This window comes from Gadus morhua, chromosome 6 (assembly GCF_902167405.1).
Source record: "Gadus morhua chromosome 6, gadMor3.0, whole genome shotgun sequence".
In the NCBI taxonomy this organism is placed as follows: domain Eukaryota; kingdom Metazoa; phylum Chordata; class Actinopteri; order Gadiformes; family Gadidae; genus Gadus; species Gadus morhua.
The window spans coordinates 23,808,366-23,930,565 of NC_044053.1; the positions used below are offsets into that span (position 1 = coordinate 23,808,366).

General features: G+C 45.7%; 3 protein-coding genes across 7 annotated transcripts; all 3 read right to left on the reverse strand.

Annotated features, from left to right (window-relative positions):
• Nucleotides 1-8,915: 8,915 nt before the first annotated feature.
• aacs (acetoacetyl-CoA synthetase) lies at nucleotides 8,916-54,613 on the reverse strand. The gene is made up of 18 exons (XM_030359077.1): nucleotides 54,300-54,613; nucleotides 52,967-53,070; nucleotides 52,435-52,555; nucleotides 50,778-50,891; nucleotides 42,116-42,213; nucleotides 41,461-41,575; nucleotides 41,224-41,305; nucleotides 40,206-40,359; nucleotides 33,708-33,788; nucleotides 32,559-32,683; nucleotides 26,173-26,237; nucleotides 24,642-24,764; nucleotides 20,792-20,905; nucleotides 20,259-20,384; nucleotides 20,070-20,139; nucleotides 19,007-19,065; nucleotides 17,137-17,339; nucleotides 8,916-9,131 (listed from the first exon to the last, which is right to left on the reverse strand). The coding sequence occupies exons 1-18, from the start codon at nucleotides 54,439-54,441 to the stop codon at nucleotides 8,994-8,996; spliced, it is 2,034 nt and encodes a 677-aa protein (XP_030214937.1). The 5' UTR covers nucleotides 54,442-54,613; the 3' UTR covers nucleotides 8,916-8,993.
• A 7,692-nt stretch (nucleotides 54,614-62,305) lies between these two features.
• On the reverse strand, nucleotides 62,306-103,613 carry gak (cyclin G associated kinase). Of its 3 annotated transcripts, XM_030358145.1 has the most exons (30): nucleotides 103,251-103,613; nucleotides 96,306-96,367; nucleotides 95,977-96,036; nucleotides 95,764-95,878; nucleotides 95,213-95,355; nucleotides 93,830-93,955; nucleotides 92,100-92,189; nucleotides 91,317-91,452; nucleotides 88,938-89,050; nucleotides 87,068-87,146; nucleotides 85,507-85,624; nucleotides 85,027-85,035; nucleotides 83,729-83,778; nucleotides 80,961-81,109; nucleotides 80,303-80,425; nucleotides 78,389-78,522; nucleotides 74,992-75,186; nucleotides 74,507-74,624; nucleotides 73,841-73,920; nucleotides 73,534-73,727; nucleotides 72,887-73,048; nucleotides 72,140-72,306; nucleotides 71,533-71,806; nucleotides 69,981-70,160; nucleotides 67,845-67,982; nucleotides 67,603-67,689; nucleotides 66,548-66,865; nucleotides 65,918-66,069; nucleotides 64,424-64,600; nucleotides 62,306-64,160 (listed from the first exon to the last, which is right to left on the reverse strand). In XM_030358145.1, exons 1-30 carry the CDS (start codon nucleotides 103,390-103,392, stop codon nucleotides 64,059-64,061), a joined length of 3,993 nt encoding a protein of 1,330 aa, XP_030214005.1. In that variant the 5' UTR covers nucleotides 103,393-103,613; the 3' UTR covers nucleotides 62,306-64,058. The 3 variants fall into 3 exon arrangements, with proteins under 3 accessions (XP_030214005.1, XP_030214006.1, XP_030214007.1); XM_030358146.1 differs by lacking the exon at nucleotides 85,027-85,035; XM_030358147.1 differs by lacking the exons at nucleotides 93,830-93,955; nucleotides 95,213-95,355; nucleotides 95,764-95,878; ... (1 more) ...; nucleotides 96,306-96,367; nucleotides 103,251-103,613 and adding an exon at nucleotides 93,546-93,805.
• A 5,026-nt stretch (nucleotides 103,614-108,639) lies between these two features.
• Nucleotides 108,640-118,514, reverse strand: LOC115545717 (calphotin). Of its 3 annotated transcripts, XM_030359128.1 has the most exons (7): nucleotides 114,814-115,144; nucleotides 111,592-111,627; nucleotides 110,972-111,463; nucleotides 109,985-110,938; nucleotides 109,676-109,777; nucleotides 109,324-109,421; nucleotides 108,640-109,204 (listed from the first exon to the last, which is right to left on the reverse strand). In XM_030359128.1, the coding sequence occupies exons 1-6, from the start codon at nucleotides 114,886-114,888 to the stop codon at nucleotides 109,365-109,367; spliced, it is 1,716 nt and encodes a 571-aa protein (XP_030214988.1). In that variant the 5' UTR covers nucleotides 114,889-115,144; the 3' UTR covers nucleotides 108,640-109,204; nucleotides 109,324-109,364. The 3 variants fall into 3 exon arrangements, with proteins under 3 accessions (XP_030214988.1, XP_030214987.1, XP_030214986.1); XM_030359127.1 differs by lacking the exon at nucleotides 114,814-115,144 and adding an exon at nucleotides 118,240-118,514 and having other exon boundaries at nucleotides 109,985-111,463; XM_030359126.1 differs by having other exon boundaries at nucleotides 109,985-111,463.
• Between the last annotated feature and the right edge of the window lie 3,686 nt (nucleotides 118,515-122,200).

Below are 122,200 nucleotides of genomic sequence, written 5' to 3' on the forward strand. Positions count from 1 at the left end.
CGGTGAGATGCAGAGCCTGAATTTCGCCACAGGGAAAATTAAAGTAGATTTTCGTATATGGCTGATTATGCGTACACAGCACTCAACAAATGTCCCCTCCTTCCCCAGGCTTACCGTCTGCTCCTGCAGCCGGGAATCATTCATACACATAGCAACCCCAAAATTAAAGTTAAAAACACCATTCATCCACAACAAAGGCTTTTTGAACCGTCCTTTCAACAAAAGGCCCTTTCAACATAAGTATATTTCAAACCCACTTACAAGCATGGATTACACAAGGCGATCGGCAAGGCCAGTTTACCACCCTGATTTGATGACGCCTGCTAAGGCGATATCAAATCACAGATAATTATAAGAGCTGTCAGTTAAACGCGTTATTAACGGCGTTAACGCAAACCAATTTTAACGGTGTTAAAAAAATATCGCGCGATTAACGCAATTATTATATTTAAAAAAAAAAAAAAAAAAAATCTTTGGCTCAAAACAAAGAAGCAGTAGCCTGACTGCTATGTTGAAATGACATTTGTTCAAAGCAGTCGTTTAATTGCACTATAGGCTCTTTTTTTGTATCGTCCTGTTTTGATCAGTATATGCCAATGTTGTTATCAATAAAAAATCATTTGCACAAGGCAAGCCGATGCACTTCACCATGTTGATAAGAGAATTAAAATGAGAAGAATTATGGGACAAAAAAATCAAGGGATATTTAGCATAGAAAAATAATTTGTGATTAATTGCGATTAATCGTGAGTTAACGATGACATTAATGCGATTACTCACGATTAAATATTTTAATCGCTTGACAGCTCTAATAATTATGTTTCTCAAGATGGTGCACATAGGAAGCAGACACTCCACCTCTATTCACAATCAGGACCCTTTAAAGCTCTGCAGTGCAGAGGATCATCCAACCAATTCAATCCAAATCCCGCACTCATGTCAGGACACGGGATCTGTCCGCCCACCTCATACCCCCCCTCCTACAGCTGACCCTACCACCCACCAGTGCGGGTGAGGTTACCACAGACAAGACTGGGTACGAAGGACCAAACATGTGTGTGGAGCTTTTGTGGTTGATGGCTGGCCGCTATCAACCAAAGATACTCAACAAAGGCTTTAACTCAAACACGACTGCTTAGGCCATGCAACCTGCTCTGGAGACAAGGGGAATCAGCGTCACTCTTCCTCTTCCAGCCTATATTCCTTAGCCGCACCCTGCTCCAATCTGGGCAGGGTGCATCTACAAACCCATGCAGACAGATATCCAAATAGACAGCTGACCCCAGGCTTTTAACCTTTTTTTTTAAAGGTTAGTTCATGATTTGGGCTTTTTCACCTCCTACCTAGTGTCAACAACAAAAGTGAGAGAGACCACTTTTTTGTTGCTCAGTTCCGTGTTTGTCCTGTATGCAGCTGGTACCGGTGAGCATTAAATGTAAATTGCATTTGTTTATTTCAAAACAGACATTTACGCAACACAAAACCATCAACATGGAAACATCAACAAGGATGTACACAAAAGGGCTCTCCCACCGTCCCTAACCATACCTACTACACCTGTTATAAGTGTCATCTATACAAAGAATAACAAAGAAACTAAATAAACAAGCAGATCAAGTAACATATCAAAGTACAGGGTTATAAACTAGAAGTGAAGATATATACAACGAAAAAAAGCACCTTTAAGGTGAACAAGCAAAGAAGTCTTGAAGTCCAGAAATGCAGTCATTGAACTGTATGAATCAGTCTAATTATTCATTATTATCCTCTTCTTCAATGCTACATTGTCCATAAAAGAGACCTTTTGCACCGATCAGACTTTTCCCATGCACACATGAGGAGTTCCTGTGGGAATTTTACAAACGGTGGTAAATTGAAATCTGTAAGCTGTGGATTCTCGCTGTAAAGGCTGGTTTTCCAGGAAACCCAACCAGTTTGGTTTGAGCCAGTAGCAACGTGGCTGGTTGCCCTCAAAAGCACTTCCTTGTCCATGAAATGATCCAGGACACTCCCGCAGTAACAGTAGCACATCCGCTGTGCAATTCCAGATACAAAGAACACAGAAATCGTTGTACAACCTCCTGAAAGACCAATCAACGAGGAGAGAGTGGTTTGAAAGACCACTCAGCAGAGAGTGGTTGAAACGATGATCGCCCATGCCTGTTTTCAGTTTTTCATTTCAGGGTTGAATATAACACTACACATGATGGGACTGACCAATATTTTTTACACTTCAGAATCGTCAGAATGGTTTAAGTTTTCTGAGAAGTTGGAATAATTAACTTAAAAAAAGACTTCCGAGGCTCGGAGGGGGATACGCAGTATTCATTGGATTAAAACAGCCGAACATTTTGAACATTTCTTGAAAGTCGGTAAATTAGGCCTAGATCAAGGCAACTGAAAAAAAGACGAGCCAGGTCTGTGTGAAGGTTGAGTAATACAGCATGTTCAAATCAAAAAAACTCAACAACCAAGTGAACAAATTAATACTACTTGAATATGAATCACACATCATAAATCATATATTTGGCGTAAAACATGCGTTTAGCATAACAACTACATTTTAAATCTGTCAAGAAAACATTTTATTTCGAAAAAGAGTAGGTTTGCAACATATTAATTGTACACAGTACATTTAGTCTCTTTCAGAAATCAAAATGTAAAAGTTATCACTACGACGTTTAGCTAGGAGTGCTAACATGGTTGTTTTGGAAACAGTCAACAAAGCCCAGGTTTTTCTCATGCACTAATGCTTCATCCCAGTGCTTCCCAGCACGATGCCAGAGCATTCCTGCCAGAACAACACACAGCCTGTGGACACGGGCCTGGATCTGCAAGAGCATCTTGAAGTTCATGCAGACTGTGCTTGTAGTGTCTGAGAGTTGTTGAGAGACTTTGCTGATGTGTGCCATCAGCTGTCATGACTATTTGAGGGTGGAGCTATAAAGGACAGAGTGTGTGATTGGTTAATAGTAGCAAGTTCAATTCAACACCCACCTAGATTACTTTTACTGGGCTCCTCCAGACAAAGGATGCAGAGTGGGGGTGTTGAAAGCCAGTTTATTGTAATAATTTGCAGAATATGAGACACGGTGCTGGTGCTCCATGTTTCAATGCAGTAGACCTCCCTAGGTGTGTGTGCTGATGGCTGGTTTAGACCCTGTTTACACATACATGGTTGTTTTGAAAAACTGAGACATTTCCCTTTGTTTGCGCCCTTCTTTTACAATCAAACGAGAATTCTTCTCTGAAAATGATTCTTTCTAAAAACTCCGGCCCGAGTGTTGATTTTGGAAAACTTTGGTTGCACGTTTGCATGTTGAGAGTTGTAGGCAGCCAACGTCACAGTATATGCCAGAACTTGCACCTGCGCCAAAAGTGCGACCAATGTTTACATTTTCAATTGGGATTCTTATTGTCTAACGTGGGCTTGAGCTTCTCGTTACACTGCCACCTACAGTTTTGGAATGTCCTGGCAACGTACAGCATATACACGGGTTAGTGTAAACTAAATCTTTCTGAAAACTGACAGGTGCGTGAAAAGTCAGTTTATTAATATATCTGGCCACGTGGCCATGTTGCCTCAACCTGTACACATTGATTACTTAATGCAAAACCAGTGTGCAGCCTCACCCAGCTCCAGAGTCAAATCAGACTCTGGCACTGGGTGAGACTGCTTAAACCAGCCATCATCCACACACTCTCCCAAACTAATGATAGGTAACATACAAATACCAAAGGTCATAAAAGAGTCCCTATTTGACCACCAGGTATTAGTGGGATGAGTGATTACATGCTGTTATCAGCTCTGCCCCTTAGTGACGTACCAATCTACCAGACTTCCCAGTGGACTGTAGCTGCCACTGGTAGGCTTCACTTCTCTACCCATCATACATCTAAGTAGACACTCCCATGTGATGTCACTAAGAGATGGGGCAGGGCCGATTGGAAAAAGCAGTAATCACAGTCACACCTAGAGGTATAATAGCCCACAAAGTCAATTAACCAAAGAGCCCACTGGGTTATAAACGGTCATATTAAAGATATGTTGCCCTGTAGAAGATGTGTTCCAAATGCGGTGAGGATATGAATGATTGCAATACAATGGATTGCTATGGGTTATGACGTTATGATCCTTTACGACGAAGGACCTCCGGACCGCAAACGTACAAGGGTGTAACTCAAACAAATTACTAAGATGGCTGCCAAGCGTTTTTATATCATCTGCCGCACACACAATTGAGAATCATTTGGTCATCATCGTTAGCGGGTATTCCCTTGTACACAGTGTTTAATAGCAGTAGTAACACAAATGTAACTGTATTGGGTCGCTTCCAGGTGTAGAATCGCACCGGTTTGAAAGGAGTAAAACGGGGTTCCCACCGTCTCAGGACTTACACAATGGAGTCACCCTCGATAAATTAATATAGATACAATAAACGAAATGGATGAAACTCCCTACCCCACCACCCCCCCCTCTCCTCTCTTATGGTCTTTACGGCACGCTGACTCTTGCAGCCGTCGTACCTAATAGGGCAGAGCATCAGCGGCATTTCAAACGTCCCTGAGGATAATATAATTCCTGGGAGGTTTAGCGGCGTGTACTAGAATATACATCAGGGCAATTTGCCCATCTGCTCAACTCCACTTGAGCCACTGGAAACGACGCTGAGCCTACACTGAGAAATCCCCTTCCCTTGGTTTGTATTTAAAAAAAATTGTCATGTGTCTGTCGCCATAATAACACAAGCGAATGAGCACAGGAGATAAATGGGATTTATTAATTTGCCCAAAGAAGGATTTCGTAGCTTTGCTTCCAACACTGCAGTGACGAAGAGGGAGGTTTACATGGGGCTGGTCGATGCCAAGAAGTGGCCCTTGAATGCGTCTTGAATGCAGATGACGAAGAGCGAATGCGGGGCCCCTCGCCTAGTGAGGAATGTCACTACGATTACAGAGCGGAAACACAAAACGGATGGCTTGTTACACTCACTTGTATTTCATGATTGAACAAAATATTGGACAGAATAATGGTGTCTCTCTCTGAGGCGGTATGCTTCTAGTGCAGGATAAACACACAGTTTTAGGTACAGCCACAAACATTCTGAACACAACCTCCCCATATGACAGAGTCAAGACAAAGGAACATGCTGTTATCAGTTGAGCTTTTATACAAATACAAAATTCACGAATAAAAAGTTTCTGAGTGAAACTAACTGTTTCAAACGTAAATTGTTCCCATTTGTTCCATCAACCGTTACCCTGGCGAAAAAATAAAGACACACAATTCCAGAATAGGTGATGATTGCAGTACAGGCCTGGGTATTAGATTGAGTTCCTTGTCGTTTGGTAACAACAGTACTGTGCAAAGCCTGTCCCATTCATTTACCTCCATTGACTCCAGAAGTTCTGCGGGATAAAAAACACACTCGCTCTCACCCGCGGTTGCGTGAGTCACCTCCTTTCATCACGCTTAATGGAGAATCTATTTTGAATTTTCAAGGGGATTACATCGCTTCCGGTCCCCTTTCATGTCACGATTGAATACTTTGTGAGACACAGCCGGACATCCATGTTGACACCATCAGCTTAACAAAGGGTTTAAGTCTCCTTGGGGCCCAATATATACATACACACAATCAATCTCTTTAATGTGTTGGTGGGGTTGGCAGAGGGGTCAGCAGTAGCTCACCTGGTCTGTGCGTTATAGGGGCACCAACAAGTGAACCAGACCCAACCAAAAATGATAAGCAGTGACAGAGGGAGAAACATTGTGTGGTACGCTGGACACGTCCAGTGGTTCCTCAAGCGAGCGGAGAACACCATGCTTCTACACAGCTTGATTTAAGCCTATAGGCTTTACAGTGTCGTAAGGGGATCTATACAAGAATAATAAATCAAGATGGAAGCCTTTAAAAATAACCGTTTCCTCTTTGTATCTATATCTCTCCTGCTCAATCTCCACCTTCCTCCTCTCTCTCCATATCGCTCTCTCCATCTGTCGATGTACCATCTGACAGTCAAAAAGTGTTTCTTTTTCTCCTTTTAGAAAAGTTAATTTTTTCAAAACTGGCATCAGAAGCGTTGGCTGGACTGAAGGTTAGGACAAATAAATAGATTTCAAATAAAAACATTGGGAAGATGTTGGGATGTTTTTTTGGACTATTTACGTCGCCCTGAACGGCGAGCGGTGGAGATTGGCTGAGCGTCAACAGCGAGCGTTCACACTTCAGAAAGGTTAGGCAGTTATCCGATTGACTCATTTATAAAGCGGTGACGTCCATCAAAGTGAGTGGCTTCCCGTTCCCCTCCTCCACCACCGTCGTGTCCTCGCTGCCAGCGGCCCCTCACGCAGACGCGCACACGCGCGCGAGCCCTGGTATTCATGGTACACCCCTTGTCCTGCCATCCGTCTTCTATTGTACAGGCCGGGCTCATGCGACCATTAGAACGTGCACGACTTACAACCCTGACGATTGACAGCCTGTAACGTCTGATTTCTGATGATTTCTGATGAAGAATGGCTGCGGACAAAACATAACTTCAGATTCTTCACAATTCTGCTTGTGATTATTATAGTTTTTCTATGAAACTCAATAAGCTACAAAGGGATGTCAGAATTCTTCCCGATTGCAGAAATGCTCGCCGTGGTGAATGAAAGCTACATTAGAGAACAGCAAAGGGAGCCAGCACCCTTTGATATCCATAAAATAACCAAATGTAAAGCATATTAATCATATGCTGCAACTGCAAGAACACTCAGCCTTGTATCACCAGCATCCAACAAATTACAGATAAGCTACTGTTACTGGCCACACAGTCGATGCATTCTTAACAATGATTAGATCAGAACAGTTAAAGTTTTTCTCAGTCGCTTATCAGAATTGAAATTCTCAAAACTACCTACTCAATCTTCACGTCATTGTGTCACTTGTGCAGAACAAAAAAGCAGTTTCTCATTCATTTGAACAAGCTGCAAATGCTTTGGTACATTCATGCAAATGATTATGTACAATTCTCTGCTCTTTCTTACATTATCAATTGCTTATGTCATGTAGATCAAAATGTAGTGTAATGGGACTCACCCCCAAAACATTTAGGCATTATTTCATTGCATAAGTCTTCACATGCAAAATGGTAGAACAAGTTGTCATAATATGTCAAGAATATTTCTATACATTTCCATGAGACTTTTTTTCTAAATCGGTCCTGAATTGGTAAATTGCTACCAGGTGAATCTTGACTTTCTCTAAAAAAAAGAAATGTGTGAAGTGTTAGATCAACCAACGATCAACCAGTGCATAACACAATGTTACATCGTCTGACAATGGAAGGACAAGGAATTGGACGGGCTCAACAGCCAGAGAGAAGAAGAAGAGAAAGAGGAGTGAGGCTGCGTGAGAATGAGAATTTGTGGCCCAACAGACAGGAACGTCAGGAGGTGTAGGAAGACTGCACTGTAATTCCTAATTGCATGTACAATTTACAGTCTGTCAACAGATTACAGTACAGACAGCCAAAGCGTAAATGTGAATCTTGTCCAGTCTCTTGCAATCAATCTCCCACATACACTAAGGTGTAACTTTCAATTTACAATAATTGTCTTCGAAACTTTAGCCAAAGTTTACATCAAAACATCCCTCCAGAGTACACTGTTATATTGACAACATGACTAAGCAATTTGACTGTCTTATTCGTACACAATGACACAAGGACATGTCATTCTGATGGCACTGACATGTTCATCGACAGATATTTACTTTTGAGGGATGAACTAACGATTTTGAGCAAGAGACTGGCTTTTGCAATAAATCCATGGTGTTTTGCTATTTGCATGAATTGTTTTGAGAAATACATTAGCGGTTTTGCAAATGTTGAGGATGATTCGAGAAATGTACCAAAGCGACTGAGAAAAACTTTAAAGTCAATACCGGACCGAAACACAGGCTAGGCAAATAAAACAAGATGTTTACATGCACACAGTTGAATTGAAACCACGTCTTCGGTTCTTCCCTTTCAATCAGTGGCCCCACTTATTTTTTGTTACCATGCAAAATTGTTCTCTCCTAAGCGTTGGCATAATATTCACACAGAAACAGTTTCAGGATTTAGTTATTATATTTATATTCAGGGCATTCATTAGACGCTTTTGTCCAAGGCGACCATTCATACACACATTCACACACCGACGGCGGAGTCAACCACACACGGCGACAGCCAGCTCGTCGGGAGCAGTCAGGGTGAGGTGTCTTGCTCAGGGACACCTCGACACTCTGAGGAGTGTAACCTTCAGGTTACAGGTATTGTTGAGGTTCACATAAATACACCTGTACGGATCTACATCTAAATTGAGTACCAAGACCATGATGCACTTAAAACTAACAGAACAATGTTCTGCTATGGACAAACCAGAAGTAGTTAGTGAGATAGAATAACTAGTAGCACTATCTACAATGACTAAATTAAAAACTAACTCACCACAACGTGGCATTACCAGCGGAAGCTAAGGCTTGCCGACGGCTTTCAGAAATGTGTATGTACCTTACACACTAAGTTTTTGTTGGTCCCATTAGGAAGGGGGGGGGGGGGGCACTGGGAATCGAGAGCCCACTGGTTTGTATGAATTAAAAATAAAAGATGCTCACTAGATATCAATTATCTTCTCTTCTTCTGTGTGCAGATTGCATTATGAACTCATTCGAAGCACAACGTTTTGATCACAAGCACGGAGAGCCAGCAAGCTGTAGACCAAGTAACATAAAACTCTCCACCTGATCCATACATTGAATGCATTATTATTTCAAACATATCGCATAAAAATATGTATCATTTTGTTGTTGGGTATGCCTCAGCAGATCCAGTCAACAAATAAAAGTCTCTCCCAGTGTAGGAATAAAAAAATATTCCTTTTGGAATTGTACCCCCAGACCCCGTCCCCGTCTGTGGTCTGGGGGTGCGGGCTCTGGACCAGGGGACCCCTGCGTCCTCCTCCTTCAGTAGTTCTGCAGCTCTGGAATGTTCTTGTAGAGGTCCAGGGAGTCGGGGTTGGAGAAGGCCCCCCTCTGGGTGACCTCGCGGCCGGCCAGGACCTGCTTCACCGCCACCTCCACCTTCTTCCCACTCAGGGTGTACTGCGGAGACGGAGGGACACAGTCAGCCCGCGGCTCAGATCGGGACTATCCCGATGGGTTTGTAAAGGCCTGAGTCACAGTCAGGGCCATACAGGGGTCAGGGGCCATCTTATTCGACAGCCACATAGACTTTAAAAAGACTAGGAGAAGCTCAACCCTTATCATCAAGGAAGACCCCCTGAGAAGGAGCACAGGAAGAGGGTTTCTGTCCTTCAAGGGGAGACCAGGAGGGCACTGGGAGCCAGACCACAACTCTTTGTCATCGTCACAGACTACAATGATTTTATTATGAGGAAACTCAAAAAATGTGCTATTTGCTACAAATGAATGGAAGGGCGTTGTTTACTTTAAGATGGATACAGGTTAAAAAGTGAAATTAAGCAATTAAGATATCACAAAGAGATATCACAGCTAACCCAAGTCGTGAAGCAGAAAAACAGAAGTAATCGTCGGCCAAATCCAGTCAGACAGCTTATTAAAGCAACTGATCTCCGATGTATTAAAGAAAACCTAAAACAACCTGTTCCTCATGAAGAGTGATGTAATCATAGTAAAATCGTTTTGCTTTGGATTGATCCTGGTTACAATTTTGAAATAAAGTCACAAAATAGTCACTTGCTGATCCTTCAAACGCAGAGTTACGTATGTAACTCCGGTTCTATGAATCCTGGATGACCGCCAGAGGCGGTGCATTCAGCACTGGATTTATCCGTCTCGCGCATGCGCAGTTCGAGTACCTATACCAACAAGGTCACATGTGACCCTCGTGACACCGGATTGGCTATATAGCCCGGTGTCGACAGAGGATCTGTTCCCAGAATCTTCTCGCAAACACGAGACTTCTGAGTGACCTGTAACTCTGGCGGTCATCCAGGATTCATAGAACCGGAGTTACATACGTAACTCTGCGTTCTATTTCATCCTTACTGACCGCCAGAGGCGGTGCATTAAGCACTGGATGGCCAATACCAACAACGTCACGAAGAATCGAAGCGCTCACCCTACTGACCAGAGACAGCAGAGCTTGGCCTCAGGACCACGCCCATTGGATGGGGAGTGGCAACGTTGACCCGGTAGAACCTGGATAATGTGCTAGGCGACGCCCATGACACCGCGGCACAGATGGTCCCCAGGGGCACCCCTCTCAGGGCAGCCCATGATGTTGAGATGCTCCTGGTTGAGTGACACCTCACCCTGGATGGCGGGGGGCGGCCACTGGCCCCGTAGGCGTGCGTTATGGTCTCCACAATCCAGTGGGACAGCCTCTGCTTTGTTAAAGCACGACCCCTATTAGGGCCACCATGGCAAACAAAAAGCTGCTCCGACTGGCGAATACCGGCGGTAGCAGAAATATAAGCCCTAAGGGCCCGCACCGGGCACAGCAGCTCAGACCCACCCTCCCCAGAAGGGGGGTCAAAGCGTGCTAACTGGATGGGCTGGTTAAGGTGATTGTGTGGCAGCACCTTTGGCAGGAACGCAACAGTGACAGAGTCCAGGACCAACCCCAGATAGGTAACCCGTTGGGAAGGGTCCAGGCAACTCTTTGATTGGTTCACCGTCAAGCCCAGCCGGGCGACGTGCGACAGCAGGCAGGCCGTGTCCTGGGCCACCTGGGACCTGGAGGGCGCACAGACCAGCCAGTCGTCCAGATACGGCAGGACCTTCATGCCCTGCGTCTGCAGGGGTGCGAGGGCTGCCGCCACAACCCTGGTGAAAACCCTCAGGGAGAGGGAAAGCCCGAAGGGAAGTACCCTGAATTGGTAATGCCTGCCCCGATAGGCAAACCTCAGGAACCGCCTGTGGTGTGGCGCAACCGGCACATGAAAATAGGCGTCCTTCAGGTCTATGGTCGTAAACCACTCCCCCCTGGCAAATACCCTCAGGGTGTTTGCGGAGGTGAGCATGTGGAATGGTAAAACTTTTAAAAACGTGTTCAGGCCCCTTAGGTCTAGAATGGGCCTGAATCCGCCGTCTTTCTTGGTTACCAGAAAGTACGCCGAGTAGAACCCCCCGGGTTGTAACTGAGGGTCCACTGGCTCGATCGCATCCTTGGCCAGGTGGGCGGATAGCTCCTGGGCCAGAGCTGCGGCCTTCGTTGGATCGCGGACGACTGTCATCCTGACCCGGCCGAAGGCCTGGGGCCGGCGTCGGAACTGTAATTCGTACCCCCGGGTTAAGGTGGAAACCACCCAGGGGTCTATAGTACAGGCAGCCCAGTAACTGATCTGCTGCTGGGAAAAACAGCCGACGACCGGCCCCGTGGTCCTAGCGCCTGGCCCCCCGGCCTCTATCGGCTCTGGAGGGGTACCGGTGAGGCTCCGCGGCCCGAGGCTGCCCGGGCGATGGGCGGGCGGGGGCGCGAAAGCTGTCAGCGGGCTGCTCTTCTCGCGCTGGGTAAGAGCGTGGTGGCTGGTAGCGGCCCCGGGGGGCAGCCCCGGGGCCGCTCCCTGGGGCCTGCCAGGAGCGGACACACTCCTGTGAAGACCCGACAGCTGCAGGTTGGTTTGCCTAGCTTGGGCAGCTCGCTCCAGCGTCTCCAGGGCAGCTGACCCAAACAGCTCCCCCGGTACCACTGGCACGGCTCTGAGGGCCTTCCTGCATGCCTCCGTCAGGGGCGACTGAGCCAACCAAACCTGGCGGCGAGTCTGGACCAGGGTGGACATAATACGCCCCAATTCCCTGGACATGAGGGCAAAGGCCTGTAGGGACGCATCGCTCAGGTTCTGCGTAGACGGCTCAACTGCAGCTTGTTGCAGCGAGGTCGAGAGCGCCAGCATTAGGTGGGAGAGGGAATTGCCAATCCGCCCCTATACGCGCTGCTGCGTCATAGGCCTTCGAGAGCAGGTCGTCTGTGACCCTGCACTGGGGCCGAGGACACCTGGCATCCGGCCGCAAGGCCTGATCGGGGGTTAAAATGAGGGAGGCAATGGCGGGCTCAACGGGTGGCATGCGACCCAACCCATAATGCGCTGGATCCCGCATGGCAGCCAAGTCCCGAGCACTGGAAGAAGGACGGGGGAGAGCCTTGGCATCCTTCCAGCAGACGTGCAGCTCCTTTAAATACTCCTCCGAAGGAGGGACAGAGAAAGGGGCTGTGGCAGGGCTGCGCCTGAAAAAGGCGCTAGGCTGCCAAGTCTGCCTGAGGAGCATCAAGCCCCAGGCGAGCCAGGGCCGTACGGATGACGGCCCCGATGGGGTTACCCTCTGTGCTGTGCCCAGAGCTCTGAGCAGAGGAGCGGGAGGCCTCCCCAAAAGCGTTTGAGGCTTCCTCCACCGTGACACCCTCACTGAAGAGGTTAGCCGATGCCGCCAGCGACAGGACATCGTCCGTGCCCGGCACATCCCCCAAGGCAGGGTCAGGCCGGATGTCAGCCACCGCGCCACCTGCCCCAGGTTGCAGGGTCAGGAGGAGTTCCTGTATCCTCACCATGTCGGACGACAAGCGATCCACCTTGGATGCTAGCTCGTCCCTAGCCCTTTTCCTGGGGGGAGGCCCTGCTCTACCCCGACGCCAAGAACGGCCGAACTGAGCTGGAGGAAGTGGCGCCATTGATGGAAGGTCGACGGCTGCCGGATGTTCCACCGCTGCGAGCCTAGCCAGCCTGAGTGCCAAGGGCATGGAGCCGCAGTTCATACAGGCCCTCTCGGTAAGGCCCAAGCTTGGGCAGCTCGCTCCAGCGTCTCCAGGGCAGCTGACCCAAACAGCTCCCCCGGTACCACTGGCACGGCTCTGAGGGCCTTCCTGCATGTCTCCGTCAGGGGCGACTGAGCCAACCAAACCTGGCGGCGAGTCTGGACCAGGGTGGACATAACACGCCCCAATTCCATGGACATGAGGGCAAAGGCCTGTAGGGACGCATCACTCAGGTTCTGCGTAGACGGCTCAACTGCAGCTTGTTGCAGCGAGGTCGAGAGCGCCAGCATTAGGTGGGAGAGGGAATTGCCAATCCGCCCCTATACGCGCTGCTGCGTCATAGGCCTTCGAGAGCAGGTCGTCTGTGACCCTGCACTGGGGCCGAGGACACCTGGCATCCGGCCGCAAGGCCTGATCGGGGGGTAAAATGAGGGAGGCAATGGCGGGCTCAACGGGTGGCATGCGACCCAACCCATACTGCGCTGGATCCCGCATGGCAGCCAAGGCCCGAGCACTGGAAGAAGGACGGGGGAGAGCCTTGGCATCCTTCCAGCAGACGTGCAGCTCCTTTAAATACTCCTCCGAAGGAGGGACAGAGAAAGGGGCTGTGGCAGGGCTGCGCCTGAAAAAGGCGCTAGGCTGCCAAGTCTGCCTGAGGAGCATCAAGCCCCAGGCGAGCCAGGGCCGTACGGATGATGGCCCCGATGGGGTTACCCTCTGTGCTGTGCCCAGAGCTCTGAGCAGAGGAGCGGGAGGCCTCCCCAAAAGCGTTTGAGGCTCCCTCCACCGTGACACCCTCACTGAAGAGGTTAGCCGATGCCGCCAGCGACAGGACATCGTCCGTGCCCGGCACATCCCCCAAGGAAGGGTCAGGCCGGATGTCAGCCACCGCGCCACCTGCCCCAGGTTGCAGGGTCAGGAGGAGTTCCTGTATCCTCACCATGTCTGACGACAAGCGATCCACCTTGGATGCTAGCTCGTCCCTAGCCCTTTTCCTGGGGGGAGGCCCTGCTCTACCCCGACGCCCTGAACGGCCGGGCTGAGCTGGAGGAAGTGGCGCCATTAATGGAAGGTCGACGGCTGCCGGATGTTCCACCGCTGCGAGCCTAGCCAGCCTGAGTGCCAAGGGCATGGAGCCGCAGTTCATACAGGCCCTCTCGGTAAGGCCCTCCCTCAAATGCTCGAAGCCGAGGCAAGAGGGGCAGCGATCATGGCCATCGTCAGGCTCAAGGAGGGCCACACAGGCGCCACACATATGAGCCATCAGCAGAACACTGGGAGAGGGAGCACTGCCTTCACCAGGGAGCTACTAACTCAAGAAAAGCCAAGAAAGTGTTACCGGGAGAGGACGCGAGAGCGCTGCCTTCACCGGTAAGTGACTGAAAAGAAACAAGTGTTACAGGGAGAGGGCGCGAGAGCGCTGCCTTCACCGATAAGTGACTGAAAAGTAAACCCCAACAGTGTTACAGGGAGAGGGCGCGAGAGCGCTGCCTTCACCGGTAAGTGACCGAAAGAAATACGCAACAGTGTTACAGGGAGAGGACGCGAGAACGCTGACTTCACCGGTAAGTAGGGCTTTGACTTCGAACTTCGTGATTCGAATATAATTCGAATATCAAAAAATAAATCAAAATTAGAACAAATATTAGGCAGCCCTTAATATTCGAACCTGTTATGGGCAGGCCAAGAGGGAGAGACGTCGGAGAACCCCACGCAGTCTATTCATAATATTGTAATGACCACGGAAGAGGCAGTGAATGAAGTATTGATTAGACAGCGATTTATTAGAAACATAATAAACCGTTGGAACACGCAAGACCGGTAACCATAGCAACGCCGGTAAACAAACCTCGCAAAACCCAATCCAGGGCTGAATCCGAATACTCATACTTATAGTATGCATTTTGTAGTACGCCACAAATATAGCGCGTCCGAATGCTCAGTGTGCATTGTGTAGTACGGAAAACGTTTCCGAATACGTTCTACCGCCACAGTATACAACGGTAGGGCACTACGTTACCAGACTACGAGTCTGGTAACGAACGAAGAAGAGATGGCTGACCCGACACTACCAACAGCGGCTTAGAAAGACTTCATAGAAAGTGGCGAAAAACGAGACATTAAAAAGAGTAAAAAAGTAAAGTAAGTAATTAAGTAAAAAGAGACATTTTTAATTTAATAGCAACGATGACAAGACGGAAAACAGGTAACTTATCAAGGTAATTTTGCCGGCATCTGAGGGGAGACACGTCATCTCCAAACATCCGGTGGAGTTTCGGCGGTGTTCGGAAGCGTTCAGAGGCGTTCTACGCATAGCTGTAGACCGTTCTGGGCGTTTTACACATAGCTGTAGACCGTCAAGTAGTAGACACTGAACATAAATAGTATGTTCTAATGGTGCGGCCACACCAACCGCGTTACTCGCGTTGGACAACGCGAGTAACGCGCCTAACCTGACGCTTGACCAGTGTGTGGTGGTTCAACGCTTCCAACGCGTCAACGCGCCAACGCAGCTAGATGAGTCCATGTCCATGCAAGTGAACGGAGCGTTCCCTCTTCGTCATAACTATCAAACCAAACATCCTTCACATTCACTGAGCGAACATTATGAAAGTAAAATGCACATTTCTCGCTAAAAATGTTTCCATAAACGCATTTAATGGCGTAACTATGTAACTATTTCCACCCAGAATAAAGAAAAATGTCGCCGTGGCTGCGCTGGAGTCCGAGGTAGGAAACCCAAACGCCGCCAAGGTTTGGGTGATAGAGTTTAGATCGGGTTAGATTAAATAATCTCGGATATAAATAACAATAATCGGGTTAAATAACTTCACATGGTGTGTCTGGTGTGTTTCCAGCATTCGCAGTGTTGATCAGCAGAGAAGCAGTCCGCCAAGACGTTGAGGTTGCTTAGCAACCAGACACTCTGTCCATGCAAGTGAACGGAGCGTTCCCTCTTCGTCATAACTATCAAACCAAACATCCTTCACATTCACCGAGCGAACATTATGAAAGTAAAATGCACATTTCTCGCTAGAAATGTTTCCATAAACGCATTTAATGGCGTAACTATGTTACTATTTCCACCCAGAATAAAGAAAGATGTCGGCCGTATGCTTCTGTGCAAGCTCACTACTCTCTGCCAGTGACGTCGGGTCAAGCTCCACGCTGATTGGCTACCGCGGCTAAGCGTCACACGTTGGAGCGTTGAAAGTTCAATTTTCTGAACTCCGGGCGTTGGTGCGTTGGGCGCGTTACTGCGTTTACGTGCGTAATTACGTGCAACTGCCGCGCCTAACGCCCCCAACGCAACGCTTCAACGCTTCAACGCGTGTACCGCGCCTAGACCAATGGTTCCCTATGCAAAAATGCCGATTTTCAACGCCCCTAACGCGAGCAATGCGGTTGGTGTGGCCGTACCTTAAGTATTCGGATTCAGCCCAGGTATTACTGAAGGCATTTAATGGTCAAAATAATATTAATAAATATTCGAATATATTCTAATATTAATATTAATAAACAAACGAACTTCGAATATGATTTTTGGGCAAAAGTCAAAGCCCTACCGGTAAGTGACCAAAAGAAATACGCAACAGTGTTACAGGGAGAGGGCGCGAGAGCGCTGCCTTCACCGGTAAGTGACCGAAAGAAATACGCAACAGTGTTACAGGGAGAGGACGCGAGAACGCTGACTTCACCGGTAAGTGATTGACCGGAATTATTTATTCTTTTTTTTAAACAAAAGTGTTACCAAACAAATTTGGTAACCCAGAACACAGCCGAGCTGTTTCTATCAGGGAGCTATCAATTAGCAGCTACAAGCGTTGGAAGGGAGCGAACTGTACAATGTAGCCACCAGTAGTGAAAATAATCCCAGCAGTGTTGCCGGGAGAGGACGCGAGAGCGCTGCCTTCACCGGTAAGTGACTGAACGAATTATATATATATATATATATTCTTCTAACAAAAGTGTTACTAACAAAACTTGGAAGCTTCTACTCAAAGGAAGCCTTTCAGCGCTGTACAGACAAACAGCCCCTGGAGGACGAGTTCACCCGTTGCTCCGACCCTTGGTCGCGATGCTGCACACAGTCTGGAGCGCGATCCTTTCCAAAAAGCGAATACGCTATCCGCAAGCGGTACTACTACATGCGTCTTTGCGAGAAGATGAAAGGAACAGATCCTCTGTCAACACCGGGCTAAATAGCCAATCCAGTGTCACAAGGGTCACATGTGACCTTGTTGGTATAGGTACTCGAACTGCGCATGCGCGAGACGGATAAATCCAGTGCTTAATGCACCGCCTCTGGCGGTCAGTAAGGATGAAATAGAACCCTTCAGAGAGCCCCTAATAACACCAGAGGCGTCCTACCGGTATGTCCCTGGTCTCCAGGAGCAGGGCGGGGACGTGGCGGGCCGACAGGGCCCTCCGGATGTGGCCCCTGATGCGCTGCTGGAGGGCCGGGCAGAAGGCCTCGCCGGGGGCCATCTTCAGGAACAGGATGACCCGCTCCTCCCCGTCCGCGTTGTACTGGGGGACACACAGGCTGTCACACACCTCCTCGAAGGCCTCCACTGAGGGGGGGGGGGGGGGAGAGAGAGAGAGAGGACGGGGTTAATTACAATTGTCAAAGCGGTTACCCAACACGGCCACACCGTTTTGCACACCGTGCCCCAGTTTGGGGAAGTGCTAGTGTAGGGGTAGAAGAAACATCCCAGATTACATTTCGATTTGCAGTTGAACAATGGCCGATCAATGTGAAGATCACAAATATAACGAGATATTGGCAGTTAATCCTACAATTCACAAAACAATTTGTCATCTCTAAAGTTTATAAGTTTGAGTTTGTCCCTTTATGTATTGTTTCCTGTGCCCCCTGACCCCAGTGGCATCTCTGACCAACCTGTGCTGCTCATGGGGGAGACACTGGCATGAACCTCCTCTTAAGGTCTTTGGTGCTCGGTGGTGCTTATTGAGTACTGAACATTGATGCCTTTTGGCAATAGACAAATGCAAACATACCAACAATGACCACCATCTCTGTAGGAGGCAAATCGACACCCTCTGAGTCTACATCCGTGTCATACGGAGTACAGTTGATCCACAAGCCCTGTGCTGAGGAGCCGTACCCCTCCAACGAAGCAGGGGGCCGTCGGAGCGCATCGGGATCCGGTGGTCACCATGGTAGCAGGAGTAGCCACGCCCCTCTCACAGCAGGTTTCAACACATCCGGGAATGTGTGTATGTGTGTGTGTGTGGGGGGTAGGAAGGAGGGGGGACGGGGGGACGTATGGTGGTACATCTGCCAAATGACAGATGTACCCCCATCCCCCAAAGACCCCCTCATTGAGCACACACACACACACACACACACACACACGCACAGGATATAGAGGCCCTGACCTGGGCTTGCTTCCAAGTGGGCATCAGCCAATGGCAGTGGGGGTAGACGACTCATGGAGGAATTAACCAGCCATAATGGCACGCTAATGTGAAGACTTATTTCCTCTTCCTTCCCTATGATGTTAAGGATAAAGGTGTGGTTTTGACAGTATGAGACCTCTTTCACTTATGGTTACCACTTAATAGCCTGGATAACCTTTCCAGCAAAATGACGGATTTGAACTATTTCCCCATTCAGCTACGTTGGGTAAAATTTGTGTCTCCTGCCCTTTACACGTGGCTCAGCAATGCTGGAATAGACGGGCCAAAGAACAGTCTAGCAGTTGGCGGTGATGCAACACAATCCATTTGCGTATAAAGTCTCTAGCACCTTTATTTCAGAATCAGTCAGTGAGTGTCCAGACGATCCTCATAAAATAATCTGTATTGTTATAGTTATCGCATCACCTGAAAAACATTGGCGTGCTAAAATAGACAGACGCAGATTATAATAGGTAATCAGCAGAGTCTTGTCCTTGGCTTCCTCGCTCCATGTGACAGTGTATCCCATCAGACGACCGTAACCCTTCTTGTGCCTCTCCCAGCGATGTTCCTGCTTTCATTCACAACACACACGCTGATGAGACTCGTTCTTGAGCAGGCAGATTTGCAGTGCCGCTGTATCTATCCCTGGATTATCTATCCCTGTTCCCATTCACACATGACTCCATGCCGGAAATATTCCGGAATATTGCAAGGAAAGACTGTGTCCGGAAAGGGTCTCAAATCTGATAATTTGTCATTAGTGTGTAAAAAGTAATAAAATCAAGGATAATGAGTTTGGAGCGTGCATGCTCACCAATGTTGTAGATCTCCGAACTTCCAAAACGCACTCCGTTGGGGTTCAGGGTCCCGTCGCTAGGAGACAAACATGGGAAGGAACACGTTCAGAGTTGAGGATTTAATTGAAAAGGGATTATAAAATAACCTGCAATCGGATGCATGGTCCCAATGCAAAGCAGTGAGACAAACATGTGGTGAAACAGTACTGTGAGGCAAATTGTATCGAAGATAAAGAAGTTAAGAGTAGAAAAAAATGTGATATCAAGACAGTCAATCAAACTCAGGCCAGTGTGAAGAGCGGGTTATTGCCATCACTTTGGTTGTTTTGATCATATTGGTTCCAGGTGATGACATTCGTTTGTCACATTCTGAAACAGCCCAATGCAATACCTCTATTATTAGGTAATCACAGAGTATACCTTTTCAAGGTTTTAGGTATTATTTTAATTTTGGTGCGCCCAGATGTCAAAGGTTTTCAAACTGCTTTCAAACTTTTATTTTAAGTCTCCGTTTAAATATCAACAGGTCCAAATGACAGCACATTTGAAACACATTGTCTTTATTAGTGTATGATCAAACAATTCCAAAATAATTTGGATTGCATGAAAGAATTGCAGAGTTATGCGGAAAACTAAATATTGTAATTGGCAAACATTATTCTACCAATCATAACCTGCAGGGAGCGTCAAATCACACATAAGCCAAGCAGATTGACTGCGATTTGTCGGCGGCGTGCGTAGGGTGTGCCTTCAATTTCTAGAAATTATGGTTATTTTAACAAATAAATCAAAGTATCTATTCCTTAAAAAACAGAATTAAACAGAAAATAAACAGAATTTCGAACAATAAAACACCCATACATCAGGCCGTTAGGTGTATGCTGTATTGATCAGTCAACTGGTCTGTCTAGTGGACTATAGCAAATGTTGCCCATCTATCCATCATACATCTAGGTGGACACTCCCACTTGTGATGTCACTAAAACACAGGAAAAGGCAGATTTTCAAACGGCTGGTAATGCTAATCACACTCACACATGGTGGCATAACATCACCCCTTTAAACAATGAATGAGCTTACCTTCTGCCCAGCATGACAAGGCCACCGGTCTTAGGGTTGATCTGGCAGTAGTCCCCATGGGCCCACACACCTGGACACACAGACACACACCGTACATGTCAAGGGTGGGATCATCAAACCGTATTTGTGCGTGTGATGTGAGTGCTGTTATTTAGAACTAACATATTCTGTGTGTGTGTGCGTGTGTACCTGGGTATGTAGAGAAGTAGGCTTTGTGGTACTTTGCGCCGCTGTCGTCATTCCAGAAGTGTGTGGGCTGGCAGGGGAGGGGCTTCAGACACACCAGCTCCCCACTCTCCCCCCACACTGGCTTACCTGCACACACACACACACACACACACACACACACACACACACACACACACACACACACACACACACACACACACACACACACACACACACACACCACACACACACACACACACACACACACACACAGAATAGGGTCGTTTTAAAGTCTTTGTACTGAACAACAGATTGTTGGTACACCTGCAGTCTCCAGTGCCCTTCCTCTGCAGAATGCCTTCTTAATGTTTATTTGGGCCAAGTGCGTATTTCGTGCTTCATCTTGCAACATTCGCTCAGAGGAATCACACTCTCACTCTCACTCTCACTCTCACTCTCATTCTCACTCTCACTCTCACACACACACACACACACACACACACACACACACACACACACACACACACACACACACACACACACACACACAGTACCTTCAGAGCTCCAGGCCTCCACTGCCATGCCAAGGTTCCTGGACTGGATCTCACCGCGGTACACCGGGACGCTGGGGTTCTGACCCATGAAACACGACACAATGTCTGTACCGCCTGAGGGGAGAGACATTGGGTTAGCACTGTGTGTGTGTGTGTGTGTGTGTGTGTGTGTGTGTGTGTGTGTGTGTGTGTGTGTGTGTGTGTGTGTGTGTGTGTGTGTGTGTGTGTGTGTCCACACCATTTTTTTTTTTTTAGGCTTTAATTGGCTCCCAAGAGTAATAGGAAATATCTTGTCTCACGGTTTGAACACACTCACAAAATTCTCAACTGAGATTACATGTTATACCCACCTATGCAACACACACAAACACACACACACACACACACACACACACACACACACACACACACACACACACACACAGTGAGAACATAGAAACGGCTACAAACACATTAAAGTCTGATGGGTGGGGTACAGACTTGTCAGTACTGGTGTCTACAGAATAACTCCCAGGTGGACTACATTACCCATGGCACCAGGGAAACACTTCCAATCTATAAACACAATCGAATGCAACTCCTACATCACTTCAAAAAGGCAATTATTTAATAGCCCAATTTTAGAAACCTGTACTACATCACTATATGCTAGTAAAGCATATAATCTAATGAAGATATGTTAGTACCATCACAGAGTTTATAAATTAAACCTTCTGCAGTATAACTCACTGAATCCACCACTTTGGTTGTAATTGTTTTAAACAATGTAAAATGTGAAGAGATACCTCGCCTCACACACCTCACACCACACTAAGCGCAGTCCCCCCCACCACCGTTCTCCAGTGACCAAACCGCTCCAAAGACAATAACAAACCCAGTCTTTGATTTAGCTGTCGGCAAACAATTTCAAGTAATGATACAAACATAATGAAGGCAAAATTCCTGCCTTCATCACGTATTCATGATATACATTTTACACTTTGTGTATCTTGAGTATAGTCTCCTGGGGGAGAAGCTATACTTCAGGGAGAAACCACCGTTGTTTTGGCCGGGAAACTCGGCAGCATAATCGGCAGTTTATCAGGCATCGGAGAAGTGGACATTAAAAGACCCGCTCCTCCTAAAATCGAATTCTTCCAGTGTTAAATTTGTCGTTAGAAGCTTACGGGTGGACCAAAAATCAGAGCATTGATTCAGTGTTCTGGTAACAAATATGCTCCTTGGCAGGAGCGCAGTGGTGGTGCCAGCGTCTGTCCTTGGACCATACTCGGACATATGCAAATACTTGGTAGCATGACGCTAACAGTAGCCCACCATCAGGAAGTTCCTTCTTCTGCTGCTGGGCCTCAGAACGATGGCAGAAACAATACACGTCTGCTCAGTTTCAGAAAACACCTAGCCTCATTTTACGACCCGGCATTCAGTTTTATTCTAGAGCTTTCTGGGTCACAGTTACGGCAGGGAAACCAGATTAGAACTACGTCCTGGGGCGCAGTGGGTCTTTGAAGACATGCTGAACATCTGCATATATGTCCTTACATTGGGCGCCGGGCTAGTTCGCACTATCCACACTATATCTGCGGCTGTCAAAGTGTTTTCGCTGTAGACTAGGCACTGTGCTGGCATCACAGCTGTTGCCACTTAACAGTAATGACTTTGTTTTCAACGATTGAGTTGATGTGCGTCACCGATTTACACCGTGTTTTTTCGTGAAAACATTAGTTCTGAAGGTTTTGAGATCTGATGCAGAAGTCTACGGGTTTGGCAGACAGATTTTATAGCTTCTAGCTGGCGTCAATCTATCTGTATTCATAGATCCTGGCCAACGAGATGAGGGTAAAGTTGTGGAGTTGCATTTTTGACCTTTTACGTCCTGTAGTGAATTTGGGGTTGAATCAAATATTTCACAAGGTAGTTTGTTGAACAGGATTTCAACGGATTTTCAAGGATTTCAACCACAGCAGTAAAGGGTTTTAACCTGCCTGTTAAGGGGTTGTAGGTAAGATTAAAGACCTGTAATTATCGTAATTTGTTATGAAATCCAAAAGCCCCTCAGCGATCAGTGAGTGAAATTTTTTGACCGCTCAGGGAAACTCTTCCCTGATTGGTTGGGTAAATACAGCTTGCCTGTCAATCACATTCAAGCGCACACCCTGAGGTCCAACACAATACTATTTAGTGTGCCAGAAAAAATGTAGTACGTCCAAATACATTATGCCAAAAACACCAGGATGTCGCCAAACATCACATCGCGTTTCGCAGTATGGAAGCCAGCGTGCTTTGGGCTATTCTGCCCCACACTCCTCCTCCGCAGAAGATACGTCATCGACTGAGCCCGCAAGAGTCAACGGGTGGCACTACAGGTGTGCTGATCAGTGAAATAACCTGGAATATGTCCCAATTGTATGCATACTGTCTGCAACAATAAGTACTTTGTAGGGGTAGCTGCAGTACCTACTGAAAGTAAAAAGTAAGAGTATGCGATTTGGAACGCAGCCAGTGTTATCATCTCAATGGTGTTGAAACCGAGGGAAGGAGGGACAATACACTGAGGGGGCTTTGGATGTTTTTTTCTTTATTCTTGCTCTCTTCCTCTTCACAACTCACTCTTTAATATGAGAGGTTAGGATGAACTGTGTGGTTTGTCATTGGCTGCATAGTTTGGGAATGGTTGCTAGGAAAATAAAAGAAACAACTAAAAGAAGGGTTGACCAATGTTTGAAAAGGAATAGAGAAAGGATGAAGACAGAGGAGGAGAATCTGAGGATATTAGGATGGACAGAATCCAGCATCCAAAGTGTTAAAACCCCCCAACACCCCACAACAGGAGACAAAGACACACACGCACGCGCACACACACACACACACACACACACACACACACACACACACACACACAAACACACACACACACACACACACACACACACACACACACACACACACACACACACACACACACACATACACACACACACACACACACACGTCAATTCACATGTGTCACCAGTCAGTCACATATGTTGGGATTATCTGAACACACACACACACACATGCACAGACACGCGCCCACACCCTGGGGTTCAAGGTTAGGGCAGTTGGCAGCCTATGGGTTTGGCTACTGCAGTTGCCCTTGGCAACGAGGAAGAAACTGACTGGGGCAGGACCTGCTGTTCTTAAGAACGCACACACAAACAATTACACACACAAACAAGGACACATGCACGCACAAACACACAAACACACAACCCCAAAGACCCTGGGGGTCAAGGTTAGGTCGGCTGGCAGCCAATTGGGTAAGCTCCTGCCGTTGCCCTTGGCAATAATAAGGAAGCTGGCTGGGACAAGACCTGCTGTTGTCAAGAACACACGCATATACCCAAACACTCCTCACCCCAAGCACGCACGCACACGCACACACACACACACACACACACGCACACACACACACGCACACCCCTCCTCAGACATGGAGACGACAACGTGTGTCCGATATGTCAGCCGGTCAGTCAGGCCCGGCTTAATGTTAAGAGCTTCAGTTTTGGAGACAGGGAGCATTCCTCAGCCCTGACACCCATACACAAACCACCCAGTTTGCCGCGGGTTAATTCTTTATTTCAATTTATGTGTTGCACCTGAAAAACTCGCTCCACTCGTGTGTTTTGAGCACATGCGAAGGTGTGTGTGTGTGTGCGTGGGCATGTGCGTGTTTGTGCGTGCTTGTGCATGTGTGTCTGTGTGTATGTGTGTGTGTGTGTGTGTGTGTGTGTGTGTGTGTGTGTGTGTGTGTGTGTGTGTGTGTGTGTGTGTGTGTGTGTGCGTGTGTTTGTGTGTGTGTGTGTGTGTGTACCTGAGATGGAGCCCAGCAGCACAGTGCTCTTGATGCAGCCATAGACGTAGTCGTAGCTCGTGGGCTTCAGAGGAGAACCGGTGGACAGGATGGTGTGGAGCGACTGCAGACTGTGGGTCTCCACTATAGACAGAGACACAGAGAGAGAGAGAGAGAGAGAGAGAGAGAGAGAGAGAGAGAGAGAGAGAGAGAGAGAGAGAGAGAGAGAGAGAGAGAGAGAGACATAGAGAGAGAGAGAGAGAGAGAGAGAGAGAGAGAGAGAGAGAGAGAGAGAGAGAGAGAGAGAGAGAGAGAGAGAGAGACATAGAGAGACCAAGACACATAGAAAGACATAGATAGATAAAGAGAGACAGGGACATAGAGAATAACAATGTGAGATAAAGAGGGACAAAGAGTGATATAGAGACATAGGGCGACATAGAAAGAAAGGGAACATACATGGAAAGAGAAAAATTAATAAATGAAGATAAAGAGAAACAGGGACAGAGACAAACAGATACAAAGAAATGAAGGGAGAAATAGAGACATAGTGAGAAAGGGGGATAGAGATAGAGGGACAAAGAGAGATAGAGAGGCAGAGAGGAACCAAAAAGAGACAGAAAGAGAGAGAAAGAAGGAGAGAGAAAGAGAGAGACATGATAAGAAAATGACATTCACCCCACATTAGACTGAGATTACAATATAAAATAACCAGTATTCAATGCATCAACAACACATATTTTTCCAAATCGACAAATCATGAGTCAAAATCCTAAGCAGATAAATGCATATTGAGCATGACAAAGAAATAGTGAAAGAACACACACACACACGCACACACACACACACACACACACACACACACACACACACACACACACACACACACACACACACACACACACACACACACACACACACACACACACACACAGACACACACACACACAGAGTGGGGGCTCTTGGTACCCCCCACCAGACCTCCAGCTGTCCAACCCAAATGTCATCCGACGGAAAGGGCCTCTCCGCTGGGACAGCCAGGGAAGGAGCCCCCCTACCCAACCCTTAACCCTCCGGAGCTGCACACACACACATACACATACTCTCACACACACACACACACACACACACAGACACACACAGACACACACACACACACACACACACACACACACACACACACACACACACACACACACACACACACACACACACTTGTGCAAGCACACACACACAAAGAGAACAAAACACATACAGACAGATATCCAAACCCAAAGACATTTTAATATTTAAACTTCCAATACAATGTGTTAAATACACTCTGCTGTGATGCCAACAGAACTGAAAGGTGGGTTGGCAACAACCAGCCGTGTGTGTGTGAGTGAGTGAGTGAGTGAGTGAGTGAGTGAGTGAGTGAGTGAGTGAGTGAGTGAGTGAGTGAGTGAGTGAGTGAGTGAGTGAGTGAGTGAGTGAGTGAGTGAGTGAGTGAGTGAGTGAGTGAGTGAGTGAGTGAGTGAGTGAGTGTGTGTGTGTGTGTGTGTGTGTTGCCCACCAGGTTTCAGGTTCCTCTCCTCCAACACAGATAACCACTTGGCTCCAGTACCAAAGATAGTGATGCTGAGAGAGAGAGAAAGAGCGAGAGAGAGGGCGTGAGACAGAATGTTGATTATAATGTATGTTGATTACGTTACATTGAGATAGTGAATGCAATCCTTAACAAACAAGCACATTAGAAACCATTAGCAGACGTTTCAACACACACTTTTTTCCGGGGAAGGAGCCAAGAGTAGAATGCAGTAAAACACTTTGATGTGTGTGAATGCGTGTGTGTGTGTGTGTGTGTGTGTGTGTGTGTGTGTGTGTGTGTGTGTGTGTGTGTGTGTGTGTGTGTGTGTGTGTGTGTGTGTGTGTGTGTGTGTGTGTGTGTGTGTGTGTGTGTGTGCGCGAGTGTGTGCGTGCGTGCATGCGATTGTGTGAGAATGTGAGTTTGTCATTGAGCGAGTGTGTGTCAGTGAGCGAGTGGGTGCATGCACGTTTCAGATCCATCTCACTGTATAGGACTTGGAAAACATCTAACCCCGGATAAGACCACAATAATACGGCGGTAACACAATTGAACCCTGGCGTTGGGATCAGAGCCCGTGTGTGTGTCCTCTATAGCGCTGGGGCGGCTGCGGTCACACACTGCCAGCCTCGGTCCTCTCACGCCCATCTGAAGGATGTGCGTCCGGAATGCCTACACAACAACCCGGAGGAGCACTATAGGATGTGTTATTTGTCGCCCTTTAGTTGATGGTTTGTATCAATCCTATTTTCTGTGCAAAGTGTAAGGTGGGGGGATGTGCAGGTTAGTGGGTGTGTCTATGGGGATGTTTCCCATCTGATGGATGAACATATGAAGGTCTTATCCATTCATCTCCTATGGTTGACAAAGTTGACTAAATCACTCAAAATTCAATGGAAGTGTTAATCAGCAATTTGATTTGTTTAAATGCCCATTATGGAGGACAACATTGGGTCTTGAGACAATATCAGAGGAGAAACTCAATATTGATGGTTTTGTAATGCTTTTTGCACGTCAGGCAGAGGTAAAAAACAATGGTTGCGCCATCTGCTGTACAAACAGTGTATTGCAGCGAATAATGAAATTCAACAGCAGAATTGCGGTTTTCCCATCACAGTGCTTTCTGCGGACGTTGTGTAGAACAATGTTCAGTCCCATCCTGTGTGTGTGTGCGTGTGTGTGTGTGCATGCGTTTGTGTGTGTGTGTGTGTGTGTGTGTGTGTGTGTGTGTGTGTGTGTGTGTGTGTGTGTGTGTGTGTGTGTGTGTGTGTGTGTGTGTGTCTGTGTGTGTGTGTGTGTGTGTGTGTGTGTGTGTGTGTGTGTGTGTCTGTGTGTGTGTGTGTGTGTGTGTGTGTGTCTGTCCTGACTGAAAACTGACTGAAATAGTGTGCATGCATCTTTTCCTCGCACCCAATCAACTCATATCTAGCTTTCCTCTCGCCTCAACTTTCTCCAGAATCTGATTGGTCAGCAGCATGAATTGATTGGTGCCTGGGGCTGTGATTAGCCCTCTTCCCCCGAGGGAAGGATCCGATCGATGACTTTAAATAGAAGACTGATGGAGCAACTTGAACAGGGTTAGTTGGGGATAAGGGCAAAGGTCAGGAAAAAGTAATATCTGGGAAAGAATGAGGTGAGTGACACGACACACTGGTGTAGCGCGTGGTGCCCGCCACTGCCTTGCCCAGCGGCACCACTCCCACGTCTATCCAAACCCTCCTATCCAGATGGAGGTCTAGTGTCTGCCACTCTGAGATGAGGGCTCCTCGGAGTGGGGAAGATTTAAGGTTCCATTTCCTCAGAGGTCCTTCTCAACTACTCGTCTGCCCGTCTCAAAACCACAGTTGTCCATCTTGGCTCCATTTCTGTTTGCTTCGATATGTGTGTGTGTGTGCGTGTGCGTGTGCGTGTGCGTCTGTGTGTGTGTGTGTGTGTGTGTGTGTGTGTGTGTGTGTGTGTGTGTGTGTGTGTGTGTGTGTGTGTGTGTGTGTGTGTGTGTGTGTGTGTGTGTGTGATCTCTTCATGAATCACTAGGAACGCAAATCGTTTTGTGGAAGTTGTCAAGTATATATATATATACTGTATATATATATATATATATATATATATATATAAGACAAAAGGATGCAGCCCAATACAGAGGACGTCAGAGAAGCCAAGCTAATCAAGTGGGCAGACGGAGCCTCGTGGGAAATGGAGTAATCATGTGTCACTGTCGGGAGTACTCTTACTCTGAAAGCCAGAGCTGGGGGAGGACCAATCAGGAAAAATAACAGCAAATGAACAACTAATCTGAAGAAGGAAGATAGTCGTGGGAGCACGGATATGAGAGTCTACAATTTTTCATGAAATGTGGCCAATGCCTTACGATTCTAAGACACACACACACACACACACACACACACAAACACACACACACACACACACACACACACACACACACACACACACACACACACACACACGACACACACACACACACACACTCTGACACCTCTGCCCCCTGCCTGTGTCTACAGTTTATTTATTGTTAGCTGCCATGACAACTATGGATCACTTTCGATTTGAAACAGAAAGCCAGGTGTGGCTAATGAGCTGCTTAGGATGGAGAATGAGTCCAACGCTGTGTGTGTATGGATGGGGTAGCAGGCCCGTATCTGAATCTACTTTTGTGAATGATTCACAGAATTTGTGCGTGCACAGATGCCTGGTGCGTGCTGGTCTTATGTAAGAGTGTGTGTGTACATTAAGTATTTGTGTATTTGTCACTGAACGTGAAATGCCCTCGACAGCATTCCTGCTCATGTTATAAGATTTTGCACCAGGTCAATTAAAGACCGCTGTTATGTTTTCTGTATTGCTCTGTATATTAAACACACTTTACTCTAGGTCTCTCCTTTGATTCCAAGGGTTTTTAGGTGTTTTAATTAGTTTTAGGGGAGAGAGTGCATCCGGGAGCTTTTTTGTTGTGCATTAAAGCCGGTCCGACAAATCCCACCTCAGTTTCACTTTCACTTCCTCCGCCCACCCCATCCTCCGCCCTTAACCATTGTCTCCTCTTCCAACCTCTCTCCCCACGTCTGTTTCCTCTCTCCCATCCATCCTTTTTCTCCCTACCTCCCGTCCACTCACCACCGTGTTATGCCAGAGTTTAGCAGCTGAAGATGAGGCTGAGAGCCCTACTGGAGCATTAGCTCTAGCTCTACAAAGTGACTTTAGAACAGATTTTTCCGTCCGCAGCAAATGCAAATCTGCGGGAGGAGTGCAACACACGGTTCAATGGGCAACTAGACCCGAGCCCCTTTTACCAGGAAAAATGTGTCCAATAAAGTTTGATAAGAATCTAAACAAGGAGGTTTACGTCTCCCTGTGCTGCTGCAAGCGCCGACGATCTGACACATTTATCCCCAATTAGGAAAACCCACATCCACACAAAGCGAAAAAAATAAAAAGAGAAAGAAGCGTTTTCCCGGAAGATTCCCAACACAACGGCATCATCTGGAAAATGTGTCCAGGCCAGGGCAACCTTGACACCTAATTGCTTCAAGACTCTCCTCCGAGCCGAGGCGTTCCATCCATCTTTCCCGGTTAATGGCAGGGGCCCCTTCATTGATTTCCTCTACGTAGATGAATCTTGCTCGGGCTAGGCTTTAGCGTCCCCGCCTCCCCCGCTAGCTAGCTAGCCGCCTCCGCTTCAGCCAGCCGTTCATTTCCAAAACGCACATGGAGGACATTTATCTCCCGGCACGGCGCCCTGACAGCAACTGGAAAGGTAGCCGTTTCCACGGTGTCCTAGCAGCCACAAAGAGGATGGATCAGTGTAGAGAACAGGAGGGGGACAGCGTTTGCTGTCTATATATCCATCCTTCTACCCAATACCATCTTTATATCAATCCATCCATCTTTATATCCATCCATCCCCCTGTATATCCATCCACCCAGTTCCAGCCATCCATCTACCAACCCATCCAGCTATTCACTCATTCATCCACCCATCTAATCACCCATCTATCCATCTACCCATCATTCATCCATCTACAGAACAATTCATCCATTCATCCATCCATTCATCTACCCATCATTCATCCATCTACCCATCCATCATTCACCTATCTATTAATCTATCCATCCAGCCAGCCAGGGTTTTCAGAACGATACATTTCATACACATTTTAAAGCATCCTAGTCAGGTTTTGTAATTACTTGAGTTCACTGCTTCTTATTTGGTAGATTGGGTCAATCCTTATGGTTCCAAATCACTGTACATAGATTCTTTGTTTGACTTTTTGTCTGTTAGCCACTGAGTGTCTCAGGGAGAACTCTCTAACTTGCCAATTTATGATAATATTTGATCCTCGCTGAAGGGGGGGGTGTCCGTCTCCTGAGCCTGGAGATCCACTCGTTTGTAAAGGATGGGTTTCGCTGAGCCAGCAACACTATAGCCTTTGGTGCTAAACCTTCATACATCAAGGCAAGACTCACCGAGCATGCTCAGTACGAGCCTGCTGGGACAGTGAAGGAACATCTGAGACACTGAAGAAGAAGCTGAATAAGAGGAGGAGGAGGAGGAGGAACAGAGCTTCTGTTCTGCTCCTGTGGACACCACTGTTGGGCACGATGGGAGAGGAAACCACTGCTGCTGCTGCCTACAAAATGCTCTTCTTGGGCTGCTCTCAAAAGACACGCTTCGCAGCCAAGTGTTTGGTTGAATAAAAAAGGAGGATGCTGTGAAAGTTTATATCTTGAGGACGCGGCACCCAGTGTTGTTCGAGAACAGTGCTTTTTGTGATAATTAGTTCTGTGTCTGTGGTCCTTAACACATCGGTTGCTCGGGTAACAATGTTCTTCCCCATAACGGGAAAGAGAAAAACAAGATGACATCGTTTTGCAGTGTTATTAAAGCTAAACGCCCAATATCTAGATGACCCGACTGAACTCATGTTATTATTATTTTTATGGTTTTATTTCTTAAATTGAACCTTCCAGAGAGTGTGTATGCCTGTGTTTTTTGTTTGTGTGTGTATATATGTGCAAGTGTGAGCGCGTTTTGTGTGTGTGTGTGTGTGTGTGTGTTTTGTGTGCGTGTGTGTGTCTGTATATGCGTATACGTTCTGTGTGTGTGTGTGTGTGTGTGTGTGGGTGTGGGTGTGGGTGTGGGTGTGGGCGTGGGTGTGGGTGTGTGTGCGTTATTTTAGCTTGTGTGTGTGCGTATGTGTATATCCCAGTGGAGGCTTCTCCATTGAGGAGAGGGAGGAAGATCCTCCCTAACATTGTTGAGAATAAAAAATTTAGATTGCCCCGACTATTGTAATGAATTAATGCCCTTAAATATGACTACTATATTGCCTTTGAATATATAATGTTCGTTTCCCTGGGTAAAGGGACATTAGCACCCCCTATCGCCTATTGACAATTACTTCAGGGAGGAACGTCCTGCCTCCGCCGCCATTGACTCCCATTCATTTTCCCGAAAGTACTGGCAGCCGGTGGATAACATGGGTTTCAATGGGAGAGAGGAGGAAAATCCTCCTCTGAGTGGGTGGGACCTCAAGGGGTCTGATTTGCGCAAAAATCTATCCGTCTGCGCTATGAACCAATAAGCAGGATCCCTGGATGTTGAGCAGTGTTGCCAGATTGGTCAGATTTCCCACCCAATTGGGCTACTTTTAACCATGTTAGGCTGGAAAAATTATCATTGGGCGGGAAATCTGCCCAATCTGGCAACGCTGTCGATAACAAACCCGGTCTGCATTGCCGCGGTGCTCAGTCTGAGAGACGCAGAGTAAGTGAAATCTGCGATAGCGAGATCCTAAATGCACAATGGAAACATTGGAAACGGAGGACATTGTTAACGTCTTATTACAAAAACCATTCCATTCATTCAGAAAGAGGTAGACCACTTCCCAAAATCAAGGTCATCAGAAGTAATGGCAACGTCAGTGTTGTGAGTGCTACATGGTTTGCTAGGTACGCATGACTTACTGGTAGCATTACAAGCAATTGTAACTGAAAATAAACATAATAACAAATAACTTCAGTCAGTGAGGGCAATAATAGGCCCAGATTTTTTTATTTACTTTTACAAATCAATAGTAGGCCTGATTTGACTAATATGCTTTGCATCCTTTCCTTCTCAAATTACAGTGATGCCACTGGTGGCTTTGTATACATTTTGTTAACATAACTCCCTCCCTGCTATTTTGTAGTTCACCAAAACACCCTGAAACAACTTGAGTCTCACATTCTTATGCCACCATACACCAACAGTGCAAGCAGGCCAATGGCAACCAAGCGCGCAGTCCTTCCTCCCTCACTTTAAAAACCACCAGCCGCCACTGGTGTGTGTGTGTGTGTTTCTATCTCCACCAACGTACCCCAGCTGGTCTGTGAGGTCCCACAGTACGTTGGGCGTGGGGACGAGCGGTGAGCCGTCATATAAAACCACCGAAGCCCCGACGGCCAGAGAGGACACCAGCCAGTTCCACATCATCCAGCCCGTCTGTACAGTGACACACACACACACACACACACACACACACACACACACACACACACACACACACACACACACACACACACACACACACACACACACACACACACACACACACACACACAGAGTTAGATATGCATAAACACATGTATGCATATACAGCTTCATCGTCAACAAAGTGTTTCAAATTATGTGTGAGTGTGTGTAGTTCAATGATTGTAATCCAGCAGAACAACGGTGTGTGTGTGTGTGCGTACCTTCGGTGTGAACATCAAATGAACAGGATAAAGAATACAGAAAGGATTTCTACTTTCTTTTTTTTTTTACTCCTTCAGAAAAAGCACTTTTCCGGAGTTCCGGAGTCTTTCAGAAAAAACAAAAAACGATTTTCCACTTGACAACAGTGCCTTTGTGCCAGGCATGCTGTGTGGCTTTTTGATTTGGTTTTGTGAGGCACATAGCATAAGCTTTGAGCCCCGGCTTCCAACCACCATCAGTTTACACAAACACAAGCCCCTTTCAAGGGGAACATTTTAAATCAAGCTAGCATTGAAGACAACACCTTTCATCTGCGCTCAGCCAGAGCGGAGGCCCAGATGAGAGCGCTGGAGCGTGCGGGAATGCGTGTTTCGGGGGTGTAATTGAGGAAGCACCTATTGGGGAGGCCTGGCGTGAGCCGCTTCTCCACGCCTGTTGCTATTTCATCGTTTATGTAATCTCCACTCGGAAACTCTTTGTATGAGCTGCCGCCGTTTCCTTCAACAAGTTATAATGGATTCATCAAGGGACCGGGATGGGTTCCTTGAGGAACGCCTTCAAGCAGTGCGCTCAGGCGTTGACGGGTGTCTCTGAGATCAGAGCATTTGTGTACATTTCGGGGGGGTTAAGGAACAAGTTTGGATAGGTTTCGCATTTCAGATGCGAAAACACCCTTGTCAGAGCAGGAAGCAGCAGCTGGGCTTGTTGGGTTTGCTTTTGGACGGCTGGCAGAAGTTTCTTTCCGTGTATCAGTTTCTGTTTTTGTGCCTACCGTGGTGTAATAGATGATGACATCGCTGCTGGTCATGTTGCCATGGAGAATGTGTTCTTTGAGATGTTGAATAAGTGTCCCCTGGGGAGAAAGAGAGAGAGAGAGGGAGAGAGAGAGAGAGAGACGGATCATGTTAATTTAATAAATTTATAATAATAATTTCACAGGTCATGTAATCCCTTTATTGACCATGCAGCTTTGATTAGCCAGGCTGCTGACATTTGAGGTAACAATAATTTTTGTTTTATTGTTATCAATGCGTAATCACGCTCGATGTGGGTGACCAGGCTTTCACCCTGTCCTGCAATCATGAACTCAACTGTAGGTGTGCGCAGACTTATGTGTGTGTGTGTGTGTGTGTGTGTGTGTGTGTGTGTGTGTGTGTGTGTGTGTGTGTGTGTGTGTGTGTGTGTGTGTGTGTGTTAGCGTGTGTGTGTGTGTGTGTGTGTGTGTGTGTGTGCACAGATGCATTTGTTTGTATGTCTCGTGGTCTCTTTGCACCCGGGTTTCAGGTTAATATGAATCTGTATGCCACGGCGAGGGCGTAAGGGGAACAGACGCTCGCCCTCTCCACGCACGCCACCGCCAGCAGGCCAGCAGCGTCCCGCCGCAGCAGGGAACAGCGGCCAAACGAGCCCGGGGCTAATTGGTGGCGCCAGAGTGGACAGACAGGGTCACTGCAAAGGTTTACTTCAGCCATACTATAGTGTCACCTCATTATGGTGTGAATGTAACAGGGGGGGAGGGAGAGAGAGAGACAGAGAGAGAGAGAGAGAGATTGAGAGAGACAGAGAGACACAGAGAGAGAGAGAGAGAGAGACAGAGAGACAGAGAGACTGGTCTTATCTAATAAAAAGAAAGCTTCATCACACATACACACACACACACATATACTGTACAGTATATATATACACACATATACATGATTGAGTTCGCTAAACAGAGATTTTTAGTTTCTTAAGTAATTATAGTTTATGTTATCTATTGTGTAACAAACTGCGTTATAATTCTACTTCAACCAAGATGCGCTAAAGCAGCCCCCTACACCATCACTCATCTAAAACGGTAGTTCCTCATCTATTATGGAGCAGATTGCTTTAGAAATGCACCGTTGGGTTACACAGTCGTCCATGTTTGTCATTGCTTTATAGAAATTGAACCGAAGCCAAACACTGGTCCTCACCATTGAAGAGAGGCACCAATCCGACTCACATCCTTTGCTCTAACCTGCTCTCAAAGACGGACAGGTCAACTTCCCCCAGTAAGAGGCTGATCAGATGCCAAAGGAAGCTGTTGACCACTTTTACTCATCCATTCCAATAATGTTTCCCCAACACATTCAAATAAGGAGAGAAAAAGACAGACAGACAGAAACAGATACAGACAAGATTGGGAGGTTTGTAAAGGATACACAAACAAGGTGGCGAAGATAAACAGTGACCCCATCCCCTGCTGTGTGTGTGTGTGTGTGTGTGTGTGTGTGTGTGTGTGTGTGTGTGTGTGTGTGTGTGTGTGTGTGTGTGTGTGTGTGCGCGCGTGCTGTTTGTGTGCGTGCGTGCGTGCGTGCGTGCGTGTGTGAAGAGAGAAGTGGGCCTCATAGTTAAACAAATATATCCACAAAGCAACAATCACACAGACCCACAACACAAGTCGCACACAACAAACCGACAAAGACAAAACACACATACATAAAAACAGATGCAACACATGCAAATCAGAACCCTCAACACAACTTTTAGACCTGAGGCCTGTTTCAGGTAGCTGGTTTAACATACTCTGAGTTTAATCCTGCGCTCTGAGTTGGTTGACTCAGAGTTCAGGGTTGAAAAGCAACTCTGGGTTTTCGGTTTCAGAACAGGTGATCAGCGTTGGGTTAATCAACTCTGAGTATGTTCACTCTGGGTTGAGGGCGTGCCTGTTGACTATGAAGAGCCATCATCAATGGATCTCTGATAACATGATCAAACATGGACCAAAAGCGTAGATCCACTTACTTTTCCCCCACGGAATTGGAAATTCTAATGAACGTGTATGCCGAGCAGTTACCCATTTTAACAAAAAAAAGCAATACCGCCGCGGCAGCGAGAGCGCGAGAGAGAGCTTGGCAGGAAATAGCTGAACAAGTCAATGCGTGAGTCAAATAAATTAGTAAAATAAAATAAAATAAGAGGAAAGTTTAATATCTTCCACTTATTCAATATGTAAATTGTGTGTGTGTGTGTGTGTGTGTGTGTGTGTGTGTGTGTGTGTGTGTGTGTGTGTGTGTGTGTGTGTGTGTGTGTGTGTGTGTGTGTGTGTGTGTGTGTGTGTGTGTTTGTGTGTGTGTGTGTCAATTTACGCGACCCCGAGTTGCCCCACGAGGACTTGGCAGCAAATGAAGTACAAAAATATAGTTTAAACAGGTAAACTAATGTTTAATTTAAATCAAATCAATTGTGCTGTTTTGCCTGCTCTACCTAATTTAACAGCTATGTTCAACATGTATTAGGCTATATATTTGTATACTATATTTAAGCAGTAAATGTAAGTAGTAGGCCTACATTTCCCAGCCACCCCAACACTGCCAATATTTAATAGGATTTAGATATATTAGAAGGCTACACCTAGGCAAAATGCATTATAACTATATACAGGTGCTGGTCAAATTATTAGAATATCATGAAAAAGTTGATTTATTTCAGTAATTATATTCAGAACGTGAAACTTACATATTATATCAATTCATTACACACAGAGTGATATATTTGAAATGTTTATTTCTTTTAATTTGGATGACTAGTACTGACAATTACTGAAAATCCCAAATTCAGTATCTCAGAAAATTAGAATATTAGTTACGACTAGTACAAAAAATGATTTTTTAGAAATGTGGGCCAACTGAAAAGTATGAACATGGAAAGTTTCAGCATGTATGGCAATCAATACTTAGTTGCAGCTCCTTTTGCCTGAATTGCTGCAGCAATACGGCGTGGCATGGAGTCGACCAGTCTGTTGCACTCCTCAGGTGTTATGAGAGCCCAGGTTGCTTTAATAGTGGCCTTCAGCTCTTCAGCATTGTTGGGTCTGGCATCTCGCATCTTCCGCTTCACAATACCCCATAGGTTTTCTATGGGGTTAAGGTCAGGTGAGTTTGCAGGCCAATCAAGAAGAGGGATACCATGGTCCTTAAACCAGGTACTGGTAGATTTGGCACTGTGTGCAGGTGCCAAGTCATGTTGGAAAATGAAATCGTCACCTCCATAAAGTTGGTCCGCGGCAGGCAGCATAAAGTGTTCTAAAACTTCCTGGTAGACTGCTGCATTGACCCTGGACCTCAGGAAACACAGTGGACCAACAGCAGCAGATGACATGGCACCCCAGACCATTACTGACTGTGGAAATTTTACACTGGACTTCAGGCAACGTGGATTCTGTGCCTCTCCTGTCTTCCTCCAGACTCTGGGACCTTGATTTCCAAAGGAGATACAAAATTTACTTTCATCTGAAAACATAACTTTGGACCACTCAGCAGCAGTCCAGTCCTTTTTGTCTTGAGCCCAGGCGAGACGCTTTTGACGTTGTCTCTTATTCAAGAGTGGCTTTACACGAGGAATGCGACAGCTGAAGCCCATATCTTGCATACGTCGGTGTGTGGTGCTTCTTGAAGCACTGACTCCAGCTACAGTCCACTCTTTGTGGATCTCCCCCACATTTTTGAATCGGTTTTGTTTGACAATCCTCTCCAGGGCGCGTTTATCCCTCTTGCTTGTACACTCTTTTCTACCACATCTTTTTCTTCCCTTCGCCTCTCTATTAATGTGCTTGGACACAGAGCTCTGGGAACATCCAACCTCTTTGGCAATGACCTTTTGTGTCTTGCCCTCCTTCTTTAAAGTATCAATGGTCATCTTTTGGACAGTTGTCAAGTCAGCAGTCTTCCCCATGATTGTGTGTCATACAGAATCAAAACGAGAGACCATTTAAAGGCTTTTCCAGGTGTTTTGAGTTAGTTAGCTAATTAGAGTGTGGCACCAGGTGTCTTCAATATCTGACCTTTTCACCATATTCTAATTTTCTGAGATGTTGAATTTAGGGTTTTCATTGGTTGTCAGCTATAATCATCTTCTTTTTGGCAAAAAACACTTATAATGTATCAGTCTGTTTGGAATGAATGTATACATTCTACAGGTTTGACTTTCTAAATGGAATTAATGAAATAAATCAACTTTTTCATGATATTCTAATAATATGACCAGCACCTGTATGTGTCTTCAAAATAGCGCTTACTGAATATTAGGGTAACATTTTCCTCCATGTTAGCAAATCGAAAAAATGCAGAGGCCCGGCAGACTGGAGGGGGTCCACCACCTGCAGCCCTCACAGAGGCTGAGGAGATGGCCCTCAGCCAACAGAGTATGCGTCCTGTGGCTGAGGGCATCCCTGGGGGGAGCTCCTCTGATCCCCCCCACCCCCCAGGATAGAAGTGTCTTTACAGTATAAGAGGTTGGTTATTCAAAATAATTAAATATGTACACGCAACCCAGCGCGTTGCAAATTAGATGGGGCAATATTCTGGCTCAAGTAATAATTGCACTGTCTAATCATCTCTCTTCCAGTTACTGATGGCGTCATCGCCCTACTTGAACCAGATGCCCTCACCAACCTCCATGCAATTGTAACAATTCAAAAGATGCAAAAGGATGCTTTGGAGATCCAAATTTTGGAACATAAGTTATAGGTGGGTGAGGTGCAAACTGGGATAGGCTAGTGTTCCCTGCTCTAAAAACATACCCAATATAAATGACTTTTTTTTTTTTGTGCTTTCAGGAAATAAAAAAATCCTCATAATAAGTAGATTGTCTTTATTAGAACACGGGCTGTGGTGGGACAAGTTATTTTGTTGAACAGTTTACTCAAAGGGTTTTACTTCAGTGAACAATGCAGACGATTATGCTGAGCATGTGCATGTAGAGAAGAACAGCATCTGGTTAAAATCAGTACCAGGGTCTTTTCTGCCTTGCATTCTTAAAATGAGTTTCTTGACTTGCAGCAGTTATAGGTCCGTGGTTAGTCAGCTACTCTGATCATGGGAAAGCCACAACGTTGAAGTGACTGTAGTACAGAGCAGGTGGGATGCACGGGGCGGATCATTCTGCACATGCGTTAATTGCGATAAAAAATAAAAAAATAAACTTAAAGCATGCCCCCGGTGCGTTTGACAGTTAACATGGGGGCTGAGAAGGTGGTCTAAATAAATGATAGATTGCGCTGAAAAACGATAGCGCTCGTGAAGAAAATTATCAGGAAAATAAAGTAGGCTATATCCAACCGGGGTCTTAATAATCGTTCCTCACGGAGATTCCTTCTGAGGATCGCAGCCTCTACGTCCACAGGCTCTCGTAGAAAAGGACATGCCATTTCTAACACTTCCTTCTGTCGGAGAGCTGCCTTCAGCCTTATAGACAACAAACTCAGAGTAGGTCTAACCACCTCCCGAGCAGGTTAGGTCCACGGTGTATGTTGCCGCAGCAACTAACTCTCGGTTGCGCTGAACCTGCTACCTGAAACGGAAAACCCAGAGTTTCCACTAACTCAGAGCGAACAAACTCGGGGTTGCCTCAAAACCAGCTACCTGAAACAGGGCTCTGGAAAGCAAGGAGCACAATTTTATTCTGGTGTGGAAAAATGTGATGCTGCTGCCACCTTGTGCTGGAAGATGGAAAAAAGTCAGCTATTGTGTGTATAGAGCGCAACAGTGATCGCCCCCTTTCAGAACAGCTCTGGTTCCGGAAGTTAATTTCCCGTAAAATCGTTACATAAAGAGTTTTAAGCCTGGAACAAAGCCAATCATTCGTCACGGTAGCGTTACCATAACACGTTTGATTCGGGGCAAAAGATAATTTGGAAAACGGAAGAAAGGCCAAGGTACTGTGTACATATTTTTTTGCGAACAAGTGAAGGAACTACTCATTCCATAAACCATTGCAGCCTCTCACCGGTGTGGGCATGTCCAACATGGACTCAAGCAGGATGTATAAGGATAATTACAGTGGGGGCTCTGGAGTTCTTGACCTAATGGGCCTTAAGCCTTCCCTTGCGAGCCGGTTAGAGTCACAAGATAACACCCACTTGCCAGGCTTCAATGTATGCTCTTGTTGCTGAACTGCAGTGGTTTGTACAATCAGCGTCCTACGAGGAACAATGGATTCTATGGGATACGTGATAGACAGTGACGGACAGATGATTCATCCAATCACCTGACCTTTTTTTCAGAAAGTTCCTGCCCGTACTTTACCATGTTCTCTCATGTTTGTACCATGTTGGGGGGTGTGTCTTATGTTCTTTAGAACTACGGCAGGTGTGGGGGGGTGTGTCTTATGTACTTAAGAACTACAGAGAGAAGGTGGGGGGGGCGTGTCTAATGGACTTTCGAAATACACAGAGAAGGTGGGGGGAGGGGGGTCTTGTCTTATGTACTTGAGAACTACAGAGGGAAGGTGGGGAGGGGGCGTGTCTTACCCCAGCAGAGTGGACCATACACTTGGGGGCGCCAGTGGTCCCAGAGGAGTACATGATGAGCAGCGGGTGGTTGAAGGGCAGCTGCTCAAACTCCAGCTGGGGAAACTGGTCTCCCTCGCCCATTCCATAGGCCAGGAATTCATCCAGAAACACACTGGAAGAGAGCGAGAGCGAGAGCGCGAGAGAGAGAGAGAGAGAGAGAGAGAGAGAGAGAGAGAGAGAGAGAGAGAGAGAGAGAGAGAGAGAGAGAGAGAGAGAGAGAGAGAGAGACTGTTTAACACTTGGAAAAGCATGACAACACAAAGCATTGAATAAATGTGTGACAGAGCGGAATAAGATGATGCACCACTGTTAGATTAAACATGACTAAGTGGATGAGAGGGAGCAGGGAGAAATGTAAATGTCGCCTTCAGGACTTGAGGAACCATTCAGTAGCCATGGTATGTCTTTATGGGAGCGGATTTGAGGACAATTGTCATGTTTTACATTTCAATATAATCTTTTTGAATATCCAGCATGCGAGTCAATTTATGGTTCCATATATTTGCATGTTTATGAAGATTTTATGTCAAGTGTGGCATATGTACGCATATATTTTATTTCTTCTCTTTCTTCTTATTTCCTTCTCTATTTATAAATCTGTTATCGAGTAGAGAAAATGGTTTTCTTCCAGATTAATAAAATAATGACTCATGAACCTAAAGGGTGCAGATATATTCTAGAGAAACCCTGAAGAAGTTTCTGTTTTGGTTATAAGACGGATCAGTGATGAAGTGTCCCCCCTTCATCGCTCAGAACTCAATGAATGATGATTTAGTATTAGATCAACCACACAGAGAAGCAGACAGACAGACAGACAGACAGACAGACAGACAGACAGACAGACAGACAGACCAACACACACAGAGAGGCAGACAGACCAACACACACAGAGAGGCAGACAGGCACACAGGCACACAGACAGACACACAGAGAGGCAGACAGACAGGCAGACACACAGATAGGCAGACCGACAAACCTGTTGGGGATCTTTGAGATGTCTGTCTCCTCTTTGGTGCGTGCATAGGGAATCACCACCACTTTATTCAGGTCAGGCAGTCCTAGACACACACACAAAAAACCCGTCAGTGACACACGTCGCCTTAGATGTCCTACCTACCATGTAATGCAGACATACTAAGCAGTGACTGTTACAAGTCAGAGAACAGAGAACGACCACTAAACGGACCCAGAGAGAGACAAGACGGACTCTGACCTTTGACCACACTGGTCAGCTTCTCCATGTGGTCGTGGGTTTTGCCGTTGTAGATGACCGCCGCCACTGAGAAGATCAGCTTCGGCTGGATCTGGGAAAACCGGTCCAGAACGCCCTGAGAGAGGGAGAGTGGGAGGGAGAAATGAGTGAGTGATTGAATAGGGGAGAGAGAGAGAGAGAGAGAGAGAGATGGGTCTAATATAGTCAATACTTTTTCTCTATGTCCTTCTGTTAGTTAATGATTCTAGTGTCTCTGTGTCTGTAGGTCATTGTAATATATTCATTGATTTTTAACACTTCTCTGATTAAATTTTTACTGCAGTGTAAGGTCATCTTTAGCGTCCTGAAAGGTATACAATATACTACATAGAATTATCATTATTTGTAATACATAATGTCAAAATAGATCACATCAAATCAAGCCCAATACTAATTAATAAAAAAACTTTTGTTATGAACACATCTTGCAATTCCATATTTTCCCAAAAGGTGTCAGTATAATAAAAAAACTCAAAGCAAGAGGCCACATGGTCGAACAAGTCCATTGTAATCAATCCATGAGGGGATTGATTACAGTGGAATTCTACTAATGCAAGTTCCCTCACATACAGGTACGCTGGCGCACACAAACATCCGCTTAGATATGCGTCCTTACGTTGACTCCAAAGTCCACGGAGGTGGAGCTCCAGATGGCTCCGATGCTGGCGGCGGCCAACATGGCCTCCACCGCATGGATGCCGTTAGGCAGGTAACCTAGGCAACAAAGAGATACAGGTGCGCTTTACATTGAGTGTTCTAGAATGCGGCCCTGGCTAAGCTAACGTTAGCGCGGCCGGGTCACCAGCTCTCTGATCCCACTGTCGTTATTGTCGAAATGTGATCGGCAGTGTGGCAAATTGTATATGTGTAGGTTTCACAATTACTAATAGACTTTCTAAAAGCCTTTTATACATATCGTTGTAACACATTGGATATTTTTATTTGTTTATGAATGTATTATTAACTATTAAATTAATACGTATTAATATTAATATAGACATCAATATTAATTAATTTTGCCTCATGATGTTGAAAGGGAATAACCAAAAGCATTGTGGGTAACAAAAGAAAATGGCATACAGGAGCAGATCTGACATGATGACGTAACAAATTGCTATAACGATACTTATCGGAAAAATAGGACCTGGGGTGTGTTGTTCACCGCTAACAGACGTTTTATCGCAATGGCAAATAGTTTTAGGCTTTATTTGTACTCAAACCAATAGACAGAGTCATCTACAATGCAAACCAATAGTACAAGCGGTGTTGTTGTCTAGAAAATAACAGTCTGATAGAGAGGAAGAGACTTTGGATGAGGAGAGAGAGGTACACATGTTTGGATCGACCTGGGAAATGAGAAAATGTTCTCTGGTTGCGAGGCCTGCTAGAATCATAACGATGCAGTGACACAGTCAATGACTCCAGCCATCCATCACAGCAAAGGCTCCCACAGTGTGTTCCTCATCGAACTGTACGGCTAATGAAACGTACAGCCCATAAAAGCGCTGCAGCGGGGCTGTGTTAGAGATAGACTGTTCTTCTTAATGTTATTATTCATTCATCTCATCAAACCGGGATGAACCCTTTATAGTGGAGAGGTATCTGCTTCACACCCGCCATCTCAGTGTTGAGCTCATGCGGTCACAATGAAAGTGCTGTGGTTAACCCCACAAACAAACAGCTTTTGCTGGTCCCAGCCCTACACGTACACACAGACAATCTCAGAGGAGCAACACACTGCCCATCCCTGGGGAGAGACACATCACCTCATCTCTGACCGGGGCCGGAGCGGGGAGCGGACATCCGGTGATGATGTAGTGTTTGGTTTGGTTTTGGACGGCCCGACGCAAGAATAAGACAAATACACCAGGCAGACTCAGCTGGCTGCCAAACCCCAAATGCCTTCAAAGCACTATATTTGAATTATCTTCGCAGAAATGCTTTGCGTACAACTAGAAATCTAGCTTAAGCCAACAAAACAAATACATCCATATTCTGGTTGGACTCCACATTTGGACTACATTCACAGAATCACAACACCCTAACATCTTTCGCAATGCTAGAAGGGAAATTCCCAGAGCCTTAGTATTTCTATACTTACCAATGCTCACCCAGCTGTAGGTAATGAGCATGATTCACTATCTTGTAAATTACTGTTAAGTAACCAGACATACAGGGGATACCAGTTTTAGCCAAGATAAAACAATAGACAAGGATTTTGTGTGTGTGTGTGTGTGTGTGTGTGTGTGTGTGTGTGTGTGTGTGTGTGTGTGTGTGTGTGTGTGTGTGTGTGTGTGTGTGTGTGTGTGTGTGTGTGTGTGTGTGTGTGTGTGTTTCTAGGCAAACCACTTAGCCCCTTGGCAGCATATCTAACCATAACACTTAACTTGACTTAAAATATTTTCATTTCAAACGCCAGATATTTTAATCGAAATAACATTAGCGAAGAGACAGAGACAGAGAGAGAGAGACTGGTTGTTTAACATTCTGGAAAGCATGACTACTGTTTAATGAATGTGTGACAGAGTGGAATAAGATGATGCACCTGTACAAGTCAATCAAGTAATGATGTTAGATTAAAGATTACAAGAGTGTATGAGAGGGGATCAGATGTGAATTTGTCCTTCAGGACTTGAGGAACCATTCTGTTGACATATTATTATTTATGGAAGCGGATTTGCAATGAGGCCCTTGAAGATAATTGTAGATAACAATGTGTTATCCACATTGTTATTCATAAGGTTCACGTGACGTCACAGTAGCTTTGCGCCGCCATCTTGACGACCGATCCCACCCACTGACCCACTGATTTCAGTGGTAACTCAGCACCAACAACAACACCTACGACCACAATCAAACAATGAGGATGCGCTCTTTTATTCTCTTTAGTGCAGGTAATGAAAGGTTCTGAAAGATGGCATATCCATGTAGCTTACTAATGAATAAAATGCATGCAAAAAACGTTGACATATGACCCACTATGTTCTGCTCCATATACCCAATGTTGACATCGTCCCAGGCTCCAGCCAAAGAGTATTGGTATTAATACCTCATTTATTGTCCAAAATAATCCATAATAATTATAATCAATAATCCATAATAATTCAAATCGGGTTTTGTTGTGGGTACAAAATGAATCTTGAAGAAAACTCGTCCTAAGCGTCCCCGGCGAAATTATCGTCTATGATTTGATGACTGATTTCAACGATCAATGATAGTAACCCACCACAAACAGTTCGCAAGTCACAAATATATAGTACTTAACTTTGCCCTTATCAGATAAAGATTATTGGTGGCCAAGTGCCTCACTTTAGCGTCCTTCACCCATCCAGCTCTTGAACGCTTTCAAGATATCTCCACTGTATGGGGAGGGGTTGTGGACTAAATAAATATATATGTCATGAAGATTGATTTGAGGCAAGCATACTAATGGACAAAAAAAAAAATAGGGATAACAAATAAGGATCGGAGCCTAAAATCGATAATATATCTGTCTCTCTCTTGCATTCAGATGAGCGGTGTGGGCGGCCATACTTGGCGAGATCGGTCGTGCAAATGGCGGCGTTCCAGAAAACGTGACGTAGATGAACCGTATGAATAGCCACTTTGTGGTTCCATATATTTGCATGTTTATGAATAGTTTATCTAAAATGTTTGTGAACCTATCCCCTTTTTTTAGATTTCATCTACTTATACAGCTGTTATCTTATTTTTCAATCTTGAGTCCGGCAAATGATTTTCATCGGGATTAATGAAGCAAATTAATTCCTTTGAAATGAATATAGCCCTCTGAAAGATGGACCTAAAGCCTTGAGTTATATTCTTGAGGAAAGGAAATAGGAAAAGAGGGTCTGGTCTTGTTAGAAGACGGCTCAGAGAGGGACAAATAGAGGCCTCACCTTCCTGAGGATTAATCCACGTGGGTGCGCAGTATAAATCTCGTCTGGTTTCATCAGCTAAGTGCCTTTATGTCTCTGAACAAGCTCCCTGGGGCAGGGACATTTCTCCCTCTATCTCCCTCTCTCTATCTGTCTCTCTATCACCCCTCTTTCTATCATTCAAATTTGTTCCGGTGGGCTTCAATGTCTTTTACATTGTCAACGTAAGCGAAGAACCAAACTAAATCACAACACAAGCAGACATATAGGCCATGGTTCTCTCTCTCTCTCTCTCTCTCTCTCTCTCTCTCTCTCACTCGCTCTCATATCTGCACTTTGTTCGCATCCCAATGAGCTCATGTCATTAAGCTAATGCTTCGTGGCGCGAACGTGTGCGTGCACACACACACACACACACACCCACACACACACAGTGCAAAGACACTTGACTCTCCTTTCAGTGTAGAAATATAAGACCTTGAGCTAAGAGTGAGCTAGGAGTGAGCTACGTGCCGCGATGATACGCTGATTTGGTAATAGAGAAAGTCCCTAGTCAAGGCATTCAGTGTGACGGTGACGCCATAAGAACAATCAATTATTCCATCTTATAGAAGTGACTGGGCAAAACGCCCTACCTTGTTACTTAAATACCTCGCCATATTACTGAAACAATGATCAGCCGACAAACATAAAGTCGATCTATTAAACTGCAAAACACAGAAAGGCACATCGTTTTGCTGTGATTATCAGTGTCCGATTATTAAAGTAATTCAGATTTACTTGGCTGCATGTCAGACTAAGCAAGTTGCAGCCTTAAGCTGCTTTCACACCGCCGCGCGGCAACTCGCCGCCTCCATTCATTTCAATGAGGGAAGGGCGGCAGAGGGGAGGCGCTCACAAAAGCGGCTGTAAACCAGGAAGCGGTTGCCGCCCACGTGAACACGCACAGATTTTGCCCTACCACTCAGCTTTCCCCGTGGTGAAACTTTCGGCGCTTTTGAAAACGCCTGGCCCTTCACACCGCCGCGCTGAACCCCTCCGGGAGCAAGGTGGTTATAAGGGCGGTTGCCGTGCGGCGAGGTGTGCAAGCACCTTTAAGGTACGGCCACACTGAACGCGTTACCTGCGTTAGAGGCGTAGAAAATCGGCATTTTTGCAGAGGGAAACATTGGTTTAGGCGCGTATATGCGTTACACACGCTAAACAGTGCATTAGGCGTGTAAGATGCATTTTACGCACCTAAATAACGCGCCCACGCACCCAACGTGCCTACGCGCGGAGTTCAACATTTTTAACTTTTTACGTTCCTACCCTTGACGCTTAGCCGCGATAGCCAATCAGCTTTGAGCTTGACCCGACGTCAGTGGCAGAGAGACGGAGGACAGGCGCTCCGCAGCTCGGCAGCACTCCGCAGCGTTCCGTAGCTGATATGGAGCGCCTGTAGTTGGTGTCCTGACGGGAGATCCTGGCACCAACCCGGGCTAGTAGCTCATCGAACATGGCCCCAGTCAACCGAAAATACCGCTGGAACCGGCCGTCATACAGGCAGAGTTCCTGGGGGAGGTGCTGAAACTCACACAGCTATGAGCGCCTACGGAGGATGTCATGCACCCAAACACGACAGCGTTTGGGTTTCCTACTCTCCCCGAACTCCCACAACAAATACAGCGCAGAGATGGTGGTGATCTCAGCCATGTTTGTGGAGCAAAAGAAAAGTAGCGGGGGAAGATAAGTTTTGGGCGGGCATATCTAGCTGCGTAGGCACGTTAGGCGCGTTAGGCGCGTTAGGCGCGTTAGGCGCGTTGAACTATTTTTGTGACTCACAATGGTCAAGCGGCAGGTTAGGCGCGTTACGTGTGTAATCCTACGCGCGTAATGCGTTCAGTGTGGCCGTACCTTTAGGGCCCTATCTTGCGTCTGGCGCAATTGACTTAATCACTGGCGCATGTGTCGTTGCTAGTTTGCAACTGGCGCAGAGCGTGCTTTTCCCTCCTGCGCCACGCGTCAGTATATTACGGAATGATCTTGCGCCCCAAGGGGCAGCTTGGCGAAAGGAGGAGGCGTGTTCTGGCGCAAACGTTCCCTGCTGCTATTTTGACGTTTCATAAACCACTTGCGCCACAAACCAGAAAATACCTGGTTTAAAGTCAGTGGCGTGTTGTTCAGATGCTATTTTAAGGGCGCATGCATAATGTTGCTTGTGCACCTCGCGCCTACACTTTGCTTCTCTCATCTACCTAGCCACACATGCTTGGTAAATTATTTTGGAAAGAACAGATGATACAGCGGTAATAAGTTGTACTTTTAAATCAATGCATCTGCAAACACCGTACAGCAAAGACATATTTTCTAGACACAGACATCGTGTACATGCCCATAACTTTTAGGATTGATGAGTATTTGATCGTGAGAAAACATTGTTTTACCGCGAGTGAGTGTTAAAAAGAATGAATAAATGCGGGCGCGCATGTGTAACGCACACACGCGAGCGCGGGTGTGTGTGTCCATCTGTTAAAACACACGCAAAATAAACACGTAACGCATAATACAGTCCATGGAAATGTATATTAACGGGGGGACACAGGTCGATAACGATAATGCATACAATACTGATAAGAAACTATGTTGTTTATAATGTATTGCGTATATCATTAAAAAGAACCACAGTTATCGCATATCATATACGTTTTCTTTGCAGAAATGTATTTGAACCTTATTCCATGTGTGAGTTAGGCCATATTATTTGGCCATAAACTGAGCCATTTGCAGTTTGAAATTCATGTGCATCTGTCTCATGGGAGACTGCAGACGTGCTGTCAAAATATCAACTCAGATTCAAATGCGTTCATGGCTCTTAAAGGGGATGGGAGCTGGCACTCTCATTGGTTGGTTGCACGTTACGCCCAAACCACACCTACGGGTAATTAGGCTACTTCAGACTGTTACGTATTTTAAGAATCTAAGCTTCCCTCACTTGTCCACTAGGAAGTAGGACCAAACATATAAGCTGCGTTACCCTCACATAGCCACAAGGGGAGCATGACGTTATTGAAGGCTGCTCCCTCTTCACCTTTAATTAAGTGAAGAAGCCGAAGCCATAACGTCACCCCGGCCACGCCCACTGCATAGGCCACACCCACTTGACGTCCTGTACGGAGGATGTCGAGTGAACGCCCCAGAGATTTTCAGCGACACCCGCGAAGGGTCACGGGCCTCTGCCCGTGGCCCATAGTAGCCAGAGTTATTATCTCTCACACGTGTTCTACCAATTCCTAGAATTCCCTCCGTATAGCTTCACTTACCATGCCGAAACATGCCGACGACTTTATAATAAATAAAGTGAGTTAAAGTAAAGCAACCCGGGATTGGACAACTTTCTTCGAGAATATGCAACAAGACCAACCCTTTTTAGATATGCGCCAGGCGCAAGAATCATATTTCGCGCCGGGCGCAAGAATCATTTTTCGCGCCGGTAAACTAGCGACATCGCTGTAGAACCGCCCACAAAGCTACTTGCGCTTGGCGCTTCTCACTTGTGTTTCAGACCGTTAAAATAGGGCCCTTTGTGTTATGTGCTATGCTTGCTATTGGTGTTATCAGCTGCTTGATGTCAGTTATTACTTAGAGGTTGGGTATGGGATTTGCGAAAGGCCAGCAGATTTTGAAAATACACAACTCAAATGGTCCTACCCCCTCTCCTTTACCACTGATTCTGACCACCCATTCCAAGTACATAGACGCGCAATCATGCACAAACGCGAACACAGATGCGAGAGAGCGAGCCATTTGCTAGTTAGCTAGCTCCAGTAGCTACCGCAGGATAACAACAAACAGAAGCTTGCTCTGGGTCACGAGCTTTGATTATGTGTACGAAGGGGTCACGCGCGTGGAGCGGGGGAGTGCAGTACGACCGTTTGATTGACGTACTTACTGTCCAATGCCACTCGGTGGGTCTGGAAATCATTGGCTGGAGTTGTTCGAGCCCCGCCCGTTCCACAGATGATTGACTTGTTTAATGGTCATGTCAGTACTTCTAACTCAGTGGCTGTAGGTGGGTTATGATAACGATTTCAAGTAATTTTATAAAAAATGGCCAAAAAGGAGAATTCCATACCCAACCTTCAAAAAACATCACTGGATCCAGATGGTTTGCATGTGTTTCTGTCTGTCTGTCTGTCTGTCTGTCTGTCTGTCTGTCTGTCTGTCTGTCTGTCTGTCTGTCTGTCTGCCTGCATGCATGCAATAGTGCACATGCATCTGTCTATGCCCACAAAAAACATTGAAGACTCTTCATAGTCGTCATAGTGGAAAACTACAAAGATTGACTTGGTAGAAGCTATAATGGATAAACCATGAAGACTAACTCAGTAGAAGTCATAGTGGATAAACCATGAGACTGACTCAGAAGTCATGGAGGATAAACCATGAGACTGACTCAGTCTAAGTTATAGTGGATAAACCATGAGACCGACTCACTAGAAGTCATAGACGGAGCAAAGAAGCCCTTGTGCAGCTTAAGCCCACCAACCATCCCTGAGTAAATACAGCATGGCTTCAAATGAATGGTGTGATTCAAAATGAGTTGCTGAGCCAAGACAACCAGGCACCGCACACAGACTGTACACACACACACACACACACACACACACACACACACACACACACACACACACACACACACACACACACACACACACACACACAAATACACACACACACCCACACAACGACACACACAAGCAAACACAATCCAACAGGATGTTGTACGAGGAAATAAGAGATATAAAACAAGAGCGCAAATTAAGGACGTTAGGAGAGGGAGAGAGCAAGGGAGCGAGAGGGAGATAGAGGGAGCAGAGAAGAGGAGAGAGAGAGATAGAGGAAGAAAGAATGAGAGATTAGAAAAAGGAGAGAGGGAGAGAGAACAAAAGAGAGGGAGAGAAAAAAGGGGAGCGAAAGAGGTTAGACCAAAACCATCCACTGCATAGACTGTACACACACACACACACACACACACACACACACACACACACACACACACACACACACACACACACACACACACACACACGATCCAACAGGATGTCGTGCAAAGAGATAGGAGTTATAAAACAAGTTGAATTAAAGACGTCAGGAAAGCAAGAGAGACTAAGGGAGTGAGAAAAAGGGTTCTTTCCCACTGGGTTTTATAATGAGTTGATCCCCTTTGCTTCTGAGGGTTCAGGGTCAGGAGGAGCACTCGGTTCCGAACCAGAGGGATGTTTTCATGGAGGTCCTCAGCTTATTCACACTGAATTGCAAAGGGACATTTCCAGGCGAGCCAGCCACCCGTCCCCAAGATACTCCAGACCTGAGTGCCTTCGCTCCACAGAGAGAGTAACATGGCGTAGGCGGACTCACCTACGACCCGGTCCCCTGTCTGCACGCCCATCTTCCTCATGGCCGCCGCAAACAGGGCCACGTCCCGCCGCAGCTCCCCAAACGTCACCTTGGTTACCTCCTCGTTAGACTCCACTACGGGGCAAGCAGACACACACACACACACACACACACACACACACACACACACACACACACACACACACACACACACACACACAGATACAGAGAGAGACACCGTCAAATTGGGTCAAAACCGAGAAGGCTAGCTATCGCTATTGCAGAACTTCAGCAACACCGACAAGACACACTAATATATTAGCATTCTTGTTATTCATTTAGACTACAAGATAATTTTTTCCGTTAATCATTGATTAACTTGATGACGGGTGATGATAGTAGAGAGTTGCCTCCTCTGCTGCGGCGCACAGAGACAGAGAGCTATTGTTGTAATCCCGCTAAGTAAGAGCTATCTGACGTTTATAGGTGGACCGGGAAGCTTGTCCTAATAAAGGACTCCTATCTCTTTGCACGACATCCTGTTGGATCGTGTGTGTGTGTGTGTGTGTGTGTATGTGTGTGTGTGTTTGTTTGTGTGTGTGTGTGTGTGTGTGTGTGTGTGTGTGTGTGTGTGTGTGTGTGTGTGTGTGTGTGTGTGTGTGTGTGTGTGTGTGTGTGTGTGTGTGTGTGTGTGTGTGTGTGTGTGTGTGTGTGTGTGTGTGTGTCCAGGTACTAACAGATACTATCTCCATTTCAATTTCACTCAGTCAGCGAGAGATGAGAGGGAGAGCGAGGGGAGGGAGAGGGAGCCAGGGAGCGAGGGAGCGAGGGAGGGGGCGGGTGGGCGAGGATTTAATCTTACTACAACCTGGCATGTACAATATGACTCAGTGTTATAAATTTTCAGCCTTATCACATCACACACTCCTCCTGAATATAAACACGCCCCTGCACTCTCCAAGGTCTGTTGGCCTCGGAGGGGGGGGGGGTTCCTTGAACTGACCAAATCATCATAAATTCTGATACATAGAGGATATACAATTGTATTACAATTATATTACATCCATTATGACATTGTGCCAAGTAAAATTATATGGTATGAAGGTTAACATGACGTTAAAATCTAGTTGGAGAAAACTTATATTTTCGTTGAAACCTTGGATTTATAAATATTCCCTTTTAAATACGAATTGAGTTCCTCTTGTTCTGTAGCCTCGCTATGAGAATGCACCTGTTTTGTGCTAATTAATTAACGAGGCGTCTCAGGTGGACTCAGGTGGGGTTTATTTGGTATTCGTATCAGGCGGAGCGTTATGCAACGCTTCAACGAACCGTTTCATGTGAAAATGAGTTATTCGGTCAGTTGACAATGCTCACTGGAGTTTGGACGCTTGTTCTTACTCCTGCGTTGCCACTCAACAGTTTTTCCCTGCGGACACTGCCTATTTGTAATCAAGCCTAAAACATTCTCGGGGCATCGGATTCCACTCCCTGTGCTCTAGCCTGGGTGCGACACATACGGTCGCAATGACAATGTATTATCAGATCATAACATTTGTAATCATTATCATAGTACAATTAAAATATAGCGACCGGACAGGTAGAGTTGTTGATTCAGCCAACAGCCACACAACAAACAAAAAACACATGAACTAAAGGAATGAATGAGTGTTCTCACTGGAAGCGTAGAGCGCCACCTTGTCCAGGTCTGTGTGTTTCAGCAGGTTCTCTGCATAGTTGAGCCTGGCTCCTTTGAACCACTCAGGAACGTCCGACACCCGCTTGGTCACATCGATCACCTGAAAGCAGGGAGGTTTGGCTTGAGAGGCGGAGACCTTCAGGAGGACATGTAGGAATGGATGGATGTGTGTGTGGGGTCCATGTATGGGAACAGTGTTTTAGGCTGGGGTTGTTGTGTGAAATCCCCCCATTGTGTCATGCTGTCACTGCGTCATTGTGTGCATCATGAAGTCCACACGGTCACTGGCTACAGCGTGGAGCTGCCACGTGTCTGAACATACACTCATGTCAATAGAGTGATGATGGCTTTATTGAGGGCTGCAGCATGTGACACACACACACACACACACACACACACACACACACACACACACACACACACACACACACACACACTCACACACACACACACACACACACACACACACACACACACACACACACACACACACACACACACACACACCTACCTCCTCATACGGGCTGGAGCTGACGATGCCACAGAAACTCCAGACTTCGGCCCAGAAGTCTGGGTAGCTGTGCACCGACCACTGATAGAGATCATTGTAGTTGGCTGGAGACAGAGAGAGCATGTGGTGAGAGGGTCTAGTGTGTTGTACATGGTGACACACATCCATATCCAATCATTTGTGTAGCCATTTCCTCCTACTCCGTTGTGTCTGCCCGCTTCCCTGTTGGCCTTAGACTACACAACCCAGCAAACTCAAAAGACTCAAACTGTACTACTGGGTTTGATACAATGGCATGTGTCCAAACGCCAGATTAGCACAAAACCAGAAACGCTGGTTGTAACGCAAAGTGAAACTCGTCATCCTGTAATATATGTTGTTACAGACAGAATAGGATAAGTTTCCAAATGTTGTTATTTAAATCTAAGAACAAAACATCCTCAGTTGTCTGATCATCTGTGGACCCTGCTCTTCACCTACTAGGCCCGGGCAGCATTGGGGTCCCTCTCCATTGCATAACACTCATTCTGCATTTCTCCCCTCCTCTTTGTTGCCATTCATTAACCATCCGTTCCATCCGGTGAATCGGGTCTCTTTAGCACTCACTGCAAGTGACATGAGGAGAGCTTTGTGTACCCTCACCCATCACAGTTACGGATAATATACATTAATACTGTAGTAGATACTCATGTGTAATAAGCTGTGTTTATTACACAGTATCGGGATAATAGTAGTTAATCATGGGTAATACATTGTGTTTATGTAAAAGTATCTGGATAATAGTAGATACTCATGTGTAATACACTGTGTTTATGGCACAGTATCCAGATAATAGTAGTTAATCATGTGTAATACACTGTATTTATGCCACAGTATCCGGATTATAGTAGTTAATCATGAGAAATACACAGTGTTGATGTAGGCTGTACACTGTGTTGTGGAACAGGGTGGACCACCACTAAAGCAGATTTGTCCGTGTGGCGGTCAGTATGAGAAGTGACATGTTGACACCGAGTGATGTGTGAGCAGGTTAATCCAAGACATGGTGAGCTCTGTAGCCAGGCGAGGAGACGAGGAAGTGTGGAGGAGCCGACTTTCTCCGACTGAGGTGTCTGGACTCTTGATGTCCTATCACCTTATTTTATTTATGTCCAAAACATCGGTGCATACTGAATAGGTAAATGCATTGATCCAATTAGTTTTAATTCGCATCGTTCGATTATCTGATAATATTGTATTATACCGTTATAACTCATTACTATAGCAAGACCAGCAAAGATCAAAAGACAAAAGTAGCCTACTGCATAATCTCCCGTCTCTCCTTTCAACTCACCTAGATCGACACCGTAATCCTTATTGATGTGTGCCCTGAACCTGTTCATGTGCGTGTTTTTCTTAGAGTCTGGGTACCACAACGCTTTGGTTTCCTCGTCCATGATCTTCTCGCTCTTCCCTTCCTGTGGGTCCTTAGACATCGTTGCTGCTCGGGGTCTTCTTGTCTCGTCTCAAGGGCTTTGACCACTGCTGGATAACCTACAAACGCGTTCAGGTGGAGCGTTGAATGAGATCACCCGGCTAGCGCCTCTATCTTGCGAGCAGGCTTGGAGGTCTGTGACAGCTGACCCACTGAAGCGTCCTGTCAGCGTGGTCCTGCTTGAAGCTCCGCCCACCGAGCGACCGCGCGTCTATGGAGCGCATTCAAGAGCAGTACGCTTCCCGTCGTTTGTATATAAAACAATATATATGTCCACGTTTCTCATTACCATACGTACAATCCCTCCATCTGTCTCATATTCGGATTTATTTCGCATATGGTCATTGCCCATGGTTAAAATGTAGCATTGCATTTTAAAGTGTTAGGACTTAAGCAAAAATATGTTCTGCATGTTTAAATTAAACAAAACACAACACGTAGGAACGACTTGGCGGTGTATCTTAGGTTTCTGTTTTACATTTTGCTGAAAACATTACTGTTCAAAAAATAAATAAATAAAAAGCCAAACGCAACGTTAATTTTCACGGTTCCCTGGTAGACAGTTGCGAGTCTTGAATGCCTCCCGCCGGTGACGCGCACCAGGAGCTGGCTCGCGGTTGCTCAAGGGCTCTGCTCAAGGAGTGAGGAAGAGGCGAGTTTTGATTGGACGAGAAGAGTCTGGTTCCACATCAGCCGATGGATCATTCTATACGGGGCGGGCCGTTTCAGTGGACTGGCGTCTTGCTTAACATATACCGGCTAAGAGGTGTGCCCAATCAGCGGCGAGTAAAGGGAACAGCGTCCGCCCCCATGGTCCGCCCTCGGAGGATGTCAAACAATCAGTCAGAATGGTGTGATTTATGTTTCATTAACAGGATCGGTGCGAGCCTCTTTTTATATATTAGGTAAAAACATCTAATTTTCCAAAATTGACTGATGGGCCTCTTCATAACTGATTTATATATTTTTGTAATTCAATAATGTAATTTTTTTTTTTTTTTTCTTTTTACAAACATTAATATTTGGTGTCCCCCCAGGTACTTGGTGCCCTACGCACTCTGCGTACTCTGCGTAAAGGGAGCGTCATATGGCGTCACATTAGTGCCATAATTCACTAATGTGATAAAAGATGCATTCGGGCGCATTACATTATTCCACACGCGTAGATATTAACTCCGAGCGCGCAAATGATCTCTGCGCGCGCAAAACAGCCTCTCGCGCGCGCAAATTACCTCAGCGCGCGTAAAACAGCCTCTCGCGCGCGCAAATTACCTCAGCGCGCGCAAAACCTCTCGCGAAAGATGTTTTTACGCTCTCGCTCGAATTTAATTTTGGCACTATGGGGGAGGGAACCAAGGCAGGGCGGGCTTTCCTATGATTGGCTGTTTCTGAAGCGCGATATTTGATTGACAGCCCTCCTCAGCTCTCCTCTCATTCAATTCTGAATTGTACAGTTAATGGCTGAAACGATAGTTACTTATTGTAACTCTAGATTCTTTGAGTATAGGGGCAGCCTTTTAAGGCTATCGATATTGGGTTATCCCTAGGCGTGAGCCGTAGGACTGAAAATTTGTAATCCCCGACCACCAACAGCGTGGGCCTCAATAACGTCCGCGTGCGGCGTGCCTCAACGACGTCCGCATTTCGCAGATATAGTCGGGCGCCGGCGGACGTTCTGCTCCCAATAAACAGCTTTTCTTCAGCTATTTAAAGGACAATGAGGCCGACACTTCAAAGCCTGCGCCTATACTCATAGAATCTGGAGTTACAATACGTTCAGCCATTTACTGTACAATTCAGAATTGAATGAGAGGAGAGCTGAGGAGGGCTGTCAATCAAATATCGCGCTTCAGAAACAGCCAATCATAGGAAAGCCCGCCCTGCCTTGGTTCCCTCCCCCATAGTGCCAAAATTAAATTCGAGCGAGAGCGTAAAAACATCTTTCGCGAGAGGTTTTGCGCGCGCTGAGGTAATTTGCGCGCGCGAGAGGCTGTTTTGCGCGCGCTGAGGTAATTTGCGCGCGCGAGAGGCTGTTTTGCGCGCGCAGAGATCATTTGCGCGCTCGCAGTTAATATCTACGCGTGTGGAATAATGTAATACGCCCGAATGCATCTTTTATCACATTAGTGAATTACGGCACTAATTTGACGCCATATGTGACTGTTGATTATCAAGGGAGATAGCCAGGACAACCTTGGTGCAGGTTTCAGCCTAAACATGAATGCAATCAGCGTGTGAGACAAGAGTTAACGTTAACGTTCATGAGTGAGTTCTAATTAGTGTATAACCCATGAAAATAAGAATCGTTGTGTTTCAGGAAGGAGGGGGGGGGGGGGGGGGGGGGGGGGGGGGTGAGAGGATTCAATTAGAATGGAGTTCCACACACATTTTAGGATTATGGGGGATTATGATAAGTGGTTCTGAGCAGTGGGTGATGTGCATTCTTTACTACATCCCTGTTATGTTATCAAAAGCAGCCTGTACTCACGTCCTGCAGTGCAAGTACACATCAGCTTGTAGCGCCAACTGCTATAGAGATCAATGCATGTAACTGAATTCTAGGTCTATGGATGTATTTCACCACTATGGACGCAATAAGAGGACTGTTTGTTGAGAATCATACTGTTACCTCTGCCATGTCCTACAACATGCAGTGACCATGGTGACTATTATGGCAAATTATGGGAATGGTTAAACTGATTTATTTGCAGGCTGCAGCTGTCAACTTTTTTGCTTTGGTGCAATTCAAGTAAAGGTTGCTTTGTATTTATTTGAATGACGTAGGAAAAACATTGCAAAAAAACATCACATTCATGGCAGGAGGCGCTTTTCTTGAGAGCTATGGCCTATAGTTATACATTCACTGACCTAATAATCAATTACACTTTATCAGTCTTTCAAGGAACCTTATCACTTGACACTTGGCTACTCAATGAGGTCGTAGACGACGACATCGTTGTGAAAGTACCCACTGGCACCTTCCACAAAGCACAGTCAATCTCACCGCAAGATGCTACCACTATTTACACACTGGGCCTCTAGTAATACAACAAATAAATTAATTAGTATGTATAATCATACATCCAATGGAATAAGAAATGTTTGAAAAGTATTTCATATCCCACATAGTATATTCCATTCATTACTTACTTGCTGCACATTGCCCTTTGTCCTTTGCCTTAATACAGCTGGTCACTAATCATTGAGGATGACTTCATTATCAATGCACTTCTTCGCATCTTGTGATAAATGCATTTACCTTTATTATTATGATCCTGCAGGCACAGGAGACTGGGGATCAATAGGACCTACTCTTATTTGAATTTAAATTTATACCACTGGCATGTATCTTCTGCTGTGACACCAACATGACCCGTTTTGGATTAATAATAAAAGTACCATTTTATCGCATTTTAAAATAATGAGGTAAAATCTCAGAATTCATATTCAACAAATTACAGATCAGGCCAAAAATGATTGCAATATAAAAATGCACTGTATGGATGGATAACCTGTTTAAAAACAAAGCAGCTGTACATAGGTCAATGCATCTCCACGTTACACTTTCATTTCAGTATTATTTGGAGTGCAAACATAAAAATCTGTATGAACAGAGCAGCTGCCCAGTGACCAGCGTATTCAGTGCAGAGAGGAGAGAGAAAGGGAGAGAGAGAGTAGATTTAGTCCAGCTAACCTTTGTCTGTTTATCAAGGACCATAAAGGTTTTATTTGCACTTTGTCAATACAATTTAGTCCTTGGATTTGGAAAAACATTTATTCATGTAATTCAATTCAATTGTATTTGTATAGCCCTTAATCACCATTACAGTCTCAAAGGGCTTAACAGGCCAAATATTTGTGACACCCCCCTTTACCCATGCCCCTACACGGGCAAGAAAAAACTCCCTTGAATCAGCAAGGAAGAAATCTTGAGAAGAAACGCAGTGTAGGGGATCCCTTCTTCCAGGGATGGTCAGGAGTGCAATTGGTGCCACAATTGACATACAGGTAAATACATGCACATCATATTAAAATGGTGATGGGGTTCTGGCCGGTTATCCATGAGGAGAGTCCAGGCATCCAGTCCAGTACCCGCAACACGCTAGAACAGACAGAATAGTGAATTAGAACGGAAAAGTACAAAGTGGGAATGTATAATGTAATAAGAAAAGCACAAGCAAACAGAGTAGTCTTCACTCTCGCATCAGTTGTTTTCACACTCCAAATGCAAGATTGTAGAGGTGCGTTTTGAGCTTCCCTTTGAATAGCTCCACAGAGTCAGCTTCCCTGATCGCTGATGGCAGCCTATTCCATAAAAAAGGGGCTCGATAGGCAAACACTCTCTGTCCAGCCGATTTCTTTTTAACCTTCGGCAGTGAAAGAAGGCCAGCTCCCGAAGAACGGAGCAATTATGTAGGCTACTGCTTCATGAATCGATCATTTTCAGATTTGTCTATCTCAAAACATTCAACCTAAACTAATTCTGTTCACTTTTATGTTACTGCATTATGCATTAAGATTTAAGCTGACTCTCAAAGGTAGAATGGTATCTTCAATTCACAAATCCAATTTCAATCATCTGGGACATCTATGAGGACTGCACACAGTGTCCCTGTAATTAAGTCATATAAAACCACTTGCAGAGAGTATATGGCTGCCCCTCAGTGTTCCTCAAAGTCCTATTCTGTGGTGCAGAGCCCATGTCCCATCTGAGCCAGCAGTGTAGTGGCTCAGAAGTTTGACTGACAGCTCGACTGTACCTCGGTCACTTCACTTTACATATCTTGGAGGGGAAAAAAAACGCTTTACGTCAAAATGACTAAATAGTCAAATGGCAATCTTCAATTATCTGAGCATTCTTCACACAACAAGTATGCGACTCGTCCACCCTAATCCCTGGGGTCATATAGGCATATCCTGCAGTGTTTTGCAGCATCAAAGGCACAAGTGCAGAGTACTTGTGCACCGAGAAAACATCCAGAAATGCACTATTTAATCTGTCCGCTGGGGCATTGATGAGGAAGGATGAATCTGTACTAGTGACTGTGTGCTCAGCGTTTTAATCCTGTTATACTAATGGTTATGGTGGAAAATGGTGGAAAAACGTTCCCCGGTCTGTTACTTTTTCCACCATTACTGCCAAATTCCATAGCAAATAGGCCTATGTAGGCCTACGGGCTGTTTGACGCACATATGCAAATAGGCCTGGACGAGAAAAGATTTGGTCAGGGGTGGCAAACCTGCAGGTCTCGAGATGCATGCGGCTCTTTGGCTGCTCTGTTAATTATGTCACTTTTTCTTGGACCAAGATATTTCAATGAGTAATGATAAAACTTGGATCACAAACTCATTATTTAATTTATAAGCAAACCCAGAGAGCAGGCTCCACCATGGTTCCCTTCGCTTTTTAAACGTGCAAGAGTTGAGGTGTGTTGCGACGCTCAAAAAATAAAGGTTAAAAGGTAAAAGATAGGTATTTAGGAAACGCTTTTGGAAAGTGAAATGGACTTGCAGCGGGGGCATTGAACCGCGGTCTCCCGGATGTCAGCCGAGGACGTTAACTACTGGTCCAAGTTAGAAACCTTGGCTGAATTGGAAACCTAGGTTATTTGCTCAGTGGTTAGAGTTTGTCTTCCATGCCATGGGTGTGTTGTAGTTGAGGGGGTGGCAGGTTCGAAACTTGTGAAGCCCTATATTCCCAAATTTCTAAGTATCTTTTTTATCCTGTGTTCCCCTCCTGAAGTCCAATACAAGACTAAGCTGACAATTAAATATTTTTTGTAAATAAAATGTGCCAGTGGTTATTCAATAGATTAGCGACTCAATAGTTTCAGTTCTTTAGCCTATTAACATGCAGGGTTGTTGGTCGCTTTATGTTTCTTTGTAATGAAGGTAGTTGGGTTCTTGTTCTGCCTTGATGTAGCCTATTTTATATATTTATATTTGTATAGCACTTTATATCTGAAACAGATATTTATACATTTTGTACAGCACTGATATCTGTGACAGATCTAATTAAACAAATTAAATGAAACGTTATTAGAGGTGAATGTATGATGACATTTAGTTTTAAACTCTCCAACAGGTAGGATAATAAAAGGAAAAGCTAAGCCTCGATGCAAGACAATATGATTAGGGGTCGGAATATACAAACATGAGTAATCCTAGATTTAAAAAGCAAAAAATTGAAATGCAAGGTAACCAGAAAGTAGCTGCTGTGCAAATTTAATTTTTGGGCTGCTTGAGCCAAAGTGGGCCATGCAACGGTAGGCCTGCTAGCCATGCTGAGAGTCTACCGTAAAGATTGATAGATTGCGGAGAACATAGATAGGACCCTTTTCCAGAAATGTTACCCTGCAACAGTGGGGAACATAGGACCCTTTTTCAGAAAAAGGGTCCTATGTTCCCCGGTATGTATTGCTACAGGGGAACACAGGACCCTTTTTGGGGAAAACGGGGAACATACAACTTTTTTTTTTTTTTTAAAAGGGTCCTATGTTCCCCGGATGACCCCCTGAGGACTAAGGACTCACAGAATTAATTGATCTCAGGTGCTAATTTATCTCAGGTGAGTGAGTGTGTGAGGCCAAATGGGCTCAGATAGGTATATATGGGATTGGGACAGCCCTTCACGAGAGCACATGTTACCTTGAAAACGTTTAGTGACAAAGATGTTGCTGACACCTCAGCAACATCTACAGCAATTTGATATTAGAAAATATATATATATATAGAATATATATTCCCTAAGGTGAAATCTGCACTGATGGAAACAGGCTCGGTAAGTGTGGACTCAAACTTGGGACAGCCCTAAAGCCTTAATAATTTCACGAGAACGCGCAATAAAGTCTGAGTTTGTGAGTCCCGACAATGGGCTTGGGCCAATAAGCGCATAAAAAAACAAGCTTGTTTGCGCTCAAACTTTACTTTCGTAATAGTGTGACATTAGACATTAGACTGGGCAATGGGCGGTGCTGAGGTGCAGAAGTCCCGCCTCCCGGCTACCAGCAATGTTCACAACTTCTCGGGGGTGTGAATATGCCGACCAATCGTAACAGACCAGGATGCTCGGGAGGGGGGCCTCGAATCGACATGATACAGAACATTCTTAAAATATGCGGAAATTGGTTTTGCAGAAATTAACAGCAAGAGAATAAGGGGTATTTCTAACATACAGGTATGTAACCCCATTCTAGTAGTACCCCCAATTGCAATTATTAACTTAAAATTCATGATATGGGATCTTTAAGTTCTCATTCGATTAAAGCTTTGATCGGTTTGTTCCGCCTTGCGTTAGAACGGCTCGTCACTGCTTGCAAAGTAGAAAATATATTGTATCATCGCTGTTGGAGAAATTAGTCCGCAGTACAGTGACTAGGGACCAACTCCTGGTATCCTGCCTTTACCAATTTAGAGTATTTTTAAAAAACAATACCGAGATGGAAGACGCTAAACATCAAAACAATCCCTCACATCAAAAAGTTTATTTGGATTTTTTTTGCATTGAAATCTACATTCATGTTAGTAAGATGTAGTTTTTTGATGAACACCAGCAGTTTGTTTCTTAATAATACCAACATGATATTGTCCAAATCAGTCTCCACTGAATGCCAGGCAACAAAGCATATGGTATGTGAAAATTAAACAAGTGAATGAAAGAAAAAAGACAAAGAAGCTAGGGTAACAAATGAAAAGGTTTTTTTTACATTGATATATCGGTGTGTATTTTATATATATATATATATATATATATATATATATATATATATATATATATATATATATATATATATATATATATATATATAAAAGCATATTTGTCTTAAGAAGAAAAGCTTTGGAATGAAAACGGCTTAGCATGAGAAAAAAATACAAACCTCCAACGGGTTTATTGGGATCAAGCATCATCAAGCCATCCCTCACACATTCAATACATATATTATCTGTATACTATCATTTACTTCATTAAGTTCGCCGTTAATCTGCATGAATAAATGTCCTCAAAACCCACAACCCCAAGCCCCAATTAAAATAAATATGAAAACAGCTGATTGGTCCATGAGGTAAAAAGTGAGATAAAAAAAGGGGGAACAGTGAGAACACAGATGGAACGAGAGGAGGCCATTTATAAAGAGCAATCAAAGGAATTCATCGTGATTCAGCAAAGGAAAGTATGTCCTATTTTCTCCGACACACACACACACACACACACACACACACACACACACACACACACACACACACACACACACACACACACACACACACACACACACACACACACACACACACACACACTTCCAGGGGGGATGGTGGTGATATATACACTGAGACAAAGACAGTCTGTCAATCAAAACAAACATATAAGCAACCACAACAAACGGAAAGCCGGAGTTCACCAGTTGGACGGCGTCACCATGACGCCATCGTTCTTCTCTTTGTGTTCCTTAAATTTGATAACCTTTTTTCATCTCCTATGACCGACACAGGACTGATGGAGGCGGCGGTGGTGGTGGGCGGGGCTCACTGACAAGTAGGCATGTTTTATATGGGGGGGGGGGGGTCATTAGAAGGCGTCAACGAGACTCCCAGTCCAAAAAACAAAAATGGCGAGTGGCGGCGGATAGCAGCCCCATGGCCCCTCATGTGTTTCACTTCAGCCGTGTGATTGGTCCAGCTCCGAGCAGTCAGAGGAGCGCTTCCAACACAAGAGGGCCTTGGACCATCGGAAAGCGGCCATGGAGTGGTACTGTATGTGGTGATGGTAGTAGTAGAAGTAGTAGTAGAATTAGAAGTGGTCGTGTCAACCCCTCCACCAGTAAAAGTTCTGCTCAGGGTCGTCACGGAGACGACGGTTACCAAAGACAGCGAGAACGTTGAGGAAGGAACTTAAGAAGATACGTTTTTTTTATTTTTCTTACAGACGAGCTAATCAGATTCTTCCCTCCGACCTTTGTGTTTTCGTTTCGGTCGTTGTGGCTGGGGTTGTGACCCGGTATATTCCAAACATCCATCCAAAGTGGCCATCGCCAGCCAACCACCATGGTGGGTTTGCCCCCCCCCTCCCCCTGATTTGCGAAAAACAAACGTTTTATCTGGTCCACTGTCATCATGCAAAGCAGGCCCCTTTTTGTTTCCCCAAAGCGAGTCTGTTTTCTGCCTGATTCGACACCTCTTGGTGTCTGATTGTCCGTCATACCAAACCTCAGAATGTAAACTCCCACTCTCCCTCCCCCTTCCCCCCTTTTTAAGAAGGATATGTCTTTCCAGGATGGCCACTTGTAAGGCTATGGAGGTATTTATTCACTGCGTCAAAGTCCTTGGGAGAGAGAGGGGTGAGAGAGAGGAGAGAGTGAGGGGTGAGAGAGAGAGGGTAGAGTTCAGGGGAACATCAGGAAGAACACACCATCTCCAATCGATAATGTTGGCCCAATGTGGGCTCAGAAGTCCAGCCTGACCGGGTCTGGGCATAGTGGGGTGGGGTGGGTCTTGGTCTTGGTCCAGCCCCCTCCACCCTGGTCAGTTCATCGAGGAACCAGACAGGGTTGGTGTGGGTCTATTTTTTTCTTCTGCTTTCGTTGGTTTATAATCTTTTTTAAAGATATGGATTTCCTTTTTTTAAAAGAGTGATTTGGAGCCCTGGTTCTCAAACTCTGTCCATGCGTCGTTCAGCTCCATGAAGATCATCTTAGCATAGTGCTCGTAGGGCTTGCCGGTCGCCTACGGAGAGGAAACAATAAGATCGATATTACATTCAGAGTTAAAGTATTATATTCTGAATTAAAATGATCATCAGTTCATATTACAGATACTTCAGTATCAACTGACAAGACATATTCAAACTAAATGCCAATTTATGCAAAATAAATAACATTAAATTCACTCATTAATTAGATTGAGTGTGATCGTGAATCCTCCATCCCTCTATGACGTTGCTACGGTAACGAAGGAAGGAAGGGGAGGAGTGGCGTTGGCGCGGGTACCTTGTCCGGGTGGACCACCAGCACAGCCTTCCTGTAGCTCTTCTTCACCTGGTCAGGGGTGACCAGGTCAGCCATGCCCACGGGCCTCCAGCGCGCCTCGCCCTCCCACAGCACCGTGTGCAGCGTCGACAGCAGCGCGCGGATGTTACGCTCCTTCCCCTCGATCCAGTCCAGGATCTGACAGGGGCACAGAGAGAGGGTTGATACACACACAGGACTGGAGTGTGAGTCAGAGGGAGTCAGAGAGTAATTGTGTGTGTTGGAGAGTGTGTTGTGTGTGTATGTTTTGGAGAGTGTCAATGTGTGTGTGCGTTGGAGAGTGTCGTGTGTGTGTGTGTGTGTGTGTGTGTGTGTGTGTGTGTGTGTGTGTGTGTGTGTTTGAGAGTGAGTGTATGTGTATTTGAGAGTGAGTGTATGTGTGTTTGAGAGTGAGTGTGTGTGTGTTTGAGAGTGAGTGTGTGTGTGTTTGTTTGAGAGTGAGTGATTGTGTGTTTGAGAGTGAGTGTGTGTGTGCTTTAGTCTCGCAAAGCCAGACCAAACTACAGCAAGTAGAATGGTCTGGAACCACGCTATTTAGAGCCGTCTATCCAGAGGGAAACTGGGCTGGCCTGTTTTTATTTCTTTAAACCAATCACAATCGTCTAGGGCGGGGCTTACCCCAGGAAGCAGCAGAGGTGTCCATGCAAAATAGTGCCGGGGGGGAAATTAGAGAGGCTGTCAGAGAGATGGCTCAATCCCAACCGCAAACGCCACAAAAAACGATGTATGTCGCCTATGTGAAGATCCTTTTATAGTTAAAAAGAACAAACATCGTTTGTTTCTTTCTCACAATGATGTCAAGACAACACCATACACTTTGGCCCTTGAGGAGCTCACGGGACCTATCAAAACGACAGACGTTTTAACATTTATGTGTGGTTCTGGTAGAACGCTGTTAAACAAATACCGTAGGTGCTATTGTGAAGTGGAACGGATCGGTTCATTGGTTAAATCAATGTCAAAAGATGTGCCAAATCCACACCAACCCGCCATACTGCCTAGTGTCCGAGTTTGAGGGGGAGCACAATACGGGAAAGCCAGCAACAGGAAGGGGAGGAGTAGCGGTGGAATCCGACGCTAGCGCTAAAGACGCTGTCCATTTCCGCTCAGCCAAACTAGTGTGTTTAAGCGGGAATGCTTGTGTTTGGGCGCGAGTGTGTGCGTGTGTGTGTTTGAGCGCGTGTGTGTGTGTTGGCTAACGACAATCTTTACTGGCCCTCGCTCCACGTTGTAGTCATCGGGGGTCAGAACGAGGGGAGAAAGACAAACTCTTCACGTTGAGTCATTTGATTAAACAAATATAAACCCTGGTGACTCATTGACCCTCTGCATCGTTGCACCCTGCCCTGGTACACAGACATGAGACGATGGGTGTGGTGTGTCGTGCTGTGGCGTGGTATGCTGTGGTGTGCTATGCTTTGGCTTGGTGTGGGTGTGTGTGTCTCCCCGGGTCACCTGTAGTTTAAGGGGGTCCATGTCCCGGGTGAGCTCCTGTCGCCGCAGCTCGGCGATGGTGCGCGGGCCCTTTCGGTCGGGCCTGGAGGCGAAGCCCTGCGTGGACAGCAGCTCCTCAAAGTCGTCCTCCTTCACCTTGGGCTTGGGCACCCCTGGACGCCAGCGGAGAGGAGGAGGAGGAGGAGTACATGAGGAGGGGTTCAGCACGGTAGAAACTGAAGGCCGAGGTCAAGGGGAAGGGAACCCCTGCCTTCTCTCCGATACAATTGGGATGCCAGCGATATTAACACCGATAACACTATGATGTAAAAAATAAATCAGCCTTCGTGGGCTAAGAGTTCTAGGAAGGAGGGGGGGAGAGGGGGGGGGAAGGCTTTAAGTGAGGCAGGGGCGAAAAACCTGCCTCACTTAAAAGCCCTGCCCCTAAATGTAACAGAAGCCATTTTTTACATTGTGACAGTGGGCGGAGACTCACTCAACCTGATCGTTTGGCTTCCCCTTAAGGAAATACATCAACTATGAATCCTCTGACGCACCATGTTGTTTCAGATCTCAAAACAGAGGACAGCAAACGGTCACACTAACGACCACGCTGCGCTGATGCTTTCTAAATCATGTCTGCGGTCCTACCGAAGGTGGGCCCGCGGACCCCCCGCTCCTCCCGGCCCCCGATCACACTGGAGAAGCTGAGGTTGTAGTTGGGCTTGGAGGTCTGCGCGGCCGAGGGCTGGGCCTTGGCCCCGGAGCCGTGGCCGGACCCTGCGGCACCGGCCCCCGGCCCCGACATCCAGGCCTTGTTCTGGGCCTTGTTCTGGGCCTTGTTCTGGGCCGGACCTGGCCGGGCCGTCTGCCAGGCCTGGTTCTGCTGCGCCTTGGAGGAGGAGGACGAGGAGGGGGAGGAGGCGGCGGCAGAAGCTGTCTTTGCGTTAAACGACGGACCGGATGAACCTGAAAGGAGACGCTGCAGGTTGGAAGGCATTCATAGACTCTGCATTCATACTGCATCTGCGTCAGATGCACCGGAGGGATGGCCCAGTGGGTGAGGCCATGACGACACGTTCTGCTCAGAGACCGCCCTGCGATGAGCCTACCCGTGGTACTGAGCTGAGCTGTTTTTCTGTTCCTGTTCAGTCCTTTCGACACAAAGCGAAGCACTTTGTGTTGAAAGGACAGTGCTCCATGGATAAGGTTTAGGTGGGGGGTGAGCCTTCCCCTTCTGTAGCCCACTGGACAGATCGATCTCGAGGGGATTCTCCGAGACGCACATTGCCATGCCGACCGGAGGCCCGACCTGAACATTTTAAAGGTGTTTGCGGCCTGCAGCCAAAATGTTAATAGGGTATTGTGGCACCCAACTATAAGCCAATTATCAATAGACGCCTTATGTTTACTTATAATATAAACATAAATATTACAGAAATTAAAAACACAATATTTATACATATTAATATATATATAATGTATATTATTAGTACGAGTTGTTTGTGGTTGGCCACCCACCTGCAGTACAACAAATTTGCCACCCCCTTGCAGTTCCCTGGAGGCCCACTAGAGGGCACTACTGCCCGCAGGTTTTAATCAGTGCTATATGCCCTATAAAGGGTCGGTGACGTCTGTGGACTCAAGCATCATGAATGGCATTTCCAAGTTCATTGTTGGGAATAGAGGGAGAGAGGGCTCCTCACCAGGTAGACTGGAGCCCAAGTTCCCCAGGTCTGCGAATGGGTCAAAGCTCTGAGACTTGGCCTTGGAGAAGGAGGACACTCCTGGAGCTATACACACACACACAGAGACACACACACACACACAAGATGAAGCCTCTTATTGGTCAATTCAGATAGATGTGTTGAATGTACTATGCCTGTTAGTGAGTGAGTGAGTGAGTGAGTGAGTGAGTGAGTGAGTGTCCAATAAGAGCTCTTCTCACCTGAACCGGGGTAAATGGGCTTACTGGGAGCGGTGCTCAGACCAGTGCTGGAGCCACCAGACCAGTTATCCCAGCCGGCCAGGAGGTCCGGCTGACTGGCAGAGGTGGTCATCTTTGGAGGCTCCTTACCCAGCGTGTCTGTTAGGAACACACACACATACACAGAGTTTGTTGCAGCACTCAACCTTCTGAATGCGCCTAGGTAGTCGTAGTAACAATGCCAGGTGAGACCCCCACCCAAAAGCTTTTCTTTACATACCTAAAAAAAAAAAAATTCTCTACCAAGAAATTACATTGGTATAAAACACACAAAAACTGTATTTCTAGAATTGGTAGGTTGTTGTGAAAGTCGGCCAAACTAACATCTGGGTGTTGTGATGCTGGTCTAACTTCTGGTTGGTGATGCTGGTTTAACATAGGTGCCGTGAAGCTGGTTTAACATCTGGGTGTTGTGATGCTGGTCTAACTTCTGGTTGGTGATGCTGGTTTAACATCTGGGTGCGGTCATGCTGGTTTAACATCCTGGTGCGGTGATGCTGTTCTATGAACATCTGGGTGTGGTGTAAGGCTGTCAACGAATATTCGAAGTTCGAATATTCGTTCGAAATGTATCCAAAAACGCGAATTCGAACGTGAAAATTAATATTCGAATGTGAAAAAACACTCCCGCGGTACAAGCGCCTCTATCTGCTTTGTGAATGAGCCTCTGTCTGTTCGCGATGTCCCTCATAATATTCGAATGTGAAAAAACACTCCCGCGGTACAAGTGTAACAGACTAGTATTGTGAAGAGCGAATGTATTTTATCCCCTCGGGGTTTCCGTACTTGGATATAGGTATTCCAGCTCGGCTATGCCATTCAATAAGCATCCGAAGTAGAGCTCAGGGAGCTAGTAGTCTGGCTGGTGAAAGCTGCTATAACGCAATGTTCTCGGCAAAGTCCGAGACAGCTTTTTTTTCATGAATCCGAACGGTGCGTAGTGCTGGCCCTTTCGCTGGCATGGTGGAAGACGTAGGCGACATGCATTTTTTTCTTTATCGATTTAATAGGCCTTCTCGATAAATGGTAAGCAAAGCAAGGAACGTTACCACTAGCATACTTTGTAACATTCAGAAGCGGGCGTCTTCTTCAGATTACTATAGTTTGCGCGCTTGCAGGTGTGGTGGTGAAATGCAAGCGATACAAAGTTGTGGCTTTTCATGATTAGGCCTCCACGTTACTGGGCTGTTTATATGATATATATATATCCCACTAATTTGAACCATGGTTTTGTCGCATTATTGACATATTGACGGCAACTGCGTAAAATAGGCAACCAGATATTCGAATAGTTCGAATTCGTGATTTTTTTCCAAACGAACATTCGAATGTCATTTTTGAGCAATTTTGACAGCCCTAGTGTGGTGATGCTGGTCTATGAACATCTGGGTGTGCTGATGCCGGTCTATGAACATCTGGGTGTGGTGAAGCTGGTCTAACATCTGGGTGTGCTGATGCCGGTCTATGAACATCTGGGTGTGGTGAAGCTGGTCTAACATCTGGGTGTGGTGATGCTGGTCTATGAACATCTGGGTGTTGTGATGCTGGTCTTACATCTGGGTGTGGTAATGCTGGTTTAACATCTGGGTGTTGTGATGCTGGTCTAACATCTGGGTGTGTGATGCTGGTCTAACATCTGTGTGTGGTGATGCTTGTTTAACATCTGGGTGTGGTGATGCTGGTCTAACATCTGGGTGTGGTGATGCTGGTCTAACATCTGGGTGTGCTGATGCTGGTTTAGCATCTGGGTGTGTGATGCTGGTCTAACATCTGGGTGTGGTGATGCTGGTTTAACATCTGGGTATGTGATGCTGGTCTAACATCTGGGTGTGGTGATGCTGGTTTAACATCTGGGTGTGGTGATGCTGGTCTAACATCTGGGTGTGTGATGCTGGTCTAACATCTGGGTGTGGTGATGCTGGTTTAACATCTGGGTGGGGTGATGCTGGTCTATGAACATCTGGGTGTTGTGATGCTGGTCTTACATCTGGGTGTGTGAAGCTGGTCTATGAACATATGGGTATGGTGATGCTGGTCTATGAACATCTGGGTGCTGTCATGCCGGTCTGAGGCGCTCCAGGGGGGCTGGCATCTTACTGAGGTTGAAGAGGCTGGCGTTGTTGGAGGCGCCCGGGTGGGACTGGGTAGGACCGCCCCCGTCTGCCCCCAGGAGGTCCCCGAACAGGTCCGGCCCCGAGGCCTGCCGGGATGAGGCCACGCCCTGGCCGGCCCCGGGCCCCGAGCCCATCCCGAAGGGGTCGAACAGGTCCCCCATGACTGAGGGGGAGTAGGAAATAAATGGATCAATAATCGTGGGTCAACAAAAAAAGGCATTTAGTTGTAAAACGGTTTGTATTGGGTTGTATCAGTTCCATCTTTCAGTGGATTTTGTTTGAGAAACTGTGTGTGTTTCCATACTTTTCTAATAGCATGGCTGGGATACAATTTTAACGGCGTTAATTTTTTTATCACGCGATTAATGCTCTTTTGGCTTGGCAAACGTTGACGTTTTTTCACCTGCTGCCTAGCAAAAACTACAACACCATACCGGATCTACACCGGAAACAAAACAACAAGCACGCCGCACAAACTTGTTGGGGAAAGCAAGGATACGGAGCGGGTGAAAAACTCCTTTAAAGTGTGTGTGTGTGTGTTTGTGTGTCACTCTGTTTGAGCCTGCTGCACGAGAGTTCAATGATGTCATTAGTTGTTACGTCTTTCTGACCAATCGCAGTTCAAGGCCCACCTGGGCAGTACCACTCTGGGAGGGGCCGCTCAGTTACTCCCCTCTAGACAAATCGACTTGGTTGTGATGTTGACAGTTTGTGAGTGTTGCGTCTGTTGAGTGAGTGAGAGGTTGCGGGTGCACAGCTCAGGCTGCCGGACGGCGCGGCAAGGAACTTTTATAAACGCAATATTGTTATCCCGCAGTAATCAGCCCGACAGCCCCGAAACGTTATCAGCCCACCGGGAATTCTCGCGATTACCACTTCGCCACTGTGTGTGTGTGCGTGCGTGCGTGCGTGGGCGTTATTCGATAGCCTGTTAATGTGTATAGGCCTACGTACAGTAGGAATATTCATACTGGTTTCAATAATAAATGTTGTAATTTCCCATCTTTACTGAGCAAGAGTTTTGCTCGAAAGTTCAGTGATTGAAACAAATAAAAGCCTGGGCTATTGAAGTTTTACGGTAGGCCAACCACTATCATGCACCTACCCGATGTCAAGTGGACCGGGTTGAATTCACTGCGGGTCTCTCTTCTTACTGTCTTTAACACTCTCTGATCTCACTAAAAGGCTAGCAGCAAGAAATCAAGGGAAATTAGAATAGAAAAAAAATTACGATTATTCGCGAGTTAACTATGACATTAATGTGATTAATCGCGATTAAATATTTGAATTGCTTGACAGCACTAGTTTTTACGAATCCACTTAAAATATCAGGGTCAACAACGTCAACTCTGTCTCTGCCACAAAAAGGGAAGTCAGGTCATTGACGTCACGTTTCCCCGCTCAGACCAACGGATGACGCAAAACCAGGACCAACCCTTCTGCGAACAGAGGGGACGCTACAGACACACGTGTGAAGCAGTACCGTCTTATATGTAATAAATCATAAGTACAGCACACAAAACAGGCCGTCCTACGTTTGGGTGCGGGGGCTGCGGCTCCACCAAAGAACAAGTGCTCCTGCGCCTCCCCAGCGAGGCCAGCAGGTGGCGCAAACAGGTCGTTGAGGAGGTCGCTGTTACTGGAGGCCGCCTTCATTTCCCCCTGGTGAGGAGCGGAGGAGGAGGAGGAGGTGGTGGTGGCGTTGGCGGCGACGGAGGAGGAAGTGGGCGGTGCACTGGGGTCAGAGTTCAGGCCCAAGAGGTCGGCGGTGTCACTGGAGGGAGACTCCTGGGGAATGGGAGCGGGGGCCTGGGAGGAAGGGGGGAGGGTTGGTTATATAGTTGGTTGCATACAACGACAGTTCGTACGCATAAACCTTTGCTCCAACTCCTACTATTCCCGCTCTCATTGGAACTCCATAACTAGGCACAGAAACAGGACACTTCATCATCTAAAACACCTTAAGCAGAGTAATAAGTATCAAAGAACGAGACTTTGTGCTCCTGTCTAGTTTCTCTCTCAGTCGGTCAGGGCTTCATTCTGATTGGCCAGTAAACACATGATCCCTGGGGTGCCTTTGGAGACGTTAAACTTCGACGTGGCCATTTGAGAGATCCCTCCATCAGGAGATCCGGGGCCTACCTGGAAGTCGGCATCGAATAGCGGCTCGCTGGGGTCCCGGGACAGGGCCTCCCCGCTGGGCCCCGAGTAGGAGTAGGACTCCACCTCAGATTGGTCACTGAGGTCATCGTGGTCGTCCAGAGTCCCGACTCCCTGGCTGTCAGAGCCTTCCGGGTTGCCACTGATATCTGGCGATTGAACAATTGAAAATAGACCCACGGTCAGGATGGGGTGAACAATACGCTGACGATACACGACCAGCAACGGTTGTTTAAGTGACTTTCCCAGATGGACAGAAGTTCCTGTAGGCACCTTTCCATTAGCTCCCAGGTGGTGACCATACAAACTACTCTACAACCCGGCTGGAATGACTTTCCAAGCAAAACGGCATGATTTTACAGTTGTTAATATTAATAATAAAATGATCATTAATCCATAATAATATTATTGTTATTATTGGGCGGGAGGGCAGCAGTGGCTCAGGAGGTTGAGTGGGTTGAATTGTAAGCGGAGGGTAGCTAGTTCGATCCTCGAGGTGTCCCTGAGCAAGACGCCTAATCCAAACTGCTCTCGCCGTGTGTGTTTGAATCCGCCGTCGGTGTGTGTTTAAAAATGCTAGCTTTGGATAAAAGCATCTGCTTATGCCCTAAATTTAAATATATAAGGTATAATGTAAATGTAATGTATAATAGTATCAGGGTGATTTGGGGGTGAACGCGTCGATGTAAGAAGACATTAGATCAACTAATAAAGCAGAGGGGGCGCTACCTTCCCAGTCCAGCGTCTGGAAGAAGTGGTTGGCGTTGGAGTCGGTGGGGGACTCGGGGTCTGCCGGGGGGGCGGGGTCTTCCGGGGTCTGGGCGGTGGGCTGGGGGGACTCTGAGTGGTAGAAGGCAGAGGACCCGGGCTGGCGGGGGAGTTCTGGTTTACCTGGAGGGAGGAGGGGAGAGCCGTGAGACCCGGCATTAACACACGCAGAACATTTACATTCGGGGCATTCAGAAGACGCTTTTACCTAAAGCGACTTATAATAAGTGCATTTGTCAGAAGAAAGAGGACCAACGATATATCGCCGTCGGTACAGTAAGGATGTTCATAGAACAAAGTGACAAGCACAAGCAGTCGGTAGGATAACCCATTCCCTGCACACAAAAAAGAAAACAAGGATAAGAGGCTACACAACACCACACCCATTTTAGGTATTTACTCTAGCGTCATGTTGACCAACTGCAATTCAAAGTCTGAAAGAAATGTGTTGCGACACACTGCTCCTCCCCCCCCGCCCCATTGCTGCATTGGTCCACCCCACATATGGATTGTGTTGACATATTTTAAAGGCAGGGTCAGGGGTCAGGGAGCCGCCTGACGGACCAAACTAACAGCTCCGCGGGGAGGGGGTGGGGGGGTCGTCCTACCAAACTTGCTGAGGATCTCCTGCTGCTCGTCGCGGGAGGAGAAGAGGATCTTGGGGTTGAGTCCCTTGGTCTGGAAACTGTCCCAGGGGGGGGGCTTGCTGCTGGGCTGGTCCCGGGCCTCCACCTCTATGTCCAGCTGCACCTGGAACAGGTCCGGGTACTTCTCCTGGATGTCACACGCGTCCAGGTCGTACCTGCACACACACACACATGACCACACACAACCACACACCATTGAGAAAGTGTCCATCGGCTCACATTACCATAGTAACTCAAGTTCTTGTAGCCGGGCATTTTGAGCTCTTACTTGGCAAACTTGACAGTGGTGGCGTTCCTGGGAACGAAACCGGTGTGAAACTGGATCTGAAACATCTTCATTGACGCCATCTGTAGAAAAACCATGACATCCGCCGAAAAAAACGGTCCTTTATTGTGATATTGGTCACAATCATGAATCTCATCTTTGGTTCTCTGATCCCTTTCATCGACCAGTGTGTGGACTGCAGGTTACAGAGCTCCATGTGTCTGCGTGGGATTTAAGGCCACACCGCCCCAAAACGATACACCAACACCCAGCTATAGCATGTAGAATGTATATTGTATGAAAACAACGATTTGAAAGGTTGGTCAGCAATGGCACACTTTTGGCAAGGCGTTTGTTGGGGCTGTGTGGTAGCATCTCTAATATGAATTTATAGTGACCGTGAAGCTCCATTAGTAAACATCACCGACAGTCACAACCAGGCCATATATGGTCTGTTATCGTCCTCCACATTGGTGTGGACTTGAGTTTGTGCACACCGCTCACAGTTGGTCATCATGCCTAATGATTTGCATGCCTGCATGTGTGTGTGTGTGTGTGTGTGTGTGTGTGTGTGTGTGTGTGTGTGTGTGTGTGTGTGTGTGTGTGTGTGTGTGTGTGTGTGTGTGTGTGTGTGTGTGTTTCTGTGCCTGTGCGTTCGTGTTTGTGTACCTTAGCCTGCAGACGTCCTCCCAGTGTGGACCGGGCGTGGTAGATGACCACCAGGACATCTCCCTGGACTGTCACGTTAAGGGGGATCTCTGCACAACCGTCCTCGCTCTTGTAATCCCTGTGAGGGGGGAGAGAGAGAGATTCCTGATACAATTCATCATAAACATTTTTACAGACAACCTGGATCACAATGGAATACTAAAGTATGAGTCAAGCACTTTTTCACTGTATACATTTTATGTGATATTATTTATTATTTTTCCATCTTAACATTTGTCTCCTATCTATGTGCTGCAGATTGCTAAATGTGATTTATCCAATGCCAATAAAAAATAATTTCAATTTGGGAGAGGGAAGAGAGAGAGGGACAGGGAGACAGAGAAAGATGAGGCTAAGGGAGTTTCAGGGTGTGTACAGCTTCACGGTGCTTGACCGGGCATGTGTTTCCATGGCTGTAGAAGGGTTGTGTGCGTGCGTAGCCTCACCTCATGCGGTCGTACTCTTGCGAGGTGGTTAGGACCCGCTGGTCCCCCACGTACACCTCACAGAAGGGTCGGCAGCCATTGCGCTGCTTGTTGAAGAGGGGCACGGGCGTCATGGTGATGGAGTGGATTACTATGGGCTTGCTGTGGGGCGTGATGGGCTCCTCCGCCATCATGTCGCACATGTACTCGATGTACCTGCAGGTCATCGCGGAAACACACCCAACAACGAATCAGGGACCAGGCCAGGGGCGGAGTAGCCCGTTAAACACAACACAGCGATCCTTGACAAGTGACACTAAAGAATAGTGCCTGAATGTACGTGTGTACACCCAAATGTACACGCGTACATTAGGGTGTACGCGTGTGTGCACCTCTTGTGTGAATGTGTGTGTTTGTGTTCATGTGTGTACCTCTTGTGTGAATGTGTGTGTGTGTATGTCTGTACTCCTTGTGTGAGTGCATGCTTGTGCATGTGTACCGCCTGTGAGAGAGTGCGTGCACGTGCGTGCATACATGCGTGTATGTGTAACTCATGTAAGGGTCAAAGTGTCAAAACTTTGAAGACCTGTATTCCTTAGAGTCTACATAAAAAAATATGTTGTAATTGTTCAAAACGCTGTCTTTTACACTGCTTTTCCTCAACTCCACAACCGTGTTAACATGGTATTAACACGTTAAAGAACAGGTTCAATAGCATGTTTTGGTAACATTCAAATGAGGTCCTCCTCTTGATTCTCACAGCCAGTAAGTACGAAGTTCCTTCACCCAATCAACGATAACCAGTCAGACCACACCAGTCCACTAAGGATCTTTCTATGCACTGTGAATTCACTTCACTACACCAGGAGGGTGTATCGGGTGTTCCATCCATGTGTAATTCAACACTGTAAGCTCACCTTATTTTCACCTTAATATATTAGACTGCTACCGGAGTGAATGTGGACTTATTATTTCTATCACAGTATTTAGATTACACCTAGTGGACAAAGAGTGTAATGTATAGGTATAGGTATATGCCATGCAGTAGCCCAGTAGAAGGTGACCACATTCAGGCTAACAAAACAGACCTTGTCTGTACTGATTTTGTAAAGTAAATTAATATTGCCCATTCGTAAAACCACCACACTAAATATCAAGGATAACAGATGTAGGCCTACAATAACACACGTTCAATGCCCATTGAACACATTGTCATAAAAGGCGGAAGAATGGATCCATATTCCATACAAGGGGTCTAAAGGGTGAGTCATACCTCCGGATCCGGACGAAATTCGTCCGTCCGCCCCAAACGTTGCCTCCGGAACTACCCTTAATTTATCCGTCTGGTTTCAGCGTTGTTATGGATGTTACGCAATAAATCCTCTAGAGGGCAGTGACATGTTTGCGATTGTCGATGCCGTTAATTTGTGAAACTTTCACAAATTAACGGCATCGACAATCGCAAACATGACATCTGTAGAGATGATTTGCTTTGTGTCATCCGAAATCGGCAAAAAAAAGTGCAAAAAGGCATGTGACACCCCTCACCAACCCTTATCTCCACACAATGTTGTTACATTACCAGTTACAACTCATTGCCAAAGCAGGGGAACATAAAATAAAAAGGTCAGGTATATAGTATAGTATAATATAAGTATAAAACGTTAAACACAATATATATACATATCAGATATTATACTACTATTATCTACTTTCGCGAATGGTCTGACTTTTGACTCTACTGCCGCCTTGATTTCCAGTGGTATTGCTCCGTTTCTCCCACTCCGGATTCGTAAGCTCAGAGGCGACGGACCCATTGACGGACGAAACAACTCCGGGACCGGACGAAACGGTCCTTAACGGTACACGTAATTTAACCGAACCGTCACGGTACAGGCACTTCAAAGCGGTTACAGAGGTGTACCGCGGTACGTAAATGTGACGTACATAGCTTTAATATGGCGAATGTAAAGGCTTATTTTGCGGTGCGGAATTTAAAACTTGAAGACGGAGTTCCAGCCGGACCGTTTAGCCAGAGTATACTACTCCGACTCTGTAATCCGACTCCGTAACTACGGAGACCCCTCAGCAGCTCTCCGTTGGGAGGTCGGATACGCAATGCAATTCGCCGCCAGATCCATCTTATATGTTGACTACACCATGTAAGCAGTGTTGTAAATAAACGTCCAAAGCTTTTCAAATCTTATTTGGTGTTCAATTGTTCCTTAAGGTGCAAAGTAAACAATGTACAAAGTTATTAAGGTGCAAAGTCAAACCGGAGAAGTTATTCCGGAAATGAATCGAGGACCAATCACAGCCCTTGCCGTCTCCGTTGTGTCGACCAATAGGTCCATGGCGTCGACGGATAGTTAAAAAATATAATAATAATAATAATAATACATTTAATTTAGAGGCGCCTTTCAAGACACCCAAGGTCACCTTACAGAGCATATAGTCATCATTCAAAACTATGTAAAACAGACTAGGAATAGAAGAAAAACAGAGGTTAAACATTAAGAGTAATAATAATTAATAACACTCAAAGACGCCTACAGTGAAGGGGGGACCTCACTAACCACCACCAATATGTAGCACCCACTTGGGTGATGCACGGCAGCCAATCGGTGCCAGAACGCTCACTACACACCAGCTTGAGGTGGAGAGTTAGGGATGAGGATGCTATTGGATGCTCTCCGGCTATGGAGAGGGCTCTCCGGGTCTACGTACAGCACTTTAACATGCACACGCTAGGGATGGGCAACGATCGTCGATTAGTCGGAGTCACGTAGAATATCGAATAATGAATATGACTATCGCTATTTATTACACGGCTCTTCTCAATGCTGTTGAACGCTCCGTTGACTTGCATGGGCTTTCACAACTTCCGGTGGTGAATAGCGTCCTCGGTTGCTAAGCGACGTCAACGTCTTTGGCGGACTATTTCTCTGCTGATCAACACTACGAATGCTGGTAACAAATAAATTGTAAAAAGACACACCGTGTGAAGTTATTTTTTAGATTAAACACCAGATATAGCCTCCACATAGTCCAGCGAAGTGAATGCACAGTGCGAATGATAGAAAGATCATTAGTGGACAGGTGTGGCTGGACTTTGGTGATGATTGATGGGTGAATAAAGTTCATGCCTACAGGCTGCAAGCATCAAGAGGATCATTTGACGTACACGCTAAAAAACACGCCATTTAACATACGAGTGTGTGCCTATACCTCTTGTGTGTGTGTGTGTGTGTGTGTGTGTGTGTGTGTGTGCAAGCATGCATGTGTGTATCTCTGTGTGAGTACTTGTGTGTGTACCTCTTGTGAGTGGTATGTACCGTGTGTGTGTGTGTGTGTGTGTGTGTGTGTGTGTGTGTGTGTGTGGGTGTGGGTGTGGGTGTGGGTGTGTGTGTGTGTGTACCTCTTGTGTGAGGCGGAGATGCCGGGCGGGCAGCGCTTCATGGAGAACATGTAGACGGCGGCCTCGGCGGTGCTGAACAGCCGGCAGAAGCACAGGAAGGAGCACACGGCCACGGCCGAGGCTGCCCGGCCATCCTGCAGAACAGAGGGGGCAGCGTTATTCTGGAGGCCCTGGGGCCCGAGAGGGTTACGGTCCCATCAACGCTGTCAAATATGACCGCCGCTGCTGAATATTAATTATTTATTTAACAAGAGGAAAAAACTAATGTTATATTATTGTGCGCTACGGACGCTTCATAACCAGGTCAATTCAAACACCTGTGAGTAAAGCATACCAACGAGATACTGCGCTTACGTGATAATGTCAGCACAACGATTAGAACAACAAGCACCGGGTAGATGACAACAATGATGAAGCAAGCAATGCTCATCACGGATTCATTCGCCGAAGGGAAAACAGTCCTGCAACTTCACGTGAGTATCGTACATTATTACACGGCTCTTCTCAATGCTGTGGAATGCTCCGTTCACTTGCATGGGCCCTTCACAAGTTCCGGTGATGAATTATATTTTATAATGCACCGTTGCTAAGTATAATGGACTACTGTCAAGGAAAACAAGTGATTTTTGCCTCCAATGACATCTTTGGAATCACTCCGCAAGTCCGGTAACTTGTCAATCTCAGCGTCTTCGGTTGCTAAGCGACGTCAACGTCTTTGGCGGACTATTTCTCTGCGGATCAACACTACGAAATTGGAGCGAAAATCAGTCAATCTCCAAGACAACTGACAGATTCCCTCACAGAATACATATTATTTGGATAGGATTCCCTTAAAGAAACGTCATGAAGGTAAGTTCATCATTGAAAACGTCATTACATAAATTAACACTGTTTGATATTACAACAGTGTGGTGATTCAAGTTAATTCTGGAAAAGGGACAGTTAAGAATGAATAATTGGAAGAATAAGTGTATGCGTAAGTTAAACACCCAGTGGACGTAAACGGTCACCCAGTGGGTATGGGTCACAAAACCTAATATCTTGTTTGTCAAATCACATGTTTGAATTTTCTGAGGAGTTTAAAAGACTGGCTGATTAAAAAGAGAAAGCGGGATGACCGTGGCGATGAGGAGGAGGTGAGTTGGGTGAAGTTAGGGGGGAGGGGAGGTGGGTCTTTCTGCTTGTCTGGCAGCAATGTTTTGAAAGTAGCAAATGGTTACACAATTTTTTGGAGATACCAAGTTTTTAGTGGTTTTACAAGTACGAGTACAAGTAAGATATTATTGACGGTATCTCCTACTAGAAAGGACATGCTGTGAGGCAGGGAAGCTCAGATGTAAGTGGAGGCCAGAGCAGAGTAAGTGAAGGAAAGCAGGACAGGAGCAAAGAAATATCTATATATTTCAAATATCTATATATCGCCCAACCCTAACCAGTAGTACAGTTTAGTACTACTGTAGCAATGCTACCTAGGTGACTTTTATTGGGCTCCTCCAGACACTCCTCTTGTGCACACTGATAACTCGATGTGCAACAGGTGTGCAGCCTAACCCAGCCCCAGAGTCCAAACGACTCGGCCAGACGAGGCTGCCTTAACCAGCAATCATCCACACACACTCCCACAACTACCTTATAGTACCTTATAAAGTATATGAGAAGTGCATTTATAGTTTGACGAGTTAAGTGAGGTCAACTTAATGAACGGATGACAGTGATTACCCCAAGTAAAGATCCCAAATGAGAGTGTTTGAGTGGAACCGTGAGCAGAACAGCAGTGGGGTTCAGCAGTAAGGATATATCCCTGGATCAGTACATTAGTTAGGAGAGGAGTGGGCCACCCACCACCAGACAGTGTGGTTCAGCAGTAAAGTCCCTGGATCAGTACGTTAGTTAGGAGAGGAGTAGGGCACCCACCAGACAGTGCACGATGCAGATGTTCCTCTGGTCCTGCTTGAGCCACAGGTGCATGTTCTTACACACACTGTACAGACTTCGCAGGTTGGGGGCTCGACGCACCTGCCAGTTACACTCCGACACCTGCGCACACACACAAACTTTGTAAACTATCAAATATCTACATATATCTTGTTCAACATTTTATTATACAGAAGCACTTTATTTTTGTTCCAACTTATTTTATAGCTAGCTTCTTAGAGCAGCAGTTGTGGTCCACACAGTGGAAAAGGCACTTTCCTTAGAATTTAAAAGGCAGCATGTTTAACTTTTATGCAACAGTTGCAACAATTCCATCTAAGCATGGATTAATGTTTAAAACTTAATAAATGTGAAAAAGACACTTTAATGTCTCCATTTCTCATTCTGTCTTGCAAAGCAGACTGGAGCAGATCATGAGGATCCTTTGCACACCTATAGATTGAAGCAGAAACCATTATGAATCAAATCGTTTTGAATCAAAAATCGATTTTGAATTGAAAATCGATTTTGAATCGAATCGTTGCCCCAAAAATCGTAATCGAATCGAATCGTGAGATAGTAAAAGATTCCCACCCCTGGAAATTATGATATATTTTTTCCCTAAAATGCTGACACACACACACACACAGACACGCACCCTGTTGTGGAAGCGGGCTGAGCGGTAGGAGCGCTTGGAGAGGTTGTAGACGGCGTAGTGACCGGCGTGACGCGAGTCCAGGAAAAGGCGCACCTCCTCGATGTTGTTCTTGATGGCCGACTCCACGCCCTCGGCTGGGAACGACATGACTGCACACACACACACACACACACAAACGCACACGCACACTAGCGTTAGAGCGAGGCTAATGCTGATCGCAAGAGATTTCTGTGACTTTTCCAGGTCCATTCTGGACCTGTGAAGACCTCTGAAACAGAGCTACCACAGCCTAGCTCCTGAGAGGGGAATACACTTTTAATTACTTCTCAAACGATGACCTGTGACACGAGCGGCGCATCACAGCTAGCCTCATAATCACAGCACCGAAAATACTGCCGCATTATCTGTCTACAATCTGGTTGTGTTGCGACACTCATTTTGGAATCAGTGACTATTGGGAACACAGTAGACATCTTTGGAAAGCAAATACAAGTGTATTCCCCGAATATCAACAGGAATTAGGCTACTGTAACCATGCAACCAGTCAATGTAAGCTGCTAATGGAAAGCAAATGCTAACCCAGGGGCAGTGTTGGGAACGTTACTTAAAAAAGTTATTACCGTAATTTTCGGACTATAAGCCGCGCCTTTTTTCCCATTTTGCGATTCTGCGGCTTATATAACGGTGCGGCTAATCTTTGAATTTTATAGCTAACGGCCACTAGGGGGCCTCCTAAATCTATGGATTTTTAAGCGGCGGGCTCCAGTGCGGCTTATATATGTAAACATCATTCAATTTAGCTGCTGCGGCTTATACTCCGGTGCGCCTTATAGTGCGGAAAATACGGTAGTTATAGTTACTCACTACTTGTTTCAAAAACTAACTGAGTTATAACAAAAGTAACTAGTTACCAGGGAAAGTAGCTAATTGCGTTACTATAAAAAAAAAATAAGTTGCTACAGGTCAAGGAATTTGGATTTTGGATTTGGATTTGTTAAATGGTTGAACTGCCCATTCAAGTTCCTGATATACTTCCAACTGAATTTTTATTTGCTTGGTGGCAAAGGCTGTGGAACATACCGAATACTACAGAAAGTGCCAACTTTTCATCGGATTGCTCCAGACTCGCCATTTCTGCTGCTTAATCTAATCAGTTTGGTGTGTGTGTGTGTGCGCGCGCGTGTGCCGCGCGTGTCCTGCCTTGTGTGTAAAAACACTGGATCCGATTGGCTACCATGAAACATGACTCTGCCTTAGCCAATCATAATCGCTTATCTCGTTGTTAACCCAATCGGTCTCCTCCCGAGCAGTTTGTTTGTGGAGCAAGGGGTGCGTTCGGATTACGCAGTTCCATTCAATCAATTAATAGTAACGCACCACATTTAACGTACAGTAACGTTAACGGCGATGTAACAACGGAAACAGTTATTAGTTAGATTACCCCGTTACTGAAAAAATAACGGTGTTACCTAACGCCGTTCTTTTAAACAGCGTTATTACAAACACTGCCCAGGGGACTCTCCTTCTGGACGCACAATGACGAATTTTGTGCAAGACAGGAAAATGCTAACATACATAATGTAACATAACATTCATTTGAACTCTGTGTTGCTTGTTATGATACCCATGAAAGAACCCATTGCTTTTCGGTGTTCCTTCTCCAGGTTTCAACCTCTGGCTTTCGAGGAGTTTCTCCTTGTGCTTAAGAGGGATTGGGGTTATGGGATGTTGTATAATGTGGCCAGCGAAGCTCTTTTACACTGGAACTGGGATCAGCAATCCTATCGAATCATCCCTCATTATTATCCTTAACCCCTGATGTAGGGCCCTATGAAATCCGTTTTATTTTTTTCCAAATTCTGTTTTATTTTTTTCCAAATTCCGTTTTTACACTATAAGCAATTGAAATCATCAAAACGAATGTCAAATAAGTGCGAACGAATAAAATTCTTACAATTTAATCAGATAGAAGGCTACATTTATTAAAACATCCCAACATTGCACTGTTTTTAGTGCTTCAAATAAAAACAACATGACATAAATAATAAAGTGCTTATAAACTCTTTTTATAAACTCAAATTGTGGTTTGAAAAGGCGTGCCCTGGCTACGGTATTCATTGTTTTTTATATGGATTTTGGACTTCAAGTGGTCATCGCACGTATCTTTGCGTTTCCAATCGATAGTATGTTGACATATTCTACAAAACAGCTGATCACCTGAGTGATAGAAGTGTTTTGGATATTGTTCGGCTCTGAATTTGGGGGTTAGAACCGAATTACGGGCGCTTCAACTTCTTCTTCGGCTACTTGTTAGGAGCGGGAGCGGGACCTATTGTTTGCATTCCCGCCACCTAGGCTGGAGTGGTGGACCGGGGATTTTTTTTTACATTTTTGTGTGAGTGACTGCTAAATATTCAGTGATGTTAATGTCACCTGTGTTGTTTCCCTTTTCCCTCGAAACTGAATTTCACCAAAATAATGGCGAATTCCGCTGCATTCCGCTGCATATTGTAAATGTGACGTGTGATGTGCCTTGTCCCTGTTACATGTTATGTGCTGCAGAACAGGAACCTGGTGGAAATCAGTTATTTTACTGAGACAGGCCCGTTTTAAATTGTAACTTTGTTACTTTTAATACTTTCCTGTATAAAAAAAAATAAATAAATAAATTAACAGTAGATTGATTCCGTTTTTATTGTCCGATTCCGTGATTCCGTCCGCGTTTTCGTTATCGCGGAAATCATAGGGCCCTACTGATGGAGTCCTACCTGCTATTCTGGAGGTGATGTAGGATATGTCCAGGTCTCCTTTGGCGTAGCTGGGAAGCAAATAGAAACAACAGCTGTAAATAACCTGATGAATAGAGCTTAGCAGGCCGGAGGGGGGTCTAGAACCGGCAGAACAAACAGACACACACAGGGAATCGATTCAAAGGCCTCGGTCACACTCGCTTTCAGATCTGGGATCGGATCTCAGGGAGGCTGATTCAACACCCGAGGCTCAACCGCAAACAGGCGCGATATGTGATCGAATCCCTTGTTCCAGCGGATTATAGAATTTACTACGGAATGACTGATTGCTTAAGCTGTTGTGTTTACATTGTGTAGTGGTGCAGACATTACACAGTAGAGATGTACAAGATGAGTGATATTAAAGGAATAATGTAATATGAAACCCCAGAGATCCGATCCCAAAAGTTTAGCCGAGATCACTCACATGCCAAACAGTTTGGAGAAGCCAGGAACGGTTTCACCGTGTTCTTGAGTCTGTATTAGATTTAGTAGTTAAATCCACCTCTCCATGAAATGCGAAATTAATGCATGAGCGGACACACACAATTAATGGACTTGTTATGCATTGCAAATTAACATTTTGTGTTAATTGAGACGTGCAAAATGCATGAGGGTGGCAGTAAGTGGGTGTCTCGTGTATACGACTGGGAACATTGAACGGACAACAGTCAGTCCATTGAGATGCCAAATGTAAAACATAATCAAATTTGAGTCTATACCTTCAAACTCTACCTAAGTCAACCCTCATAATATACTGATGCTCTTGGTTGGACCAACGTTGACCTCAGAGCCTAATAACCACCTATAAAGACACCGTGATTACAATTGAAAACGATCTATCCATTAACCAAAACTCCATTAACCAATACAACTCAACGATGGAGATACTTCCATTGATCCAGGGATAAAGCCTTCTTTCTTTAAATAAAGAACTAGGTTTCTTGCCGTTGCTGTTCTTCTAAGTTCATCCATGAGGTGATGCTGATGGTATGAGTGATGGTTAGGGAAGGGTGCCGGTGAAACGGTAGGGGGGTGGGGATTGACATCTAGTCTAGACTTCAGGATTCATTCAGAACTCATCCCTTCCATTCACTCTGGTTAATGTGTTCATGGGGAACAAATGCCCTCTTGTGAGTCTGTTCACTGATTGGTCGATTCGACAACGGTTAGGAACCAACAAGCGGTGCTGATGGGACACAACATGAAGTATTATTGACTCTCGAACACACACACACACACACACGGGGTGCTCCGCAGCAGTCACCCATATTTACCTTGGGTTGCTAGGTGACGGGCCATGAGCGATGGGGTGCGAGAGGGGGGGGGGGGGGTCAGAGAACAACAAACGACAAAATAAAACAAAACAAGAAGAACAAGCAAAACAATAGCACAGATGGATGACCGAGATGAAACCGTGAACGATGCCACCGTGGAGGGATATAACAAAAGGGGGGGGGGGGGACCAGAGCACAAAGGCCACTCTGTGCCTGGCCATGAACATATGGTCTTAGTTAAAAAAGACGTGGAATTCACAGCCCATATATGGCATTGCAACCACGCTTGCAGTCCGTTAGCAAACAGCTAGACGGACCAAGACACAGTGTTTGGCATTGCCATGAGCCACATTTGGGATTTCTCTTGAAGACAAAATCCGGTGAATTCCTTGGTGGAATAACATGGAAGAATACTTTTGATGGTGGAGCGAGAGGCTGAACTGAAAGAGAAGGAGGAGCCGAGTCACCGCTGTAACTCACCTGGCAACTGATTGGATGACCTTAGAGGACGTGTCTTTGATGTTGGTCAAGAAGCGTTCTGTCCCGCCCTTTAGAATGTCCAGGAAGCCACTCGCTGATTGGTCAGGATCATACACGCCTAGCATTACGAAAAAAAAAAAAAAAAAAAACTTTCAATAACAATTCAAGAAACCTAAATGATTTTATTTTATCCCAATGCATAACAAATATCAATTTAGAGAAATCCTACTTTTGGAAAGGGAAATTTATTGATAACAATATACCATTTGTTTTAGAGTTTTTAATAGTGCAATGTGCAACAGTCATGAGAGAGTGATAAACACAATCTGCCATCAACAGATGGCAGCGCAACCAAGCAGCAATCCCCTTAGTCAACAAGTGGTTGCGTGCGTGTGTTAGCGCGGTGTGATTGTGAGCGTGAGTGTGTGGGTGTGTGTGTGTGAAATGTTGTAACAAAACAAAACAAACTGCATGCATTCCCATCCCGACATATATTTCACGAGGCCAATCACAAGTTGATGATGATCAGTTAAATGAACGAGAACACGTTTGTCACGGCTCGCTGATTTAGATCACAGGGACGTGCCCCTCTCGGGAGTACATTAACCCCTTCCATTCAGCACTGGGGCTGCAACTAAAATTTTCTTTCAAAGTTGACAGGTCGGTCACTTATCGAATATCTTTGCGATCCATCAATTCATCTTTTAATCAAAAAAATTGAAGAAATTATGAACGAATTATGAACTAGTTTGTTAACTAGTTTGTAGTTCTTCAACGCTGGAGATGGCACCGTGGAAAGGTTCTAAAGACAAGTTACAACAGCGCTCGTATTGGGGGAGAGCTTTAGCCCGATGCTTGTGACTCCACCTGCACCGCTGCCAGCGGCTGCTTAGCTTTGTGTGCACGCGTCACTCTGTAGTGTCATGACGCACACCAACGCTACGCCCATAGGCACTGCCCAGCTTGCTTCTGGTGGTTAACTTTTTTTTTTTTACCAGCATTAGTAGTAATATTTATCTTTTATGCCATCTTATTCAGAGAAAACCCAATTATTTGGGGCTGTGGCTACCCACAATGCCACCTATCAGACTTAGATAAATCTTGACATTTATTTGCGGGTGCGTACACTCTGGGACTGTGGTGGTCCCACTATATTACTAATTCCATGGCTTCCTGTGAGCGGTGTATGTGCACACATTCAAGTCATTAGGCATTTTCATTGAAGGCCATTAGACCTAATCAGAAATGACCTGGTGGTGAATCGCCCACAGGAGCCGATGAAACGTGATTAATGCCTTGCCAAAAAGCACCTCAGATTTGGCCTCCACAGATTGAGTCGACAACAACTCTGCACAGGTTCAGACGAACGATCAAAACACATCACACTCAAACTCATCAGCGCGCACGCACACAAACTCATCGGCACACACACACACACACACACACACACACACACACACACACACACACACACACACACACACACACACACACACACACACACACACACACACACACACACACACACACACACACACACACACACACGGCGGGGGTTTACCTGCGTTGTTCTGCAGGTTGTGGATCTGCGTGGGTGGGGGTGCTCCGTTGTTCCCGAAGCCTCCGTTCTGCTCCATCAGCTGCAGACATTCATAACCATCAAACAGCGGCCGCCAGCAGTGGTATGCACCCAGCACGCTCATGGTGGAGCGGCAGGTCATGCAGAGCGATGAGGAGCGACGGGTCAGCTAAACCAGGCTAACATAAGGCGGGAGATACTCCGGGGGACGGACGGACGGACGGACGGGGGACGGACGGACGGACGGGCCGGGGAAGGGAGGTGAGGCGCTGAAGCAATGGGGGGGCGTCCCGGGTCCCAAAGACAGGAGATTTTTGTTTTTGTTTTTTAGTCAAAAAACATATTTAGACCCTCCTATTTTTAAAGGACAATACATGGCTATTTTCAGTCCAATCAAGGCTAAATGATCCAAAGGAAGGGCGTGTGGAGGAGGGTTTAGTAGGACGAAGTCATCCGACACAGTGAAGACAGGGGAAGGAAAACATTCACATCCCTGCAAATGATGAGAGGAAGATTCGGCATTCTATTAAAAAGAAAAACGTTCCTTATAGAAGGCCAGGTTGAGGTTGAACAACAGAAAGCGGTCAAAGCTCCTCTGGTGTTGGGCAGGCGGTTCAGAAACCAGTCTTCTGTTTCACTCTCTCCCCTTCCTCTTTAGCCAGACCAGATCCTATCTCTCCACTTCATACGAGCATGGACATCTGCGTCGGCAAGAGATGTGCCACAATGCCCCTCATCAGAGAGGGAGAGAGCGATACAGAGTTAGAGAAAGAGAGAGGGAGAGAGTAAGAGTGAGAGAGAGATAGAGAGGGGAGGAGCCTAATCTCCATGACAGCTGAGAGGGAAACAGCAGAAACTCCTTCTAAACCCAGATCAGCACCTGGGAACCGATCCCCCGACCGCCCGCTCGACGTCCAGAGATAAGCATCTGAACAGCTTTAGGTGCACGGAGGCAGACTGACCCCGCTCATCCTACCTCTAGTGGTGGTGGTGGTACTGTGAGCCATCTGATCACATCAGGGCCAGAATGTATGGAGATGGCCCATCATATAAGACAGGCAGGGTTTGGGTGGAGCAGAGCGGACAAAGGGAGACAATAGAGACGAGGACCCTTAATAGTAGGTCGGCTGCCACTACATTTTATGCAGTGAGATTTGATTTGGATAAAGATATCTTAATTAGCAATGAGGACATCATTGCACTTATTTCGCTTCATCTCCAGAAGGGTCTCTCTCCATGTCTCTAATCCTCTCTCTCTCTCTTTGCCACTCTCTCTCTCTTGTATCCATTTATGTTGTCTCGTATTTCTCTCTCTCTCTCTCTCGCTCTCTCTCTCACCTTTCTCTCTTTGGATACCTCCCTCAGAGTGCTTACATACCAAGAGTGAACGCCTGGAACAGAACCAGATTTTCAAGTTTCAAAGGTTTCACAACATGAGCAAAGTTTTTAGGATGACAAGGACTGATGAACAGGGGGGGTGATAGGAGCCAGTGACAAACCAAAGCAGGGCCTAAGGCGAAACTGCCGTTATTTCAGATCCATCCATGTCAACGTTGGACCACGTTTGAGCCATTCCACTTCACTCTCCCTCTCCTTCTCTTCCTTACGCTATCTATCTACTTCCATCACCCTGTCCCTCTGCTTCAATGACCCTCTCTCTCTTCCTGTTTTTTAAAGAGACGGAGGCATCTGAGGACAGCAGGAGGGAGAATAGAGCCCCCTTTATACTGTCTCTCACACACACACACACACACACACACACACACACACACACACACACACACACACACACACACACACACACACACACACACACACACACACACACACACACACACACACACACACACACCTCTGTGATCGGGGAGCGGGCGTTGACGTTGCGGGCCGCTGCTATCTCCTGGAGCTGGTTGACCAGCTCTGTGATGGAAAGACGCTCCTCGGGGTTGACCTTGAGCATGGACCCTGGGACAGAGAGGACAGAAAGTGGGTCTTCCCTCTAGGTCAGGCTATACAGACCACCTGTAGTTGACTGAAACACCCTTAAATAGCAAGTTTTGGGCTCTTCGGAAGACTGGCCACAACTACAAGATTCGAGGGTGCTATGTTCTAGAAACTTTTCTTTGCATCGTTCACGATACACGCAACAACAACGCAGCAACAAAGTGTAAATAACAATGGATCCGCTGCCTAATATCAATATCCACCCGAAGCAATGTTTTTTTCAACAATTGATACCCGCCCGATCATCATTAGGGTGACCAAAGCGACTGTCCAAGGTTTTGCAGGGACAGTCCCGATTTTGAGTTGCATATTCCGCGTCCTGACAAAAGCCTGTCGGCACGCTAAATTGTTCAACCACTATGAAATGTCCCCTGTTGTCAGCGATTACATAGCCAACGTGGTCTTATTATAGCCCGATCATTAACTTAAAGCCACATAGAAAGAATAAAGCATCCAGCAAATGATTTCAACAATGTGTGTGAGGGCTCACGCAGCAGGGATGATTGCACAGTGGAATGCTTATGGAAAACCAGCGGACGAGCGCTGGGCGGAGACGTTAGCGCATTTCAGAAGCAGGATGTCAAATATGTCAGTTTGCCGTTTGTCTTGTCAATATGTTAACCTACATATCATTTATTTATTTCAACCGCGACCCGCCCGCAATTCCTCCAAGTATTACTTTTTTCACGCAATCCACCTAACCCGTGGGTTATCCATGGTGTCCGCGGTTATGACCGCCAACCGGGCATCTCTACTAGTCTTGACTTTACTAGTTAGTTCTTTGCTAGTTAGTAAACACTGCCTGTGAGCTCCAGCTGTTCGTGGGATTCCCTCGCACAACTGGTGGCGGGGTTCCCTCCATGTCTACAATGGATACGTCATTGCGATTCCGCCAAAATTTCTGGCATGCCAAACTTTTCGTCGTGGGGTTTGAGAACGTCCCAGACAAAAAAAAACGTTGCAGATCGCAAGCATGTCACATTACAAGACCACATCTCGTCGCCAACTTTTCAAAATCATCTAGGCAAACGACTCGCAAATTTATCTGAAACGAACGAATCGGGGCAAAATCGGGCTGAAATCGTGTAGTCTGAACCAGCTTTACAGAGAGCTGCAGTTAATACAGACTGCTGGGATTAACTCAAACAAAGTAACACAGATATGTGGAGTTTTTATTGATATTGAAACTATAGCAGCCAAAATTAGACTATGTCGGTGCGCCACAGCCTTGTCAATGTGTGGGAAACACTGGTGTGAGGTAATATAGTCATCATGTCAAACCTTTCAACTTGTCAGATTTAACTCATTTGACATTACCTACAGTTCCCAGTTTATGATATGGAAGTCATTTTTCGAGCCATTTTGTATTGTTTCTTTTACCCCTCTGGCCCTCATTAGAAATTCAGTGGGACAAACTACAGGGCAACGAAACAGAGAGAAATTAATTAAGAGAGCGACAGACTGCAAGAGACGGAGAGAGCGAGAGCGGCGAGAGTGAGAGCGAGACTGAGAGCAAGTAGAGATGTCCGATATTATCGGCCCACCGATATTATCGGCCCGATATTAGCATAAAAATGTAATATCGGTCAATATCGGTATCGGATTTTTTTTGCCTTAAAACCAATTTTTTTTTTTTTTTTTTTTTTTTTTTTTTTTATTTATAGCTCAAATAAATGTTTTCAAAATTGTGCAGTACAGTGCACATTGTAATTGACTCATATTTGTGCATTTATTCAATTAAGGTTATTGAGTTTTAGTTAAAGAAACATACTGCTATGTTGCACATAGTTGTTCAGGTACAATGTTTTATCATTTGTGAAGTCAAGTTTGCCCTATTTGTTGTGGGCATTGTCAAGATTATCTCAGGGAGAGTGTAATCCAAACTGTTGTCTGAGACCATTAAAAAAATAAAAATAAACATGGCACTTTTCCCTTAAATTAAGTTGAAGTATTTTTCTTATTTTGCACAGACAATGTTAACATTTGGAAAGCCTTGTTACATTCAAGAATGCATCCAGTGGGGCATCACAATAACATTAAGCATGTTGTGTTAATTCCACAACAGGAGATATGTAATGTTACCTAAATTAGGTTTGAGGAAAAATAAATAACCCAAATATCGACATTGGTATCGGCTGAGAAGAAAAATTTAGAGTTGGACAATATCGCATATCGGATATCGGCAAAAAAGCCAATATCGGACATCCCTAAGAGCAAGCCTACTTACGGATGAGCTCGTGGTAGACGGGGTACTTGAGGTCATTCTGAGGAATGGCGTATTTGCCGTTGACAATCTGCAGCTTGGCCCCCTCCTCGAACGGGTGCTGCTTGAAGCAGAGCAGGTAGAGGATGCAGCCCAGGGCCTGCCGAGAGAGGAGCAGAGGGGTTGGGACGCAACCTTATAGACAGAGACAGATAATTGAAAGCAAAGAACGCTCTACTTAAAGGGGGACCCTCATGTTTGACTTTTTCCAAATTTAAGAGAATACTGCGTCATAAGATTGTTCGGGAAACTATTGCAGTCTGCAAAATAAGAAAACCGGAAACCATAAGTTTGGTTTAAGTTGTCTAGGATTCAGAAAAATGACATAGGCTTGGTTTCAAGGTCCAAACCAATGGCAGTATTTGTATATGGGCCTGGCACATGTCAAGGAACACTAATTGACAGTTCATTGCATGAACCCAATAAGATTCTTAATAATCAGTTTAAGGCCTAACATACAAATTCTCTGCCTCTTGATTATGCTCCCCCATCCAGCTCTTATTCTATACCAGCATGATGCTGTAATGGTGTTGATGCTACGTTTTGTTCGTGGTCCATAGCAGGGGTTCCCAAAATACTTTGTACTTTGGACAAGGCCTCCATTGGAAACATTTTCACAGAAGTTGACCCTTCTTTATTATTTTATTTATATTTATTGCACGGCCTGTTTGCACGGCCTGGCGGACCAAGGTGCACAACCCGGTAGCGGTTTGAGACACTGATCAATAGAGAGTGAGGGGTTCTGACCCAGATGTCCTGTTTGTCGTTGATGGGGAAGTTGGAGTACAGATCAATCATCTCTGGTGTCCTGTAGGCTGGAGTGGTGTTCCTTGTGATCTACACACACACACACACACACACACACACACACACACACACACACACACACACACACACACACACACACACACACACACACACACACACACACACACACACACACACACACACACAAAGTGAAAGAAAAGAGATTCAACGATAATTATTACAATATTATTATAATATTATTTTGTATATTACAAAATATTTGTATCGTATCGGCCTTAAAAATCCTCCGTCGGGCTCTAGTTAGTACTGAACATCTAATAGGGTTGCCATGGACACAGACGGTAACCAGGGTTAATTGACGGCTCTGTGTGAGACTGTGCATCTCTGTGTGCGACTGTGTGTGTGTGTGTAAGTAATTGGCATTATGAAGTACAGTTTCCTGAGACTGGTAACTGTTAATTCAATCAGCCTCCTCTGGTTTGTTTCTTGATGGAGATGTTGGGGTGGCAGAAAATTAATGACAGTAACAAGACAGAAAGGCTAGACCCCAAGACGACCGCACAACGCTAAGTGGATGTGTCACACTCGGCGGCGTGCTGATGACATTTCAATGGGAGCTAGACAGGGCCCTGGGCATTATATCCTAACATATTCAAAAAGAGAAATACAATATGTTAAATGGGGTGACATCATGCCACCAGTTGTGAGATCCGGCTTGTTATAAGCCATAACAAGCCGTTTGGAAATCTACCTTTTCCTGTGTTTTAGTGACATCACAAGGTGGCCTATCAACCTAGATGCATGCTGATAGATCAGTATACCAGCCTACCCAGTGGACTTTAACAAATGTTGACTTTAACAAAAAATAGGTACATCTAGGACGGGTAACCCTAACCCTAAATTGCGATGTCACTTAAACACAGGAATAATTTTTAACCCGGCTCGTAATGGCTTATTACACCCCTTTAATATTAAAGCTCCCAACCCTTCTGATTACTGTAGTGAGACCCAAAAGGATATAGGACTAGATTAGGTGCAGCCAATATGTTTCTGTCTATTATAACTGTAATTAGCATGCTTCATTGTTATTTGGCAATCAGGTCTTAACAACTAAATATATATATTATATGTTATATGTAATATTCTATATTGATACTTACGATATAGATCACTATAGCATATTTGTTGTGAGGATATAGAGTTAAATATACTCTTCAATGCTATAAGTCTTTTTGGGATATTCTCTCTGCGGATACAGGAGAAACTAGTGAAGGTAAACGTAAATAAAATAAAAACATAAATATAGCAGTGCCAGCTGTAAGCAGCTATGTCCCAGATAGGACAATTAAATGTAGAGAAATAAATTTATTTTAATATACTTTTAATACATATAAGTAATAGCAAAAACAATATTATGCTACGCACCATATCTAGGGGCCCTTACAAATGTCCTTTCATGAGGCCCGGAGTTCCTGGCTATGCCCCTGGTAACACTTCCTGACACATTTCCACAGAATCACAATGAAATATGTTGTTTATGTAGAAAATACACTCTTTTTTTACAAGGAGGATTTACATAAAATACATATACAATATGAATGTTTGGTAAACAACCGTAATTGCAACATCATAAGACAGATCTCTCCGTGTGGACCATTCCATTCAGCCATTTGTTTCCCTTCAAATTGTGTGTGCGTGTGCGTGTGTACCTCGTCCTCCACCATGGACCTCTTCTGTGCTGACCAGCTGTAGTCGGGGTAATGTGCCAGGGTGGTTGCGCTGCCAAAGTCACACAGCTTGACAGTGCCCTGGTTACTAATCAACAAGTTCTCGATCTGTGAACACACACACACACACACACACACACACACACACACACACACACACACACACACACACACACACACACACACACACACACACACACACACACACACACACACACACACACACACACACAGCGCTATAATTTGTTGGCCAAACAATTTGTTGACAAAAATCCTGGCTGCTTTAAAAAGGGTAGCGCTGTGTTGTCATGGGAACACCTCCCAACCAATCACATGGTTGACTTTACACCCATACATGCAGGGCCAAACATTGGCATCGATTGCAGTTAGCCACACTTCTTATTCTATTACATTCACAGCCATGCTCAGGGGGTGAGCCTCTCACGGAGCCCTTCTTAAGATTGTATTATTTTCCTTTGGCCAGTTTTTTCCTGCTTGTTTGAGGGCATAAGGGTCAGAGTGCGGTCAACACTGATACCAGTGTGCTCCCAATGGGCCCTGAGCAAACACAGTGCTGTAGAATCAAACGTGCACACCGCCGATGACTCAGCCCAGGTGGTGCCAGGCCCCCCCCCCCCCCCCCGCGTTTCTCATCTTCCTTCTCACTCCTTTCCTTTGGCTTGGTTGAAAGGCCTCCGTTGCCATGACAACCCCTGCCCCAAACAATGCTTGGTCAGCTTCAAAACACAGGAAGAGCTCTCTCTCACTGCCTTCTCCGATAGCAGAGGGACAGGTTGAAACCGGGTCAAACAGGACTAGTCCAATGTGACGCTTTCCAACTGTGGAAATCCTCAGCCCCATGTCAACTTTATGGGAACAGACACCATCCATATCCCCTCCCATGTTTTTTAATTAATTTCATCCTATCCCATAAATGATCTCAGACGACACATTGGCGATCGAATGGTCAACCCACAAACCATCCAGATATCAGGTTACAATCCGCAGTGAATATCCGTCTGGTCTTAGCCAAGCAGCGATCGATTTCCACAAATGCACGCTGCCTCACGTTGTTCAAAAGCCTCCAGCGAATCACATTAAATACCTAAGTGATGCTCTTCACTTTCGCCGGAACCGGTCGGAAGTAAAGCACTAACATATCGTCCTTTGAGAAAAGCCTTCCGCGAAAAATATCTGTCCATCGTTAAACATCGTTACTTAGTCTATTTTGGGAGAGGCTTAAAAGTGGCTCGAACTCCGAGAGAAACAGAAGGCGAGAGCGTGACGGTGACCCGGCCGGACCAGGGCGGTTGCACAAGTTCAGCCCCCGTGCTGCGGTAGGACTCCATCAGGGGTGCCACCCACCTTGAGGTCTCTGTGTATGATAGTGGGCTTCTGTTTGTGCATGTGCTGCACGCCACGGCAGGTCTGGTAGAAGATCTTCAGCACTGTGTCACAGGACATGGCCGCTCGCTGCTCCACTCGTTTCACAAAGTCCACCAGCTGACCTGAAGGAGCAAGCCAAAATTATACCGCAGATATATCGACCGGCAGGCAGATTGATAGAGCCATCCATCCCCCCTCTGCCACTTTATTTATAGTCTACATCGGTCAATACTCTTTGAACATTTATGCGCTGGCAATAGTGAGAGGAAGTCACGCGTTTTTGACCAGTCGGATGTCTTTCAACAGGAAGTGGGACAGGAAGTCTATGTTGCACAGGGAGGAAGCTGACAGGACAACTCATGGCAAACCGCTGTGACTTGGCTTATGGGGGCTGCGGACAGCAGTACTGCAACGGTGTGGTTGATCCAATTAGCAAGTTTGTCCTATTTTGGGTTATGGTTCCAAATCTTCTTGAACATTTCTAGAAAGCTTCTACGTTGATTAGCTGGACGGAGGTTCTAGAGGCATACCTTTGCAGAGCTCGGTGAGAATGAGGAACTCTGCCTGGCCTGTGTCAGACTCCTCCTTGCTGATGGAGGCTGCTGAGCAGAACTGGACCACGTTGGGGTGACCCGAAAGCTTTTTCTACACAACCACACGTCAAGGAACACAAAGAAAAGGCTACTGCAAAAATACTAATGCTGCTGATGACCTGATATCAGCAAGTCGACAGTAAAGGTTACCATGAAGCAGACTTCCTGGATGATGTCCTTGTTCTTCTCTTCCTCATTGGACAGCAGCCTCTGTTGTCATATGAGAGAAAACAACACACACACAATCATTTGTATTATGTATATAAACATTAATCTGAATATTAACAAACGATCACAAGCGAACAAATCCAATTCTGCTGAAAGAATAAGTTTACAGTTGGAATGATTGATTATATTAATGATAAGGTCAGTGAAGGAATACACTAGCCATCAACATTATATACTTGGGAAGTTAGTCAAAAATATCAGCTAATATGGTATAATTAATGCATGCTGGGAAACGCAGTTCGGCGACTCACCTTGAGGGCGTAGTCTTTCCCATTGCTGATGTCCTGGGCTTCGTAAACAAAGGCGAATCCGCCTGGGGTCAAACATGAGGGAGAGGAAGAGCGATGAACATCACATAACACAGAGGTGGGCCCACATGTCTCAGGGTCCAGCCCCACACTAAACGCCTGGCCCCGCAGCCCTCGCCTCCCATTCACTTTGGATTGGACATGTGGAAACGGTAACGCCTGGGGCAAGGGATTGTGGGTAGGCTCACGTGGGGCGGGTGGCGAGACCAAGCCCCCAGGAGCAGTGCATATTTCCGAAACCCATCAGTGCTCAGCGGCCAAGCCTGGTATTGCAGGTGTTTTAGCGGGCTGTGGACGGGTCCCTCAATTCATGGAGGTCTGGAAGTAGATAATGCCATTCACTCCAATACAAGTAGGGAACATGAATGTGTCTCCACAAAAAATGTCTGGATATCAATCAAAGGCTCATAATTTTCTTTATATCATGTACTAATAAAATTTAAGTTTTCTCTTTTCAAAACGCCGCCTCAAGCGTTTTATTAGCCGTTGTTTGCAGGAGAAGGAGGGGTGGCCAGCTGAAAGGAGTCATAGTGAAACAAATGTTTCGGCCAGGCATCCGAGAGGGCTCAGTGCACGGCTCCGTTAACATCCCGTGTTAGTCTCGAGTGTTAATTATGATTTGTGTTTTAAAATACAAAAATGAAATTTCTATACAAGGTGTTTTTCTTAATAATCTAAAATAAACTAATCTAAAATAAACTAATCTAAAATAATACTAATTGTTAAATAATACTTGTTGCCCAGATGGCAGGAGGAGTGTAGTTTAAAGATCACATATAGAGAATCATCGGGAGGGTTACTAACTTCCATGGTCTACAAACAATGCAACTGTGCTCGCTCAGACCTCTCGCTTATGATGCTACAATGCTAACAATGCTAGTATTTCTGCATCCGGCACGTCATGCACTAGGGCGTGGCTTGAGACCTCCATGATGCGGAAGCAAATCTCTCCTTGATGTTGCCCTGCGCCATTTCATAGTTTTCATAGGGATGAATGGGCGGCAATGTTTTAGTCCGCTGTCCTTTCTTTAATGCCTTTCTTTTAGGTCCATGGGCGACTCGTTGAAAAGGGAGGGCCGGAACTTTGGTCATGCCATTGGTCACACGACATTCAGAGAGTACTGGACTCATGGTGGGATTTCATTGCCTGCTTAAAAGCACTTCCATCTACAGAGTGCTCAACTGCCACAGCAGCCGCTAGAGAGGGCTGGGTGGTGCCAGGCCTTGTCAAAGAGGAGACCACGCTTTTGTCGGGGCAAGTGATACAAGTACTATGCTGGACACAGTGTTTCCCACACATTGACGAGACTATGGCGCCCGCCATAGTCTAATTTCGGCCGCCATAGTCTCAGCGTGCACATGAATTATTATTATTATTATAATTTTTTTTTTTTTTTTTTTTTTTCTCTCAGACGAAGTTCGTGTCGCTCTCATTGGGAAAAAAAAAATCGCCACATACACACACCCCCCCCCGTCAACAATCGCTCCATACCCCCCCCCCCATAGTCTCCAAAATTTCTGTGGGAAACACTGCTGGACAGCTACATGTCCTCCACAAAACACAATAGACAAACTATCATTTTCCATCTAAAAAGGTGCTGTGAGTACGATTCGAGACTTAAAAAGGGATAAGGAGCTGAAGGTAGCAGTATTTTGAAAATAAACAACTCTCTCTGCTCCCTTCCTCTCACGGTTCTTCGCCAAAAAGAAGAGTTGCATACACACATCTGTGATTTGACACTCAATATGGATTCCCCAAAACAATACAGGAAGGGATGCCCTCATCTCATACAGAAGCGGGCATGGAAATCCATCAGGATAGATATTCTCGGAGCGCTCACTAAAAGCTGATTAAAAAATAATATAAACTGCTCAAAAAAATAAAGGGAACACTTAAACAACACAATGTAACTCCAAGTCAATCACACTTCTGTGAAATCAAACTGTCCACTTAGGAAGCAACACTGATTGACAATCAATTTCACATGCTGTTGTGCAACTGGAATAAACAGGTGGAAATGATAGGCAATTAGCAAGACACCCCCAATAAAGGAGTGGTTCTGCAGGTGGTGACCACAGACCACTTCTCAGTTCCTATGCTTTCTAGCTGATGTTTTGGTCACTTTTGAATGCTGGCGGTGCTTTCACTCTAGTGGTAGCATGAGACGGAGTCTACAACCCACACAAGTGGCTCAGATAGTGCAGCTCATCCAGGATGGCACATCAATACGAGCTGTGGCAAGAAGGTTTGCTGTGTCTGTCAGCGTAGTGTCCAGAGCATGGAGGCGCTACCAGGAGACAGGCCAGTACATCAGGAGACGTGGAGGAGGCCGTAGGAGGGCAACAACCCAGCAGCAGGACCGCTACCTCCACCTTTGTGCAAGGAGGAACAGGAGGAGCACTGCCAGAGCCCTGCAAAATGACCTCCAGCAGGCCACAAATGTGCATGTGTCTGCTCAAACGGTGAGAAACAGACTCCATGAGGGTGGTATGAGGGCCCGACGTCCACAGGTGGGGGTTGTGCTTACAGCCCAACACCGTGCAGGACGTTTGGCATTTGCCAGAGAACACCAAGATTGGCAAATTCGCCACTGGCGCCCTGTGCTCTTCACAGATGAAAGCAGGTTCACACTGAGCACATGTGACAGACGCGACAGAGTCTGGAGACGCCGTGGAGAACGTTCTAGGGCCTGCTACATCCTCCAGCATGACCGGTTTGACGGTGGGTCCGTAATGGTGTGGGGTGGCATTTCTTAGTGTTCCCTTTATTTTTTTGAGCAGTGTATATACACACACACACACACACACACACACACACACACACACACACACACACACACACACACACACACACACACACACACACACACACACACACACACAGAGCTGCACGCATATAGAAAATGTTTTTTTTATTATTTACAACAGTTGAAAATGATAGGGTCCCGGCCTTCCCAGATCCTTCCCTGCCGTTGATGCAGGTTAAACAGCAAAAGTGCTCCCTTTCTCCGGTAACGCAGACGTTTGCGACGCATTTCTTCTTCCTCGTTTCTTCTATTTGTCTTCAACTCATGCTCCGATCTCTCATCCGATGCATCGGATGTTGTGGATACAACGGAATATATGATGCATCGTTGCAGCAACATATAAGGTGATCACGATGAGTTCTGCCTGTTTTGCCTCCATGCTGTCTGTGGTCAAACCAAAACAAACTAGAGTGACAGCCGATGCACTTATCCCGCCTCTTGCAATCTTAGACAACGCATATAAAGCATGAAGTCTGAAAAAAGAAAACACTAATGAAAACAGGGAGGATGGAGACACAGCAACAGACAGCTCCAAGAACTCTCAAACCTTCACCTTGTAATTATAAAACGACTTTTCCTCTGCAACAGTTGAACAGTTGCCAAACCAGAAAATCGGAGATCATGCTGTTTTCCAAGCATCTGAGGATGTCTAAATGCAAGTTTGTGGTTTGAGCGGTGGGGAGAGTGGCCACTAACAGACCCACGACCCTCCCATTAGACAGGAAATGACGCCTTACCGGAAGTGATGCTCTGCCCAACTCTCCCCTTGGGGGGAACAAACTGGAGATAGGAGAATCGCTTTGTAACACACAGAGATTTGAAACATGAACATGGATGTCCTGTGCGACAGTGCGACATTAGTTGGTCCTGTTCGTTGAATTGGTGCTCAGTCCACAAGATCGGCGAAATTAAGGATTTCCATGGACTTGCTAAAAAACATCCTAATGCATGGACTGATCTAACATCAGATGTTATTGTACGATGAGTCCTAAATTCTTCCCTAAGATCCCAGTAATGCGCCGTAGAGGGGGGCCCACTCCATCGCTACTTGAGTGTGTTCTGTGAGCGGGCCAGCACATCAACAAAAAGAGAACCTGTTTGTCTGGACAAAGAAGAGGGCAGCAGGGAAGAGCAGAAGGAGTCATAAAGTTTGGGGTACCAGCCAGGAGAGAGACACAGAGTTGAGACACAGGCGGTGTGTGACAATGGGCTACATTAGTTCAGAGAATCAAAGCGCTTGGATAACGACCCATTCATAAGACACTATTCAACAGTCGTGGTGGGATGTCAACACTACTCTATCATTCAGAGCACTTTGGACTGCCCTACTCGCCAAGGGACAAAAGAGACCATGGCTCAAACCATCAAACAGAATGCTACATTGGCCCCTTCACAGGGCCCTTCTGTGTCCCCACAGGGGCCTCTGGCGTGTGTGTGCTGTGTGGATGTTTTGGGTTCTGTCTGCCCAGTGGTCAATGAACGCGTCTGAGAGAGGGTTAAGCTTCTCGGACACTTGTAGGATAACGCCACAGTGTGTGGCGCATTTCACTGTACAACATCGCTTTTTAGACAACCATAAATAAAAACAGTTGCCATGGTGAGGGGTGCATATCATTCGCAGCATCCATCGTTGTAACGCTCATACATAACAGCAACGCTGATAAATTGCCGTGTATCGACGTAAACATGCCGAAAGTAGGGATGCACGATATATCGGCAGTGTTATCGTTATCGGCCGATGTTAGTCATTTTTAACATATCGGCATCGGCCCGATAAGTAAAACTGGTCCGATATTAACAGCCGATATTTATTTCCTAGTCTAGTTGCCGTTGTGTGTGTTTTTTGCCCATGCGCAGCTTGTTTGGTCATGTGACATTGTCAGTGACGCAGCCAGAGACGCACGGAGAGGCAGTACAGGAGTGTTTGTCACCTTAACTGAAAAGAATCAATGTCGGCGGTTTGGATGTTTTTTACGGTCTCAAATTAAGGTACTCGAATTGCAATATGCAGTACTTGCAAAGCCGAAATAATGCGCGGAGGATGCCGTGTCAAATCATTATATACATTATCGTAGCGAAATACAGTTTCTGTTGTGTTTTATTTGGCGCTCCGTAATCCCATTGAAACGGAAACCGGAACCGGATATGTTTATATTTGGTTGTAGTCTTTTCGCTCGGTTCTCCGGATCAACAGTAGGGCTAGAACCGAGTGAAAAGACTACAACCAACCTCCCTTGATATATTTGATTTAGCCTATTTCACAGATTTTAGTTGAAATTGACTAAAACTTGAAACATTTTTTGTATGAATATTGGCAAATTTGATTTAAGTTATAAAAAGTTATGAAAAAACTTTTTCATAGATGCTAGTTGTAAAAGTAGCCTAAAACTAACACTGTTAGTAACTTGTGTTTGTTATGGATGCCCTGTAACTTGTTGAAGAAACAATGTATTTCCAAGTTTTGGTAAATAAAGAAAGAAATAACTTTTTCATATTCACAGTGTTTACATGTTCTTCAGTATACAAAATCATCATAGAAACTTGTTTTTATACCAATATCGACATCGGTAAATATCGGTTATCGGCCGTAACAGCAATTTTAATATCGGATATCAGTATCGGTCAAAATTTTCATATCGGTGCATCCCTAGCCGAAAGCACGTCCCCCTCCTTCCTAGAACTCTCAGCACAAAACACGTTTCTCTTTATTTCATAGTGAACCCCCTGCTGAAACAGGTGGTTCACTTCAGCAGTTGTGTGTTGTGTTTTGTGTGTTGAATTTATTTTAAATATTGGTATTATGGTTGACTATAAATATTTATTTTCACAAGGCAGGAGCAGTAGTGGATGTGGATCATTGAGAGTCCAATGATGTACATCAGCACCACTGAGGGACAAAGAGCGTTAACTGGCTTTTTACTGTAGGAAGTCTGTGGCAAAAACTGCTGAGGGTCACGTTGTGTCGAGGCTTGGCTGCCTCCAAAACACTCAGTGCAAATCAATGACCTGTGTGGGCATAGTTCCTTGAATACTGCGCTCTGTTAACCTTCAAAGCACAACATAGCCACACACTACAGGGAATCTATGGAAAAACAACTTTACAGTGTTTTAACCTAGTAGTTGCTCTTTGTTTTCTAGGTTACAAAGACGATATGTGTTTTTTGATGATTTGCAATAGATATAAGTGGTTTAACAGATCCACTTGTTATAGCCCATGTCTGGTGGGCCTAAAGTCTCAAGAAGACGTACATCCAATGTTGATGTTTTCCTCTCAGTTTCCCACCAAAGGGACAGACCAAATGGGGGCTAGCAGCACAGCTCCATTGAATAGTTCAGCTTCACATAAGGTTGCAGCTGGTGCAGTGGTTAGCTTTAAGCAATTGGAGAAGACAGCATGACAGATAAGTTCTGGCCAAATAGATTTGGTATAATGTAAGTTCTATGCGAATAACCCTCGTATCGCTGGGACTCACAAGACTTTTTAAGTTGTCCCATAGTAAGCGTATTTTGGGGTGCAGCCACGACAAACCCATCACGTCGATCCATAAAGGGTATAATCTTTTTCACATCACTTTGTTAAGCCAACATAAACGAGACGTACAGGTTGAAAAGAGAAAAACATACCATGAAGCTGGCGAGCCGTCCTGTATGACAGTCATGCCATGTCTTTCTAACAGTGAAAGTAATCGGCTTCTATTCTTACAAGTACTTTGTAAACACAGCACATTATTGTATCACAAAACAGAACATTTGTTAATCGTAGAGATGGGTAAACGATAGGCCACATCTTGTTTATCTGGATTCTCTCTGGGCTAACTTAGCTAGGTCGGCTAGCCAGCGGTTGTTCAGTGATTGCTATCAGAATTCAATTCAATTCAATTGTATTTGTATAGCCCTTAATCACCGGTACAGTCTCAAATGGGTCAACAGACCAAATATTGATGACACCCCCCGGACCCTAGCCCCCAAGAGGGTAAGAAAAAACTCCCTTATCAGAAGGGTTCGTGAGCTAGCAGTGAGGGCTAGCTATGAGGGGCTAGCTCTCTGGACCCTCCACCTCCAGGTCAGCGCCATAGCTCACCTTCTGCGATCACCCTCTTAATCCTCAGTTTCATGTCACCAAGCTCCACGACTTGTCCCACGAAGTCATTCTGGTCCCGACCGGCCCCTCCGGACGAACCGGGCCCGGCTAGGAAATCAAGTGCGGACTGAAAGAGGGACATTTTGTCCTACTGCCCTCCCGCCAGGCTCACCAAGAAGCTCGGTTCAGGTAGCGGACGATAGGCGTCTTAATCCCCCAGGGAATACTCCAAAGAACACTGACGGGTTTATCGGTTTGAATTATTAAAACAGATAGCCAGGCGTTTTGACTCGGGGTACAAACATGATCGTCTACCTAGCGGTGTGAACAGGCCGACGCACCATCGCTACTTCCGCGACAGGTGCTGACGTCATCACGGGGTTGTCAGTCAGGAGGTCAGGCGCAGGAGATAACGTGGTGGTCCTCCTGTCCAGATCAATGTCTGATCAAATCATACATCTTAATTGTTATTAAATTTTTTGAGTAACAACTGATCGAAATGTAAATTATACTGGTACTGGTACGGATTTTTTATTTTTTTATGCCTGTTTTGGGTTAATCAAGCTGTTCATCTGTTCTGTATTACCTACACTGACCCATAGATGGACATCTATGTACAGGTTTGGCATGGGTTTCAACATTATATGCAGTGCACCCTGGTCCTGTTGAGGTTCCACAAAAATATTCCTGATGTATCGAAGAATGATAGAATAGAATCACGTGGGAAATAACTAGGCTCCTCATTTTTTCTTTTAAGAAATGGATATGCTCACCCACCACGTTTGTGATCTGATCTTTGTGAACCTTTTCTTAAGCCCATTCACTCATTCCAACCTTTATTCTATTTTGTGGTTATTGCAGAAATTGTGGAATTGTACACATACAGGTAAAACTACTATACTCAATGTTCCATTCAACATTCGTCTTTGGTAAAAGTACTTCATAATTTAACATAATGATAACTTGATTGTGATGATACACACAAATACACATCAAAAACGTATTGAGCAACCAATCATGTTTTCTGTGTAGCATTTTGGTTTTAAAGAAGGCTGATAATCCAGTTTAGTTTTTCTTTGAGCTTCTCATTGGGCCGTTGTATGTTTGGCTTACCATGAAGACAGTGGCATATATCAAGTTCCAGGATTTAGGATGAACTGAAATAGGAAATACTCTATTCTGATTGAAGATCCTTCTTCATCTTCCTAACGAAGTGATTAGATCTGGGAAAAACGATTTTCCAATATACATTAGGCCTAATCTGTATGCTAAATTGTATTTAGCCCCTCTAGGGACGTTCACAAACCTTTCAAGTGACAGCCCGCTGCAAGGCAGCCGGACCAGACACTGTCTCCCCTCTCTACACTCTCTACATTGAAGCTGTCTCAAGTGCAACATTAACACCTCGCTGGTTGAATGCACATGCCATCTACCAACACCCTGTCCTCAAAAAGCAAACCAAAAAAGACCAGAGGCCTTAATCACTACAGACCAGTCACCCGGACCTCTGTGGTCAGGGAGCCCTTTGCGCGCCTCGTGCTGACCCACCCACCACCACAATGCCAACCCCCCTCCTCGACCCACTGCAGTTCCCCTAAGGATCCAACAGGCCTGTAGACGGCGCAGTCTAAACGGGACTCCACCTCATCCTCCAGCGCCTAGACTCCCCCGGCACCTACGCCAGGAGCGCATTCAACCCCATCACCCCAGCTCAGATCCAGGACAAGCTGTCCCAGTTGAGTGTGCCTGGGTTAAGCTGCAGGTTGGATCACTGAGTTCCTAACCCACGGGAAGCAGCACGTGCGACCGGGTAAGCTTGTCTCTGTGCCTCGGGCCGTCAGCAGCACCGGAGCCTGCCCAGGTTGTGTTCTCTCTCTTCTCCCTCTACAGTACACCAACAGCTGCTCCTCTAGCCAGCCTTCTGTCAGTCCTGAAGTTTGCGGACGACACAGACCTCATTGGATTAATCTCCAATGGGAATGGGTCCGCCTACAGAAAGGAAGTGGATCACCTAGTCACATTGAACCAACTGGAGCTGAACTCTCTGAAAACTAAAGATTGCAGTAGATTTCAGGAGCCCATCCCCAGCCACCCCCTTCATCATGTGGAAGTGGAACCCTCCAGTTTACACCATGGAGTGATTCAGATCCCTGGGCCCATTTGTTCCAAGCAACATTGGATTGGATCCCCTTGATCCAGATACAAACATCCAGGATTAACAAATGGAGATTACCAGTGCTCTGGATAGGACTAGCCTATGTAACATGTATAACAATGTAGCCTTCTGGCTATGTTAAGAAAAGCAGGTAGAACTAGAATATGCGGTGAGTGCTGTAGTGCATGCAATGTGAAAGGTTGAAATATTTTAGTACAGCCACGTAGTTTAAGACGTAAATACATTTTAAATGGATTAAATCAAGTGAAGGGATTTGAACAGAGTCTAAATAATTGGTTCTCAAAGTGCGGCCCGCGGGCCAATGGCGGCCCGCAATCACATACAGATGTAAGTTAAAAAAATATATATATAGTATATCAATATTAATTTAAACAAAAATAAATAAATATAAAGAGAAAATTCGACTCTCTAGCTTTCAATTAAATCCTGTTACATTTTTTAGTTTTAATCCGACTGTACATTGCTTTGAAAGGATGAACCTCAGTTTCGTGATTTAGGCGTTTCCCGCCAAAAAAAAAATCCTTTGGCGGCCCTCAGTCAAATTTTGGGTTCCTAAATTGGCCCTCAGCTGTCCAATCTTTGAGAACCCCTGGTCTAAATGAAGAAAACAATGTAATAATCCAAACTATTTAAAAAAGAAAAAAAATGATTGTGTGTGTGTGTGTGTGTGTGTGTGTGTGTGTGTGTGTGTGTGTGTGTGTGTGTGTGTGTGTGTGTGTGTGTGTGTGTGTGTGTGTGTGTGTGTGTGTGCAGTGCCGCTGCTAGCTATTTTGCGGCCCTAAGCATAACTCCTTTATGCCCCCCCCCCCTAGTTATCCATAAATACAAACTTAAAACCAGAAGTATACAAGTAAGAAAAATTCTTCTATGTAGCAAAGAGTTACAAGCAGAAACTATTGACACAAATATTTACACACTTTAATTGTAAACAGAGACAGCCTATATATATATATATATTTTTTTTTTTTGGGGCCCCCCTCAGGACTTGAGGCCCTACGCGCAGCGCGTAGTGCGCGTTATGGGAGCGGCGGCACTGTGTGTGTGTGTGTGCGTGCGTGCGTGCGTGCGTGCGTGCGTGCGTGTTAGTAACTTGGAAAAGTATGTTATAGGTGAGAATGCTGCATTCACAGTCTAGATATTGAAATCTTTATTATTATTATTCTGCCCGTTTTTTGGTCAACTCCTCCGCCATACTTTCAGCTACAGAAACCATTCAACTATCAAAACATGCAGCTCTTTAACGACATGATGGCTATCTATTCAGCGTTTTTCAATTATTTCAACTTTTTAAACTATTCAGCTTTAAAAAAAAAGAAAAGCTGAATAGATTTGCTGTCCTCACATTGACATATTTTAAAAGTAGTACGTACATGATTATCAAAGGTCTTGCCCACAGAATGTGAACATTCATATCCAAAATCATTTTATTTTTAGTTCCACTTACTTTACATTCAATTACAATTGCAGTAAGTGACAGCCTGTTTACTATTCCAAAATATGTGGCGCTACTTATTTGAATTAAACTACACTCGTAGTAACTGTTGGTTGACAATTGTACTAATTAACTGCCTGTTTACAATTCCTAAATCTGTGGTGTTCCGTAAATTTCCTATTCAACCCACACTGAGGGTCAATAAAACTCCTTCAAGATCTATTAGCCTAGTTTTCGATAATCTGATTTAAATTGGTTGATTTCAAATGTGATTAATCGCGAGTTAACTCAACATACTATGTGATTAATTGCAATTAAAACTTTTAATTGTTGCCAAGCCCTAAATAAAACATAAGAATGGTTGTTCGCTGCATGCAGCACTCACCTAACAAACTACTTATTTACTGATTCATCTCATATATTTACCATACATTAATAACAAATGATTTTATAAAAGATTGTTTATCTTTGATATTGACAGCTAATTGAAGGCTTCATTTTTAGGACAGTCTTGATTGTATTGAAAGGCACAATTGGCAGCCTAATGTACTGTTTTACACTTGTAAATGATAAATAAATCTTTGTACTCTACTAATGTACTTTTTACTAATACAATATGCAAAGTTTTTATTTCAGAATATATATTCATTCTTTTAAACAACCCATTTCAAGATTTCATCCAATCCGCCATAATCTGAGCAGATTATTTTTGACCAACTGGGCCCATCAATCCCTAGAGGACCTTATCCATCACCTCTACCATCAAGAATGCTCAGGTTAGGAAGGTGTTCTGGCTATAAATTCGACCTGATGCCCCAGGAAACCATGGTCTAGTTCCACACGGCCATCACGGATTACATCCTCAGCTCATTATCAAAGTCTGATTGCCTCCACCGCAATGGATAGACAGGGCAGTCTGGAGCAGATCACAGGGTCAGCCTGTGACACACACACACACACACACACCAGCTGCCACCTCTCCCTGGACCAGGAGGAGCAGGAAACATCTTGGCTGATCCTTCCCATCCCGGTCACCACCTCTTCCATCTAGGAGAAAGGTTCTGATCCGTAATACAAAAACATTGATCCTCCTGAACGGTTTCTTCCCCTTGGCAGTGGGACTCCAAAACAAAGCCTGCCCCTTGGACTTCTACTCTGCAGTCTGTCATTCACAATGCATTCATGTCACTGCACCAACAGCTTATGCATAGGATTTGAAATCACATTCTGCAATATGAATAAATACACACGTATACCTACATTTAACTATTATTGTAATTGTGTCATACCCAAGCTTTTATTGCCCTTCGCCGCCTACTTTTGATTAATAACCTATTATATATGGTTCAGGGTCGTTAATATTATGCTCAGGTCTGAAGTGCCAAAGTAACCTTCCTCGCCCATGCGAAATGTTTACACCCGAGTAGTCCACCGATCGCTATTGGACAATTCTGATGTACACGGTGCACATTGGCCGACCACAATATGTAGGCAATTAGGAACAAGGGCAGGGTTACACAATTGTCCCAATGTTGGATTTTCCCTTAACAAACCACCTTGTGTACGTTGATCAGCATATAGCAAGAGGCCACTGTGTTTGTATGTAGGTGAGGTCTTGTGTCAGTTGGACACCAACATTTTAGGCAGTGAATAATCAAAGAGCATCTTTACAGTAACTCTCCAGATCCCCAGCTTGCCTGCTCTACCTTCTCTCCCCCTGATTTAGTAATCAAAATGAAGGTACCGCAACCAGCAAAACCAAAGAAATAACATTATCAATATCACATTTGTAATCTTTATTCAGTTGAGTTACAGCTTCATTTATTTCATAAAGATGAAAGTTCTTCTGTCCCAACCAACAAAACCCCATCACTTTTTCTGGGCTTTGCTAAAGCACATTGTATGGATTATATAAAACACAGTATAGAAAAGGTGAAAGAAAAAAAAACGGGGAATAAAAACGAGGAAAAAATGGACTTGATTGATGCGCCTTGCTGGTATAGCATCTTCAACAGTGAACACTGTCTCCGTGGCAACGAGCCTCGGGTGTGACCATGTATCGGACCTTCTATGTGTTCTACCCCACATGTACCCTAACAAAGCCATATGTATCCTAATCAACCCCCGCAACCCATGTGCATCCTTTAAAGATACCCGTTGGTCCAGATTATACCCGACAGGGCCGAAGACGAGTCGATTCCTTGGAGAACTTCATGTTACTTTATAAGAAGGCACTTTAGTGTGATTATTGTTTGAAAGTTCTGTGTTTAAACCCTTTGATAAATGGATAGGGTAGAGTGTGACTGCTCAGCCCCTGGATAGAGTCTTCCGTCCCGTCAATTTAATCTGTAGGAGAAGAACAGAAGGAAAGTTAACACGTTAGGTGAACTGAATATGTAAGCAAATTCAATGTAAACATGAGTTGGTTCAGCGGTTAAGGGCTGCATTTGGAGTAATGTTCAAACCTGCATCGCATCACATGCAGATCTCAACGTGGCCCGAGTTCTCAATGTAAATCAACCGGAGTCTGAGCAGAAACCAGGCCTTCCAGTGGGGAAATCTCCTGCAGAGTTGCAAGGGGAGGAGAATAAACATAACACATGACATTAGCATACAAAATAATAACTTTAAATTGATTTGCGAGCTTTTTTCCCCCCAGTTTGATCTATATAGAAAGGCCTGATTAGAATATGTTATTAGAACATAGAAGAATCGATGAAATGGATCAGATTAATCGATGCAGGGTTCATTCTTTTTCTTCTCCTAGCACAGTTTAAAAACGAAATGTGTACACTGATCTACAGTACATTGACCTACCATTGTCATGGTCTTTGTTGGAAGCTCTGTCAGACAAGGCTCTTCGATGAAAGCCTTCTGCTCGAGGTGACAGAGGTCTTCTGCCAATACCTCTAGTGTGCTCTGCGTTCCATAGGGAACACAGACAGAAAAAGTTAACACTAATTAAAGACTCCGGTTCAAATCAAAACCAAGTCCTAAAATAATGTGTGCTGCAGATAAATGCTGGTCCAAATTGACAGAAAATGCTATACGGTTATACAAAAAAAAAGATAATATGCCTGAATTGCCCTCTATAGGTTAAACCCCCACCAACATAAACATGCATACCTCTGTGTTTTCATCTATTGTGACAACTTGTTCAGTCAACACCACCACCTCCTCGACGCTCTTCTCTTCAACCTGCACTTCAGCCACCACGGATGGCTCACTTTCGCACGCTACAGCCACCTCCTCAACAACAGCTTCAATTTCCAAAGAAGCCTCAACTCCCGACTCTGCTTCCACTGTGGTTTCCGCTACGACTTCGGTTTCTGTTGCCACGGCTGAGACTGTTTCACTAACATCCTCCACGGCTGCCGTTTCTGGTGTGACTTCGGTTTCTGTAACCGCGGCAATCACGGTATCGATAACCACCCCCTCCACTGCTGCTGGCAAGACTTCGATTTCGGAAACTGCGGCACACACAGCATCGATAACCGCCTCCTCCACTGCTTCTGCTGGTGCTTCGGGTAGGACCTCTGTTTCGGTAACTGCAACAATCACTGTATCGATAACTGCCTCCGCCACTGCTGCTGGTAGGACTTCGGTTTCGGTGACTGCGGCATCGACAACCGCCTCCTCCACTGTGGCTGGCTCAGGTAGGACTTCAATTTCAGTAACTGCCTCCTCTGCTGCTGGTTCTGGTGTTGCTTCGGTTTCAGCGACCACAGCCTCCACCACTACTGGATCTGCTACTGCTATGGGTTCTGGTGTGGCTTCGGTTTCAGCGGCCAACACTGGTACAGCCACAGCCTCCTCTGCTGCTGCTACCACAATCTCCTCTGCCGTTACTTCAGCTGCTACAACAGCATCCTCTGCTACCACTGGTGCGGCAACAGCCTCCTCTGCTACCACTGGTGCGGCAACAGCCTCCTCTGCTACCACTGGTGCGGCAACAGCCTCCTCTGCTACCACTGGTGCGGCAACAGCCTCCTCTGCTACCACTGGTGCGGCAACAGCCTCCTCTGCTACCACTGGTGCGGCAACATCCTCCTCTGCTACCACTGGTGCGGCAACATCCTCCTCTGCCGTTACTTCAGCTGCTACAACATCCTCCTCTGCCGTTACTTCAGCTGCTACAACCGGTACGTCGACAACCTCTTCTGCTACCACTTGAACCGCCTCCTCTGCCACCACTGGTGCAGCAACAGCCTCCACCGCAGTTACTTCAGCCGCTTCCTCCGGTACTTCAGCCACTACCACTGGGACTGCAACAGCCACCTCTGCCGTTACTTCAGCTGCTACTTTGGTTTCAGCAACTGGTGCCTGCACAGGTTTGCAAACTGCCTTCTCTGCTGGGGCTATGGCTTCGGCGACTACGGCTGCCACCACAGCTGCTGCAGGTTTGGCCTTTGGTGCCTTTGCGCTGATCCCATCAATAACATCTGCTTGCACTGGCTTTCGGGGTTTGGCAACCTTGGCAGCTTTGGGAACATTGACATGTTCTTTGACCAAGACCACAGGCTTCACTTCTCTCACTGGCGTGATCAGAGAAGCTGGAAATACAATCTTCTGCCCTGGCAGAATCAAAGCAGACTCCTGCAGTTTCTGGACGAACACAGACAGAAATATGTTTAGCAGACCGGCCATTGGTACTGTAGAACAAACATGCATAGCGTAGACAACGTAATTGACAAGTATTATGAGCCAGTTAGTATCATCCAATTTTTGCTTACCTTGATCTCTGCAGCTTCTGTTTGGCCGGCGAGGAACTGGGAAGGAGGGCAAAAGAGAAAGCAAGTCATTATTTATGACAAGGGAAAACCCATACAGCAAATACTGACATCGAACAGATGCCTTTAAATACACATCACAAAACACCTTGGCACGCACAAAACTTTTCCCACGAACGACATTCTGTTCTAGGCAAGGTGTTGGGAGGGGCACGAGCATAAAGAAAAATGCGCTTGCAGCTAAATTAAAGTCAGTGAACAGGTTTTTGTAAGCACTGCAAGTAGATGCATACATACATTATGCAAATACAACTAGTCGTAACAAAGGCGTTTATGTTTTAATGAAGGTTGCTTGTCGAGCCGTTGACGCGCATACGACAAACAAACTAGAAACTACAACGCAGTCCATTGTAGCCGTTGGCATCGATATTGTCAGGATACTCAAATTGTGCATTCATATTATAAAGTTAGAGATTATCTTTACCATCCCCTTAACCCTAGTTAACAGTAAATTCATTGCTCAACGTTATGACATTGCAGAGGTGAGAGAATCCTGCCGTGCGGCGAGCCAGTCGTTCTTGCTCATTACATACTACTGTGCTACTTTAGCCAACGCAGGAATTTGACTGAAAACACTGGCGAGAACTTTCACTTGATGAATTTGGGAGTTCAGGCTCTGTCATTATTGGAATGATCTGCATGTTGAGACAGCAAAAATAACAACCTAAACCACCAGACATTTTCTCCGTCTGCATGCGTGAGCCTGTGCGTGCACACTTGGCCCGGTCAGGCATGATCTGATCCGTAACGACAAGTGGGGGGCCTAGTGCATGAATATTGCATGCACCGTCCTCCATGTTGAGTCACAAAAATCACTCCTGTACTACATCTTCCCTGCGACCGGTGGAAGCCTGTTGGAGACCAGCTGTCGGGCCGGGCCCATCCCGGGACATGGTAACACCCTAATGTAGCCCGTCAGGGGGCAGACGACCCCCAACGCTAGATGAAGACAGAGGGGCCCGTCTGTCTGCAGGCGAGGCGCTAGGGATAAAGCAGCCGGGCGTGCCCCCCCTCCCCCAGCCCACACCTTTGAGCGGTCCGGACACTGGGGCCAGAAGGAGAAGCAGTGTAATACTTGCGCAACAATGAGCTCCATGCAGAGGAAATGTATAGCATTTCCTCCAAGTGAAACAGCAGTAAAGTGGTTACAGGGGGCTAGTTGGTGCCGCTAACTGGGGAGGGGGGGGATAGATGGAGGGGTGTTAAGGCGTTTGGGAGAGGGCGTTTAATGGAAACAGACGCACACTACAGCAGGAAATTGTGTACCGAACAGGCCCTACAGAGCAGCGGCCCCCTGTTAGTGCCCGTGTTGGGGTCCAGGTGCAGCGAGCCCAACAACACCATCTAGGCTACTCTAAAGATAGTATAAAACAAAAACACTTTGTGACAAAATCGCTTCGACACGAGACCCACAGGAGGCAGTACAGACGAGTTTTTCCAAGTGTAAGAACAAGTCGATTGGAATAGTATGGAGTGTACCAACTGCAAACTAGTTCCAGAGAAACGTCACTAGACACTGTAAAGACTTCAGTATAAGGATTGCGTGATACCACAGAATTAGATATGATTAATAGTTTGGCAAGTGCATATCCATTGATATCACTTGCTAGAAAGTAAATGCTGAGTTATTAAAAAACGAATTAAGGCCAACGGACAATAAATGTTTAAAAGGAGTGAAGCAACTAAATAATGTGTGGGGTTCTACCGTCTAAAAGCAGGCATCGTACATTACATGCTTGACTGGCTGTGCTGTTTGGACAGCCGTATAGCTTATATATATATATATATAGATTCCATAGGACTCTATACAGTCCTTGCGCAACGACAGCAAGAAAAAAGTTTTGGAAGGCGAGAAAGAATGTGAGAGCGAGAGACAGGGAGGGAGAGAGACTGGCTTTACGCACAAAGAACAAAACGTGTCCGGTGGAAAACAACTCTAAAAACTGGTGGTCACCCACACCTCCCTCCAGCCAAACCCACGGGGCCTACAATTTTTTTTGTTTGGTTCCGGTTTCCGACCGATCCTGTCAATTTATGTGCGACCCAAATTATTTTATGAGCTTTAAAAATTTTTTAAAAAAGCAAACTTTTTGATGCAAACTATAATTACGTTTTGGTACAGCACCTCTTCATTCTGTACAAGGATGAGCGAATTTTCTCGTTTTTAAATGCAAACAACCTAACCATCATTCGCTTCCGCTGGAAAAAATAAAACAAAATAAATTCCCTACCTACCCATGACCTCAACTGACAACCAACAGGAACCCAACTTTTTTTTTTTTTTGGCCTGGTGGAGGTTTAGGTGGAGCAGAATGCCTTCACAGTTATGAGGGGGGGGGGATAACTCCCCAGTCTTTAAAAGGTTGGCTCACTGGGGGAGTAGCTGGCTCCTGAATGTCCTGTAGTAGGCCTATTCCCAAAGAATTCCCAACGAACTGCCATGAATGACATGTATAGAACTTAATTTGTGGGTAGAACCTCAAACATTACAACCAACTCCTGCAGCGTCATGGTTACATTACCACGCTCTTACTTTACACATCAAAAAGAAACATACCAATACCCCACAGTAAATCACTTGGTTCTAACATGTCAACAGAGTCCTCCTATAGCGCCACCGAAGCCCAACCCTATAAAAGCCAGATAACAGAGCCCCTTCCCCTGGTTCTCCCCCACCCACTAGCCTTAAATACATGCTAATAAGCCGAAGAGTGGAGACAGTCTATATAACACCCCCACCCCCAACATTGACTGTCCTGCCCTGGGCCTTGCATTAGCGCGCCCCCCCCCCCCCACCACACACACCCTAATCAATCCTCTCATCTCTGGGAGAACAGATGAAAGCACTGATTAGATGACAAAGAAAGTGATAGAAGTTGGAGAGTGAGACGAGAACCAGATGGGGAACATTAGCACGGCTACATTTTGAGGAGCGGTGAGATAAAAAGGGTAAGTGTAAAAGTTAGGAAGGGGTGGTGGGGTTAGAGGATGAGGGAGAAGTGGTGGAAGAAAAACTTTAAAAAAGGATTTGAAAGACTGGGAAAGATAGACCCCCGAAAGCAGAGGGGTACAAAATGTTCAGTTTTAGCACGAGACACACCCATCTACTAGCCTAACCACACCCCCTATATGGTATGGGGAGGGGGGGTTGGGGGAGGGGCTCACCTGGGTCTCCGCAGCAGCGCTGGTATCCAGAGGTGGGGGGGTAGGAACCCGGAGCCTGCTCAATATCTGCCCCATTTAGAAACCCTCTGTTGAGATAGCGGCGGAGAGGCGACTGACCCAAACCACTGGCTGCGCAGCGCTAAGTTAACTGCAAGCAACAGTGGGCCCCGCCCACTTCCACCCACTGAATATGTAACTACTCCCGAGTGTAGGGGCAAGCAAAGTAAGCGAGAGCGCGTGTCAAAGAAATGTGCCACGCTCAGAACCAGCTCCAAAACTCCAAGGTTCCCTACCCCGACTGTTTAGCGTCGGACGGCAGCTGTGCGAAGGCTTTTCACGACTTGGCATGTGAGCGCTATATAGCGTCTTTGAAATGATATGCGAGGGAGTGGGGGGGGGCGTTCCTGGTACATATGGAGGCAGAACAGTAAGGCATATACAGCACCAGGGAGGGCAGAGGGGGAGGGGTGCTGAGATTGATGGGGGGGAGGTGTGAAGAGGAGGAGGAAGAGGAATTTCTGACTGGTAATGGAGACATGAGCTCCTCAACAACATCCATTTCAAGGTTAGGGAGTGCAGAGGTTTGGGGTTCCATTCCCTGCTTGACGCACTAGATCATGCAGCATGCATGCATGTGCCTGTTCATGTCACATTCTTGCGAGCGGGTGCAAGTGCGGAGGGCAGTGTGGTCCATGGAGCTCACACAGCCAATAGGACATTATGTTCCCGTTGCAGAGTGCATAGGAGCTGCGTGCCATTTGCCTTCACAGTGCTGACCTTTCATTCTGCTGAGATGGTTCCACACATTTTTACCCATAGCAGCACATCCTTTGCAGAAACAAGCCATGTTTGGAGAGGGCATATAGAACAGCTGCTGGACTTTTTCAGACCACTCCAATCATTGATTAAAATAGCCGCTAATTTCCGATTACACAAACCATTTACATTTCGGCCACTTGCACACATCCGCAAAAATATGAAAATGATGCATCTATCAAAGACAATTCACTAGCCATTGCTTTACAACAAACAACCTCTGGCTACAGGCGCAATTAAAATACAGCAATAAAACCCAATACAAAGTGTGCCCTGTCCGGTGCAGCCTACGCTCATAATGAGTAATAATAGTACCAAGCTAGGGTTTTATGAAAGAGTTTTATCCTTTATCCATAGTAGATAACACAAAGTATGCAAACAGCCTCCAGAAGGAAAACAGACATGAAATAGCCACATATAGATACACGCATGCATTTAGTAATGCAGAGTAGCAGGGCAAAATGGGCTACTTTACTCGCCATGCTTTTACCCACTCCCCCCATCGGCTAAATGGAACATGTTGTCCCTTCTGAACTGCCCTCCCCCACATCTTTCACTCCCCCACTACCCTCCAATAGGAACATAGCTTCAGACTAACAACTTACACATTTTTCACTAACCCACTGGAAAGGAACTCGACACTGCTTGTATACATAATGAAAAAACAAAAACACTTCTATAATCATTACAATGAACAAAACACTGCTTGCATACATTACAATGCCTCGATAGCACCCTATAGGCGAGTCCCTCATCCAAACAAAGCCCTTCTGATACCCAGAAGCTTGTTTCCATGATATGCAAACACAAAACAGTGCATGGGTTTTTTGAAACACCAACCACAACACAACGACCTCGAGGCGATCTGGGCGTTAAAGGTTATCAGGACACCAAATGCTATGGGCCTTCTCCCATACACTCGCTGGTTTAACACTTGGCTGCCATTTCCCCAGGTTAACGATTAGGCGCTAGGGTTTTCCCTAGCAATAGCATTTTGTTGTCCATCCCAGCCTGTATGATGGGTTTGCACCCGGCTTAATGGTGGAAAGGCCTTTCTGGGCTGTTTACAGGTCGGGCCAGACATGCCACCGTAGATAATGGAAGCTATTCGGTTGAATGGGAGTGATTCTGACAGGTGTGGTGAAGCGTAGAAGAGAAATTGCACGAGTCAGCAGAGCCGGGGGCCTCCGGCCAGGGGCCCATACAGGCCAGCCTAATCACATCATAATCAGCCCTTAATCACATTACAATCACAGGCTGAGCAGAGCTTTGTCGACCCGCAGCCACTGACCACTATAGAGCAGGCATTTACTGTACACCACCAATCCCTGTAAGCCCGCCGGGTCCTGTCTGTGCGGGTCTGGCACGTGTGTGTGAAGGCACTAAGTGCATGAGTGCATTGTATGTTGGTCCGTATCCGGCTCTCTGGCCAAAACAACTCCCCCAACCCAGCCCCAGGCAAGGGCGAGGAGTCTGACTGGTCGTCTTAAAGGAAAGATAACAAGGAGCCATGGTGACTGCCCTGGGTGTTGAGTGCTTGAGCAGACGGCTGCTGCCTGGCGAGGCTCCCCAGTGAGACATTCCTCCAAGATACGACCAAAAACAGGCCTGGCCCGAGCCAAACCAGAGCACCAGATACAGGCCCGAGCCAAAAAAAAGTTATGCCATCGTTAGGACACCAAGCAGTTTAGCTTTCATGTGAGGTGAAAGGACTGCTGCACAATAATGAGGCTGGGGAAAAGTGTCGAGCTACAACAAATGTTAAAGGTACACGTTTTTACAAAAAAGGGGGGCGTGGTTTAAAATAAAACCAGGGTGAAATAGAAAAGCAGTGCATGTGTGAGGCCGGGCCACAACCAGACCAGTGCAGAGGTGGGGATGGTGAAACACGTGCCAGCGTTGGAAGTGCGAGATTCTATACATGCAGTCTCACGCGCTTCCCGCGGCCCAACCCAGCCTCGCCCACAGAGCATCGAGAATTACCATCCCGCTAGCAAAGTCTCAATAACTAGACTACTTATTACTGTAACAATTAGGGGATTTGTAAATTAAAGTGACTTAAGTCACTTTAATAGGGTTACTTTTAATTAAACAGTCAGTAAAAACAGCCCCAAACACGTGCTGGATACACGACAGTAGACCTACTTTGAACCTTTAGAAAAGTTGAAATCGAAATTAATTAAGAAAGAGGTTTCGTATACTATAACCACCATAAGGTGGAAATGACTGCGAACACGTAACTCAAAATATCCTGTGCGCGGAAACGGGCCTAATTGGCTTGGGGACGAGTTATACTCCCACCTTTTCCCAAACAATTTGACTCTGGTACAAATATCCGGTAGCCGTACAATGATTTAAATATCAATGACTAACAGATAGAGAAAAAGAGATAACAAAACATATACTTGGCATAATTGCGCGCCTCATTGTGAGCGAGCTTTTACGCACAGTCTTGATCAACGTGTGCGCGCCGGAGCCTGTTGGCGCTCGCTCCTTAAACAAATTGTTCTTGGCTGAGGATTATGCCCCACACGTGCATACAGACGTCTCCGCGATAACCGATATGGAAAGTGTGTTATGGTCATGCTTTCTTCACCGGCCTCTGCTTACCTTTTTCCTCATGCGGCGCTTGTTCTTCTTATGGTTGCTGGGCATGGTGGTAACGGAGGTACAAAAGATGGAATTAAGACAGAAATAAGCGAAAGCAGCAGCAGGGCAACTGGTCGCAACCTGGTCCTTTATAAAGCCCGAGAATCTCCTGCGCCGACCTATCGGAGCCTCGCGATCCCACGATTGGGGGCGTTCACGTACGGTGGGCGTTTCCCTAAAAACCCAGCACACATACACACATCCAGTCACAAACTCACATAGGTTCACGATTTACATGCTGGTTAGAGTTTAGGAGGACGACATATAGTGGGGGTGGTTCACGTGTTACGTATTCGCTCCATCAAACTCATAGAGCTGTGCGCGTGTGCGTGTGTGTGAGCGCACGTGCTACTTATATTTTAAAACGCTGCCTGACATGGCCCCTTTACAGAATGCAAATGCATTGCAGGGTTTAGACCCTCCTAAACTACAATCCCATTATAAACTATCAAACTCGGGACATATACTGTTCATATACGGAGGAGTGTGTGTGGATCATCCCTGATGGTTTGAGCAGCTTCACCTGAACCGAGTCAGACTGATTAGCCTCTGTGGCTTCTTGGTGAGGCTGCACACCTCTGATGCATTGGGCAATCAGGGTACACAGGCTCAACCAGCCGTACACCCACCATCACCACTCACATTCGGGGAAGGGCATTCCCAACCGCCTCTCATTGGCGTTGTTTGCCAAGCCTCCAAATAAACGGGATGCACAAGATCTACCTGTGTCTCTGTGCCAGAGGAGCCAAGCCTGCGCTGCGTTGGCGTGTGGCGGGATAGGCTGCCTCACATACATGTGCACTATTATTTCACATTGGCGTACGTTCAAATCCCAAGTTGAGCTGCAGGGTATGCAGGCCCACAGTTTAGCTAAAACCAGCCTCTCCTGTTCCATTTAACACCCACCCTATATCTCACTGAATGGGTGTATGTGGGGGCGGGGGGATTGGTGTGTGTGCCTATTTTAGCTTGCGGTGTGACATATGTTGGGGGAGAGGGACTGGGTTTGATTCATGAGTTAACCCAACACCCCATAATAACCCATGAGTTAGTCTTAAGAGTACTTCCCAGTAAAGCGCCAGTGAAAACGTGTATCAAAGTGACAAACAAGAGCTTTAATGAAAGCAGTCTGAAGGATGGATAATGTGCAGCAGTAAATATCTGAATATAAAGGACATAAATAGACATCAACAATCAGGCTATGGAGGGGAGCTTGGAATGTGCAGATGAGCGTAACGTGCTGTTCAACAGGTTTGCCCCAACCCCCACCAGAGAGCTCCGAGTCATGTATTCCGACTCCTCTAGTGAGCTAAACACCCTCCTGCTGGTGGAGAAGCTCTCTGCCATGGAAGTAGACCCCGCGCAGATAACAGACCTCCCCGACCACCAGGCCCAGTAGAGAAGCCTTCAGGATGTGGTGTGATTCACACTTCCCCCATTTGTTTCAAAAAGCTACACCTCTGACCTGAGCGTCAGCTGTGGGTCGGCCTCCTGCAGCAGCTCTCGGACGGCTCCTCCAGTCATTGGACTATACTAGGCATCTGTTTTTGCAGGTCTTCTGTGGCTGCACACGCCCTCATTCCCCTGCCTGGGGATCCATTAAATCTCTCAAGTACCTACGGTTGCTTACTCAAGAGAGTTGGTTACTTCTTTAGATGGTCGTTGGTTTAAAACCCTTAATCCCTTTGCTGTAAGATTATGCATTAAGAATATTTTGAAGATCAAGATGTTGATTATAACAACAAAGGAAGAAACGACACTTAACGCATAATAGAAGTGTAAACCTTTGTCATCAAGAATCCCCTAGCATTCAGCATTAGCTGACTGTTTTTCATCCAAGATGTTGACAATATGAATTTTACTCAAGAAGAATAATACACAATGTTTAGCATGTCCTATATATATATATTCCATACAAGGTATATAAAATATGCTCGATATGCGGTTTCCAACGTTGATGAGGTCACACAAACCAGTGTGTGTGTGTGTGTGTGTGTGTGCGTGTGTGTGTGTGTGTGTGTGCGTGTGCGTGTGTGCGTGTGTGTGTGTGCGTGTGCGTGTGTGTGTGTGTGTGTGTGTGTATGTTTGTGTGTGTGTGTGTGTGTGTGTTGAAGGCAGGGCTGCGGGGGTCAGAAAGGCAAGAAGGTCAACAAAAGAAACTTGTGTTTCCACATGTCAGACACATCCCCCTCCCTCTCTTCATTTCAACCTTCTCTTTGTCTCCTAGTTAGTGTCTGTGTTCAGCACTTTGCAATCGTCTGCAGGGGTGTAAACTCATGTGTTGCAAGTTTCTCCATTAAGCGAAATTCTGTTTTTTTGCGTTGTTATACTGCGAATAAGAGCAGTTGTGGATGAGATTCGAGAGCGATAGCATGGAGAGCGAAAGAGAGCAAGACTCTACAGAAAGTAGAGAACCCAGAAACAGCCCCTCCCTCCTCACGTTTCCCCACCGTTCAGAAGAGCTGCAGGCACCGGGGTCTTACAGGCCAAATAGTTCACATCTCAATCGGCTAATAACAGAGGCAGTTCTCAAAGAGCATTTCACTCACTCATGGCCGACGAATGAATCAGGGATTTCTCACAAACTATACTCAGAGGAAAGTCTTTAATCAAACCTAGCACCTTTACATTGATTTTCAGTAAAATAATCAAATCTGTTCTATTAAAAAGGCATGTGATTCAGGGTACACAATTTATCGGATCTTGCAGAACAAATTTGAGTAAAAACAATAAACAAATGTATGTGACATCTTTACACCCGCCCACATCACTCAACAAACAACAAAATGACCTGTCTCTGCTGATGCAACCAGATGGACAGTACACTGTATCCATACAGTGCTCTGTGCTTATCAATCAGTGATTCAATCTATCGGTCATCACAAACCGATGATTAATATGCCTTGAACCTCCAGTCATCGCTACTCATTAGTAAAGGTTAGTCTCCATTGTTAAGTGTTTACTTGACCTACTTTCCCGCCCCTTTTGCTTCTTCTACTTGAGTAGGTTTTCACAGCACTCTTTGTGTCTGAATGCTATCTGATGCCCTGCTCTGTTGTTTACACAGGCTTGGGACACCTGGGCCCGCTCGTCTGTCCCCCTCCCTCTCTTTCATTTCCCCTCCACTTCTTAACTCATGTGTGCTCTCCCCACGGGAGGAGATAGATGGACAGACCGACAGAGCGAGAAAGAGAGAGAGAGAGAGAGAGAGAGAGAGAGAGAGAGAGAGAGAGAGAGAGAGAGAGAGAGAGAGAGAGAGAGACCAAGAAAGACATGACGGGAAAGTCTGACAAGTGAGAGTGAGAGTGAGAGATACAGCAGAAGACAAGCCTGATGAAGAAAAGAGAGAGAGCAAGAGAGAGAGAGAGAGAGAGAGAGAGAGAGAGAGAGAGAGAGAGAGAGAGAGGGAGTGAGAGAGAGGACATGCCGGACTAAGCCACAGCGGGTTTAGATTTACCAGGGTTATTGGCTGTCCTGATCGCACACACACACACACACACACACACACACACACACACACACACACACACACACACACACACACACACACACACACACACACACACACACACAAACACATGCATCAGTGCACAAACACTTCTTCTACTAAAGGTTATAGAATGAACATTAATAATGTTCAGATGAGGCCAATGAGAAAACCTGAAACTAAACAAACAATGAGAAGCGAAAAAGTGATTGAGTTAATCCACTGCTATGACAGTAGCTTATTGACCTTATCGTATATTTACATTGTGTTCAGGGGTTTCTGATAACCTCTTACAATTTATACAAATAATGACATGCCTTACATTTATAAGCCTAACAAAGATGCATTTTCATAAAAACAGTCACAAATTATTTTATCCCTGAGCTGAGGGAACTGAGGTGTCTGGGACATTAAACGACTCACGTAAAAGCATGG

Coding starts and splice junctions, on each gene's coding strand:
- LOC115545717 (XM_030359126.1), bottom strand. CDS start 114,888: ATGGGGCAGATATTGAGCAGGCTCCGGGTTCCTACCCCCCCACCTCTG. Junction 111,464..111,591: donor CAGAAGCTGCAGAGATCAAG/GTAAGCAAAAAT, acceptor GTGTTCGTCCAG/AAACTGCAGGAGTCTGCTTT. Junction 109,778..109,984: donor CAATAGATGAAAACACAGAG/GTATGCATGTTT, acceptor TATGGAACGCAG/AGCACACTAGAGGTATTGGC.
- gak (XM_030358145.1), bottom strand. CDS start 103,392: ATGTCCCTCTTTCAGTCCGCACTTGATTTCCTAGCCGGGCCCGGTTCG. Junction 87,147..88,937: donor CCCGCTCCCCGATCACAGAG/GTGTGTGTGTGT, acceptor GAATGTCTGCAG/CTGATGGAGCAGAACGGAGG. Junction 80,426..80,960: donor CAGCCCGCTTCCACAACAGG/GTGCGTGTCTGT, acceptor GTGTGTGCGCAG/GTGTCGGAGTGTAACTGGCA.
- aacs (XM_030359077.1), bottom strand. CDS start 54,441: ATGTCTAAGGACCCACAGGAAGGGAAGAGCGAGAAGATCATGGACGAG. Junction 41,306..41,460: donor GCTGACCAGTGTGGTCAAAG/GTCAGAGTCCGT, acceptor GTGTGTGTCTAG/GACTGCCTGACCTGAATAAA. Junction 19,066..20,069: donor CTTGTCATGCTGGGCAGAAG/GTAAGCTCATTC, acceptor TTTGTCTCCTAG/CGACGGGACCCTGAACCCCA.